Raw genomic sequence first — 144,179 nt, 5'->3', positions numbered from 1 at the left:
TCGAGTATCATATATGTTGCCTTTTTTTTTTCCATAGTTTACTGCTAGTTCAGAGTGAAAAACTTAGTGCTGAAACGCGCGCTCGCAGATCAAAGAGAATGAAAAGCTACTGAAACGCTGTCGGCCATGCATAGAATCAATGCTCAAGTTTTGAGCCGAAGCACGTAGTAGTACGTGTAAATCCGTGAGAGTTGCCAATCGACCAAGGAAAGCTCTACGTGCATGGAACAAAGAGATCCAACATGTATGCACGGAAACTCGGAAACATAAGAAAGTGGATACTACCAATGGTTCGGTGCCTTGACTCTTCCATGACTGAGAACGTGGAATGTTCAACCAAAAACGATTGCATCACGGCATGCAGTAGACACTCTAGTACTGTCCAGGATATAAAAAAGATCATTTCATGAGCGAGCGAATTACCTTTTTACGACGACTTTGTGACCCATTTTGCTCAGATGCAATATACTTACCTGCTCATCATTACCTTCCAAGTAGGCACTCATTATTGGCCAATAATTTCCTCACCCCCTAAAAAAACAAGTTGACCAACAAAGTCCTACCTACTAGTGAGGATATGATATCTAAACGTGCATGCACGATTATCAAATATCACACGCGTTTGCTTGCTTGAATAGTATAATCCCATCAAACTTCACCTCAGAAATTCATCTGGAAATTCCCGCAAAAAAATCATATGCGAATTGGTTTGTTTTAGTAAGTGCTAGCAAAAGTGTATCTTGCAAAAGGTAAATCAATGCATACATTTGAGTTTTTTTATGAGAAAAACTTTGTGCACATAGAGGATGAGTAGAAATGCATAGATGCAAACTCGGGAAAAGATAAATTTATGTGCTTATAACTGCTTAAGGACTAATTCATTATTGCCGTCAAATGATATTTTATTTTTGGTCGTGTTGGACGTGCGGCTATGTGCATCGTGCTATGTAGATGTCGGACATTCCTTCAATGGGTTTGTACCATCTCGACATTTTCAATTGAATGGCATGTCCTTTATCAGGAAAAAAGTGTTTATTACTTTAACTTGAGGAATTTGTATTTTAAGTTACACAACTTGTGTTGTAGCTAACTGTACAACAATTTAATTTCTGATTTATCTCCAGCTCATAAACTGTCAATATTTCCCCCCAAATCTGATGATGTGTATCTACCTATCCTTTACATGCATAACTTTTTTCATAGTTTTTTGAAAACTTAAACTGTGTTTTTTTTGTGAAATTTTCATTATTGGTTTCATATGAACCTAGGTTCAAAAATACCCCCCCGGCATCGCCCATTCATGATGTGTGCACTGCCAAAATAAGTTTTGTAGGTGTTTAGTGTGCTTTTAGTCTTAGAATCTTTGCCTAACATTCTATCTGGCGAATTATGTGATGCACTCTCCTCGTTGTTTGAGGGATAACAAACAATTTGTTTGGTGAAGGCGTGGTTATAATTTTGTCTTGTCGCCATATCAGGCTCATCTCTGGCATGTGGATGGCTTTGGTAGTGGTTGTATGGTAGCCTGTCGTTGGTTGGCCGAGGGCTTGGGCGCTGCTTGGGAATATGTTTTCGATTGCCCTTGGTTGTGGTTGGCTGTTGGAAATATGCCCTAGAGGCAATAATAAATTGGTTATTATTATATTTCCTTGTTCATGATAATCGTTTATTATCCATGCTAAAATTGTATTGATAGGAAACTCAAATACATGTGTGGATACATAGACAACACCATGTCCCTAGTAAGCCTCTAGTTGACTAGCTCGTTGATCAATAGATGGTTATGGTTTCCTGACCATGGACATTGGATGTCGTTGATAACGGGATCACATCATTAGGAGAATGATGTGATGGACAAGACCCAATCCTAAGCCTAGCACAAGATCGTGTAGTTCGTTTGCTCAGAGCTTTTCTAATGTCAAGTATCATTTCCTTAGACCATGAGATTGTGTAACTCCCGGATACCGTAGGAATGCTTTGGGTGTACCAAACGTCACAACGTAACTGGGTGACTATAAAGGTGCACTACAGGTATCTCCGAAAGTGTCTGTTGGGTTGGCACGAATCGAGACTGGGATTTGTCACTCCGCGTAAACGGAGAGGTGTCTCTGGGCCCACTCGGTAGGACATCATCATAATGTGCACAATGTGACCAAGGAGTTGATCACGGGATGATGTGAGTTACGGAACGAGTAAAGAGACTTGCCGGTAACGAGATTGAACAAGGTATCGGGATACCGACGATCGAATCTCGGGCAAGTAACATACCAATAGACAAAGGGAATTGTATACGGGATTGATTGAATCCCCGACATCGTGGTTCATCCGATGAGATCATCGTGGAACATGTAGGAGCCAACATGGGTATCCAGATCCCGCTGTTGGTTATTGACCGGAGAACGTCTCGGTCATGTCTGCATGGTTCCCGAACCCGTAGGGTCTACACGCTTAAGGTTCGATGACGCTAGGGTTATAGGGAATAGATGTACGTGGTTACCGAATGTTGTTCGGAGTCCTGGATGAGATCCCGGACGTCACGAGGAGTTCCGAAATGGTCCGGAGGTAAAGATTTATATATAGGAAGTATGGTTTTGACCACCGGAAGTGTTCCGGGCATCACCGGTAGTGTAACGGGACCACCGGAGGGGTCCGGGGGTCCACCGGGAGGGGCCACGTGCCCGGGAGGCATACATGGGCCAAGTGTGAGAAGGGACCAGCCCCTAGGTGGGCTGGGGCGCCTCCCCACCAAGGCCCATGCGCCTAGAGAGAAGAGGGGGCAAACCCTAGGGCAGATGGGCCCTAAAGGCCCATGCCTGGTGCGCCTCCCTCTCCCCCCACTTGGCCGCCACCCCAGATGGGGATTGGGGCTGCCGCCACCCCTAGGGAGGGAACCCTAGGTGGGGGCGCAGCCCTCCCTCTTCCCCTATATATAGTAGAGGCAAAGGGGCAGCCCAACGCACGAAGTTCTTCTTCTCTTGGCGCAGCCCTTCCCCTCTTCCATGTCCTCCTCCTCTCCCGCAGTGCTTGGCGAAGCCCTGCGGGATTGTCACGCTCCTCCATCACCACCACGCCGTCGTGCTGCTGCTGGACGGAGTCTTCCCCAACCTCTCCCTCTCTCCTTGCTGGATCAAGGCGTGGGAGACGTCACCGGGCTGCACGTGTGTTGAACGCGGAGGCACCGTTCTTCGGTGCTTAGATCGGAATCAACCGCGATCTGAATCGCTACGAGTACGACTCCTTCATCCGCGTTCTTGCAACGCTTCCGCATCGCGATCTACAATGGTATGTAGATGCACTCCCCTTCCCCTCGGTGCTAGATTACTCCATAGATTGATCTTGGTGATGCGTAGAAAATTTTGAATTTCTGCTACGTTCCCCAACAGTGGCATCATGAGCTAGGTCTATGCGTAGTTTCTATGCACGAGTAGAACACAAAGTAGTTGTGGGCGTAGATGGTGCCAATTCTTCTTGCCGCTACTAGTCTTATCTTGTTTCAGCGGCATTGTGGGATGAAGCGGCCCGGACCGACCTTACACGTACGCTTACGTGAGACAGGTTCCACCGACTGACATGCACTAGTTGCATAAGGTGGCTAGCGGGTGTCTGTCTCTCCCACTTTAGTCGGAACGGATTCGATGAAAAGGGTCCTTATGAAGGGTAAATAGAAATTGGCATATCACGTTGTGGTTTTACGTAGGTAAGAAACGTTCTTGCTAGAAACCTATACAAGCCACGTAAAAACTTGCAACAACAATTAGAGGACGTCTAACTTGTTTTTGCAGCATGTGCTATGTGATGTGATATGGCCAGAAGATATGATGTATGAGATTGATCATATTCTTGTAATAGGGATCACGACTTGCATGTCGATGAGTATGACAACCGGCAGGAGCCATATGAGTTGTCTTTATTTTTGTATGACCTGCGTGTCATTGAATAACGCCATGTAAATTACTTTACTTTATTGCTAAGCGCGTTAGCCATAGAAGTAGAAGTAATCGTTGGCGTGACAACTTCATAAAGACACAATGATGGAGATCATCATGATGGAGATCATGGTGTCATGCCGGTGACGAAGATGATCATGGTGCCCCGAAGATGGAGATCAAAGGAGCAAAATGATATTGGCCATATCATGTCACTATTTGATTGCATGTGATGTTTATCATGTTTTGCATCTTATTTGCTTAGAACGACGGTAGTAAGTAAGATGATCCCTCACTAAAATTTCAAGAGACGTGTTCCCCCTAACTGTGCACCGTTGCGAAGGTTCGTTGTTTCGAAGCACCACGTGATGATCGGGTGTGATAGATTCTAACGTTCGAATACAACGGGTGTTGACGAGCCTAGCATGTACAGACATGGCCTCGGAACACATGCGAAACACTTAGGTTGACTTGACGAGCCTAGCATGTACAGACATGGCCTCGGAACACAAGAGACCGAAAGGTCGAACATGAGTCGTATAGTAGATGCGATCAACATGGAGATGTTCACCGATGATGACTAGTCCGTCTCACGTGATGATCGGACACGGCCTAGTTTGACTCAGATCATGTATCACTTAGATGACTAGAGGGATGTCTATCTGAGTGGGAGTTCAATAATCAGATGAACTTCATTATCATGAACATAGTCAAAAGGTCTTTGCAAATTATGTCATAGCTTGCGCTTAAGTTCTACTGTTTAAGATATGTTCCTAGAGAAAATTTAGTTGAAAGTTGATAGTAGCAATTATGCGGACTGGGTCCGTAAACTGAGGATTGTCCTCATTGCTGCACAGAAGGCTTATGTCCTTAATGCACCGCTCGGTGTGCTGAACCTCAGCGTCGTCTGTAGATGTTGTGAAACATCTGACATACACGTTTTGATGACTACGTGATAGTTCAGTGCGTAATGCTAATGGTTTAGAATTGTGGCACCAAAGACGTTTTTTTTAAAACGTCGCAGAACATATGAGATGTTCCGAAGACTGAAATTGGGATTTCAGACTAGTGCCCACGTCAAGAGGTATGAGACCTCTCACAAGTTTCTTAAGCCTGCAAACTAAGGAAGAAAAGCTCAATCGTTGAGCATGTGCTCGGATTGTCTGAGTACCACAATCGCTTGAATCGAGTGGGAGTTAATCTTCCAGATGAGATAGTGATGGTTCTCCATAGTCACTGCCACCAAGCTATTGGAGCTTCGTGATGAACTATAACATATCAGGGATAGACATGATGATCCTTGAGCAACTCGCGATGTTTGACACCGCGAAAGTAGAAATCAAGAAGGAGCATCAATTGTTGATGGTTAGTAAAACCACTAGTTTCTAGAAGGGCAAGGGCAAAAGGGATACTTCATGAAACAGCAAATCATTTGCTGCTCTAGTGAAGAATCCCAAGGTTGAACCCAAACCCGAGACTAAGTGCTTCTGTAATGAGGGGAATGGTCACTGGAGCAGAACTACCCTAGATACTTGGTAGATGAGAAGGCAGGCAAGGTCGACAGAAGTATATTGGATATACATTATATGAATGTGTACTTTACTAGCACTCCGAGCAGCACCAGGGTATTAGATACCGGTTCGGTTGCTAAGTGTTAGTAACTCAAAATAAAAGCTGCGGAATAAACGGAGACTAGCTAAAGGTGAGATGACGATATGTGTTGGAAGTATTTCCAAGGTTGATGTGATCAAGCATCGCATGCTCCCTCTACCATCGAGATTGGTGTTTGCGTTGAGCATAAACATGATTGGATTATGTTTATCGCAATACGGTTATTCATTTAAGGAGAATAATGGTTACTCTGTTTATTTGAATAATACCTTCAATGGTCTTGCACCTAAAATGAATCTCGATCGTAGTGATACACATGTTCATGCCAAAAGTAATGATAGTGCCACATACTTGTGGCACTGCTATTTGAGTCATATTGGGATAAAACGCATGAAGAAGCTCCATGTAGATGGATCTTTGGACTCACTCGTTTTTGAAAAGATTGAGACATGCGAACCATGTCTATTGGTATATATGCATGAAGAAACTCCATGCAAATGGATCGTTTGGACTCACTTGATTTTGAATCACTTGAGACATGCAAATCATACCACATGGGCAAGATGACTGAAAGGCCTCGTTTTCAGTAAGATGGAACAAGAGAGCAACTTATTGGAGGTAATACATTTTGATGTATGCAGTCCAATGAGTGCTGAGGCATGCAGTGGATATCGTTGTGTTCTTACTTCACAGATGATTTGAGTAGATGCTGAGTGTATTTACTTGATGAAACACAAGTCTGAATTATTGAAAGGTTCAAGTAATTTCAGAGTGAAGTTGAAGATCGCCGTGACAAGAGGATAAAATGTCTGTGATATGATCATAGAGATGAGTATCTGAGTTACGAGTTTGGCACACAATTAAGACATTGTGGAAAGTGTTTCACAATTAATACCGCCTGGAACACCGTAGTGTGATGGTGTGTCCGAACATCATAACTGCACCCTATTGGATATGGTGCATACCATGATGTCTCTTATCGAATTACCACTATCGTTTATGGGTTAGGCATTAGAGACAACCGCATTCACTTTAAAAGGGGCACCACGCAATTCCGTTGAGACGACACGGTTTAGAGAAACCTAAGTTGTCGTTTCTTAAAAGTTTGGGGCTGCGATGCTTATGTGAAAAAGTTTCAGGCTGATAAGCTCGAACCCAAAGCGGATAAACACATCTTCATAGAATACCCAAAACAGTTGGGTATACCTCCTATTTCAGATCTGGAAGCAAAAGTAGTTGCTTCTAGAAACAGGTCCTTTCTCGAGGAAAAGTTTCTCTCGAAAGAATTGAGTGGGAGGATGGTGGAGACTTGATAAGGTTATTGAACCGTCACTTCAACTAGTGTGTAGCAGGGCACAGGAAGTTGTTCCTGTGGCACCTACACCAATTGAAGTGGAAGCTCATGATAGTGATCATGAAACTTCGGATCAAGTCACTACCAAACCTCGTAGGACGACGAGGATGCGTACTACATTAGAGTGGTACGTGATCCTGTCTTGGAAGTCATGTTGCTAGACAACAATGAACCTACGAGCTATGGAGAAGCGATGGTGGGCCCGGATTCCGACGAATGGCTCGAGGCCATAAAATCCGAGAGAGGATCCATGTACTTGATGGCCGTAAGGCTGTTGGGTGCAGATGGATTTTAAAAGGAAGACAGACAATAATGGTAAGTGTCACCATTAAGAAAGCTCGGCTTGTCGTTAAAATGTTTTCCGACAAGTTCAAGGAGTTGACTACGATGAGACTTTCTCACTCGTAGCCATGCTAAGAGTCTGTTGGAATTGTATTAGCAGTCTTGCAGATAGGATGTCAAAACATTGTTTCCTCGAAGATTTTCTTGAGGAAAGGTTGTATGTGATACAACTAGAAGGTTTTTGTCAATCCTGAAAGATGCTAACAAGTGTGCAAAGCTCCAGCAATCCTTCTAAGGACTGGAGTAAGCATCTCGGAGTTGGAATGTACGCATTGATGAGATGATCAAAGATTTTGGGTTTATACAAAGTTTATGAGAAACTTGTGTTTCCAATAAAGTGAGTGGGAGCGCTACAACATTTCTGATAAGTATATGTGAATGACATATTGTTGATCCGAAATGATGTAGAATTTCTAGAAAGCATAAAGGGTTGTTTGAAAGGAGTTTTTCAAAGGAAGACCTGGATAAAGCTGCTTACATATTGGGCATCAAGATCTATAGAGATAGATCAAGACGCCCGATGATACTTTCAAAGAACGCACACCTTGACATGATTTTGAAAGAGTTCAAAATAGATCAGCAAAGAAGGAGTCCTTGGCTGTATTACAAGGTGTGAGTATTGAGTAAGACTCAAGACCTGATCACAGCAGAAGCGAGAGAAAGGACGAAGGTCATCCCCTATGCTTCAGACGTAGGCTCTACAGTATGCTATGCTGTGTACCGCACATGAAGTGTGCCTTGCCATGAGTTGGTCAAGGGGTACAATGGTGATCAGGTGATGGATCACATGACAGCGGTCGAACTTATCCTTAGTATCTAGTGGACTAAGGAATTTTCTCGATTATGGAGGTGAAAAGGAGTTCGTCGTAAAGGGTTACGTCGATGCGAACTTTGACACTAATCCGGATGACTCTGAGTAGTAAACCGGATTCGTATAGTAGAGCAGTTATTTGAAATGGCTCCAAATAGCGCGTGGTAGCATCCACAAGATGACATAGATATTCGTAAAGCACACACGGATCTGAAAGGTTCAGACTCATTGACTAATAACCTCTCTCACAAGCATAACATGATCAAACCAGAACTCATTGAGTGTTAATCACATAGTGATGTGAACCAGATTGTTGACTCTAGTAAACTCTTGGGTGTTGGTCACATGGTGATGTGACCTGTGAGTGTTAATCACATGGTGATGTGAACTAGATTATTGACTCTAGTGCAAGTGGGAGACTGTTGGAAATATGCCCTAGAGGCAATAATAAATTGGTTATTATTATATTTCCTTGTTCATGATAATCGTTTATTATCCATGCTAAAATTGTATTGATAGGAAACTCAAATACATGTGTGGATACATAGACAACACCATGTCCCTAGTAAGCCTCTAGTTGACTAGCTCGTTGATCAATAGATGGTTACGGTTTCCTGACCATGGACATTGGATGTCGTTGATAACGGGATCACATCATTAGGAGAATGATGTGATGGACAAGACCCAATCCTAAGCCTAGCACAAGATCGTGTAGTTCGTTTGCTCAGAGCTTTTCTAATGTCAAGTATCATTTCCTTAGACCATGAGATTGTGTAACTCCCGGATACCGTAGGAATGCTTTGGGTGTACCAAACGTCACAACGTAACTGGGTGACTATAAAGGTGCACTACAGGTATCTCCGAAAGTGTCTGTTGGGTTGGCACGAATCGAGACTGGGATTTGTCACTCCGTGTAAACGGAGAGGTATCTCTGGGCCCACTCGGTAGGACATCATCATAATGTGCACAATGTGACCAAGGAGTTGATCACGGGATGATGTGAGTTACAGAACGAGTAAAGAGACTTGCCGGTAACGAGATTGAACAAGGTATCGGGATACCGACGATCGAATCTCGGGCAAGTAACATACCGATAGACAAAGGGAATTGTATACGGGATTGATTGAATCCCCGACATCGTGGTTCATCCGATGAGATCATCGTGGAACATGTAGGAGCCAACATGGGTATCCAGATCCCGCTGTTGATTATTGACCGGAGAACGTCTCGGTCATGTCTGCATGGTTCCCGAACCCGTAGGGTCTACACACTTAAGGTTCGATGACGCTAGGGTTATAGGGAATAGATGTACGTGGTTACCGAATGTTGTTCGGAGTCCTGGATGAGATCCCGAACGTCACGAGGAGTTCCGGAATGGTCCGGAGGTAAAGATTTATATATAGGAAGTATGGTTTTGGCCACCGGAAGTGTTCCGGGCATCACCGGTAGTGTACCGGGACCACCGGGAGGGGCCACGGGCCCGGGAGGCATACATGGGCCAAGTGTGAGAAGGGACCAGCCCCTAGGTGGGCTGGGGCGCCTCCCCACCAAGGCCCATGCGCCTAGAGAGAAGAGGGGGCAAACCCTAGGGCAGATGGGCCCTAAAGGCCCATGCCTGGTGCGCCTCCCTCTCCCCCCACTTGGCCGCCACCCCAGATGGGGATTGGGGCTGCCGCCACCCCTAGGGAGGGAACCCTAGGTGGGGGCGCAGCCCTCCCTCTTCCCCTATATATAGTAGAGGCAAAGGGGCAGCTCAACGCACGAAGTTCTTCTTCTCTTGGCGCAGCCCTTCCCCTCTTCCATGTCCTCCTCCTCTCCCGCAGTGCTTGGCGAAGCCCTGCGGGATTGCCACGCTCCTCCATCACCACCACGCCGTCGTGCTGCTGCTGGACGGAGTCTTCCCCAACCTCTCCCTCTCTCCTTGCTGGATCAAGGCGTGGGAGACGTCACCGGGCTGCACGTGTGTTGAACGCGGAGGCACCGTTCTTCGGTGCTTAGATCGGAATCAACCGCGATCTGAATCGCTACGAGTACGACTCCTTCATCCGCGTTCTTGCAACGCTTCCGCATCGCGATCTACAATGGTATGTAGATGCACTCCCCTTCCCCTCGGTGCTAGATTACTCCATAGATTGATCTTGGTGATGCGTAGAAAATTTTGAATTTCTGCTACGTTCCCCAACATTGGCTTCATCCACGATGCTCGCATGCACCATTCTGCTTCCCCTGGTTTATACCTCTCCAGCCCTATGGCCCCTCTTCTTTGGCATGGGTGGAGGTAGACCTTATGGCGTTGGGAAGGTGGCCTCGGTGATGTTGCATTCGTGTGCAATTGGTTTGGCTCAAGGTTTGTGGTGGATCCATCCTTGTGTTGCAGTCATTGTCTTCATTGTTGTAGTTGAGTTTTGGTCATGTTGCTTTGCGGTTGCATTTCAGTCTTTGCAATGGATGGTTCCCGCTTTCATGTCTTGTGATGCACCTTTTTCTCTAATCTAGGTTGGGTTCAGTTGTCATCCTTTGGATCACCATGGTCCTTTGTTGTTTAGTTTTTCGGTCGTATCGCGCCACCATGGTGTGCCATTGTTTTTTTAGTAAAGGAGGATGATCCCCAGCCTTTGCATCATTAATATCCTAAGAACGAGAGGAAACGATGACATGATGTTCCAGACAATGTGTGCCTAACCGACTGCCTGGTTGACATAGCTAGTGAAATACCAAGAACTCGTGTTAAATTGTGATCCAAATTCTACCGTATTGGACTAGACGTAGTACATACGGTGTGGGCCTTTGCGTTGATACCGACGCGTACGAGTACAACTCATTTACTTGTCCTCCAAGGACTCTCATGTATTGCCCTCTTATATACCCCATGTAGTCGCACCTAAAGACGGACTGTCGTCTCGTGCTTGTAATACTCCTCCTCATAATGATTGCGCCTTCGTGCGTCCGTGGTTTTCTCCCGCAAGGGTTTCCACGTAAAAATCTGTGTCTCTCGTGTCTCGTTTTATTCTCGTTATTATCTAACAAGTGGTATACAGAGCCAAGTTTCAGATACGAGAAATTGAGACGAGAGGTTAGGGTTCCGTCTGTGCACCGCCGCCGACGCGACCAGGCGATCCATCCGGGTCGATTTTTGCTTCGCCGCCATACGAAGCCGAGACGGACAGGGTTCAAGAGTTTTTCTAGCGGGGGTGTTGTGCGCCGCTTCAGGCGATCTGTCCAGTCAAAGGTTGGTCTCGTTGCACGCTGCAGCCGAGGCTCCAATTCCCAACGCGACCTGGCGAGTTGCGGCAAATTTGACAAATTTGACCTATAGACGAAATCAAATCACAGAATGAACTGTCTGTGAAACTATTTCACGCGGCTGACCCGTGGCGCCTAGCTGTCAGGCGCTGCACTAGTGCAACGCCTGGGAGCTAGGCGCTGCACACTGACTTAGTAATTTTTTGATCACACAGGTGCGACGCTGGCCGTGTAACGCCTATCTGTAAGGCGTTGCACAGTGTAGTGTGGCGCCTTTATGTCGGGCGTCACACAAAAACGTCAGCCGCGTGAAATAGTTTCACGGATAGTTCATTCTGTGATTTGATTTTGTCTATAGGTCAAATTTGTCAAATTTGCCGCGAGTTGCCGCTGCTGTGCGTACATGCTTCAAGTCGCCGAGATCGTGAATTTCCGCTGCAGCCTGTTCGCTGATTGGACACACTCAAGTCCCGAGGACATCCACACGGGTGCTACTGCTTGCTACTTTTCAAGTCAAGACAAAGTTGAACCAGCGATCCATCACCACGTGAATTGGCTAGTACTACTAGATTACTAGTTTGGTTATCCATCATCGTCAATTGCTACAGCCACCGAAGACTGTTCCAGATGCCATCTTTTTAGTTGTTTGATCCGCATATTAAATTCTGTCAAGAATTTTTCTACGAGTTTGTACTACTTTGTGTACACAGATTTATCTACTCATAGTTTTTATGAAGTACGATCTTCCGCCGCTGGACCGTGACACAAGGTTTACCCTATGGCAAGTCAAGATGCGGGCGTTGTTGGCACAGACCGACTATGATGAAGCACTGGATAGTTTTGGAAAGAACTGAATTGAGGACTAGACTGATGAGGAGAAAAGAATTGATCGTAAGGGTTTGTCAAAAATTCAACTCCATTTGCATAATAATATTTTGCAGGAAGTTTTGAGCGAGAAAACTGCCGCCGCTCTATGGTTAAAGCTGGAAGGGATTTGCATGAATAAAGATCTCATCAGCAAGATGCATCTGAAGCAAAAATTATTCCTGCACAGGTTACCCGAGGGAGGTAATGTTTTGAATCATATTTCTGAATTTAAAGAGATCATATCCGATCTAGCTGCAATGGAGGTTAAGTATGAAGAGGAAGATACTGCTTTAATGTTACTTTGTTCACTGTCAAGTTCTTATACCAATTTTAGAGACACCATATTATACAGTCGTGATACTCTCACACTTAATGAAGTTTATGAAGCTTTGAACTCTAAGGAGAAGATGAAATTAATGGTGCCTCATGATGTTTCGAGTTCATCCCAAGCCGAGGGATTATCTGTTCGTGGCGGGACAAAGGAGAAGAACTCCAATAATGGAAACAGAGACAAAGGTAAGAACGGCCACAGGGGCCGGTCGCAATCCAGAGACAAGAAATATTGCAGATATTGCAAGAGAGACGGGCATGACATCTCAGAGTGTTTCAAATTGCAGAATAAAGAAAAGAGGAAAGGTAACAAACAAGGTAAAAATTCTGCTAACGTTGCTCGTGATGATAGTTCCGATGATGCTCTTGTCGTTATTGCTTTTTTTAGAGGAAAGGCATACGCCCGACTTTATAAATAAAGCCATAAGGCAGGTAGCAAAAGCATCACCGAAAAGTATCAAACACACCCAAGCCCCAACGCTGGGCAAGACGACGAAGGCTAAAGTCAGGTACATGACTCCCACGCCAGTACACGGCACGCAGGCCGGAAGAGAAAGAACCAACTAAAGCTAAAGCATCTGGCCCAAAAGAAGCAATCAAGCATCCTGCTCTTGTCTGCATAACTGAGACGCCGTCGTCCGGATTTTGTAGATCAGCATACAGAGCGCCTCTTTGTCGTCGACCTTAGTCAATGATTTCCACTGCTGCAGGAAAGCACACGTTTTAAATAAGCAGTCAGCCGGTTTAGCCGGAAACACGTGCTCGATAGTAAATTTGTTCCTAGTAGTCCATAGAGACCAGCATAAAGCCCCCAAGCCCACCCAAAAGATGCGCCTAGATACACCGGAGAGGTTGGAAGCCAAGCTGCGCAACTCGGCAAAGGAGGCAGGGGCCCAAGAAACATGAAGCCAGTCCCGCACGCAACTCCAAATAAGCTTAGCCAGGCGATAGTGAAAAAAGATATGACCCGAGTCTTCCACATCACCGCAAAGAGCACAGAACTGGGAGCCCGGCCCATTTCTCTTACGAATCTGATCAGCCGAGGGCAACCGGCCTCGAAAGGCTTGCCACAAGAAAATTTTAATCTTAGGGGGAATACGGGCCTTCCAAACTTGGGAAAAACGATTGGTAGGCGTGCCACCAACGAGCTTAGAATAAAGAGACTTAACAGAAAAACGCCCAGAGGCAGAAAGCGGCCAAAGCACCGAATCCCTGACCGTCGAGAGCGTAGGGAAGAGGGCAGTAAGACGTTGCTAATCTTCAAACTCTACAGGCGACAGAGAACGGCGAAAGGCCAGGTTCCACCCCTGGGATGCAAGCTTCGCAATAGAAATATTAGGGTGAGAGAAGTGAGAGAAAAGGGTAGGGAAGGTCACCGAGAGAGGTGAATCTCCACACCACCAATCAAGCCAAAACCGAATCGAGGAACCGTCCCCAACAACAAACTTAACGAAAGATTGAAAAACAGGTCTAACTTTGACCAGAGACTTCCAAAACTGAGAGCCACCACGCGGCAGAGCAAACATCGGGCTCGAGGACGGGAAATATTTAGCCTTAAGGATCGACAGCCAAAGGGGTTGATCCTCAGCGCTCATAATCTTCCACCACCATTTAATCATCAAGCATTGATTCATGATGGAAGTATTAAGAATTCCTAACCCCCCAAAGTTTTTGGGCCTGCACATCAATTTCCATTTGACGAAGCGATATTTGCGATGATTGTCCACAGCATTCCAGTAAAACGCCCCGCGGTGTTTGTCAAAACCAGCATGAATCCCAGCCGACAAGAGAAAGAAGCCCATAAGGAACATGGGGAGGAAGGAGAGGCAAGCATTAATTAGAGCCATGAAGGAAATATGCCCTAGAGGCAATAATAAAGTATTATTTATTTCCTTGTATCATGATAAATGTTTATTATTCATGCTAGAATTGTATTAACCGGAAACATAATACATGTGTGAATATATAGACAAACAGAGTGTCACTAGTATGCCTCTACTTGACTAGCTCGTTAATCAAAGATGGTTATGTTTCCTAGCCATAGACATAAGTTGTCATTTGATTAACGAGATCACCTCATTAGGAGAATGACGTGATTGACTTGACCCATTCCGTTAGCTTAGCACTCGATCGTTTAGTATGTTGCTATTGCTTTCTTCATGACTTATACATGTTCCTATGACTATGAGATTATGCAACTCCCGTTTACCGGAGGAACACTTTGTGTGCTACCAAACGTCACAACGTAAATAGGTGATTATAAAGGTGCTCTACAGGTGTCTCCAAAGGTACTTGTTGGGTTGGCGTATTTCGAGATTAGGATTTGTCACTCCAATTGTCGGAGAGGTATCTCTGGGCCCACTCGGTAATGCACATCACTATAAGCCTTGCAAGCATTGTGACTAATGAGTTAGTTGCGGGATGATGTGTTACGGAACGAGTAAAGAGACTTGCCGGTAACGAGATTGAACTAGGTATCGAGATACCGACGATCAAATCTCGGGCAAGTAACATACCGGTGACAAAGGGTACAACGTATGTTGTTATGCGGTCTGACCGATAAAGATCTTCGTAGAATATGTGGGAGCCAATATGGGCATCCAGGTCCCGCTATTGGTTATTGACCGGAGACGTGTCTCGGTCATGTCTACATAGTTCTCGAACCCGTAGGGTCCGCACGCTTAACGTTACGATGACAGTTTTATTGAGTTTTGATGTACCGAAGGAGTTCGGAGTCCCGGATGAGATCGGGGATATGACGAGGAGTCTCGAAATGGTCGAGACATAAAAATCGATATATTGGACGACTATATTCGGACTTCGGAAAAGTTCCGAGTGATTCGGGTATTTTTCGGAGTACCGGAGAGTTACGGGAATTCGTATTGGGCCTTAATGGGCATACGGGAAAGGAGAGAAAGGCCTCAAAAGGTGGCCGCACCCCTCCCCATGGTCTGGTCCGAATTGGACTAGGGAAGGGGGGCGCACCCTTCCTTCTTTCTCCTTCCCCCTTCCCTTCTCCTACTCCCACAAGGAAAGGAGGAGTCCTACTCCCGGTGGGAGTAGGACTCCCCCCTATGGCGCGCCTCTCCCCTTGGCCGGCTGCCTCCCCCTTGCTCCTTTATATACGGGGGCAGGGGGGCACCCCATAGACACAACAATTGATCCTTGAGATCTCTTAGCCGTGTGCGGTGCCCCCCCTCCACCATATTACACCTCGATAATACCGTTGCGGAGCTTAGGCGAAGCCCTGCGTCGGTGGAACATCATCATCGTCACCACGCCTTCGTGCTGACGAAACTCTCCCTCAACACTCGGCTGGATCGGAGTTCGAGGGACGTCATCGAGCTGAACGTGTGTAGAACTCGGAGGTGCCGTACGTTCGGTACTTGATCGATCGGATCGTGAAGACGTACGGCTACATCAACCGTGTTGTGATAACGCTTCCGCTGTCGGTCTACGAGGGTACGTGGACAACACTCTCCCCTCTCGTTGCTATGCATCACCATGATCTTGCGTGTGCGTAGGAATTTTTTTGAAATTACTACGTTCCCCAACAAGCCACTTTACCAGCATTCGTATTATATCTACCCCGCCAGGGAAGGACCCTGTTTCCCACCTTTGTGACTACCGGGGCAAAATCTTTGGCATGGAGCACATCCGGGGAAATAGGCAAACCCAAGTACTTGAACGGATAGGAGCCCAGCTTACAGTTAAGAAGGTGGGCCACTCGCGCGGCTTCCGATTTGTCCACACCAGTCACAACTACTTCGCTCTTGGCAAAGTTAATCTTAAGCCCCGACATAGCCTCGAAGCATAGTAAAATAAATTTGAGGTGGGCAAGGCAGGCCTCATTCAACTCGACCAGAATAATAGTGTCGTCCGCATATTGGAGATGGGTGAGACCATGGGGAATGAGATCAGAACACACCGGAGTAATGTGCCCACTAGTGGCTGCCCTAGAGAGTAGGCGAGATAAAGCATCTGCAACAAAATTGAATAAAATGGGAGAGGCAGGATCGCCTTGCCTCAGGCCCCTACCGTTGGCAAAGAATTTGCTAACCTGACCATTAACATTGATGGCAGTGTGGCCTCCCGAGACCAACTGCAGAATCCTATGGACGAGGGGCCCCTCGAACCCTTTGGCCAATAAAACTCTACGAAGAAAATGCCAACTCACCGAGTCATAGGCCTTCTCAAAGTCTAATTTTAGAATCACCGCTTTTGACTTGTGAATCTTAAGGTCATGAACGATTTCATGCAAACAGAGAACCCCGTCCAGAATGAAACGACCCTTAATGAAAGCCGACTGAAAAGGGCTAATGGTATGGTGGGCAATGGGGGAGAGACGAGTGGTTAACCCTTTAGCCGGAAACTTGTCGAAGTTATTAATAAGGGCAATCGGCCTAAATTGCGAGATCAAATCCGCGCCCTTGACTTTAGGAATAAGGGTAATGACAGTGTAATTAAGGCGAGAGATGTCCACCGTACCCAACCAGAACCCTTGGATGATCGTACAAATGAGAGGCCGCAACTGTGGCCAGAATTTTTTGAAGAAGGGGATCGAAAAACCATCAGGGTCGGAAGCAGCATTCGGGTTAGCCGAGCTAATCACCTGCCAGATCTCTTCGTCAGATAAGGGGACCATCAGGCCCAAATTTTCGCCCGGAGAGATCTTAGACCCCTCATCCCAGAAGTCAGGGCAAAGGCCAAGCCCAGGGTCCGGCTTAGAGCCGAGTAGATTGGAATAGAAGCTAACAATGTGATTCATAATGAGGGACTGGTCAAAAATTCTAACGCCGTCAATCAACAGAGTGTCAATGAAACATCTGCGGCGTCTGCCATTCGCGATCGCAAAGAAATAAGCCGTCATAGCATCCCCTTTCAAGGTCCAGTTAAGGGAACCTCATTGGCGCCAGTAAATTTCTGACTGTTGGTGAAGCAACATCAAAGCGTCTTCCAGGGAGTAGCGAGTAGCCCACTGAGAGGCGGAGAGCCCAGATGTGTCAGCAGATTGATCCAAATCCCGGATTTGATATTCGAGGGATTCCTTGTCTCTACGCAACTCGGCCGCCCTATTCCGAGACCACCCCCTTAAGAATTTACGCAACTCATAAGACACCTTGTGCCAATCATCCATGGGACCAAAGGAGCGATGAGGAGAAGAAAGAAGATTAGTAATCTTAGAAACCATCATGTCACAAAAGCCCTCAACAACAAGCCAAGAAGCATCAAACTGGAAACGGGAGGGAGAAACAAGAGAAAGGATACCGGCATCTAGGATCAGGGGAACATGATCAGAGCCCACCGCAGGCCTAGCCTTAAGCATCGCGCGGGGAAACAGCGACTCCCACTGAACAGAAACAAAAACCCTGTCCAGCACCGACCGGACAGGCAAGAATTGATGGTTAGACCAGGTGAAACGCGCCCCCACCCTAGGGAGCTCACGCAGCGCGCAATTACTAATGAAATCATTAAAAGCATTGGCAAGAGGCCAAGAGAAATTAGGATTATTCTTGTCGGCCGGAGAACGTAACAAAGTGAAATCACCCCCAATTAGAAGAGGAATACTATATGCTTCAATCTTAATCGATAGTTCGTCCAAAAAGAGAGGAGCAAGCGTGTGATCCGCAGGGCCATATACCACCATAAATTCCCACAAAGTGTTCAGCTGACGATGATGAACCACACAGCTAGCCCAAAAGATGCCATGATCAAAAGCAATGAAATCAAAAAAATCCCGCTTGGACCCAATCAAGATTCCCCCGGAATGACCTGAGGCAGGGAGAAAGTGCCAATCAAACCTATCCATCCCAGCTATCGCAGAGAGTTCAGAAGGGTAAAAGGATTCCTTAAACGTTTCGACCAGCCCTAAAATGTCAATATGTTCACCACAAACCAAGTCATGAATCTGGTCACGACGCCCCTAGCACCGAAACCACGAATATTCCAGAATAAAGCTCTCATTTGAAGGAAAGGTTTTTAATACGGAGACTCGATCTGCACGGAGCCACACAAGGCTTAGATCGCTTGGGACGCCCAACCTTAGCAAGGGCCGGGGGGCAGACGACTGGCCACAACCATTTGTCGCCTCCAACCCCCCGGCTTGGCCCTGAGCACCAGCAGGACCAGCACCTTTCGCGGCCTCAACGGCCTTAGCAATGGCAGCCTGGGCTGCCTCATTGGCCCTAATGACAGAAAGAAGGTGAGAGGGGGAGCCCATCCCCGGTATAGCAGCCACCCCAATATCAGACATGATATGCAACAAATGATCATCTGACAGAGCTGGTAAAACAAGGCGAACATGAGAGGCAGGAAGAGATGGTTGGGCAGACGAACCTGAAGGAGGGAGATCCCTGGGCCGCGGCACGCCGTTCCGCCCGCACCGCCACCGAAACGCCAGAATCGCGCACACGCCGGCCCTTCCGTGACGTGGACGCCGGAGAATGCAGCACAGGGGAGCACCGGATCGGCGACGCCGGCCCAGGGCCAGACCCCGAGGCGGAGCCCAGATCCTTGTCCAGACGACGAGCCAGACCCACCGCTGAAAGCTTGGAAGTGGAGGAGGCCCGACTCTTAGCCGAGAATTTCCGGACCGAAGACTTCTTCTTCTTAGTTGAGGGCTCGGTGGAGCGCAAGGGAGAAGCGGGAAGATCCTCGATCCCGGAGAAGGAAGGAGACTGCGGGCAAGTAGGCACTTTGGAGCAAACACCAGAGAAGGGGGTCCCCTTACCAACACCAGCGTCACGAGAAGCCAAGTCCTCCTTCTGAGGATTAGGAGCAGGGGCATTATCCTTGAGCAGCTCGCGTTCATCCGGATCCAACTTATCCCATTCAGATTGTGTAAAACGCGGATCAGTACCTCCACTTGGGTTATGCCCCCCAGCCGAACCATCCCCCTGCGTGTCATCTTGGTCCGAAGGCTTGGAAGGAGGAGGCGGAGGTGGAGGTGGAGCACGGGGTTCAGCACCCTCCACCCGAACCCGAAGTCGCACATGTTGGGAATCGTAGCATAATTCCTACGCTCACCAAGATGCATCTATGGAGTCTACTAGCAACGAGGGGAAAGGAGTGCATCTACATACCCTTGTAGATCGCGAGCGGAAGCGTTCCAATGAACGTGGATGACGGAGTCGTACTCGCCGTGATCCAAATCACCGATGACCGAGTGCCGAACGGACGGCACCTCCGCGTTCAACACACGTACGGTGCATCGACGTCTCCTCCTTCTTGATCCAGCAAGGGGAAAGGAGAGGTTGATGGAGATCCAGTAGCACGACGGCGTGGTGGTGGATGTAGCGGGTCTCGGCAGGGCTTCGCCGAGCTTCTGCGAGACGGAGAGGTGTAACAGGGGAGGAGGGAGGCGCCCAAGGCTGTGTCTTGCTGCCCTCCCTCCCCCCCTTTATATAGGCCCCTGGGGGGCGCCGGCCCTGGGAGATGGGATCTCCAAGGGGGGGCGGCGGCCAAAGGGGGGAAGGGGTTGCCTTGCCCCCCAAGGCAAGGGGGAAGCTCCCCCCTAGGGTTCCCAACCCTAGGCGCATGGGGGGAGGCCCAAGGGGGGCGCCCCAGCCCACTAAGGGCTGGTTCCCTTCCACTTTCAGCCCACGGGCCCCTCCGGGATAGGTGGCCCCACCCGGTGGACCCCCGGGACCCTTCCGGTGGTCCCGGTACAATACCGGTAACCCCCGAAACTTTCCCGGTGACCGAAACTGGATTTCCTATATATAATTCTTCACCTCCGGACTATTCCGGAACCTCTCGTGACGTCCGGGATCTCATCCGGGACTCCGAACAACTTTCGGGTTTCCGCATACACATATCTCTACAACCCTAGCGTCACCGAACCTTAAGTGTGTAGACCCTACGGGTTCGGGAGACATGCAGACATGACCGAGACGCCTCTCCGGTCAATAACCAACAGCGGGATCTGGATACCCATGTTGGCTCCCACATGTTCCACGATGATCTCATCGGATGAACCACGGTGTCGAGGATTCAATCAATCCCGTATGCAATTCCCTTTGTCAATCGGTATGTTACTTGCCCGAGATTCGATCGTCGGTATCCCAATACCTTGTTCAATCTCGTTACCGGCAAGTCTCTTTACTCGTACCGCAATGCATGATCCCGTGACTAACGCCTTAGTCACATTGAGCTCATTATGATGATGCATTACCGAGTGGGCCCAGAGATACCTCTCCGTCACACGGAGTGACAAATCCCAGTCTCGATCCGTGCCAACCCAACAGACACTTTCGGAGATACCCGTAGTGCACCTTTATAGTCACCCAGTTACGTTGTGACGTTTGGCACACCCAAAGCACTCCTACGGTATCCGGGAGTTGCACGATCTCATGGTCTAAGGAAAAGATACTTGACATTGGAAAAGCTCTAGCAAACGAAACTACACGATCTTTTATGCTATGCTTAGGATTGGGTCTTGTCCATCACATCATTCTCCTAATGATGTGATCCCGTTATCAATGACATCCAATGTCCATAGTCAGGAAACCATGACTATCTGTTGATCAACGAGCTAGTCAACTAGAGGCTTACTAGGGACACGTTGTGGTCTATGCATTCACACATGTATTACGATTTCCAGACAATACAATTATAGCATGAATAATAGACGATTACCATGAACAAAGAAATATAATAATAACCATTTATTATTGCCTCTAGGGCATATTTCCAACAGTCTCCCACTTGCACTAGAGTCAATAATCTAGTTACATTGTGATGAATCGAACACCCATTGCGTTCTGGTGTTGATCATGTTTTGCCCTAGGGAGAGGTTTAGTCAACGGATCTGCTATATTCAGGTCCATATGTACTTTACAAATATCTATGTCTCCATTTTGAACACTTTCACGAATGGAGTTGAAGCGACGCTTGATATGCCTGGTCTTCCTGTGAAACCTGGGCTCCTTCGCAAGGGCAATAGCTCCAGTGTTGTCACAGAAGAGAGTCATCGGGCCCGACGCATTGGGAATCACCCCTAGGTCGGTAATGAACTCCTTCATCCAGACTGCTTCCTGTGCTGCCTCCGAGGCTGCCATGTACTCCGCTTCACATGTAGATCCCGCCACGACGCTTTGCTTGCAACTGCACCAGCTTACTGCTCCTCCATTCAAAATATACACGTATCCGGTTTGTGACTTCGAGTCATCCAGATCTGTGTCGAAGCTAGCGTCGACGTAACCCTTTACGACGAGCTCTTCGTCACCTCCATAAACGAGAAACATATCCTTAGTCCTCTTCAGGTACTTCAGGATATTCTTGACCGCTGTCCAGTGTTCCATGCCGGGATTACTTTGGTACCTTCCTACCAAACTTACGGCAAGGTTTACATCAGGTCTGGTACACAGCATGGCATACATAATAGACCCTATGGCCGAGGCATAGGGGATGACACTCATCTTTTCTATATCTTCTGCCGTGGTCGGGCAGTGAGCCGTGCTCAATTGCACACCTTGCAATACAGGCAAGAACCCCTTCTTGGACTGATCCATACTGAACTTCTTCAATATCTTGTCAAGGTATGTACTTTGTGAAAGACCAATGAGGCGTCTTGATCTATCTCTATAGATCTTGATGCCTAATATATAAGCAGCTTCTCCAAGGTCCTTCATTGAAAAACACTTATTCAAATAGGCCTTTATACTTTCCAAGAATTCTATATCATTTCCCATCAATAATATGTCATCCACATATAATATGAGAAATGCTACAGAGCTCCCACTCACTTTCTTGTAAACACAGGCTTCTCCATAAGTCTGTGTAAACCCAAACGCTTTGATCATCTCATCAAAGCGAATGTTCCAACTCCGAGATGCTTGCACCAGCCCATAGATTGAGCGCTGGAGCTTGCATACTTTGTTAGCATTCTTCGGATCGACAAAACCTTCCGGCTGCATCATATACAACTCTTCCTTAAGGAAGCCGTTAAGGAATGCCGTTTTGACATCCATCTGCCATATCTCATAATCATAGTATGCGGCAATTGCTAACATGATTCGGACGGACTTCAGCTTCGCTACGGGTGAGAAAGTCTCATCGTAGTCAACCCCTTGAACTTGTCGATAAACCTTAGCGACAAGTCGAGCTTTGTAGATGGTCACATTACCATCTGCGTCCGTCTTCTTCTTAAAGATCCATTTGTTTTCTATGGCTCACCGCTCATCGGGCAAGTCAGTCAAAGTCCATACTTTGTTTTCATACATGGATTCTATCTCGGATTTCATGGCTTCTAGCCATTTGTCGGAATCCGGGCCCGCCATCGCTTCTTCATAGTTCGAAGGTTCACCGTTGTCTAACAACATGATTTCCAGGACAGGGTTGCCGTACCACTCTGGTGCGGAACGTGTCCTTGTGGACCTACGAAGTTCAGTAACTTGATCCGAAGCTTCATGATCATCATCATTAACTTCCTCCCCAGTCGGTGTAGGCATCACAGGAACATTTTCCCGCGCTGCGCTACTTTCCGGTTCGGAAGGAGTGACTATCACCTCATCAAGTTCCACTTTCCTCCCACTCAATTCTTTCGAGAGAAACTCCTTCTCCAGAAAGGACCCGTTCTTGGAAACGAAGATCTTGCCTTCGGATCTGAGGTAGAAGGTATACCCAATAGTTTCCTTAGGGTATCCTATGAAGACGCATTTTTCCGACTTGGGTTCGAGCTTTTCAGGTTGAAGTTTCTTGACATAAGCATCGCATCCCCAAACTTTTAGAAACGACAGCTTAGGTTTCTTCCCAAACCATAATTCATACGGTGTCATCTCAACGGATTTTGACGGAGCCCTATTTAAAGTGAATGCGGCAGTCTCTAAAGCATAACCCCACAATGAGAGCGGTAAATCGGTAAGAGACATCATAGATCGCACCATATCCAATAGAGTGCGATTACGATGTTCGGACACACCGTTTCGCTGAGGTGTTCCAGGCGGCGTGAGTTGTGAAACGATTCCACATTTCCTTAAGTGTGTACCAAATTCGTGACTTAAATATTCTCCACCACGATCTGATCATAAGAATTTTATTTTTCTGTCACGTTGATTCTCAACCTCACTCTGAAATTCCTTGAACTTTTCAAATGTTTCAGACTTGTGTTTCATTAGGTAGACATACCCATATCTACTTAAGTCATCAGTGAGAGTGAGAACATAACGATATCCTCTGCGAGCCTCAACACTCATTGGACCGCACACATCGGTATGTATGATTTCCAATAAGTTGGTTGCTCGCTCCATTGTTCCGGAGAACGGAGTCTTGGTCATATTACCCATGAGGCATGGTTCGCACGTGTCAAATGATTCGTAATCAAGAGACTCCAAAAGTCCATCTGCATGGAGCTTCTTCATGCGCTTGACACCAATGTGACCAAGGCGGCAGTGCCACAAGTATGTGGGACTATCGTTATCAACTTTACATCTTTTGGTATTCACACTATGAACATGTGTAACATCACGTTCGAGATTCATCAAAATTAAACCATTGACCAGCGGGGCATGACCATAAAACATATCTCTCAAATAAATAGAACAACCATTATTCTCGGATTTAAATGAGTAGCCATCTCGAATTAAACGAGATCCAGATACAATGTTCATGCTCAAAGCTGGCACTAAATAACAATTATTGAGATTTAAAACTAATCCCGTGGGTAGATGCAGAGGTAGCGTGCCGACGGCGATCACATCGACCTTGGAACCATTCCCGACGCGCATCGTCACCTCGTCCTTCGCCAGTCTCCGTTTATTCCGTAGTTCCTGTTTTGAGTTACAAATATGAGCAACCGCACCGGTATCAAATACCCAGGAGCTACTACGAGTACTGGTAAGGTACACATCAATTACATGTATATCACATATACCTTTGGTGTTGCCGGCCTTCTTCTTGTCCGCTAAGTATTTGGGGCAGTTCCGCTTCCAGTGACCACTTCCCTTGCAATAAAAGCACTCAGTCTCGGGCTTGGGTCCATTCTTTGACTTCTTCCCAGTAACTGGTTTACCGGGCGCGGCAACTCCCTTGCCGTCCTTCTTGAAGTTCTTCTTACCCTTGCCCTTCTTGAACTTAGTGGTTTTATTCACCATCAACACTTGATGTTCTTTTCTGATCTCCCCTTCCGCTGATTTCAGCATTGAATATACCTCGGGAATGGTCTTTTCCATCCCCTGCATATTGTAGTTCATCACAAAGCTCTTGTAGCTTGGTGGAAGCGACTGGAGGATTCTGTCAATGACCGCGTCATCCGGGAGATTAACTCCCAGCTGAGACAAGCGGTTATGCAACCCAAACATTCTGAGTATATGCTCACTTACAGAACTATTCTCCTCCATTTTACAGCTGAAGAACTTGTCGGAGACATCATATCTCTCGACCCGGGCCTGAGCTTGAAAAACCAGTTTCAGCTCCTCGAACATCTCATATGCTCCATGTTTCTCAAAACGCTTTTGGAGACCCGGTTCTAAGCTGTAAAGCATGCCGCACTGAACGAGGGAGTAATCATCAGCACGCTGCTGCCAAGCGTTCATAACGTCTTGGTTCTCTGGGATTGGTGCATCACCTAGCGGTGCTTCTAAGACATAATCTTTATTGGCTACTATGAGGATGATCCTCAGGTTCCGGACCCAGTCCGTATAGTTGCTGCCATCATCTTTCAGCTTGGTTTTCTCTAGGAACGCGTTGAAATTGAGGACTACGTTGGCCATTTGATCTACAAGACATAGTGTAAAGATTTTAGACTAAGTTCATGATAATTAAGTTCATATAATCAAATTATTTAATGAACTCCCACTCAGATAGACATCCCTCTAGTCATCTAAGTGAAACATGATCCGAGTTTAACTAGGCCGTGTCCGATCATCACGTGAGACGGACTAGTCAAGATCGGTGAACATCTCCATGTTGATCGTATCTTCTATACGACTCATGCTCGACCTTTCGATCCTCCGTGTTCCGAGGCCATGTCTGTACATGCTAGGCTCGTCAAGTCAACCTAAGTGTATTGCGTGTGTTCCGAGGCCATGTCTGTACATGCTAGGCTCGTCAACACCCGTTGTATTCGAACGTTAGAACCTATCACACCCGATCATCACGTGGTGCTTCGAAACAACGAACCTTCGCAACGGTGCACAGTTAGGGTGAACACTTTCTTGAAATTATCATAAGGGATCATCTTACTTACTACCGTCGTTCTAAGCAAATAAGATGCAAAAACATGATAAACATCACATGCAATCAAATAGTGACATGATATGGCCAATATCATCATGCTCCTTTGATCTCCATCTTCGGGGCACCATGATCATCTTCGTCACCGGCATGACACCATGATCTCCATCATCATGATCTCCATCATTGTGTCTTCATGAAGTCGTCACGCCAACGATTACTTCTACTTCTATGGCTAACGCGTTTAGCAACAAAGTAAAGTAATTTACATGGCGTTATTCAATGACACGCAGGTCATGCAAAATAATAAAGACAACTCCTATGGCTCCTGCCGGTTGTCATACTCATCGACATGCAAGTCGTGATTCCTATTACAAGAATATGATCAATCTCATACATCACATATATCATTCATCACATCTTCTGGCCATATCACATCACATAGCACTTGCTGCAAAAACAAGTTAGACGTCCTCTAATTGTTGTTGCAAGTTTTTACGTGGTTTGTAGGTTTCTAGCAAGAACGTTTCTTACCTACGTATGACCACAACGTGATTTGCCAATTTCTATTTACCCTTCATAAGGACCCTTTTCATCGAATCCGTTCCGACTAAAGTAGGAGAGACAGACACCCGCTAGCCACCTTATGCAACTAGTGCATGTCAGTCGGTGGAACCTGTCTCACGTAAGCGTACGTGTAAGGTCGGTCCGGGCCGCTTCATCCTACAATGCCGCCGAAACAAGAAAAGACTAGTAGCGGCAAGAAGAATTGGCAAACTCAACGCCCACAACTTCTTTGTGTTCTACTCGTGCATAGTAACTACGCATAGGCCTGGCTCTGATACCACTATTGGGAATCGTAGCATAATTTTAAAATTTTCCTACGCTCACCAAGATGCATCTATGGAGTCTACTAGCAACGAGGGGAAAGGAGTGCATCTACATACCCTTGTAGATCGCGAGCGGAAGCGTTCCAATGAACGTGGATGACGGAGTCGTACTCGCCGTGATCCAAATCACCGATGACCGAGTGCCGAACGGACGGCACCTCCGCGTTCAACACACGTACGGTGTAGCGACGTCTCCTCCTTCTTGATCCAGCAAGGGGAAAGGAGAGGTTGATGGAGATCCAGCAGCACGACGGCGTGGTGGTGGATGTAGCGGGTCTCGGCAGGGCTTCGCCGAGCTTCTGCGAGACGGAGAGGTGTAACAGGGGAGGAGGGAGGCGCCCAAGGCTGTGTCTTTCTGCCCTCCCTCCCCCCTTTATATAGGCCCCTGGGGGGGGGCGCCGGCCCTGGGAGATGGGATCTCCAAGGGGGGCGGCGGCCAAAGGGGGGAAGGGGTTGCCTTGCCCCCCAAGGCAAGGGGGAAGCTCCCCCCTAGGGTTCCCAACCCTAGGCGCATGGGGGGAGGCCCAAGGGGGGCGCCCCAGCCCACTAAGGGCTGGTTCCCTTCCACTTGCAGCCCACGGGGCCCTCTGGGATAGGTGGCCCCACCCGGTGGACCCCCGGGACCCTTCCGGTGGTCCCGGTACAATACCGGTAACCCCCGAAACTTTCCCGGTGGCCGAAACTGGACTTCCTATATATAATTCTTCACCTCCGGACTATTCCGGAACCTCTCGTGACGTCCGGGATCTCATCCGGGACTCCAAACAACTTTCGGGTTTCCGCATACACATATCTCTACAACCCTAGCGTCACCGAACCTTAAGTGTGTAGACCCTACGGGTTCGGGAGACATGCAGACATGACCGAGACGCCTCTCCGGTCAATAACCAACAGCGGGATCTGGATACCCATGTTGGCTCCCACATGTTCCACGATGATCTCATCGGATGAACCACGGTGTCAAGGATTCAATCAATCCCGTATGCAATTCCCTTTGTCAATCGGTATGTTACTTGCCCGAGATTCGATCGTCGGTATCCCAATACCTTGTTCAATCTCGTTACCGGCAAGTCTCTTTACTCGTACCGCAATGCATGATCCCGTGACTAACGCCTTAGTCACATTGAGCTCATTATGATGATGCATTACCGAGTGGGCCCAGAGATACCTCTCCGTCACACGGAGTGACAAATCCCAGTCTCGATCCGTGCCAACCCAACAGACACTTTCGGAGATACCCGTAGTGCACCTTTATAGTCACCCAGTTACGTTGTGACGTTTGGCACACCCAAAGCACTCCTACGGTATCCGGGAGTTGCACGATCTCATGGTCTAAGGAAAAGATACTTGACATTGGAAAAGCTCTAGCAAACGAAACTACACGATCTTTTATGCTATGCTTAGGATTGGGTCTTGTCCATCACATCATTCTCCTAATGATGTGATCCCGTTATCAATGACATCCAATGTCCATAGTCAGGAAACCATGACTATCTGTTGATCAACGAGCTAGTCAACTAGAGGCTTACTAGGGACACGTTGTGGTCTATGCATTCACACATGTATTACGATTTCCAGACAATACAATTATAGCATGAATAATAGACGATTATCATTAACAAAGAAATATAATAATAACCATTTATTATTGCCTCTAGGGCATATTTCCAACAGCACACCCTCAGGAGAAGGGAAGACATCCACGGAACCATGAACGCAGACGGGGTCGATGCACCAAACATTGAGACGAACCGGGCCAACCTTGCCCAGGGATTCCGAATCCACTTCCACGGGCTTGCCAATGAGCTTACCAAACGCCATCATGAACTCCACAGATCAAAGCCCAACTGGCACGTCGTCAACTAGCACCCAGATCTTGCTAAGCAGGCCCACCACCTTGGCACCACAAGTAGCCGCTTTGACAGATACCACAAGCTGGTTGAGGGGGAGGGTAAAACTGGTGCACGAGGAGATCATCCGTAGACAGTCCTTGGAAGGGGAAACCACTGCGAATTCATACTCTGAAAGCTGGCGCACCTGCCAATCCCAGCCACCATCATACCATATTTTCAAACCATCCAGGAGGGTCAGCGGAGAGATCAGCTGACCGCACACCGTGATGATGGCCGCGTTAGAGAGGGACGGCGCAACCATCACCATAGGAACATCAGCATCCAGAGCGAAGAAAGAACATCCGGGAATACCCAAGCCAAACTGAATGAAAGAGGGGTTCTTGGTACGGTTACGGCAGTCGACAGTAAGATGGCCATCAGAGCGACAGATGAGGCGGAAGGGTGGGTTAGTGCATCTAGATTGGAAGTGGTTCGGGCGGTGGCAAGCAAAGCAAGTCAGGGTCAGTGAAGGGCTCGAGGAAGCAGGGTGCTGGCGAGGAGGGGGAGGCGGCGGCGGCGGCAGGATGCCATCACCACGGACCGCAGAAGGGGCACCCGAAGCAGAGGGAGGGGGCGCTGATCCCGGCCTGTGAGGAGGAAGAGCCAGGCCCAAGCGCGGCCCCGAGCGAGAGGCAGCGCCCGCCGCAAACGAGCGAGGAGGAGGCCGGGGCGGAGGGACCGGGCCCCTGGCCGGAGCGGGGCGTGGCGCTGACGAGGAGGAACCACCGCCAGCCGAAGCAGCAGCAGCCTCCCACGGATCCAGCCCAGAACCAGGGATTGCCGTCCCAGATCTGGCCACGGAGCGCTCCGACCCCGCCTCCCAATCCTCCCGCTCACACGGCAGCACGCGCACCGCCCGCTCAGATTCGAGCTTGGAACGCAGCTCCGCCTCATAGGCCAGATCGACACCATCGCCCGGCGAAGCTTCACGGGCCCGCTTGCTACCCGAAAGGGCCTCGGAGGAGGAACCCCGAGACTTGTCCATGGCGGTCACCTCAGCGAAGGAGAGGAGTAGAGGGGGTGGGGAGGGAGCGGATCTGGAAAACTGGCGGATAGGGCGACGCACCCTGCGGATATCAGCGGCGGAAGCAGGAAACCCTAGGAAGGGGGGGGGGAAGCGCCACGACGCACCCATAAATAGCCACAACAGGCCAGGCCAGAGAGGTCCGAATGGGCCGGAACGGGACCGCAGGCCCGGGAAGGGGACGGACGCGGAGCAGTGGCCACAACCAGCTGCCCCGGGCCCACAGACGAGAGGGGAGGGGGAAAGACTCGAGGGACGACAGAGCCGGGGGCCCGGGCGGCCCAACCCGAATCGAACCAGGCGCCGCCAGGCCCACGAGCTCACCAAGGCCCATCTCGACCATAGAGCAGACCGGATCTAGGGTTTGGCCACCACCCGCCCCCGCACAAACCGGCGCGACCGCCGCTGCCGCCACCGGCCCAGGCCGGAGAGGAGGAGGACGAACAGGACTAGCGACTGGAGATGCCACATCACTCAAATCCACCAACACAGCGGACGGGGAAGGACCGAGGAGACCACACTCAGGGGAAGGAGCCGGGCCCCGACCCGCACGCCGCCATCGCCGGCCAACGCACCACCACCCCGACGACCCAGAGGGAAACGACACCGGCCGGCCCCGGCCACCCGGAGCAAATTTCCGGGCGCGGCCCGGCGCCGGCACGGGCGGCACCACCGAAACCACCGCCGACGAAGCACACTCCTCCGACTCCACCGAGTCGCCCAGCGCCCAGAAACGCGAACCGGGGAAGGACGCCACCGAAGAGGAGTAGGGAGAGCCATCCCGACCCGCAGAGAACGGGGGGGGGGAGGGGCGGCGGGAGGGAAGGGAAGGCGGGGGGGAGCCACGGGCCACGGCGAGGACAGGGGAGGAGGAGGGGAGCGGGGCGCGGGGGGGGGGGGGGGGCGAAGGGGGAGAAGGGAGAGGAGCCATCCAGCCACAGTTCATGTGCTGAGACCAATGATGAGTGGGTACTTGACACCGCATGCACTTTTCATATGTGTCCACATAGAGATTGGTTTAATACTTTTGATTCCACTACTGCTGCTGGTTTCGTTTTGGGTTTTGATAATTCACCATGCAAGATTGAAGGCATAGGTTCTATTCGAATCAAGATGTTTGATGGCATAATCAGAACTTTGACAGATGTTCGGTATATTCCGAAGATGAAGAGAAATCTTATCTCTGTTAGTGCCCTTGATGCAAAGGGGTACAAGTATTCAGGTGGAGATAGTGTTTTGAAGGTCACCAAAGGCTCCCTTATTGTGATGAAAGGTGATTTGAGTTCGACCAATGGTCTTTATTACCTTCGAGGTTCTACCGTTTCAGGTAACGCTACTCCAGTTATTTCAAAGAATTCTGATTGTGATGCTGCTAACCTTTGGCATATGCGTCTTGGACATATGAGTGAACTTGGTTTGGCAGAGTTAAATAAAAGAGGTCTTCTTGATGGATATGAACCTGGAAAATTGAAATTTTGTGAGCATTATATCTTCGACAAACACAAGAGGGTGAAGTTCAACACTTCGACTCATACAACTGAAGGTATTCTTGATTATGTTCATTCTGATTTATGGGGACCATCTCGCAGAAAGTCACTAGGTGGTGCTAGTTACATGCTGACTATAATTGATGATTATTCGAGAAAAGTTTGGCCTTATTTCTTGAAGCATAAATATGAAGCATTATCAACTTTTAAGGAGTGGAAGATTATGATTGAGAGACAAACTGAAAAGAAGGTAAAGATACTTCACACTGATAATGGTATGGAATTCTGTTCTAAGCAATTTAAGAATTATTGCAAGTCTGAAGGCATTGTCAGACACTACACCGTTCCTTATACTCCTCAACAAAACGGTGTTGCTGAGCGTATGAAGATGACCATTATTTCCAGAGCCCGTTGCATGTTGTCCAATGCAGGTTTGCATAGGCGTTTTTGGGCTGAGGCCGCTTCCACTGCTTGTTATCTCATTAACCGTTCACCATCTATTGCTCTTAATAAGAAAACTCCAATTGAGGTATGGTCTGGTTCACCTGCTGATTATTCACAGTTGAGAGTTTTTGGTTGCACTGCTTATGCTCATGTTGATAATGGAAAGTTGGAGCCTAGGGCTGTTAAATGCATCTTTCTTGGCTATAAGTCTGGTGTTAAAGGTTTTAAATTGTGGAATCCTGAAACCCAGAAGATTGTTATTAGCAGAAATGTTATCTTTAATGAATCTGCTATGTTACATGATGTTTCATCTACTAATGTTCCCGCTGAGAGTGAACAACAGCCTATTGTTCAGGAGCCTACTGTTCAGGTGGAGCATGTTATTGATTCAGGTGATACATCTGGTAATGAAATTGTTGATGCACATGATGAACCCGTTGTTAATGATGACATGTCACTCCCACTCCAAATCAGCATATTGTTCCACCCAGTTGGAATCTCGCACATGACAGAGTTAGACGGGGTATTAATAAACCTGACAGGCTAATTGAAGAGTGCAATATTGTTTCTTTTGCTTTATCTGTTGCAGAAGAAATTGAAGGTAATGCTGAGCCTTCTTCATATTCCGAGGCTATAATTTCTAGTGATAGTAATAAGTGGATGACTGCTATGCATGATGAGATGGAATCACTTGAAAAGAATGGCACTTGGGATTTAGTAAGATTACCTAGAGAGAAGAAACCTATTCGTTGCAAGTGGGTTTTCAAGAGGAAAGAAGGTGTTTCTTCTAATGATGAGACAAGATATAAAGCAAGGTTAGTTGCTAAAGGTTATAGACAGATTCCAGGTATTGACTATAACGAAGTCTTTTCTCCTGTTGTGAAGCATAGCTCTATTCGCACTTTACTCAGTATTGTTGCCATGCATGATTTTGAGCTTGAACAATTGGATGTTAAAACTGCATTCTTACATGGAGAATTAGAAGAGGATATTTATATGGAACAACCTGAAGGTTTTGTTATTCCTGGAAAAGAAAAGCTTGTATCTAAGTTAAAGAAATCTCTTTATGGATTGAAGCAATCCCCTAGATAGTGGTACAAGAGATTTGACACCTTTATGCTCTCTCAAGGTTTCAAAAGGTCTAATTATGATAGTTGTGTTTATTTGAAAACTGTCAATGGTTCAACTATTTATTTGCTCCTTTATGTTGATGATATGCTAATTGCTGCAAAGAGTATGTCAGAGATTAATGAACTAAAGAAGCAATTGAGTAATGAATTTGAGATGAAGGATTTGGGTGCAGCAAAGAAAATACTTGGCATGGAAATATCCAGAATAGACCGTCTGGAAAAGTATATCTAAGTCAGAAGGGATATATTGATAAAGTTCTTTGTCGTTTTAATATGCATAATGCCAAGCCAGTAATTACTCCGTTAGCTGCACACTTCAAATTATCATCAGCTTTATGTCCTAAGTCAGATGCAGATATTGAGTACATGTCTAGAGTTCCCTATTCGAGTGCGGTTGGTCCACTTATGTATGCCATGGTTTGTTCTCGTCCGGATTTATCTTATGCATTGAGTGTTGTCAGTAGATACATGGCTAATCCTGGAAAAGAGCATTGGAAAGCAGTTCAGTGGATTTTCAGATACCTGCGAGGTACTTCTAATGCTTATTTACAGTTTGGGAAAACTAGAGATGGACTTGTTGGTTTTGTTGATTCTGATTTTGCTGGTGATTTGGATAAGAGAAGATCACTCACAGGTTATGTTTTCACCATTGGTGGTTGTGCTATGAGTTGGAGAGCAACTTTGCAGTCTATTGTGGCTTGTTCCACTACTGATGCCGAGTATATGGCTATTTCTGAGGCATGCAAAGAAGCTATCTGGTTGAGAGGTTTGTATGCTGAGCTTTGTGGAGATTCATCTTGCCCTACCATATTTTCTGACAGTCAAAGTGCCATATATCTTACAAAGAATCCAATGTATCATGAGAGGACAAAGCACATTGATGTCAGATTTCATTATATTCGAGATGTTGTTGCTGAAGGCAATTTGAAGGTATGCAAGATAAGTACTCATGATAATCCTGCTGATATGATGACAAAGCCAGTTCCGACCAATAAGTTTGAGCTTTGCTCAGGCTTAGTTGGTATTTCTCACTAGTCCTATGGACTTTGACGCACAAGGTGTTTATGCTGATTTGGATGGAGTTATTCACTTTCTTCGACTGCTGGAGGGAATTTGGCTCAAGGTGGAGATTGTTAAATTGTGATCCAAATTCTACCGTATTGGACTAGACATAGTATATACGGTGTGGGCCTTTGCGTTGGTACCGACGCGTACGAGTACAACTCATTTACTTGTCCTCCAAGGACTCTCATGTATTGCCCTCTTATATACCCCATGTAGTCGTACCTAAAGACGGACTGTCGTCTCGTGCTTGTAATACTCCTCCTCATAGTGATTGCGCCTTCGTGCGTCCGTGGTTTTCTCCCGCAAGGGTTTCCACGTAAAAATCTATGTCTCTCGTGTCTCGTTTTATTCTCGTTATTATCTAACAACTCGCATGCTGGTCTCATGCTAATTAACAAACAACAATGCATTAGAGCAGGTGTACTGTTTACACGCAAAGTAGGCAACACACTGCATAGACGTGTATAATTCGCAGTGTGAATGCATTATAAGTTGACAAGAGCGATGACTTGTTAATGTCTTGGTCGTATATGAGTGAGCTCACAAAGATTAGGTTTGGGTTTATTGACTAAATCCCTTGAATGTATCAGCAGGATGATCGACTACTGCTAGGACAAATTAGGAAAGATGACTTTGTGGCCAAAAACAATTTAGGCAAGAAGACAGAGGATGAGTAGGGCAGAATTCAACTTTATATACATACTTATAATCTCAAGGCAAGCTGAACCAGTGCACATGAATGTTAGGTCACTGCATCATGTTGACTGCACTGGATGGACTTGCCAACAACCATTAGCTAGCTGCTACCTGTAAAGTCCTATTAGATATACCACTTAATAAAAGTTGATTATGTGGAGGAACAAATAGTTCTAACTTGACTCTTCTGGTTCTCAGGAGGCCTCCCTTGCTTATTCATTCACTTAAAAGAACGCATTTTGTGTTCAGGAGGCCTTCCTGCATGAGATATTGTTCTTTTTGAGGTTTGGTTAGGACTTAATAATAGATACAAGATTAGCAATTCTTGCCACATTGAAACTTAACTTGGAGCATTCCCTTGGAGAAAAGAAAATATGGGGCTGGGAGATAGATCACTACTTCAGCCATCCAAAGCTTGTACTTCTACCTTCTTCAGAATGGTAAAGTAAATTTATTTTTACAGAATAGGGACAAAACACAGGTCCAAATTACTCCTTACAAGGACCTTTCAACAAATCTCGTTTAGTACGGCTTCACAGCTGATTGCCAAGACTTGGTCGGAACTCAGGACTTCACGGGTGGTCAACATAGAAAATCTCACTGCACATGCAAAGCAGCTAATCACACAATGAAGCTGCCCACGAGGAATCACAGTGAAAATTCCCAGTCGGAATAGTCCAGGTACTTGCTTGCTGGAAACTAGCACATGGGTATGTGTGTCCCTTTTGCCCATGGAGGGACCATATAGTACATGCACTGTCCACCACTAAAAATCCATCGCATTCCATCTCAAACCAAAAAAATAAATCCATCACGTTTTTCTCTTTTGTGTAGCTCAAATGTTAACTTATTTTATCACCAAACACTGCACGTGTGTAGTATACATCCACATTAACATGCCAAATTTGTTTTAGCACATTTTGAAACTTTAAAATGTGACTGTCGAACTATTCAAAATAGAGTACCCACTGGCACCCGTGTTTCGAAGTTTTGCTTCTAGATGTAATATACTTATAATCAAGGAACACTTTCAATCAATGGTGCTCCTGGTGATAGCTAGGTTAGCCGTGGTGAATTTGTAAAATTTCAACCTCTTTCGCTCCTCTTCGATAGACAACGTGCATGCGCATGCATGCATAGCGTTGCATTCGGTTTTAAAAATGGGAAATAAAATCATATGTAGCTCTTCAAGGGTTTGGTGTCAGCACACCCATTTGGTTCCTCCACATCGGGCATGGGTTGACTGAGCGAGGTATTGCCAGAGGTGCAAAGACGTTGGATGGTGGGTATGTCGGGTGATGGATTTGGATGGTGCCGATCTACCCTTCATTGGTGAGATTTGGCGTACAAACTATTGAGACATTTCTATGGAGATTAAAACCCTTGATTCGAACTTTATCTTTACCACTTTGATCCACAGGCTACTAAATGTGTCATTTCTTTATTGAAGATGGTGTTTGAAGCTTGACTTGTAGGGCGAGAACCCTTCTTATGACCTTTGCTGGTTGAAAAAAGACCGCCATTTGATTTCTTTAAGGCATTGTCTTGGAGTACTAATTTGATGACGTGTCGAGTGACCAATGTTCCATAGCAGCGAGGTGTGGTAGATGACAACAATAATTTTGCGATCATAGGATCATGTGATCATGATATAGTGAAAAGTCATACATGTGAGTTTTGAGTAATTATGGTGAAGATCAGGCAAGTAATCATATATGTAGACAAATACACATGTAAACTTTGGTAAAAATTATGATGATCTCCCAGCTGAGGAAATTAACAGACGGTTGAGCTTTAGTAATTAAGTTACACTAACTTAATGTAAAAATGTCTTGAAGTTACAGTAAGTATAGGCCGCGGATGATCACATTATTTTACCAAAATTCACATGTGTGTGACCCAATCTGTACTCCACATGTATGTTTTTTTCACAATTTTTATAAACTGACTTTTTGCTAAGCTAGCACATGCCATGATCATATGATCTTAGAATTCGTTTGCTATTTCTGTGAAAGTTGATAGATAAGCTAATTGTCAAGGCCAGGGTTTCAAACAACAGTTGTCGCGAGAGCTGGTTTTCGCGTTCTGTAACTTCAACATATGTTTGTGTACATTATTATTCGGTGCAAGAGCCCCCCATTTCGAGGTATTTTATATATACAAGATGCAAATTACTCTTCACCTGGCTGGCTAGCTAGCTAGCCATGCTCTGAAAGAAACTCTCACCTCCAGGATAAGGAGATTTCAACATCTGAAACATCACCAAATTCAGACGCATGGTTTGGTGAGACGATGGACCACAGCCCTTGCCAGGAAAATCATGCATCTAGCCGTTCGTCCACTAGTAGTACACTTGGCGCGCGTTCGGGCAGCGCAGGTGTGGACACCCGAAACCAAGATTTGCCCATGGGGGGGACAAACCGTGCCTAGCGGAAGACTGCCTAAACTGCAGCTAGCGACGTATTCGTATCCTCTTGAAATGAAAATCAGCTCTTGGCTTGCTTCCGACCATGGACGGCATTTTTCAAAGTGGACCAGCCGGTGGCAAGGGCTACTTTTCAACGCCGGTTAGCTAGCTAGTAGCTAGGCTCTTCTATAAATCCAGCATATATTGCTCGCCTTCTTCTCTTGCCAGTTGCCACCTTTGGTTAGTCGTGTCTGCTCCTCCCAGCCCTATAAATACACCCAGGACCTCCATTGTTTCTTGCCTCCTAGAGCTACCGCACCTCCTGCTGCTAGCTATAGCAACCTCGCTCGCATCAAGGAATTCTCTGAATCAAGAGGCTCTCAGCTGACTAGTCCAAGGCTCCGGCATCGATCATGCCGACCAACATGATCTCCAAGTATATACTTACTGCATATAGTCGCGCTTTTCGTTGTGTAAATATGTAGATCATGGATCGATGATCCTTGCGTGCTAATTTCACGAAGGGATCGATCTTAATTTGATCACGTGTGTAACTGCTGTTTCTGTTGTTTTGTTTGATCATCCAAGCAGGGTGCTTGAGAAGGCTGTCCTTCCACTGGATGTTGCACCTCCTGTGAAGAAGGGACCAGGTATGGTTTCTTTCTTTGATCCTTGTAGCATTAGTAGTACTCTTGCCATCTCCTAATGTTTGGCCATCTCTGAATTTGTGCATCCTAACAATTCAGCGTCCCGGACGAGCGTGCGTCGCAATCCAAACATGGAGAAGCTTCAGAACGGCTACTTATTCCCGGAGGTACGTACAGAAGATTGAGGGATTTCACTGCCATTTGAGCATGCACGAATGTTCTTCACTCACTAACTAATATATCATCCTTTTGGTACGTGGTTCAGATTAGCATGAGACGTGAAGCACACGAGAAGAAGTACCCAGACGCCAAGGTCATCAGCTTGGGCATCGGGGACACGACCCAGCCCATACCAAGCATCGTCACTTCGGCCATGGCCGAGGTATATATACTCCTCATACATCCTTCCATATATTACTTCTAACACCACGAACATGTAAGTAGAAGCTAAATTCCTTTTACCCTTGAACATGCGTGCCTATATGAATGGAAAACAACATGATCGTTTTATAGCAGAAATGGCACTACATCAAATCTAAACGAGATACCCTCTCACGTCATATTTCGTTGGATTAAATTCTTATCGTGATCTTATCATAAATAAAGGCATCCACGTACGTACCTTGCAGTGCTAGCGAAATACAACACGGGAGCTGATTAATTAGTCGAGTCTATTTCATGCGCAAATGCCCAATAATTGCATGGATGTTTCTGATGATTTTCGTACAAGGCATACACATATACAAAGGGAATGGTTGGCATAACCATAATATATACAAGGCAAGAACCTGGCTAGCTAGGTTAATTCCTGGTACTGCAACGGCCAAGATAATTCACCAACTACACTAATTAACTAGTACTACAAGTCATTGATCACCAAGAACATATATACTGTCGATCCTTGCTCTGCATCCCATCAGTAGTCCTCTGCCGAATGCACCAAACAATTTCTATAGAGATTAGGTAATAATTAGCGTGACGTATCTGATCCTCACTGGTTAACTACACGCATACACGTGCACAGAAGACCTTTCTCCCAAGCAGAGAAGGAGACCACGTGTCGTACGTCGTCGTGATAGACAGCAAGTGCAACAGTGCAAGCCTAGCTAGATTCTGAAGCTCCATCATACAACCGCATCAGATTGGACTTGTCAAACCCTTATCTCCCACGGCAGTCTCTTTCTCTACATGCTACTACATTCTCTGCTTCCATGACTGCCTACCATGCAATGCAAACTTTCTTTCCTTGTCAAGCCCTGGCTGCATCTTTTCCTCATCTGTGCTGCCACAACCCCCTAAAATTGGAAGTGGATAAGGGAAGATTATTTAGGTGTACTTGCATCATTCACCTCTGATCGGGGCCTGGAGATACTATATCACACGCACGGTAGGATAAGGTGTCTGACACTGCATGTGCATGGCTGCTTCATTTGCCTACCACGGCTGATACTCTCGCGCACTAGTCTATGCTAGAACCAGATTTGTGCTCGATCTTTAATTTGTGAAGATCGATCAGAATCACATGTTTGTTGCACTACATCTGCACCTGGCCAACCCTAATCTTGGAATAAGTACACTGAAAATGCTTTCAGATCCCGTATTACTACTGATCAGCTAATGCATGGCTGTGTCCAGCAGATAGACACTGTATTTTATGTGGCCGGCCATGCTTGTTCTGTTGACATCACATCACACGACGAAAAGGCGACGACTGAGACCCGACAGCAGATTTACGCTTGCGCTGCTTGACTTTGATACTTACTTCTACGTAGCTAGCTGGAATTGACCAACAAATTTGTTTCCAGAACAGTTTTGGCTGAAGGATTAACTGTGGTAAAAGAAAATAAAATAAAATTTCATGGCTTACAAAATTTCCTCCTATTCTTGCAGTACTCGCTTGCGTTATCAACTCCCGAAGGGTACCAAGGCTACGGGCCAGAGCAAGGCCAGAAGGTAATTAAGATCTCTGACAGAAACAAGAGATGATTAAGCGTCTCACGATCACGAAATTAACTAACACGCGCATATGCATGCAGAGTCTGAGGAAGGCCATCGCTGACGTAGTGTACCCAAACATGGGGATACGAGACACCGAGGTGTTCATCTCCGACGGAGCGCAGTGCGACATCGCGCGCCTGCAGGTTCAGCAAAGCCACTGGTTTCCATGAGCGATCGAGGTTCGGTGTTCAAACCCGCTTCGGTGAATGTAAATCTCACCTTGTGTTTCTCCTTGTGACGCAGATGATGTTCGGGCGAGACGTGACCATCGCCGTGCAGGACCCCACCTTCCCGGGGTACGTGGACAACGGCGTGATCATGGGGCAGACGGGGCCTGCGGCGGTCGACGAGGAGTCCGGCGGCAGCAGGTACGCCGGGATCGAGTACATGCGGTGCGCGCCGGAGAACGCCTTCTTCCCGGACCTGTCGCGCGTCCGCCGCACCGACGTCATCTTCTTCTGCTCGCCCAACAACCCCACGGGCCACGCCGCGTCCCGCGACCAGCTGCGGCAGCTCGTCGACTTCGCGCGCCGCAACGGCTCCATCGTCGTCTTCGACTCCGCCTACGCCTCCTACGTCTCCGGCGACGACAAGCCCCGGTCCATCTACGAGGTGCCCGGGGCGCGGGAGGTGGCCATCGAGATCTCCTCCTTCTCCAAGTTCGCCGGGTTCACGGGGGTGCGGCTGGGCTGGGCCGTCGTCCCCGACGAGCTGCTCTACGCCGACGGCACCCGCGTGGCCCGGGACTTCGACCGCGTGGTCACCACCTGCTTCAACGGCGCGTCCAGCGTGGCGCAGGCGGGCGGGCTGGCGTGCCTGGCGACGGAGGAGGGCCGCGCCGCCGTGGCGCGCGTGGTGGCCGGGTACAAGGAGAACGCGCGGGTGCTGGTGGACACCTTCCAGGCGCTGGGCAAGGAGGTGTACGGCGGCGACGACTCGCCCTACGTCTGGGTGCGCCTCTTCCCGGGCCGCCGGTCGTGGGACGTGTTCGCCGAGATCCTCGAGAAGACGCACGTCATCACCGTGCCGGGGAGCGGGTTCGGCCCCGGCGGCGAGGGCTTCGTCAGGGTCAGCGCCTTCAACAGCCGGGACAGGGTCGTCGAGGCCTGCGCCAGGCTCACCAGCTTCCTCGCCTAAACCCTCCGTCGGCCGTCGTACGTCTCGTATCGTGCAGTGGCGCAGCAGTATTTGCTTACTCATTCATGTATACGCATGCACGTTCGTACAATAACGCTGCGAGACACGGCTCGTGCTGATCAACTACGTTTATGTACTGGACAATCATATATGTATGCTCTAATGAATGCCCATTGGTTAATATAGGGAACATACGTCAGCGAAAACGTCCCACGAGCCTGTATTAGTCTAAATAAAAGCACTCGTGTTCTCAAAGACTGACCCTGTTTACAGTCTACACTTACATATACTGATCTGATACACGAATCCCTCAAAAGAAAAATACATATGACTGGTACACGACGCAAGCAAGCAATACAAGTGTACAGAGATAGATTGTTTTCAGATCCACGATAAAAACCTCAAGAGACCTGGATCTTATTTCGATCAGACAAACAACCATCATTTTGCGTCGGTAATCCCTTCGTTTTCAGTTTCACTTTCCTCTTCGCTTTCTTCGCCCTCGCTGAGGTCCAAGTGGTTCATGTTCTCTTCCAGAGGGGGCAAGCCATCGTCAGATTCAGAATCTGATCCTTCCTCTGTGCTTCGGTGTGGTTTATCTGCCACTGCGATGCACAAATAATAACAAAGTAAAATCAATGTCTGCAGAACCAATCTTAGTACAATTTGAGTATGGATAGATTTTGCCAAAATTCTAATGCTTTGAGATGCAGTGTGGTTGTTACCGTTTACAGGTGACTTTGAAACACTCGATGCACTTGACAGCCAAGAGTTCTGCACGTTGATTATCTCGGTGCCATTTTCGCACTTGGAGTATGCTTTCAGCAGATCCCTGCACATTATTACAAGGAAAATGGTGTGAAAAACTGACCTAATACATTACGTAAATGAAACATGTTCTGTGTGAAGAATCCAGGCTAGTTAATGTGAAGGGCAGATGGTGCACAATTTGGGTATTGCATTCAAACTAAGATGATTGAATGCTGGATAAAGTAAATATGCAGCAAAGTGCCCTATCGTGGCACCATTGCTGATTGTTAGGGATTAGGTCAGCAGTTAGCGTGTATGACCAGAAATTAATTTGCTTCATCTATGTAATAACAGTCATTGGGTTTTGCGTCTTGCAGGACAATGGTACATTCAACTATCTCATTGCTTACACTACCCATAAATAAGTGTAGAATGGTGTACACAGTCTAAAATTCACTACAAACCTATATGCAATACGAAAAAAATATTTAGTGGACTGACCTGTTAAGTGATAAGAATGAGTGACCCCACTTGAATTTCGCAAGCAGCAGTTCTCCTGTCTCTTCCTCCCCACTGCGAATATAGTTATAACATAAGCTAAAACCATGGCAGAAAATAACTAGCACTATCCTGAACTATGAAATCACACGCTGGATATGTCACACCATAGATTCAGACCTACTCCCTCCGTTCCTAAATATAAGTCTTTTTAGAGATTCCAATGCGGAGCACATACGGAGCAAAAGAAGTGAATCTACACTCTAAAATATGTCTATATACATCCGTATGTAGTTCTTATTGAAATTTCTAAAAAGACTTATATTTAGGAACGGAGGAAGTACAATTTAACTGAACATTTGGGAGAAAGTTTAGGCACTAAACTAGTTCGTCAACAACAAAATGCCCAAAACTGCCACATCTCAAAAGCCTAGAAGTAATATCATAGCTCAAAGCACCAACTTATGATTTTTTTTTATCTACATCAATAGCTTAACAAACAATTCCAGATAAGTGAGGCTAGAGAATTTACCATATTATGAGGGCTGCTGACAAAGCTTCCACACAGGAAAGCTGACATGGCCGGCCATAATTCACAGGGTTTGCTGCTACCAACCATGGCACTGCAAACAGTAGAATAAAACATACAATTTAATGAATCCACACAGATCTACAAGAGGCAAAGCCTTGCGACAGGAACTAATTATGAACCTAATTTTGGTAAAGGGAAACAAAGACTTTCTATGAAAGCATGCCAAAGTTATGTTCTAAAATATAAACTGAAAGAGCAGGGAGAGTCTGGAACTTTGACTCGAAGGGATGCATGACCCAATGATAAATTTACAAATAATAACTAGTTAACCATCTTACTCGTCTGCTATGTGTAGTTCATGCAAAACAGGTATGAGAAAATAATCCCACATTTCTAAATCAAAATACAATGATACACCTCCTTAGTAGATTTACTTAAATACGATGATCTTACAGAGACGAGGAGCACCACAACGGAGTTTCACAAAAGGGACATCATCTAAACGTGCCCAAGAACAATCAACCACAGCCAATCCTTTTCGTTGCACGATAGGATGATCTTCCTTGGACACACAATGTGTCCCAACAGGGCTGAAAGCAAAAGAAGGAAAACAATCAGCTGGAGTAAATATGTATCTCAAAGGCCAAGTTTACATGAGCATGTTTAGCTTATTTTACAAAATTTACAGGATTACCAAACTGAGAGAAATCACAAAACTTAGCTTCACACAGCTTCACAGTAACCAACGTTTTACAAACTTATACAGGATAACCTAACTGAGAGAAATCACAAAACTAAGTTTCAAAGAGTTTCAGATGATTCCTTTTATCGCATATCTTATACATTACCTGAGAACAACGCCACCAAAACCATTAGTAACTCGCAACTCCTGCAAGACAAACAACAAACTTGTTAGAGAAAGCATGTCGTAAGAAGAGTATAATTTACCAAAAGCATAGAAGAATCAGCTTGATGATATTAACTGACCTTGACTCTATACATGTGCATGCAGTATGTGTAGTTTACTTTTTCTTATTTTCTAGTTTAGCAGGTACCTCGGTTTTGAGAGGAGGGAAAGAATTTTGAATTTTAGATGTTGTGAACCAAGTGGTGCTTTACCTTTAACAGCCCAAATCTTGAAAGCTTACGACCAGTGCATCTTTTAGCATCGCACTGCCCAAAGTCCTATAAATAAAAACAAAGAGCTTACACAAACTGTCAAATGAGCAGCATAAGAACAATTGAAAACATCATACCTACCCACATTGCAAGCTGAATTTTTGGGCTATTAGATTCCTCTTCGGCGTTGTCTGGAAAATCAAAATAGCATTATCAATACTAAGGTTTCAGGAATGTTGTAAACTGTAAAGCAATTTCATGAAGCTCACGAGTCCCAATATGGATTTGACCGCAGCCTACACTAGTGTAAAAAACGCTCTTATATTATGGGATGGAGGGAGTATTAAGCTCCTGTAAATTGTAACCTATGAAATAACTCCGGTCAATAAATGAATGGAATTCAGGTGGCGAGTACAAGCAAATACTAACTCACTGTATGTTTCATGACACTTTACGAGCGGTATATTTTCGTCTAAACGCACCTCAATTTGACATAGCAATCTATCAATCATAAGCCCACTGGCGGAGCTTCTGCAAGGCCGAGTGGGCCGTGGCCCGCCCAGGTCTGGAGGTAATTTTTTTATATATGTATTCTTTATACCAAGCCGGCCAGCCCAGCCCATCACCAGTACGCAGGTGCAGCCCACAATCGATACAACACACACATGATACATCGTCAACGGTCAGCCTCTGCCTCGCACAACCACATTCGTTCCTCCAAAAAAAAGCACACAACGAAGCTGCCGCTCACCGCCGTCTCATAGCGCAGCCGCCGGCTGCCGGCCGCCGCCCACGGGCGCGGCGCACATCAGTCCCTCCCTTCCCTTGTTCCCTTCATCCAACATTCAGACGCCCCACCGGCCACAACCACTGCTTAGCCGACCCACGCGCGGACGCGCATATGCAGCCGCGAGCGGCGAGCCGGTAAGCCGGCAACGGCGGCGAGGGCGCGAGGCTGTAAATTGCCAACTGGGCAAATCCTTCTATGAATCATTATAAGTTGGGCAGGTAAATCGATTCAAATCATTCCCAATTTTATTCCCCTGAATTGAACCTAGGTCATTGTTCATTTATATTGAGTCATCCTCAAAATCCCCAATTGGCTGAATATTTCACTGAAGATCATTGTAGTTTACTGTCTAGTTTCCAAGACCACAGACCATAGTAGATGGTTTCTAATTTAGTAGGCAAGTTTTGTTTACGCAATTGGGCAATTGGCCTTGCTGTAGCATAAACAATTCACTCCATTATGTTTACAGGTTACAAATTGAGGTGTAGGCAGCCATGGAATGCGTGAAGGAACGGAATGTTGATTTGTAGTATGTACCTGCACACAACCTTGCCTGATGGTCAATGGTATGGCTTATTTTGGTTTTGAGTAGTATATATGGTCAAATGTTATGGCTTATTTTGGTCTTGGTAGTATATATATATCTGCTCATCTTGTATTCAATGTTATATCTGCTCATCTTGTATTCAATGTGAACAGAAGGTGTACTGACTATATATACTTAAATAGTATATATGCTTTAGAATTTGAAAATTATTGTGCTCTCTGGCCCGCCCAACTTTTCTTTTCAAGCTCCGCCACTGCATAAGCCTGTTTAAAGCAAGAGCTGTCCATAAACAACCAGGAAGTTCCAGCGAATTTGTACCTTCCTGCCTTGGAAGTGATGTCCCAGGAGCATCATCGCTGAAATTGAAGATAAAAGAATGTTATTTTACTCCCGTTTGTAAAATATAAAAGATGCTGGTATCACTATCCAAATTCGCAACTTCAACTGAAGTATACATTTCATCCTCTCCGCATCACTGAGATCAGCTAAACACGAGTGAAACCTAGTCTAACTGCAAAAGCCCCGGCCCAAAAATTCGAGCAAAATCCTACAGGCCCTTAAGCAGAGACCTAGAGAAAGGCAGAACTCTTTGGACTGGAAACAAACTAGCGCCCGGAGGAAGTGGAGTTACCACGAGGCTTCTTGCTTGGTGCGGCGCGAAGAGGAGGAGGAGGACGACGACGAGGATCCACGCCCGCGCCTATGGCGGTGGTACCCCATCCTGGAAGACTTGCCTGCGGCGAACCCCTAGTCCGGCGGCGGCGGCGTTGTTTGGCTTTGGAGAGGAAGCCCTGAGAGGGTCCCCTAACAAAGCTGGGCTGGGCGGGGTCGGGCCGACCAGAAGTTGGGCTGTGGGCCCAATTTAGCAGGCCGTAGTTCTCCAGCCCATTCCACCGTAGAGGGCAGAGACCGCTCTCGCCGGAAGAAATGGGGGAATCTGGACCGTCGAAGGCACCCGCATCCGGCCGTCCACGCTCCCGGTTCCCCTCCTCCTCTCGGTCCCGTCATATCAGGTGGACGCCGGCAGCCGGAAAACCCTAGCTAAACCCCGGCCCCCCAAATCCCCATTCGCGAGAGAGAACCGGCGAGCGGCGGCGGCGGCGGCGAGGATGAGGAAGAAGGTGGACGAGCGCATCCGCACGCTGATCGAGAATGGCGTGCGGCAGCGGCAGCGGTCCATGTTCATCATCGTCGGCGACAAGTCGCGCGACCAGATCGTCAACCTCAACTACATGCTGGCCAAGTCCCGCGTCAAGTCGCGCCCCTCCGTGCTCTGGTGCTACCGCAACAAGCTCGAGATCAGCAGCCACCGGAAGAAGCGCGCCAAGCAGATCAAGAAGCTCATGCAGCGCGGCCTCATGGACCCCGAGAAGGCCGACCCCTTCTCCCTCTTCCTCGAGACCTCCGACATCACCTACTGCATGTACAAGGACTCGGAGAGGGTCCTCGGCAACACATTTGGCATGTGCATACTGCAGGTATGGTATGGTAGCTTCAGAGGCTGCGGCTTCACTGTTTTGCGGTGATGTTGCTGCCTGCCTGTGGTGCTCTGCCTGAAACTAACTGTGTGTTTGTTTTCTGCAGGACTTCGAGGCGCTGACGCCGAACCTTCTGGCCAGGACCATTGAGACCGTTGAGGGCGGCGGTTTGGTCATCCTGCTGCTCTCTTCCCTCTCCTCGCTAACCAGCCTCTACACGATGGTCATGGTGAGCTCAGTTTTCTGTTGCACGTTCCTACACTATTGCTTCCGGCAGGCGTAATCAAGTTTTGTTGGCAAACAAGATAAATTTTGATTCAATGCTGTTGATTAGCTTCTATGCCCCCTCCCTGTCCTGCTAAGCTAAATTAAACTCACATGGTCCTTGTGCTAACAGGATGTTCACGAAAGGTTCCGAACAGAGTCTCATACTAAGGCAGCCACAAGGTTTAACGAGAGGTTCTTACTGTCCATAGCTTCATGCAAAGCATGTATTGTGATGGATGACGAACTCAACATTTTGCCTATATCATCCCACATGAAATTTATACAACCAGTTACAAAGAATGAGGTATGAAGCTCAGCTGATGAAATTATGCATTTCTTGGAGATTCTGGTTGTCCCAATTTGGTCATCTAAGACATGCATATTTTATTATCATGTGTTTAGGATTCTGAGGGGTTGTCTGAAAGGGAACGAGAGTTGAAAGACCTAAAAGATCAATTCCGTGAAGACTTCCCGGTTGGCCCTTTAATCGGAAAGTGTTGCACAATGGATCAGGTACAATTTGCCCTGTCCAAATTTTCCTTAAGTCATGTTTTTTTATTGGTCATAAACTCAAAACTGAAAAACAATATACGCAGGGTAAAGCTGTTATCAATTTCCTAGACTCTATTTTGGACAAGTCCCTTAGGAGCACGGTTGCCTTGCTCGCTGCTCGTGGACGTGGGAAATCAGCTGCCCTTGGTCTTGCTATTGCTGGAGCCATTGCAGCTGGGTAAAGCTTAGCTCAGTTGTGTTATTTATGTTTTTCATTTCATGTGTTCCTCTCGTTGAGGCTAATGATTTGTCTTTGTAGATATTCAAATATATTTGTCACCGCACCAAGTCCTGAGAACTTAAATACACTGTTTGATTTTGTCTGCAAAGGACTAAATGCAATGGAGTACAAGGTATATGTCTAATATTTTGTCTTGTTTTTCCGCAAATTTTTTTTTTTTGTCTTGTTGTCAAAGTTTAATCACATGCTATGTGAACGCATCTGTGCTTCATTTCCCCCTTTCAGGAGCATTTGCATTATGATGTAGTGAAGAGTTCAGATCCAAATCTCAGGAAAGCAATAATACAAATAAACGTCCATAAGCAACATCGTCAAACAATCCAGGTAATAAATCATTAAAACTACTCTTTGTTGCTACCAGTCTACCACTTCCTGGTCCTTCTAGGATGTTTAGGTTTTAGAATCTAACTTCATAGTGAATTGGTGAAGAAGGACTTCGTCTTCCATGTTCAAAGGGATCCTTTAGCTTCCCTGGAAAGCCTTGCAAGTTAAATTTCTTCAGCACAACTAAAAAGCCTTTGGCTGCTTTAAGACAAAGCTCACATAGTTATGCCCTCGACAATGGTGGCAACTAGTTTGATTATTTACTTATCAAGGTTCTGCTATTCCTTAGAACCATAGTTCATCTTTGCTTACCTGATGTACAGATGAAAATATGGTATTGATGTGTTATATGCTTTAGTAGATTGATATTCAATAATCTAACAGCTGAAGAGCTGCTGAGGATTGGAACCTTGTAGCCTTGCTAGGCGCCATTATGACTATTGCTTAATTCTTATGAAGTGTCTACTCATATCTATTAATCTATAGCTGTACTACTAATAAAAGTACAAGATGTGGGTTTGATGCAAACCATCTCTCCATCCAAAAAGATCAGATCTGTAGATGAGAAATTAAGCTTACATTTCTGCCCTACGGTTATTACTAATTACCCTTAGTTTCATCTGATTTCAAATCGTCTAAAAAATTAATTAAACTGGGGCTCATTCAATGCAGAAATGGTTTGAAAAGGGAGGGATGTAGACATATTTTGTATTGTTGAACATCACTTTGCTTAGCATCTGTGAACTGGTTCTAAAGTTTCTAATGTTTGCAGTATTTGAAACCACATGATCATGGAAAGCTTTCTCAAGTTGAACTTCTTGTCATTGATGAAGCTGCCGCTATTCCATTGCCAATTGTTAAAGCCTTGCTTGGCCCGTATCTTGTTTTCCTATCTTCCACTGTCAACGGGTATGATTGCTTTCAGTTACTAATGCTTTAGAACCATAAATCATGGCGGTGATCATTCGGGATATTTCTGTTGAAGGTATGAAGGGACAGGCCGATCCTTGTCTTTGAAACTCCTCCAGCAGTTAGAATCCCAAAGCCAGCCATCAGCTTCAAGTGATGGACCCAGTTCCAGTAAGAGTTGTCTTACTCTCATCTTAAAATGAGTTGTCTACATTTCAAAGAACCTTCTGAATATTTGGATGCTTTACACGTGCCTTCTGCTTTATTTTGGCTTGTAGGCAGGCTGTTTAAAAAAATTGAATTGAATGAATCCATTAGGTATGCCTCTGGTGATCCTATTGAAACCTGGCTTAATGAGTTACTTTGTTTGGATCTTGCAAACTCCATTCCAAATATCAGTAGGTAAGTCATGTTGTTTCTTGTGGTGTTGTACATCTATTTTCTTGTACCGTCGTGTGTTTAGCAAACCTGGTTTTCTTTAGGCTACCTCATCCAGAACACTGTCAGCTGTATTATGTCAACCGGGACACACTTTTCTCATATCACAAGGAGAGTGAGGTATTTTTACAGGTATGAACTAAAAATGTTCTGTGTTCCTTGTAATTCTGTGCATTAGTTTTACATAGAAATCTAAGTATACCTGCATTACATGTCTCTAAATCGATATTTATTCTGCATACTTAATATTTCAGCGGATGATGGCACTTTATGTTGCTTCTCACTACAAAAATTCACCCAATGACTTGCAATTAATGGCTGATGCACCCGCACATCACCTTTTTGTACTGCTTGGTATGGACCAAATTGTTCTGCGACCTCACCTCTTTATTATGGTAACACCATTACTCTATACTAACGCGTGCTCTGTATCTGTTAGGCCCAGTTAATGAATCCGAAAACCAGCTCCCGGATATTTTGTGCGTGATTCAGGTTTGGATACGTTGTCCTGATTATCTTTGGAGGATCTTATATTGAATTTTTCTTTGGATGATTGCCATTGGTTGGTTTTGATTCTAATGGGGATCATGTGTGTTAAATCACTGCCTGCGCATACTAGATATAAGCAGTACCTATTTCTTATCTGAAATCACATACCCTTTATAAGTTATTCTGTTTTGTTACTTCGTTGGAGCGTTCACAAGCTACAGGGTGCGATGAGCATAACAATGATTTCTGCCTATTACCGTTGTATGCCGCAGATGCACGACACACTGTAAATAGAAATTTATACATATCTGGATCAGATTTTTGGACTGTTTGGTTTGACCTAACTTAAATATATTCTTTTTTACTTTCAATTTTCTTTTTCTTCTAATATTATGCCGTACTGCTTCACAGCTCTATCTCATTTCTGTGAAAAATTATAGCTATTGTCTTACTTGAACTAATTGGTTTTGTGCTGCTTATTAAACTCACCATTGAAGGTCTGTTCGTATTCCTATACCTTCCACCTTCAAGGCATGGACAATCCACTTATTTCATTTAGCAATTGAGAGTATATCATACTAGATGGTGTATACACGCAATCTCTGCATTTTAAGTTGTTAGAGCTTGTTTGGAATATTCAGGTCTGCCTGGAAGGACAAATATCTCGAAAATCAGCTATCAGAAGCCTAAATGAGGGCCATGCGCCTTCCGGTGATCAAATTCCATGGAAGTTTTGTGAACAATTTCAAGACAATGTATTTCCCAGTCTATCAGGAGCTCGAATAGTACGAATTGCTGTTCATCCTAGTGCCCTGAGGGTAGGCTTTTTGCCTCTATTGGATGTGATTCAATACCTATGTTAATGTCACTCCATGTTAATGTCTGAAAAACACCACTCCTTATTCTAATGCTCTTTTTTTTAATGCAGCTTGGGTATGGTTCTGCTGCTGTCAAACTTTTATCAAGGTTATACACTACTCCTTTTCTTACTACATCTATGCGTTTATCAGTTGATGCTCTTACAGTTTCTTTTAAGTCTAGTTTGATGATTAATTAGGCTGTTATTCCAAAGAAAGGAAATGGGGCATCTATTCTGTAGTTGCTTCTTTGCTCAGTACCTTCCCAAACAATATAAGTTTGTTAAAATATTATTACATGTCCTTTTTGCCATTGTTGGCGTTAGGCTTGCTGCCATGTGGGCTTGACTTGTGTGCACCTAATAGTAGGCTAGTAACATTATTTTGTGATGGAGAGAGTAGTGGCAGGCCCATATCGTCCGGCACTTGGAGATGGCTTTCTCTCTTGCATCGTGCAGAAACAGTGCAGATCGAAGGGAGCAGACTTGGCTGGCCCTGGATCATGAGGCAAAGATGCTGCTCGCGAGAGCAGATGACAGCGTACAATGGCTGTAGTGTGATTGCTCCCTTGGAAATGAGTGTAGATAAAACAGCAGGCGTAGCTCACTCCTCACTGTCATTCACCGAACCTTGATCTCTAGCATTCTTGTGCCATGCGATCTCGACCATCAATGTGGCACCTAGCTTGTTGTAATGTGGGAACTCATCACCCTCTCTGTGGTGCAGTGGCAGTGACCCATGTTGGGAAAGCGGTGCCAGCCCCGAAAGTGCAGCAGCGCACAGCTCAGGAGGTGTTGGTATGTGTCGGCCGGGTCCCGGCTCCTAGTGATGGGTGTGGTGTACGTTGTACCAGTAGTTCAGAAAATCGCAATGTCACAGGAGTATACTGTTTTTTAGCGCAAAACTGCAGAGGAGGCCCTGACAGTAGTCAGGTGTGCACTGCGCCGATACCATCCTGCTTGTATTGGAGAAACTCTTATTTTCTCAGGTCAATACTTCTGGGATACTCCCCAATACCTCTATGGCGTGTCTAATCCTAATCCTCTTCTTCAGTCCCGGGAACAATCCTTTCTCACCATACCCATCGCACTCAGTGAAAGCCCACACAGTGCAGAGCCCTCCTGTGTTGTGTGCGATCTGAGCACCACCACTGCTCCCTCCCAAATCCCAGATCTTAGCGGAGCTCACACAGTGCTCTAGCTCAAAATGCAGCACTAGAGGAGCCTCCATATGACAAAGAAAACCAGGAAACACAAGGGTTTTCATCTACTTCTGAATTTATTCTGTATCCACGTTTTGGGAAATGCTGTATGGTGGTATCAGGTTGTGTAGCAACCTTGTCGCCTGACATAGGTTAGATTGGAGAACCAGGGCAGTTATGGAGAACCTTGGATGGAAAATGTATGGTAATAGCATTCCCATAAATGTTGTTGTTTGGAGTGGTATTGGCAAGAGGCACCTTTCAGGTAGTATTTGCATAGCATAATTTTCCCTAGTAGCTAGTTCAGGTCAAACTAGAGGAGCCTTCATAGCACAAGGAGTATTTGCATAGCATAAATACTAAGTTCAACTTGTCAGATTATTTAAGCTTAATCTATTCCCAGTTTATTGACAAATAAATATTATTTGATTGGTTTTGAAGTTATTATCAAGGAGAAATGACAGTATTTAAAGATGCGGAGGAAGTTGAAGAGCCTGATGTTACAATTTCTGAAGCTGCAGAGAAGGTAACTTTGTGTGGCAGCTTGATGTTCAATTATTATAATATACCTGGTTCTGATTCTGTATTTTATACTTAAAACAAACTTAACCTGACATGAATTTGTGCAAGTTTTATATGTGTTTGGTTATGTAAGAATTTTAAGGATTTTTACAACCTTGTTTGCTTATTACAGATGCCATTATTGTATGGCTTCTGCTCCTCAAGTCTGTATACTAAAGTTTTGTATATGTTCTTGCAGGCTTCTCTGCTAGAAGAGAGCATAAAGCCTAGGGCAAATCTTCCACCACTCCTTGTTAATCTTGAGGATCGTCGTCCTGAAAAGCTCCATTACCTTGGTGTATCTTTCGGGTTGACACAAGAGCTTTTCCGGTTTTGGCGGAAGCACAGCTTCTATCCATTCTATGTGGGCCAGATTCCAGTAATGATCTAATCTGATTACTCCATGAGCTTCTTTGTTACCCTCTCTGTTCTTTTATCATGTGCATTAATTTGCTATTTCTGTTTCCTAGAGTGCTGTTACTGGCGAGCATACCTGTATGGCCTTGAGTCCCTTAAATAGTGATGACATCAAAGCTGGTGATTCAATTCAACTTGGATTTTTGGAGCCATTTTACAAAGGTATTGCCTGACAGTTCTTGTTACAGTTTGCAGTACGTGGCATTTTGAATTGCAGCTGCTTGAGTGGAAACTGTATACATCAAATCGAATAGAAAGGGCATTCTTTTTTTTTCTTTTTTCTTTTGCCTTGGCTGATAGATGCACAAGGTAGTATTGCTTGCTTCTGTTACACAGCATGCTTTTGCTTTAGAAGCATGCTTTTGGTGCACTAGCTAAGTTTGAAAGCAATATTTTCAGATTTCAGACAGAGGTTCAGGCGGCTTTTGGGAACATCTTTCCGGCATCTCAACTTTAAGCTTGCAATGAGGTATGTTTTCTTATCAAAAAACATGTGCTTTACCTTCATATTGTTCTCTTAGCAAAAGACATGTGTTTGTCTAATAATATTTTTTTGTTATGTTTTTAGTGTTTTGGCTTCAAAAATAGATTTTTCACACCACGAGCCTTCAGAACATGATACCAGTATTACATTGAAGTTATTGAGAGATGTATTATCCCCACATGACATGAAGCGGCTTGAAGCATATTCAAACAACTTGGTTGATTACCATCTGGTAAGAACTTGATGAAATAAATGAATATCTCTATTTTGAATGCAGTTCTCACAATATGTTTCCCTTGAAAGACTGTAAAATCTCTACTGCCTGTTGTTATTGGCCTCACTGACCCTCAGAACCTAAACAACATCTGGCAGTTTTCCCTTTATACCTGCGCTGTAAATCATGGCTCCCTAATGCGCTTGGTTGTAATTATTATCTATATAACTGTTGCCTTTTAGCTATACGTTTTGAGCTTTGGTGGTTTTATCTGAGGTTATCTTCTTATCTTCTTGCTTAGTCTATTCTATATCCTGAAATGCGTGTCTAAATGAAACTGGAAAACTTCTCCTGTATGCGGAGTGAATCTCCTCTATAAACATATATCTAGCTATATGTGGAGGACCTTTCCAATTTGAATATTTTGTTTTGTAGATTTTGGATCTTGTACCTATCTTAGCACATGAGTACTTCTCAGAGAAGCTTCCTGTAACCCTACATGGTGCCCAAGCTTCAGTTTTGTTCTGTATGGGTCTACAGGACAAAGACATAGGTGCTACAAAGGTTAGCTCAAGTTGATTCCATTCAAACACAATCTTTTTGAACTTGTCATCAAACAGGTCGGCAATTCTTATGTTTTTTGTGTTGACAGGAAGAGCTTGGCATAGAAAGGGAACAAGTTCTATCTAACTTCATCAAGACAATGAAGAAGTTATATGGTTATCTTAATAACACTGCAGGAAAAGAAATTGAAGCAACCTTACCGAGACTTAAGGAAGTAAGCAACCTTACTCTTTGGGTTTTGGTTTTTGCATCATGTTATAATGTTGAGCATGCAGAGCAAAGTTCATGGTTGATTCACATAAAAAAATTGAGCATGGCCTTTACTTTGGAATAGTTTGTACCAACTTCATTGTTTGACCTGTTTGTGCTATGTTTTTGTTTTATTCAGATTGAAGCCCCACTTAGCAGATCAATGGACGAAGACCTTGACGAAGCAGCTCAGGAAGTGAAGGTGAGATTTCAGAGATACATTACCATGTTGTTAAATTATGATGCAGGATGACTGATAAATGTTACTGTGGGCCTAATATAGGAAAAAAGAAGAGTCGCTGACGAAGCAACTGTAGACCCAAAGCTACTGCAGAAGTATGCGATTAAAAGCGATGACCATGAGATTGAGAAGGCTCTGCAGAATGAGAAATTGTCTGCAAGCGGCGTTATCAGTGTAAAATCCAGCAAAACAAGTGCCGACAAGAAAGAGAAGCACAGGGAAAACGAAAAATCAAAAAGGAAAGGACAAGATAGTGGTAGATCGGAGAAAAAGAAGAAGAGGACTTGAAGTTGCCACTTGGAACTGAGACCGTCTGATCCTGGTATTTTGAAATCGCCAGGGAAACCCTGCTTAAACGTCTAGAAGGGGTAAGAGGGAAGCAGAGGTTGCGAACAGGCTATATAATTTGTAGAATCTCCCTGAGAAACCTCTCCACAACCCTGTGGCACCACCATGCCTCAATTTTGATGTACCATTTGCTTCATTAGGATACTCGTCAATCGGAATCGCAAAAATGATTTTTGATGTACCATCTGCTTTGTTGGAATATAATTTTGCATTCTCTGGACTGTACAACATTCTATTTTGTTGGGGAACTTGTTTATTAAAGGAATGGACATTCATGCCTGAAAACATCCACTACATCTGAAAATCCTAAAAGAAAACACAGATGTTTGGGGTCACTGATTCCTACTGGCTGTTCACATCATGATCTGTGCCATATGCGTTTGCAACTACATGCAGACATTTACCTTATAAAGGACGCTGGGGTGCTAGGCGCACCGACGGCCTCCACGTCCGCAATGAACAGTGCCGCGAGCGTTGCGTCTCGCGCGAGCAAAGAAGCAAGCGAGCTAGAGAAAAAAAAAGAAGCGGGCGAGCGAGCGAGAGAAAAAAAGAAGCAGGCGAGCAGCTGTAGCGAGCGATACGTAACCCGCGTCTCCCCCACGACCCCCGCCTCCTCTCCTGCCGCCGCCCCGCCCTCCCCACCCGCACGCGTCCCACCCTCCTCCTTGACCTCCCTCGCTGCCTCTCCTTCTCTTCCTTCTCTCTCTCCTGTACCGCCGTCCTGCCCCATCCACCCATGCTCCACTCCGACGGCGACGATGACCTGTAGGCGAAGGGCGACGACGCAGAGGAGAGGGAGGTGCGGCAGCATACGGGAGAGGGTCACCAGCTAGCGTCGGCCTGTGCTGGTGAGGTCGGGCTCCACCGTTCCTGTCCCTCGTCCTCACGCGGCCTCTCTTGGTCACTGGCGCTGCAGTTGCGCGGGGCGTGAGGATAGAGATGTTGGCCCTCGTCCAGGAACGCGGCGTCCATGGCCGCTCCTCTCCTCCCGATTTGCCTCCTCTTCTTTGTGCGCGCCGGCCGCTGCAGCTCCTCGCGCCGCCTCCGTCCATCCCACCTCTCTTGTTTTCCTCCTCTCTCAGATCGGGCGCCTTCGCTCGCCGTGGTTCCAGATCGGGCGGATTGGAGGAGCAGTGGAGGGCGAGGCCTGGAGCTCCATCGGCAGCGCGCGCTAGACTGGTGCCAGGCTGCATCTTCTCCTACCTCCGTTCTGGTGCCTCCTCCTACCCGCGTAAACAGCGAGCGGAGGGCGTAATCACGTAAGTGCCAGGTGAGCTCTTCCTCCACCCTGCAACTGTGAATTCTTTCGGTTTCTATGAAGATCATTCACATCTATTTTTTCATTCCTCCCATCTGGATTTCTGATTTGATTCCAGAGTTTGGAGGTGGATGTTACTTCAGGAAGGAAGTTGGTTACAATTTTTCATTTGTTTGATGCAGCAGGGACAAACTAATTTGCAGGTAAGCTTTCTTTCATCGATTGGTGGGTTACAGGTCAACCTGTCACACCTCACTAAATTTGGAACTCATGATTTGTTTTCTTGCTTGATATTAATTCTTGATATTTTTGGCACATCCTTATAGGGATATCATGTGCATATGTACGAGTTTCCTTTGCTTCGGTTGGAGATATGTGTGTGCCTGAAGATATAATCTTAAATGCATTTTATGTATGATATGAGCACTCTTTCGTTCTTTGGGTGTACGTAGGTTGCAAGAATGAGAAGGCTTAGGGGATTATTGTAGAGTTTTGATTCACATGGATGCTCTATTCATGACTACTCTTTCTTTATTTGCAGAATTTCTTGGTGTTGCGATCTCTCCCCATCTTAGCATTGTCTTTCGTTGGAAGGGGAGGAAATTTGTGTATATCACACCTATCAGCTGCATCCCACAAAGAGGAATTTTGTGTCAGACATTGCCATTGGAGAAGCTTTGACAGGTATGGCCCTTCTTTAGTAATAAGGTTTACACATGTACTGATGCAAAAGATTTGATTTAGAGGTTAGTTCTAATGGAGCGACACGTATTGTGTTTGTGGTCTTCCAGTTTGCCTTTCTTCCATGTATATGAATGACTCATACTTCCTTTCCTTATTGCGATTTCATCCAGCCATTCCTTTCCTTGCAGCTTTAAATTTGTGAAATCTAAAGTATTTGGTTAAGAGAACATTTGCCACATAATTGTACTAACATTCTATGAATAATTACACTTTTGTGGCTGTGCTAATAGATGACCCTTAGAGACCCTGCGCATTCTCTAATTTTCCATACATGAAGATTTATTAAATGAATGTGGTGCTTTATTCTGGCTTGCAAGAGGAGCAACAAGAAATTCCTATTTCACATAAGTGAAGAATATTTATATCCCTGATTGTTATAGTTGGTGGTCCGGATTCCAGTTTATTTCTCTAATTTGATGTAGGAAATGGATTGTAATTTGCAAGTGAGGTGGGGCTTTTGATTGGGCCTTGTGGTGGTTGGATCCGCTAACAGATAGGGAGAAGCATGATAGGTTGCTACTGCTGCACCTATTATTTAGTTTCTCGCAATGTTTTCGCAATCAGTTTATCTAAAGCATGATTTTAATATGCAATTTTATCAGTCGGAGATTATTTGAATGATTCGAAATTAGAATGTGGGGATCTCAAAGAATGTTTCACAAAAAAAACCAATATTGATCATTTCCAAACTTGCTCGGTGATCGAGGTACTATAGAGGATATCAATAGAATGAAAGCAAGAGCAACATGACAACATCATTTTCCCTAGAATATTGATAGTCAACTTCAGTTATCAACAGCTTCACACGTGTATGTATTTTTTTGTTCATTTTCATCTTTGTGGTATTTTCTTACTTCCCCTTGTTGTTTCAGATCGGGCAGAGATCGCAGGTCGCGGCCATGGGAGAGCAGGGGAGGCGTGGTTTACGTGATGGATATGTAGTAGGGGAGGGTGAGGAGGACGGGCATGTGGGAAGGCACAGCAATGCCGGAGCTAAAGCGGGCGCTTGTGTCACGGTGGTGCTTGCTGGTCATCGTCCATAATCTCCAAGTTAGGCTGCACATCTTTGGCCCCGCCATCTCCTTCCTCCAAATTTTGCCTTTTAATAATCTCATTTTGATTTCTCGATTTATGTTTTTTCTGAACAAAATAGGTGCAGATTGGACGATGAAGAGACGAGGAAGGATGTTAGGAAGAGTGAAGAACAAGGCGGACCTTCTCTGGTGGAAGAACAAGATGAACCCTCTTTTGTGGGTCCTGTTTTTGGCAAAATATGTGGGGACTCGAATGACAATGAGCAGGTATATGCTCTTCTTGTTCATTCATGTTCCTACCATGTGATCCTCAACCTGTTTGATAGTGGTACTCCTAAAACAATGTTCTCAACTTGACTTCTATGGTTAATTTGTTATGGATCTCGAGTGCAGATTTGTTGCTACTGGAATGGACAAAGGTTAGTATGAGATGCCCATTTTTTGTCTTCGATTCAAAGATTTGAAATTCTTAAAACTAGAGTTGACGTAATTTTAGTGGCATCCTTGGGGATCTGATTATCCTGCTGTTAGCTACATAAGTAATCGATTCTTTGTGTTTTGAGATCAAATGCATGAAATTCCATCAAGCAATATATTATTTTGACCTTGATGGATCCTTAGTACATGAATGGACTTGATGGGTCCTTCGTTTGTTCGCAGTATTTGAATTGGACTGACAAGGCAATATATGTATAAAATTATATCGATTGGAACTTCAATTAGTCTTGCTTGCAGCGATATTATTATGATTTCCTTTTTGTATTTTCTTCAATTTATCTTCCAGCTCATCTGAATGATTTGCACACATATTTTTCTGGCAAAGTATACCTGCGATTGGTTCATAGAACATTCAGTTTTGTTCAGTTCTGGTAAGCAGCTTACTTGGCTGCTACACATGTGGACCACAACTTACTTCCCTTTTATTATGTCACTAAACAGGTGCCATTAATTCCTACAATGGCCTTTTTCTTCTTCTCAGAAGCCAGATAATGTTCAGTTGGAAGAGATGGATATGAGGTGCGTGCAAGTACAAGTGTGCAATGACAGGTACCCTATCTTGCACCTGTTTTGCTCATAAAAAAGCGCACATGTTGTTCTTGATTTGGTTTTCTTTTCCATGTGTAGTTTTAATTTTTTGTTCGCTCAAAGTGACATTAAAAATGAAGATCCTATAACTGAAGTTGGATCTTCACTCCTAAACAACACATACTTTTTAGCTGAATAAATGAGAGTTAATTGCAAGGCACTACCACACTTCGGCACGTTGTGACGAATCAGTACCAGTAGTCATTTTTTTGCCATGCAGTGCCAACTCTAAGCCTAAGTGTTGCAAAACGGTCTGACAGCCATATAAGCTCGTATTGACCACGTATCTGACCGACCCGGCCCACTTGTCAGGTGCCACGGTGGCATACCCGCGCGCACCCGCACCCGCGCGGTCACTCGTCCCAGCCTGCTCGGTTGCACCAAGTAGCTTGGTCCGGTCCGGTCGAACCCGTACGCGACGAACCCTGGTTTCCTCTCCCCCCCCCCCCCCCGCCCTCGTCTTCCTCTCCCCTCAGGCGATGGCGGCGGTGACTCCCGGCGGCGTCGACGGCGCGGGCGGGTACGGGGACCTTCCTGGCCTCGGCCCTGATGACCACTTAGGTCTGGACGACCTCGACGGCTCCAGTTCATACTACTCCAGCGCAGACGAGGAGGATTTGGAGGAGGAGGCCACGCTGTCAATGGAGGACAGGGTGAAGCTGGCAGAGATATGGGTGGCCCACCCTACCAGTAGCCATCAGTGGACCAGTGGAGCTGCTGGCGGCGTGCTGTAAGTCGTTCTCTTCTCTGCTTCTGCTTCTTTCTGTATATTCCAAAACAGGGTGCTAGGGTTAGTGTTGCTCATGACAGTATAAATTTGTGCTGTCAATTGTAGTTTGGATGATGCCGTTTGGGATGTTCGGATTCATTTTGATGCACAACACAATCTGGATAGGAAGATATGCAGTTTAGATGTTACATTTCTGAACTTATATGCACTGATGCACACACAAGGTTATTCTTTCTCTGATGAACTGTATCACATGAAGAATTTAGGCAGAGGAGAGGAAAGAGAGCATGGGTTAGAGTTAATTGACACAAACATCAAACTGCAGCAACTTAAGAAGGAATATGAGCATAGTTTAGTTCTGAATTTGCTAGTGAGGGCAATAGCACCTTTTGTATGTCAGATAGAAGCAGATTTAGTGAGATCAAACTACAACAATGTCTGTTAGAGGAGAGAAGAAAATTTAGCAACTATATTGTATAGACCACCTGTTGTGTATGATCTTAGTGAGCCTGCAGTTCTTGCTGTTGATCAACAAGGTGTTGTTTTTCATAGTCAGTGCACACAAGAGAGCATAAATTTCAGTAAGGAGAAGCTCAAAGCTGTAATGGAAGAAGAGGCAGTGCTAGAGGAGGGACATAATAACAGTGATGACTCTAAGGCTGCTGCATATGACAGTGATAACAATCCTTTCTGCATGGAGAAGTACAGGATAATTGAAGACACAGAGATAATTGAGGGGAATAGACTAGCAGAGCAAGAAGTTGAAGATGAAGATTCAGATGAAGATGATGAGGATTCAGAAGAGGAACAATTACATTATGAGGGTGACACTGAGGTTGAGGACTTGTTTGAGATGGAGGAGGAGGAGGAGCAGGAGAAGGAGAAAGAGGATGAGGTCAATGTTGTTGCAACAGAAGAAACACCAATGCAAAAACCTCCAAAAAAGAGGAAGAAGCTGGCAGTTAGGAGAGGCCCTACTACTAGGACACATTCAAGTGTGTTGGAGGAGGTGCAACCTGATTTCATTCCTTCATCAGATGAAGAAGATGATGGATTGCTGTTTGAGGATGATGATGATGGACATGAGCCAATGTCCTTTGTTCTACCTAAAGGGAGGAAGAGTAGGGCCAAGAAAATAAAACCAAGGATCTGGTACAATGACAAACTTGAGCAACCACATCAGCAGTTATGTCTGTACATGTGCTTCAAGAATCAGCATCAATTCAGAGATGCTTTGTTGAGCTTGCACATCACACAGGCCAGAGACTTCAGGTATCACAGGAATTCAGACCAAAGGATCATTGCCTGTTGTAAGCAAGAGCACTGCCAGTTTTGCATAGTTGCTGCAGTTATCAAAGGGGAGAAGACTTTTGCTATTAAGAAAATGAGGCTGGAGCACACTCGCCCTAGCAGCACTGAGTCATCAAGGATCAGTGCCAAGTGGCTTGCAAAGACCTATGAGTCATTGTTCAGGTCTGATCCAACCACCAGCATACACACTCTAATTGACAACTGCAATGAGAAGTATGGTGTTGATGTGCCAAGGCACATGGCCTATAGGTACACCAACTGCAAGCAACAGTTGAGACCAGAGTTGGCTTTGAGGAAAAACAAGCATGTGGTAAACTCCTGTGAATTTGTACTTGCTATTTGGTCTTCTTTCCTTCTATGTTTTTTGTGCTAAACCTAAACCCTAAACTATCATGTTTCCTTGTATGTTTGCAAGGCACCTGCAAGATCAAGGAATGAAGATACTCCATCAGGATCACAGCAGCCACCAGCAAGGTCTGCTTCTGCAAGAACTACTTCTGCAAGATCTGCTAGTGCAAGATCTGCTACTGCAAGATCTGCTAGTGCAAGATCTGCTACTGCAAGATCTGCTAGTGCAAGATCTGCTACTGCAAGATCTGCTACTGCAAGATCTGCTTCAACAACTGCTAGAGGGTCAGCTAGTGCAAGTGCAAGATTTGCAAGGCCTTTCACTGCCCCAAGATTTGCTGAAGGAGCTTCATCTTCTGGTCCTTCTACTTCTGGTGCTCCTTCAAGTGCCACAGGGAATTATACTCGTTTGATGTCGTACTTTACTGCCAGTGGTAACTTATGAGTGATAGAATGTTGCTACTTTAGTCTAAGTGGTGCTACAAAATTGATGTATGTTCTAATGGATTGCTAAGTTGAGTCTGATGTGAACTGCAATATTTGGTCATTTGGCACTTGTGAACAACTCAATGCTTTTTGTGTTGTTCATTTGGCATTTCTGAAACAACTCAATGCTCATTTGGCTTTTGTGAACAACTCAATGCACATGTGTCAAGAAACCATGCATGTACTGGATGATACTGCCACAATGGCCACATACTTCATTACTAAGATGAACATACCAAATATTGTTTACAAAGACACTAACTAGTAACACCTAACACTAACTTGCAACACCTGACACTAACTTGCAAAGATCAACCTAACCACAACTGACACTAACTTGCATCTCTCCTTAACAAGGATCAACCTGACACTAACTTACAAGGATCAACCTGACCACTACTAGCATCTTCAGTGCCAAAACAAGCTTGAGTCTAAACCACTGACACTAACTGCAGCAGCATCTTACTGCACCAGCATCTAGCTCTGCAGCAGCATCTTGGCTGTCACCAAACCTACCACAAAGATAAGAAAAAGAAAGACAACATTCTGATATTTGGCCTTCAGTGCATCTAGCTCTGCATTTTTCTCCCTGAGCTGATCTTCCAAAGCCACCACCTCTCTTCCTCTTTGAGCTTCAGGCAGAGCCACAACTGCACTGTCATCTTCAAACACACCAACACTTGATTCACCTCTCAGCCTACGCACTTCATCTCGCAAATCTCCAATCAAATCACTCAAAAACTTAGGCAGAGGATCATCATGCCATTCAAGGAAGCCACAACCACCATGCTGTACCAACAGAAATCAGGGTTTGAGAGGGGAGAAGATCTAATGAACAGAAAAGTATAACTAAAATGAAACTTACCATGGCATCCACGCAGGCGTAGTACCGCCTGCCTGGGTTCTGGCGGTTCCATGAGATCCATCTCGGCGCCTTCCTACGCGGCCTGCACCAGCAGAGCTTCTCCGGCTCATACGCCATCGGGCTCTCACGGTAGGGCACCGGCGACCTCGATTCGTCCCCTCTCCTTCCAGAGGCTCGACGGAAGCTGGGAGCCTAAGAACGACCCGAAGACCACGACATCGACATTGACTTGGACGCAGCCGCCGCCTGCGAGATCGCCTCTGCCACGGGCCCGCTCAGGAATAGCCTCCGCTGTCGCGTAACCCTAGTTTTTCCCCCAAATGCACAAACTGTTTCACTCAATTGTTTCCTGTTCGCCCCGCGCATTGCTTTAATAACCAGGGCCACCACTCAGTGCAATCCCTGTTGACAGTGGCCACGTCAGCGTTTGTGTTGCTCTAATGTGCGCTTTTTTTGAGCATTTGGCCATCTAACTTGAGCATTTGGCCAGAGGTTCAAAAGGAGATATAATTTGAGCATTATCTAAATAACATAGCATACATACTGGAGTTCAACATAACCATAGATTCTTACAGCCATAATTACTAGATTCTTACAACATTAGCTAAAGACCATAGCATAGTGGAGTTCAACATTGTTCACAACTACTACATCCATACATTACACTTAACTAAACCACCCTTCACAAAAGATTAGCAAAGCCTTCTATCAAAGCAACTTATATCATGATAGGTATGCTCTGCTTCATCTACCCAGATCATCTTCATCTACCTCATTCCTTCAAGATGTCATGGATCAACTTCAACTTCTCTTTGCTCTTCTCCAGTGACTTCAACTGAACAGCAAGCTGGAGCTTTACCTCATCCCTGCGTTTTATCAGATTATCATGTCCCCTCTTGAGATCAGACATGTGAAGGTTCAACTGCACATTCTCTTCTGTGACTTTTTCCAAAGACTTGGTGAGCTCATCAACCTGGATCTTTAAATTGTTGTTGCCTTCAGCTAGCTTTTCCTTCTCTTTCAAATGATTCATCTTCATGTTCCTAATGACAGTGCCTTGAGCTTCTACCAGGTTCATCAGCACTTTGTACTTCTCTTTCATCTTGAAGTTATCTGCCTCTTTCTTCTCCATCTCATTCTTCATGGTAGCCACAACTGATGCACTGGCTCTCTCATCTCTCTTCTCCTTAGCTTGCAGAGAGCTGAAATCCAACACCCTGTCCTCCTGGGCACTGAGAAGTTGATGAACATCTTCAACTAGTTTGTCATAGTTGGCATCCAGATTCCTTTTCTCTTCTTTAAGGTGGTGGATAGTAAGTGAACTTTCCAGGTTATCCTTCCTCCTAGCAGTCCTGCTGTCTTCAAACATTTCCCAAAGCTTCAACAATGCATTTTGCATTGTGGGAGGCCACTCTGGGTCAACCCAAGCAAGGAAACCACAATTGACAGCTTCCTGCAATATAGCAAACACTTATATTGTTACTCTCTGAAGAATTACCATTATGAAAGGGCACTTTTAAAAAATGAACTAACAACTGCAGAACTACAACCTATACATGTGGCCAACTAAACAATGCTACTTCAACTGCAACCTATACTGCCTCAATTAAAATTTAGCAACTACACTGCCTCAATCAACTAACAATTTGCTTCATCATCAGTACTAGTGAACACAGCCAACTAAGCTGCTGCCCATATACATATTACAGTGAACATAAGCATCAAAACCATAATCATCAGAACTACTAATAAATAACTAAACCATAAATATATTACAGTGAACAAAGCCAACTAAGCTATTGCAGTGAGCATCAGTACTAGAAGCATCAAAACTACTAAGTGGTAAACTATGTGCTTCATCATCAGTACTAGTAACTATATTACAACTATATTACAGTGAACATAAATAGAGCATGAATCTTACAGGCTGAGCACAAACTAGAAACCTCCTGCCCGTCTCAAATGATTCAAAAGCTACACGGCGCTCAGTTGGCAGCCGATGCTCCACGCAGAGCCCCTCTGGTGCATTCTCCAAGCCATTGTAGTCTTGGTCTTCAATGCTAGCAGGAATCTACAGAGAGCAAATCCTCAAATCAGAAAACCAGATCATCAAATCCGCAAATCCCCAAATCACCTAACCCTAACCCTAGCTCTACCACTGACCTGATAATGCATCCCGTCGTCGGAGGAGGAGATCTGCAGGCCGGACAAGTCGTCGCTGCTCTCATCCTCGAAGACCATGGCGCGGCGGCGGTGGCGGACGCGGCGGTCTGCGTGGCGAGCGGCGGCTGGAGAGACGAGGGCGATGAGGCGAGGAGAGTGACAGAGTGCGGCTAGCTCCGGTTGGGTTCGACCGGACCCGGCTACATGGAGCGACCGAGACGGATGCGAGAGTTACCGAGCGGGTGCGCGCGGGTAGGCCACCGTGGCACCTGACAAGTGGGCCCGGTCGGTCAGATACGTGGTCAATACGAGCTTATACGGCTGTCAGACCGTTTTGCAACACTTAGGCTTAGAGTTGGCACTGCATGGCAAAAAATGACTACTGGTACTGATTCGTCACAACGTGCCGAAGTGTGGTAGTGCCTTGCAATTAACTCAATAAATGGCTACAACTTCACCAATATGACCGTAATTAAATCTCATGTTTCATGCTCTGACTTATGTACTACCAATTTTTATGTTAAACATGATTAAATTCTTTCTGATTGTATTTAATATATCGATGTATACTATCTTCAGCTATCATACAACTGCATGTAGGTAAAATATTCATGTTCATTGGTTGAATATCAATTAATGTTTTTTCTCTAGAATAGGTGGCGGAATGGCAAGGCGTCTGGTCAGATGACCTGTGTCTGTGGTCAGTTGGTGGATCTCGAATCCATAGTAGATTGGTAAATTGCTCACACAACATGTTTAGAATTGGAAAATATTAATTTTGTTCTTCTGTTTTATTTTTTCTGACTAAAAGTAGCAGTTTTGCTTCTGTATTAAGATTTTAACAAGAATTTATAAAGGCCTCTAAGGAAGCAGAGGAAAGAAAGAAAACGCCTGATAGTGCAAAGTGCACTTTGGCAGTAAGGTCAACATGAGACTACTAATGAAACACCTCCATCAGGAGGCAACAATATACAGATACGAACTCCCAAATATTGCATGCTCATGAAAGCTGATAACATGCTCATGAAAGCTGATAGCATGCTCATAAAAAGACTTGGGTGTGCAGCGCCACTCGAAGCTTTAGAAGGTCCACACCCTAGCATGATTAAACTGGACTGTACTTACTATTCTCATTTGGTTCTGGTTATAAGTTTTTTAATGGTTTTTTCCTTCCCTTGCAGTTGTTCCAATGGGATGTAGATAGTAGGACCGAGACTACAATGTCACATGGTGGAAGCAAGTCAGTTGCCAAGAACAGTTTCTATTATGCTGACTTAATGTATATCCAGTTTAGAAGAATTTATCTGACATTTATCTTATGATTGTGCCTGCAAGTTGAAATTTTAATTAATTTAACAAATGACAGGACAAAGTGATGCGTGCTAGCCGTGAACTTAATGGGTCGCTTGTTCCTTGCAGATGAATCCATTCTGATGAGCTTTGTAAATATTAGGTAAATGTCGTGAAACTTAAGATAATCTCTCAAGCATATAATCTAGGCATTTCACTCCTAAGTGTAATGATATATGACACTGAACCATTCGATTGAATATCTTCTCAGTGTTTCCAAAATAGCCTAATTATTATAACATGATGGGAGAGTGGTAATAAGCTATTAAATGACACACAACTGGAATAAACTGAGCATTTACTTAATTTGGTCGTAAATATGAGCTTGGGTTTTTCAGGTTGCATCTTGTACAAATCAAATTATATTTGGTGCTAAATTTACTGGATTTGAATTGTAGTGATGGTGATCTATTATTTAGATGGGTGTACTTTAGTGCTCCTATTTCTCACATGTCTTACAAGTTATTGCTGCAATATGTGGAATATAGAGCGGTACTGGTAATCTGTGATGTGACTGATGCAAACTAAGAAACTCACTGCAATACAAGTATTCTTTTTTAATTGCCTGATGGGAAAATAGGTAAATAGCTTGTGAGCAGACATGGATACACCGAGCCAAATTATTTATGCTAGATAGGTTTGTGTATTTTTTTTATAATAGTTTAATTCAAGCTTTGCCTGTTGTACTTTGTTTTACCTGTTATACTTTGGTTAGCAGATAAAATTTGATGTTGTCCCCTTGAGATTAAACGGATGCGTCACACTATCAGACGAAATGCGTGTTACATCAAACAAAATCTATGATCGAGCTACCTTGGACCCTACTGCTTCAAGCACTATCTGTAATCTCAAATAGACTCTTATGGAAATACATGATGTTGTGGTTGCGCTTCAGAGCATGACTAGCGTGGCATGTCTCTCATTGCAGAAGAAAGGCATATGATTCAGACTCAGATTCAAGCTGCATTGAGGGTTATGCTTGAGACATGGATGATGGCTACAACCACTATGTGCGACCGTAGGCTGTGGCGGAGACAGGCCCCAGGCAGCCCGAGCGGATGCCTGAGGCATGAGGCTGATTCCCTTCGTATACTGTAGAGAACACTGTAGCTACAGTGTTGCAGTGCTTCCTAGGCCGGCCGGGGGCGTGGCTGAATCCTGGCGCCGCCACTGACCATAGGCATGCCTGCTTAGACGATGAAATTATGTTCAATACTGCTGGGACATGTAACGATGACTCAACTTAATACCACCACCTTCTCGCGTCTTGGTCCTTGCTGCGAGCAAGACAATGCATCTCTGGCCTTTGCTAATATAGCTTACTTTTATAAAGCCAATGTATGCCATTATCAAGTGATATGAATATCTTCTTTTAAGCTACCAAGTGCCATGTAATGGAACATAAACATCTATTAAGTTAGTTCTAAATCAATCTCATATGCATTGTTTGAATACTCGGTTCGCTCTCACTTTTTGCGCCATGGGTATTCCTTAATTTTTCATATGAAAGGTTTAGAATTATTACCCTCAGTGCTTTCTAAAACTCGAAGTTACTAACAAATGTAAAGATTTATGTTATAAAAGGTTTAGAATCATTACCCTTGATGCTTAAATTTGGACCATGCACCTTACTTAGGTAAACATAGAGCCAAATGGCACATTGTCCAAATACACGTTCAAAACACTTCTGGTTTGACATGGTCTCTATCCTTGATCAAACATAAAGTTACTAAAAAAGGCAAATATTTTCAACGCGGACATGGTTTCAAATGGGTCTCTGCGCTATTTGGCGCACCGGGTCATCTAGTTGTATAAACGAATAAAGCACTGATGCGCTGTAATCAGACAAGGGATAGGGAAAATATTCCAATTAGGGAATGAAGAAAAAATAAACTCGTTCACAAGATTGCAAAGGTTCTACCTGAACAGACCAAATACATTTTTTTAAACGAGAGGCAAAGTATTTGCCTTTTTCATTAATTAAGAAGAAGAGAATTGCTCGGTTAATTGACGAAAAATCGGGCTAAAACCGATACAACCCAACCCACATGACATGGGCACCACCGGCCATCCTGGCCACCGACATGGGACACAACCCCGATGACACATGCCACCAGATGGCCACACACGCAAGCAACCGACAGCTCCGACTTTGACGGCGAGCCTCACAAGGAAGATATGCAGGACTTGCGCCGATCGTGCCCTCCGCAAACGACCACCGAGCGCCTGTCATCGTTACCACCTGGATCTGCTCCACCGCAGCTCCGACTTCAAAGCAACCAAGCAACCCACAGAAGAGCACCTTGGACACGCTGGGAAGAACCGACTATCGAAGTCCAAGCCGCGACCCGAGCTCCTCTCGACGCCATCATCGTTGCCAACCAGAAACCAGCGCCCCGCCTCAGCAAACCACGCGGCGAAGATGCCACCATCCACGGCGAAGATGCCGCAGTCCACCAGTCTCTCGATCGTAGCCGGCTCCGAGACGATGCCCCCAAGGAGGAGAAAGACTCGAAGACGCCTCCATCGCCCGATCCAGCGGATATGAGGTTTCCCTCCGGAGCCAAAGCCGTGGGGAGGAGCACCTCCACGGCGACGCTTCCAAGAAAGATCACGACACCTGCGGGCGCCTCCGTCGCCGGCTCCGATGAAGACCGGAGCAAGGATTTCTCCCGGAGACCACCACCCCCACCGACCGCCGCCCACCAATCACCACCCCTGCTGAGGCCGACCTCACCCTAGCCGCGGGATCCCACGATCCACCGCGCCCAGGCACGCACCACCCCCTGGCCGTAGCCGCCGTCCACCACCGCAACACCATAGTGACCACCACCACCGCAGCAACCATCGCATCGCAAGGAGCAGCACAAGATCAGAACCACCAAGGCCAGATCCAGATCGGAGCAGCTCCAGCGAAGCAGCAGGGCAGACGAGTAGGCCCTGCACCGCGGCACACCTCGAGCTCCGGAGATGCCACGCCCGCCGCGCCCCACCAGCCACCGCGCCCGCCGCGCGCAGTCACCGCCGCGCCCCGCCAAGGATCTGCGCCCCGCGCTCACATCCAGAGCCGAGAGCCGGCCCAATCACGCGTGCCGTCCACTCCCAGGTCACGGCCGGAGCCCGGACCGAGGCCGCCGCCCCGGCGCCCCAACCTCTGGCCGCATCCGACGCCAAGCCAAACGCTGGCCGCCCGTTCGCGCCAGCCGCCGCCCGCGAGGTCCCAGATCGGGACCGCCCAAGCGCGAATGACCGCGACCGCGCGCCCACCGCCGCGACCAAACGCCTCGCCGTGCGCCGAAGACCACCTCCGCCGCGCGCCAGGACGCCGCCCCGAATCCGAGCGCCGGACAGCCGCGTATCGCCCGCGAGATCCCCTTTTCCCGAGCGACAGCAGCCAGAGAGCGCGCCCCGCCGCCGCCGGCTCCGCACAGGCTTTGCCTGCCGGAGGCCACCGGCGACGGCGGGGAAGAGAGAGCCGGGGAGAGGGGGAGGCTGCGGGGGACGGGGGGCCGCCGCCCGTGTCGCCCCGGGGAAGGAGCGGCGCGGGGGACGGGTTGAGAGATAGCTCAAAATCTTTAAATCCTCATAAACTGTCCAAATACAAATTAGAACACACCAGTAAGGAATGTCACGGTGAAAATGCCAGTGAGGTCATTCCACGGGCTTGGTGGCTCCGGACCGTGCAGCAGTCCATTGGTCACAGATGAACCACTTGCCATGGGATCCATGTGGTGGCTCTCAAGTGTCAAGCTTCCATCATATCAGACTGGTGCCTCCAAGGTTTCAGGGGAGCAGCACTGAGTGGGCTTGAATTTTGGGTGCTTCAGGTGAATTTGACCGTTGTATGCTGGCCATACAGGGTGTTATGTTGGTTGTGCACAAATTTCTTTTCGGCTTAAGAGTTCGCCCCACCTTAAAAAAGTTTCGTCCTCCGCCACTGGTGGCAGTACTGTTGAAGAAAGAAGCCAGCGCATTCGAAAGAGCCACCATTATTCTTAAGCCACATTCAGCGCGCAGAGGTGGCTCACCGCATTCTGATAATTGAACTGATAATGATGAGTTTCTATTGGATCTGCACTTGTGCTTCAAGTACGCTGCAGAATGTTCACTACCACTTAAACGTTCTGATGGAAATGCAAGGCGCAAGTCATAACTCTGCATCCATGCACTCCAAAAATAAACGAAAATACATGCTAGAGGTACATTATATAGCAGTGCTTTTGCCATTACTAAACATGAAGAAGACCAACCTTCCAATTTTAAATGTACGCTGATGGTTCAGTATTCTAGGCCAAGATCAAAAGCAATGCAAGCACTGGGCTTCATCTTGAATTTTCTTCCGCCACTGGGCGTAATACTCGACTCTAAAGGATTTCAAACGTCTTCTGTGGTTAGCTTAGACATCTGATTCCTTCATTCTCCAACTGAGGCTAACATTGGACTTTCACAGCCTTGATGAAAGTAACGTGCAAGGATTCATGAACATATTCTGGTGGCATTATTGTTTATAATGGAGCGTGCTAGAGCTGCTAGTGGAAGAACACTGCCAGCATCGCAGAGGTCAGAACTCGAACTATTGATGATTTGATGACATGAGTGAGAAATGTGATGCCAGCATTCTGGAAAGGAGAAGCAGCCACGAAAAGTGCTTGCAGCTACCGAGCTGCACTGCTCTTGGTATTTGGAAATTTTGAAAAACACACTTTTGGTACTCAAAAAAATCTTTAAAAAAATACGTGGATACATACACATATTCCTAAGGCCTGGTAAAAATCTGAAAAAGAAATACTTTGTATTTTGGGAAATACAAAAAAGAGAAATTTCTGACAGAAATGGCACCCTTTTTATCCTATATACTGTCAGAAATTTATTTATTTTCGTATAGCCCAAAACAAAACGAGATTTCTACCGAAACTTGACGCGCGTAATCGGAATGTGTATATGTATCCCCGGGAAAAAATCACATTTTTTTAAACTTCAAAAACCCGAATTTCAAAATGTTCAAATATAGAGAGCAGTGGAGCTCGGTTGCCGCAACGCCTCTCTCGAAGCAGCCATCGCTTGCTTTCTCTATAGCCAGATCTATATATTGGCTCAAACCATCTCTGTCAAGAGTAATGAACTAGGTGCTGATATACAGTACTAGTCCCTCCGTAAAGAAATATAAGAGCGTTTAGATCACTACGTACAAAACCCCTGAAGAATCAATAAGTTTGGCTCGAGTGGACAGGTGTGTACATCCAGCAGGCAGGCAGCACTAGCAGATCAGGTAGAAATAAGATTCAGGTGGGATTAATGCCCCCCGTAGACCTATCCAAAAGTAGAAATAGGATAGCTAAACTAGCATTTACAACCTGAAATTACCAGCTAAGGAGATGTTCTGTGCTGCCAACTATGAAGTATGAAAATAATAATATAATTGCATACAAGGACAAATGGTCCAATCTTATCAAGAAATATGAATATAAAATGAGTGAATTCTTGAGCTTCAGAGCAGAACCATATGAAAATATGATTGCATACGAGGACAAATGGTCCAATTTTATGAAGAAATATTAAGATGAAATGAGTGAATTCTTGAGCTTCAAAGAAGAACAATACGATTGCTCAGCTGATTCTCATTTACCTTCAGTTTAACCACCCTTTGCTCCCAGGATAATAAGTTAGGTAGGATTCACCTAACCATATAGGATGATAACACGTATAGTTATAGGATGATGACATCACTTGTGCCTCTAATTAACCTTGATGATGTTGTACATGCCAGATAGACAATACGTGCTGAATGAATCTGCAAATGCCAGACGTTATGTACCACCGATAATTCTCAGCCGACGAAGTAATGAAGGAGCATTTACTAATAGAGAAGAAATAGGGACCTAAATAATGGACACTTGGCACATTGAGTGGTTCTTTGTTTCGATATAATAAGTTGGACTTATCGATCAAACGAAACAAAGGGCAACCCGTGCGACCAACTGACAGCATCTTTTTCCAGTGTCATTCCTTTTTCCAGAGGGTCCGGAAGGGGCATTATGCAATCCCAAAGGCCCGAACCCAACCCAGATCTGAATGCACGGCAAAGATACTGCATAGGTGGAGTGGATCATATATATGACACGCAAAAATAGTTGAGTGGGCACGTTGGAGAATACTACATTGTGCAAATGCAACTTGAAGCCAAGGTGGTCTGTCCACTCGCTGTGGAATCAGGATTGCCAAGCTTGACGCGTTCCTTTCACCGCTTAATTGGATCCAAGGGTCAACCCCAAAAGTTCAGGCGAGAAGCATGCGCGAGAAATGTGTTCGGTCTTCAGTGACCTTCAGAATGTCGTTTCTTCTGTAATAAAGTTGCTTAAAATCAAATGAGTAGGCAGGCTTCCCCAGCCGTCCACCGGTTCACGGTCCACTGTTCATTTCAACAACCGCACCAGTTGCAGTGCTGCACTGCCGTTCCCATGGAGCTGCAAGTGCTGCACTCCCTCCCGTTCCCGAGGGGTGAACCAACGAATGGTTCGCACGCTCGGCCCAAACACTCATGTGAAATATACATGTAGCACATTTTCTTTTAAATATTTTAAATTACAATTTTGAGTAGAAAACTGTGAGAATAGCTACACCTGCATCTCCAAATATAAATGTAGTTTATGAAGGTGTTTTGTCATGCCATTAGCCAAAAGAACTTTTGTTAAGTAAACATGAATTAATGGCAATGTTTCTAGAAGAAGAATATTAAGCACGAGAAAACTAAAGCATGGAATAGTCTAGCACATAAGAGCAGTGCCCATGTTTCGTGATTTACGCACACTGTGCATTGTAACCCATAAAATAAATATGAGCGGTGGTTATTGTAGAAGAAAATCAATTCGGAGAATTAAAGTATGGAAGATTCTGGAACAAATGAGAATTGCTTGTGTTTTGATGTTTAAGGCCAACCATGAAATCTTATGAATACTACGTGTGTATAAGATTCTTGTGTGGTGAAGAAGATATCCAAGAGCCCACGGTGCTCGGATTTACCACCTCTCCGCTGACGGATAGGCTTCATCGAACAACAAACTATCCAGAGTTATTCTTACACTACATAATGGAATAGAAATAAATATAGATATATAGATTTTAAGTGAGTATAGTCACAAAAAGACGACTGTATACCACTTCAGTTAAGTGCGCTTGATTTCTACGGAAACATACATGTACTGTCATTGTTGCGTTTGTTACTGTTTGTAAGCATTTGCGGAGCTGTGTAAACCATGTTCACTTGATACAAATCCACAGCAAATGGTGTTATTTCTACTAGCATACACTCAACACTCCATAGCACTGCCCTTGTGTGCAGTTAGACACCCTTCCACTGCTTCACCTACTGTCAGGAAAATCCAGTCTTCTCCTATCCTGTCAACAACGTGTGCCAGCTTCATCTTCTGAATTGCCTGCCATCCTGGACTGGCAATTGCCATCTGCAGATAATTTTTTAACACAAGAGTGAGATATTTTCACTAGTAATAACTTGGAGATCTTTCTTCCTTTAAAAAAGCTACAATATGATGTTCATCAGTAAATCACTTCACCTGTATGCCCAGAGACGCCAGCTCCTTGTGAATTTCCTCCAATCCCACAAGTCCTGAAGTGTCAATGTTCACCACATCTGCAGACCAGAAGCATGAATGCATCAGATATATGTCTTTGGAATGTTCAGTATCAGTCTAGCACTTGTAAAACTTCTCTGTAGAAGCTTACTTGACATGTCAAGGACAACTGAGTGCACCCTCTCCCTGACCTTCTCATTGGATGTGTCCACTTCTGCCCTTACCCATTCCATGATCCTGAATCAACAGCACCTATATATTTGAGCACTCACATCGAACTTCACATAATACGAGGTTTACTTTCTTTGATCACATTGGTTGGTACCTCTCTTTGATGAAAGTTGCATTGATGAAGCAGAGGAAGGACGTATCGATGCGTATGACCTGCACGGCCGGTGTCCGGCACGCCACGGGGTACTGCCTGACGCTGCAGAAGGTGTTTGTTCCTTGTAGCCTGCCCAGAACCTCCACCTGAGGCCGGAGTGACTGGATGATGATCTTCGCAAACGATATGGCAAGCTGCATTCGTGTCAGCCCTAAGAATGTCAGAGAACTGCTGGAAGATACTCCTATGCACGTACGATTCAGTCATATTCGATCATTACCGCGACTCCGAGGCCGATCTCGACGGACCCGAAGAGCACGCCGAGGAACGCGCCGAGGCATATGAGGAAGTCCATCTTGTCGACCCTCCAGATGTTGCACGCCTCTCGGATGTCGATCAGCCCGGGGAGCGCCGAGAGGATGATGGAGGCCAGCACCGCCATGGGCGTGTAGTAGAGGAGCTTCATGAAGAACTCCAGGGCGATGAACACCGTGGCGGCCATGACGATGTTGGAGACCGTCGACCTGGCGCCGGCGCTGAAGTTGACGGCGGTCCTGGAGAAGGAGCCTGCAAGCAAACATGTCTGTCCGTCAGACACAACACATTTTGTTTCTTTCCGGAGGATTCGCAGGCATCGATCGATCACCTGTTGCGACGTAGCAGGAGGATAGAGATCCGGCGACGTTGGAGAAGCCCATGGCGATCATCTCCTTGTTCCCGTCGAGCTTGTACCCTCTGATCGTGGCGAAAGATCGCCCCACGGCAATGGCTTCCTGAAAACTTGCCCGGTCAGCTCAGCCTGCATTTCTCCAAACACCTGCTGAATTTTGCGTGTGATGATGATGATGAGTACCGTGAGCGCGATGACGGCGCAGATGACGGCGATCTTGGCGCACTCGGTGGTGTAGGGGCCGTTGAGCTGGATGAGCTTGACGGAGCTCGGGTTGAGGCCGGCGTGCACCTCGCGGATGATCTTGACGCCGTGCTTGTCGGCCTTGGTGGCGTAGACGGCGGCCGTAGACAGGATGACCGACAGCAGCGGCGAGATCGCCGACAGCCAGAAGAGCTTCTTGTACTTCCTCCCCTGTTGATTACATATACTGTAAGCATTTGCGATCCAGTAAATAAAGTGATTGAAGATATCGGAGAGTTAATTTGTTTCTTCTTCTTACGATGAATCGCGTGGCGAGGATGAATATGAGGAAGGAGCAGCCGATGAAGAAGTTGCCGGGGTGCCACTGCCATTGATTGGACAGAACAAGTCACATTAGATACAGTCAGACAGTAGCAGAGTCGGGTGAATTCACACGAAGGGATTCCCTACATTTGTCCGAACAGTGGGTTCCAAAACAGTAAAAACAGTATGCGTGCATGTGGTGATGTTCTTGGTCCGTCCATTAAAGCCTGGTACCGTACTACTGTCAAGTTGCATAATCATTCCAAGGGTTCCGACAGGCTAAATTGTCTTAAGCTCTAGGCTTCTTCTACCCGTGCTCTGCTCACGGGACATGTTTAGTCAATCTCGTACGACACCACGTAGTACAACTGTTGAGAGGATAGGGGATCTCTGTTCCATCGGAGCTGAGATCTACTGCTCTCTCACTGTTCGACTAACATTTTAGTCGATCCGATAAAGCTCTGTCAGAAAATAGCCGATCCATGCCGGGGGCGATCCTCCTTTTCTAAAAAATACCCCTTCCGTAAAAAAATATAAAAGCGTTTAGATTAGTCCTTTTCTAAAAAAACACTTTTATATTTGTTTACAGAGGGAGTACGCCCTAATTAAGACGTTTTTTTTTGTTCTTGTTGGCGGCAACTCCAGAAGGACCCAGCTGAGGAAAGGGTTTGCTAGTTGCTTGTGCTATGTTGATGATGCTTGTATTCTTGTGCGTGTCACGGGGTGCCTGGGAAATTAAGACAGCATTTGTCCCTTGCTACCAATATCATGTGGCATATTGCGGAGAAGACGATAGGGACTAGCATTTCTATCTGGCATAATAAGTTTTGGTGGCACCTCGACCACCCCTTTTTTGAAACCTCCCAGCCGTCTAATAAGTCCAAGTGAGCATAGCATATAATGAGTAAAGCAGACAAGAAAGTGACACTTATATCGACTTAAATGACTTTATTTTGTTCCATTATCCGTTAATCGATCTTGTTACCGCGTCAGTCACTCAACGTACGTGTGGTGTCGGTGAAATTCAGAGGGTAAGTTTATGATGATGGCAGGAGATGGGCGAGACTGACGGGGTCGTGGAGCGCGGAGAAGACGGCCTTGGCGACGGCTACGACGTCGGTGCTGTTGGTGAAGCGGGAGAGGCCGAGGAGGCCCTTGAGCTGCTGCAGCCCGATGACGATGGCGGCGCCGCCCATGAACCCCACGATGGCCGCGTGCGACAGGAAGTCCACCAGGAACCCCAGCCTGCATGCACCACAGTTTTCTTATCTTATTAACCGACGCGACGCGACGCGACGAGACGAAACGAAACGACCGGCCCGGGCACACACTCTCGGTCAGTCAAGACTCGAGAGTCGGCTGCCGGTCCATGGTCGAAAACAGAGCAGAGCTGCACTTGAACTTTTCAAAAATATAAAGAGAGTAAACAATTCTACGACGTACCTGAAGAGTCCGAAGGAGACCTGGAAGACGCCGGCGAGGAAGGTGACGGTGAAGACGAGCGTGCGGTAGGTGACGGGGTCCACGGCCGGGTCCACCACCTTCTGCACCATGGACGACAGCAGCAGCGACACCACCGCCACCGGCCCGATGGCGATCTCCCTCGACGTCCCCATCACGGCGTAGATCAGCGGCGGCACCACGCTCGTGTCTGCCCATGCCGCCACACATGTCACGTCAGTCGTCGTGCCAACAAGAGATCGATTAGTCCGGAGCAGTGGGATCGAAACAAAACATGGCGATGCAAATTATTTCAGGAGATATTACAGAAGCGAGGCAAAACAAAAGCTGGTGAGTTGTGATGCTTACAAAGGCCATACTGGGGGTCCAGCTTCGCCAGATTGGCGTATCCAATGCTCTGCACACAGTGGATTAATTAGCATTTTCAGATCGATACGGAGGAGCAGATCATCACTGTGAACGTCAAGATATATGTCTAGGCAAAAACTGCGTAGATGATTAATGCTCCTTTTTGATGTCAGTCGCTGACCAAGTTATGCAAGACAAAAACTGTTTGTTACTAGTAGGAGAGAGAACTGAAGCGCGCACGTATGGCGTCACCAGTGATCGCACGATGGCGTTCGGCGGTGGCGCGCACGTACCTGCGGGATGCCGAGGCTGGCGAGCGTGAGGCCGGCCATGACGTCGCTCCGGAAGGACTTGAGCGTGTAGGTCCTGCCCCACTGCAGCACCGGGAAGACGGCCTGCAGCGCGGCCAGGACCCACGCCCACCGCGGCGGCCGGCGGTCACCACCGTGGCCGCTCCCGTGCGGGCGGAACGCCTTGCCGACCACGCCGACGAGCTCCTCGCGCAGGCTCGGCGGCCGGGGGCTGTTGAGGACGAGGCCGGCCGTGTCGGGCCGCCTGGACACGTCGAATGTCGACGGCGGCGGCACCGTGACGGCCGTCTCGACGGCTGCCGTGGACGACGACGACTCCATGAATGACGGACGGTAACTGAAGTGTTTGGGGGAACTCCCGCTTGGTCTTAAAAGGGGGCTCTTGTTGTTGGATAGATGGAGGAGAGAATCTCTCGAGGGTGAGGTGACACGATCGACTGCGAGGCGGGCGGCTGGTTGCTCTAGATTTCCTCTGGTGTAGACATCACCGGCGACGAGTCACGGTCGTCGTGGATTGCGATATGATTCCTGGGGAGAGGTAGACGACACCCATGCACATATGAGCCCCCGGCCTCGAGAGAAAATTCGCTCGCTCTCGGAGGCGGGATGCGTGTGTGCGGCCGTGCGGATGCAGATTGAGATGTTGGGTGCTATATATGGGTGTGCGCTAGTGCTGCCATGGACAATGCTCACAAAGCTGGCCACATGCATCTCGGTGGCCACCACTTTCACTGATTCCTCGATGATTGGCTCTGCTGCTGCTGCTACTGCATCTTAGAGCATCTCCGGCCGTTCGGCCTCCCAGGGCGCCGAAAAACTGCGCCCCCAGCCACGGCCCCAGCCCCCCCCCTCCAGCCTTGGCAAATTCAAACATAGTTCATTCCCGCGCCCAAAAATAAACGCCACAATCCGGCGATCAAGCGGTGATCGGCGATCGATGAAAAGTTCGGCGTACAAAAATCAGAACAGAAACGCGCATCAGACGGCGAGGTCGGCCTCCGGCGTCGGCGGAGTCGGCGTGCGCGGGCTTGACGTGGTCTCTGTGCTTGGCGGCGTGGCTTCTGCGCTGCGGGCAGTCTTGGCGGCATCATCGGTCGGGCTTGTTGGCGGCGTCGGCATGCGCGTGGGCGTGGGCGGCGTCGTCGTGGGCGTGGGCGTGGGCGGCGCCGTCGAGGGAAGCTGGTCCAGGATGAGGCCGACATGCGCCCTGTACCACGCCTTGACCGCCTCGTCGGTGCTCTAGAGCATGTCCGCCCCGCCCAGCAGGAAAGCCAGGTCGGTGTTCCTCTTTTTCGCGGCGACGTTGGTCCGGAGTAGGTCGAGCTTGACGGCGCTTGTCGACATCAACGCTGACCACCGCGCCTCGGTCTTCTCTTCACGAAGGACGGCCCGGGCCTGTGCGTCGGCGAGGCAGTGCTGGATGGATTCTTGCACGCGAGCGGTGGCCGCGTCGGCGTGTTTCCCCTTCTTGGCACCTTTGTTGCTGTTCGGCCGCCCTTCTGACGCGCCCGGAGCCGGCGCGTCCGGCTTGTATGTCTCCTTGGCCTTCTCGAGGGTGCGCCGGACTTCCGCCCACTTGTCGCACTTGTCAATGCGCTTGTAAACGTGGAGGTACTTGAACTCGGCGTCGTTGTTGCTCTGCCTATACAGGCCGAACATGCGCAGCAACTGCGCGGGGACGGACAAACAGTTGGCGGGCGCACACGGCGAAGAGAGACGAGAGACCGGCGTGGCATACCTGATCCTCAATGCTGGCGCCGCTCTCCGGGCGAGCGGCCACCTCCTCGACGACACCATGCCATTTGTTGCACGCCCCCTGGATGCGCCCCCAATGGTTCGCCATCGCCTTCGACCCGCGCTGCATGTAGACGCCTTTGAAGTAGGGGTCGACGAGCTTGCGCTCGTCGAACTCGGCCTTGATGCGCGCCCAGTATGTGTCGATGCTCTGGTTCGCGCCGGTGGTCCGGTCGAGGCAGACGACTTTCCATGCCTCGGCGAGGCATTCCTCCTCCTTGGACGCCCACTTGATGCGCGGCTCGGCTGACCTGGCCGTCCGCTTCTTCTTCTTGCGCCTCCTCACCGGCTCCTCCTCGTCCTCGTCCTCCTCCTCGTCCTCTTCCTCCTGCTCCTCCTGCTCCTCGTCGCCGTAGACGTAGCCGAGCTCGCCGTCCATGCCGCCGCTGAGATCCACCGCCTCATCCACGGTGAACCCGGGAGACGCGGCGGCCGCGGACGATCCTTCCGCGATGATGTCGTCCATGTCGGTCTCTGTCTCGTCGGCGTCGCCGAGGTGCGAGAAGGGCAGTGCGCAACGGCAGAGAGGGGGCGTCGGGGAGGACGCGTACGCGGGCGGCGAGTAGTTGTATGGAGGGTACTGCACGCCGGTGAAGGCGGGCGAGGGCGTGCGCTGGGCCGGGTGTCCATGGGGGAACGTGACATTTGGGTTGAACCTACCGTGCACGTCCCCGTCGGCGTAGCCCGGCGATCCCCATGGCTGCGGCGTCGGAGACCCGACACCTTGCTGGCCCCAGGGCGCGTACGGCGCGTGGTTGCCGGGGGGATTCATCATCCCCGCGCGTGCCGCCTCGGCCTCGGCCTGGTCCGCGGCAGCGGCACCCGCAGTCGCGCGTGCCGCGTTGTCACGGGCCTTCTTGGCGAGGGCCCTGTTCCGCCGGTCGGCGGTGACGGCCTCCCGTCACTGTACTTCTACCCTCCAATCGGCGTTTGTCATGCCCGGCGGCTTGGACGGCGGCGCCCTCGGCTTCCTCTGCTTCGGCTGGGCGACGGAGGCGGTCGCGGTTGCCGCGGCGCGGGGGACGACGTACTTCTTCGGTGCCATGGCGGCCGGCTGGGAGGCGAGCGGGAGAGAGAATGGCGGGAGGAAAGGAGAAAATGGGAGGGAACTGGGGGAAAAGCGGGGAGAGACGGCAGGAAGAGGCGCTTGACTCGGCGACAGGGCGGACCCACGCGCCTTTTCGCTTGTGCCGGCTCCCCAGGCGCCCCCAGGGCGCCGGGTTCTGCCTGGGTCCGCCAGCACCAGATTCAGCCCGTGCCGGCGAAAAACGGGCTTCTGGGGGGGGGGGGCTGGGCCGTTTTTTCGGCGCCGGCGCGGCAAAAACGCATGGGGAGGGCCTGTTGGGGGCGCGGCTGGAGATGCTCTTACTCGTACTACTACCTCCTCCCATTGCAGCTAAATCAACCAGTGTGGGAGGACAAATGTGTACTTAGAGCAACTCCAACGCGCCTACCCATTTTGTCCGCGCGTGTCCGTTTGAGTCGTGGCGGACAGAAAAGTCGGCTCAACGCGCCGACCTAAATGCACGTGCGTCCGCTTTTCGTCCGCCTGCCGACCCATTTCAGGCCCAATTTTGAGCCTGATTTGCGTTGGCACGGAAAAGATACGGACGCGTGCGCCGCACGACAAGTACTCCCCCTGGCCCGCCAGTCGGTGGCACATCGGTCATCCTCGCCCACCCCTTGATAGCAAACCCTCGCCCGCACCCAGCTCCCGTCCCGTCGTCGCGGCAGTCGCCTCCCATTTCCGGTGCCTCTGCCAACACCACCGCCACCACCTTCCACGTCGTCGGCACCACCGCCTCGCCGGCGGGGCACCGAAGCTTTCCCACCCCACCCCCCGATGCCGCCGCGAGTAGGTAGCCACTTCCCCGCCCCGGCCAGCTCCTTCGTCCGACAACGCCCGCTGTCCTGATGTCGGCACGCTCGTTGGACGCCGCCAGGTCCAGGGGAGGCGCCCGTCCCTTCGCCGACCAGCTTCTTCGTCGACGCCCACAAGCTGTTCGACAGTTTGCCAAGGTACAAAATGGACTCCGCTGATGAGTTCTTCCATAATTTTCTATGAGACTCTGGCGATTCCTCGTCCGATGATGAGGAGGAGATCTTGGCTGCCGTGTTGGTGCATGACCACCTTAATAGGCAGCGGCCGTTGTTCCGTGGCTCGGTCCCGGGGCACCTTCCGGCGTTGAATCGCAACCGAGAGAGCGGTCATTTCCTTCTTTGGAAGGACTACTTTGACACAACCAACCCGTTGTTCAAACATCAGAAATTGCAGCGGCGTTTTCGTATGGGTAGGCATCTTTTCAACCGTATTAGAGAGGGGGTGGTCGGATACGATAACTATTTTGAGTACAAAGAGGATGCCCTTGGAAAGATTGGCTTCTCATTTTATCAGAAATGCACTGCAGCCATACGGATGCTTGCATACGGAGTACCCAGTGATCTCATTGATGAGTACGTTCGTATAAGCGAGTCTACATGTCTAGGCTCCATGTACAAGTTCTGCAAGGCTGTGATTGTTGTGTTTGGTCCTGAGTACTTGAGAGAGCCGACTGCTCAAGATACAACCTGCCTGTTGGCGATGAATGCCAGCAGGGGCTTCGGGCTTCCCAGGGATGCTTGGTAGCATAGACTGCATACACTAGGAGTGAAAGAACTGCCCATCTGCTTTGCAAGGGTAGTACAAGGGCCATGGCAGGGCTTGCACTGCCATACTTAAGGCCATGGCATCACAAGATATCTGGATCTGACACTCTTTCACTACTAGGGAAAACCTTATACACAGAACCTTAGCAGTAGCGCTTGATAAAACGAGGCGCTACTGCTACTTAGCAGTAGCGCATGTCCACAGCCGGCGCTACTGCTATAGACATAGCAGTAGGCGGCAAGGACAAAGAGCGCTACTACTAAAATTGCCCCATCGTTGCCGCCAGGCTAAGTGTAGTAGTAGCACTTTCCCCTGAAACACGCTATTGCTTGGTAGTTTAGCAGTAGCTCTTTCCCGTAACACGCGCTACTGCTAAACCCATCCTATCTTCTCCATCGACCGCCCCTCACTCCCCCCTCTCCACTCCCACCCTCACTCTCCCACTCACCCCGTCGTCCGCTGCCGCCAACGTTCGGCCCTTCCTGACCACCGTCGTCGCCCACCGCCGCCGCCACTCCTGCTCCTCCTCCATCGAGGTAATTCCTCCATCCCTCCTCCTTCCACCTTCCTCCCCTCCTTGTCCCTCTCCCGATCCCTCCCTCCCTCTCCCTCTCCCTCCTCACTCCCGCCTCCTCCCTCCCACCTCCCTCTCTGCCTCGTCCGTCCTCTCCTCCCTGCCTCATCCGTCCTCCCCCTCCCTGCCTCATCCGTCCGCCTCCTCCCTTCCACCCTCACTCACCTCTCCCTTCGTTCCTACTCCCTCCACCTCCCTCTGTTTTTGAAATTTTAAGAATAGAAATTTTTAGGTATTAAATTTAGTAATAGAAGTTTGTAGTAAGAAAATTTAGGGTAGAACTAGGGTAATAGAGATTTTAGTAAGTGTTCAATAGAGTAGAACACTTACATTGCATTGTTTTTAGTAAGTGTTTAATAGAAATAGTTTATTTAGTAAGTGGTTAATAGAACTAGCTTATTTAGTAAGTGGTTAATAGAACTAGCTTATTTAGTAAGTGATTAATAGAACTAGTTTATTTAGTAAGTGGTTAATAGAACTAGTTTAGTGAGAGAGACCTATATTGGCAAATTTAGTTATGTTAGGATTATATATAAAATATATTGAAATGTTTTTGTTCATATTTTCAACCATTGAAATGCAATGACCATCAAGTTTGAATGCTCATATGATGTAGATATAAACATGTATATCTAGTGTTGCTCAAATAGGATATGTGCTTGCCCAAGTGGCCATGTTTGCAGGGAACACCTCCGAGTGGCCTATGTTTTGCTGGACTGTTGATTAATTTCCGTTCTGACAAATTTCAGGCGCTCGATATGTCCTTTTTTAGCAAAGATCATGCCGGATTTTTCCGTGAATTTTGGCAGGGCTTGTGCTATAATATAGGAAATATCGAGTGCGTTGGAAATGCCAGAAAGAGCATTAAACGACATTTTGGGTTGACTTTAAGTCTGTTAGGGCTCCATATATGACAGTCAAAAAACAGTGAGGGAGTGTCCACCATATATGAGAGAAGAAGAATGCCTACTGTTGTCGTGGGGGTCGTTCTTCCTCTTCTTTCTTGTGATAGACCTTTTGGTAATGCATGGGAAGGAAGAGAAGAACGACCATCAGCGACGGTCGCAAAATGTCAGAGAAGAATCAGTGAGGGAGAGTCTCCACCATATATGAGAGGACGAAGAATCCCGATTGTTGTCGTGGGGGTAGCTTCTTCTTCATTCCAAGGTGCTTGACATTTTGGTGTAATGCACTTTGGAATGACATGAGTAGCTACCATCACCGACGATCGCAAATGTCAGAGAAGAAGAATCCCGACTGTTGTCGTGGGGGTAGCTTCTCCTTCGTTCCTGTGTGCTAGACAATTTGGTGTAATGCACTCGGGAACATAGGAAGGAGCTACCATCACCGACGGTCGAATATATACACCACGTGAGCTGAGAGTTTTCAAGAAAATACTCGACAGACTGATAGTCAACCCGTGATGAATAATAATGATCTAATTTAGTTTTTGTAGTACGTATATTTAATTTTAGAAGTTTAATCTTTGAATTATGAACATAGGAAATGTCTGACGACGACGATAGGCTCTCGGAGTGCGACTGATGCGGCGACGACCGGGGTCTGTGCGACAGGCCTCACCTGGCAGACGGTCGGCGCTTCAGTATTAAGCTCGACGAGATCTTTGCTGTCGAAACGGTACGCAACAACAAGTCTTTTTTTCGTAATTAAGCATGACTTCTGCTTCTTCAACGTGTAATTTCTGTCTTTTACAATTTGACTAGCTTATCCCATGCCATGCAAGATGTTATGTCTTGGAGCATATGAATTTCAAAGATCATGAAAATATGGAGAGAAAGGAAGTTCATCTCAGGACCCATCGTGGCTATGCTTTTGCTGTCAAGCTATACAATTCGAAGAGCGTATCCCATTTTGGTTGTTCGAATTGGGAAGCATTGTGCAAGGCGTATGATTTTCAGAAGGGTATGCATGTCACCTTCGATGTTGGTGATCCTGAAGATGACATGGATGAAGATAATGTCGACGAAGATAATGTCGATGAAGATAATATTGATGAAGCTAATATCGACATTTGGGTCCTTGTTGATACGCTTCCACTTCTGCCTTTATGTGAGTTTCTCAAACATATTTATTAAGTAATTTATATTGTTTATTTCAAAATAGTTGAGAGCTTATTTCTATTTACAGCTTATTTTCATTCCTCAAAAAATGTACGAAAGATGGTAGACAGAACCTACTACACTGATGGCGCTGAATTAACTTATGAGGAGAAAGATCATCTTATCTCATTTATTATTGATGTTGAGAATTACAATATCAATTATGAAGCTCCTGCACATTATGGACAATACATGCCACCATGTGTTGAACTATGGTAACATCCATGGAGATGGCATGGTAAGATTTTTTACTATTACTACATCCGTGCATCTTTTGCATAAATTCTTCTAAAGCTAAACTACATTGCTAACTATGAAGTTATTATTATGTTTTTCAACAGAAAATCCCGAAGGATTGTGTTCCAGATCTGATGTTTCCGAAAGGTCGCATTGATGTTATTGTTGGGGAACGCAGTATTTAAAAAAAATCCCTACGATCACGCAAGATCTATCTAGGAGATGCATAGCAACGAGATGGGAGAGTGTGTCCATGTACCCTCGTAGACCGAAACTGGATGCGTTTAGTAACGCAGTTGATGTAGTCGAACGTCTTTGTGATTCAACCGATCCAAGTACCGAACGTACGGCACCTCCGTGTTCAGCACACGTTCAGCATGATGACGTCCCTCGAGCTCTTGATCCAGTTGAGGACGAGGGAGAGTTCCGTCAGCACGACGGTGTGGCGACGGTGATGATGAAGTTACCAGCGCAGGGCTTCGCCTAAGCACTACGACGATATGACCGAGGTGTGTAACTGTGGAGGGGGGCACCGCACACGGCTAAGACAATTGATCTTGTGTGTTCTAGGGTGCCCCTGCCTCCGTATATAAAGGAGGAGAGGGGGAGGCCGACCAGCCCCTGTAGGGCGCGCCAAGAGAGAGGAGTCCTACTAGGACTCCAAGTCCTAGTAGGATTCCACTTGGTGGAAGGGGGAAGAAGGAAGGGAGAGGGAGAGGGGAAGGAAAGGCGGCGCCGCCCCCTTCCCCTAGCCCAATTCGGACTGCCAAGGGGGGGGCAGCCCCTTGCGGCCCTCCTCTCCTTCCACTAAGGCCCATGAAGGCCCATTAGTTCCCCGGGGGGTTCCGGTAACCATTCCAGCACTCCGATAATTACCCGGTACCTCCCGGAACTCATCCGATGTCCGAATAACATCGTCCAATATATCATTCTTTATGTCTCGACCATTTCGAGACTCCTCGTCATGTCCGTGATCTCATCCGGGACTCTGAACAAACTTAGGCCATCAAATCACATAACTCATAATACAAATCGTCATTGAACGTTAAGCGTGCGGACCCTGCGGGTTTGAGAACTATGTAGACATGACCGAGACATATTTCCGGTCAATAACCAACAGCAGAACCTGGATGCTCATATTGGCTCCTATATATTCTACGAAGTTCTTTATCGGTGAAACCGCATAACAACATATGTCATTCCCTTTGTCATCGGTATGTTACTTGCCCGAGATTCGATCGTCGGTATCATCATACCTAGTTCAATCTTGTTACCGGCAAGTCTCTTTACTCGTCCCGTAATGCATCATCCCGCAACTAACTCATTAGTTACATTGCTTGCAAGGCTTATAGTAATGTGCATTATCGAGAGGGCCCAGAGATACCTCTCCGATACACGGAGTGACAAATCCTATTCTTGATCTATGCGAACCCAACAAACACCTTCGGAGATACCTGTAGAGCATCTTTATAATCACCCAGTTACGTTGTGACGTTTGATAGCACACAAGGTGTTCCTCCGGTATTCGGGAGTTGCATAATCTCATAGTCAGAGGAACATGTATAAGTCATGAAGAAAGCAATAGCAATAAAACTAAACGATCATTATGCTAAGCTAACGGATGGGTCTTGTCCATCACATCATTCTCTAATGATGTGATCTCGTTCATCAAATGACAACACATGTCCATGGCTAGGAAACTTAACCATCTTTGATTAACGAGCTAGTCAAGTAGAGGCATACTAGGGACACTCTGTTTGTCTATGTATTCACACATGTACTAAGTTTCTGGTGAATACAATTCTAGCATGAATAATAAACATTTATCATGATATAAGGAAATATAAATAACAACTTTATTATTGCCTCTAGGGCATATTTCCTTCAGTTATTAGCTTACGGCCAGGTCATCCTAGGCTTCACCGCTGATCATACTGGATTTCTAAAACCGATGAAGATATGACAGTCAAAGAATGGAAAAAATATATGGACAATAATAGGGAACTACTTGGAAGCAAAATGGTGTGAAGCGCAAGAATTGGAGACAGGATAATCTCCATTCTCCATAATGAAGCGTCAGGGCCTATCTTGTTTTATGCTATTTTACCTTAGAGAGGGTAGTAGGTCCTAGCTAATACGCGTGATCATGTGCTAAGAAGAATTAAGTAGGGTTGGTTAGATGACTATGATGATGATGAGTATGACTTGTTATTATGATAACGATGATGAGTTATTAGATGACTATGATGATGATGAGTATGACTTTTTATTTTGATAAGGAGTAGAAATTGTTAGATGACTATGATGATGATGTGTATGACTTGTTATTATGATAACGATGATGAGTTATTATTAATGACGATGATGCTTAGTTGTTATATCATTATGAGCATGATCAGTTATTATATATATCAGTGGGTGAAATAAACATGGATTAGATTCAAGTGGAGGCAACACATGGTGCAGATCGAAAGTACTACTAATCCAGACTTGATCATAGTGATCAAGTTTGGATTAGTATTACTTTGGATATGCACCATGTTTACTCCACTTGAATCTAATCCATGTCTCTTTCACCCACTGAAATAATAACTCATCATGATCATAAAATCATATGATGAGACCACTATAAACCAGTACAAATACAACGGTAATATGCAGTAGAAAAAAGGGAAACTTTACCAGTAGTGCTGGTAGCCCACAAGGCGCTACTGCTAGGGAGGTGTAGTAGTAGCGCTTGGTGGGGAAACACGCTGCTACTAGGAAGGAGTAGTAGTAGCGCCTGGATGGATAACACGCTACTGCTATGCAGTATAGTAGTAGCGCACCCAAACTCGCGCTACTGCTGAACATTAGCTGTAGCGCCGTATCAGTAGCGTCCCCCCCCTCGGCACTACTACGCCTACAACACGCGCTACTGCTAGGCTTTTCCCTAGTAGTGTTTCTTCGCATGGCTGGATCACACAATGGTATCAATGTGCTTCAACGCTCGTTGGTGTTTGCAAGGCGTGCCGAAGGCAACAACCCGCCGGTGAATGTTACCATCAACGGCCACAACTACGACAAAGGATACTACCTAGGTGACGGTATCTATCCTCAGTGGACCACTATTGTGAAGACAATCACCAACCCTGTCGAAAAGAAGAGGAAAAGATTTTTCCAAGAGCAAGAGAGTGCTAGGAAGGATGTCGAGTGTGCCTTTGGTGTTTTGCAATCTCGATGGGGCATCGTTCGGTATCCTGCTAGGACATGGAGCACAAAAAAGCTGTGGGAGGTGATGACTGCTTGTGTGATCATGCACAATATGACCGTAGAAGATGAGCGCCCAGAATGTATCTACGATTAAGGGTTTCAGTTTCAGGGTGAGAATGTTGTGCCTGAGCGTGGAGGAGCAGCAAAGTTTGAACAGTTCACCCAATTTCATCATGAAATGCGTGATTGGGAATCAGCTGTAAAATGATTTGGTTGAGCATATGTGGGCTCATGTTGGCAACCAATGGATGTATATTTCTTCACATGTATTTCAGACAATTTATCTTTTATTCGGCTTGTAAAACTATGCTTAATTTATTTGGTTGAAACTATGCTTTATTTGGTTGTGAAACTATGCTATTTTTTATATGTTTGATTGTGAAATAATGCAAAGTGTGTGCATATTTGTTAAAAACGGCAGTCAGCTGGCCACACCGGTAAATATGGATCGGCGCGTTGGGCACCCTGCCGACCCAAATGACAAACAAAGCGGACGCCGAGCTGGCGGCCTACTCAAACGAACAAAAAACGACAAAAACGTCGTCCGTTTGGGTCGACGCGTTAGAGTTGCTCTTACTAGTCCTAAAATAGAGTTAATTTGTGAATCACGTCCATTGGAGAAGCTACATATTCTTATGTTAGTTCAGAAAATGATCAATGGCACGCATATTTCCCTCTTGCTCTGAGCTCCCCAAAACTTTGATTCCGAATAATGCCACTAGATAAAGTCATTCCGGAGAAAGAAATGCTCGTTGAAATATCTCAGAGCTTTCGTCGATACCGTTATGACAATTTGTACACCAAAATGCCCCTACGTTATTCCTAATTATTCTCCCCCTATTCACATGGCAAAAACAAAATGTATTCCTGAGATCCCAACTACACTACTTGCGCTCGTCCCTCCTCCAACCGTGGAGTATTTAATTAGAGAATCTTGAAAAGTTACATATATTCTCATATTAGTTCACAACAAGGTGATTAATTATATCATTCTTTTTGCCTGAACATGCTTCGACCATATTTTGGGAATATCAAAGCATCTAGACATGTGGTTGCGGTGGGTTTATACAACACTTTAGGGCTTATAGACCTTTGTAACTCCCGGGTTGATTAGGTTACAAACACACTTAATTGCTTCTTCTTTCTTTTTATTCAGTGTTTTGTTTTATAAATATTTCATGGTCGCCAATATTGTTGTCTTATGTTTTTTCTGAACAAGATACAACCGCAGATGCTCACGTACATGCACATACACTCGTCTTTATGAATGCATGCACACACACCATCTTGAGATTGACGCAGTCACCACAGGCACCTCGTAGTCGACGGGAACATCTCCTCCCACAGAACGAACATTTCTTGAAAGCCTGAAAAAATGCGAGCATCGATGTCAAGTATAGGACTTGAAGTCTCGAACCTTGGTGGGTTGGTTCCACCACAAGATATCTAACCATATGTGATACGCCCAGTTCGCGTTGTTGGATGTTTACATGAGGGAAAGGTTTAAAATTTTGGAAACAAAAAAAATTCGGACCTCACGGAAATATCTATTTTTTTGGAAATTCTTTCAGATCTCAGTATATTAAATTCACTAAATTTTGATGAATGTTTCCCTAATTTAAATTTGGTACGAAACTATTTTTTATTTGGCCTAAAAATTTGAGGTTACAAATATTTGAATTTACTGAAATTTTGTTAAAACTTTAGATCTTGGATGATGACAGATTATATTGATGAAATTATACTGTATGATTTAGTTCAAATTCTAACCTAGAGAAATACTACCCTATTCAACAAAATCGTTGTAGGGAATGTCTCATTTATACCGGCCGGGAAGTGAAACATGTCACCAGCAGAAAATTAGTTTGAAGAGTTGAACAATGCAATAATTTAACAGAAAAATGCACATGACATAAACCTGTACCAGATAAGGATGGTCCATTGTATTCTCCCTGTTTAATATAAGTACAACGCATTAAAGACGCTAGGTATCATCGCCTCAAGAAGACACCCAATAATACAATGAAGGTCACATGACACATACCTGTAGCAACATGGGATATCATCAAAGCCGATGCATTGATCTAATTAAACAAAATTAACAGAGTACATCAGATTGTTGTTCTCCTAAATGAATGGGACACTATCTGCAGTATCCTATGTGGCTTCAGAGTTCAGACATCTGACCCATTAGGCAAGTGATCTAACAGTCACAGAATATGGAGTCTTGCATTTGGCTCATTTTGTTGAGTTAAATGCAAATAACCACCACATCCGTGTCACGATTACAAAAAAACCACCACTTTACCTTTCATGGCAGGCAGCGCCGAACCGAAATTCTGACAGTGATAAAAAAACGGTGAGCAAAAAATTGAGCTCGTTTTGATGTGGCAAAGCGGCCGCGTGGCGAGTCGTGGACGGTGCGGCAGTAACGGCCGAACCGTCTGAGCCGGTCGGTCGGTCCCCAAAAAGGAAACAGTGCTCCTCTCCTCTCACTCACTCTCGCTCGCTCTATTTTCCAAACCAATGTGACCATTAACCATTACAATGGTACAATAGAGATAACTGAATTCCTAGAAAATGCAAACATTCAGAGCAGTTAACATGGGATTTATAAGCAAAGCAGGACAAGCATTGCAACTTACTTCCTCACCACATCCATAAAACCTCCTTCCAGTAATGCTACCTTCAAGTGCTACACATTTCTTGGCTATTTTCCGGTGGTAGCACTCAACGGGGCCCTCCTCTGTCACCACATCGCCTTCAAAGTCCAAGTCATCTATGGTTAGGAGTGACTGGATTGAGTTCAAATGGAATTGGGGGTGGTCAAATGCACGGGATCCGGTTAAAATCATACCAAATCGAAAATCCCCGATCTAAAATCCCTAACCCTAACCATAGGCTATCAGACAGAGTACAACAATTAGGCATTACCTCCCCGATGAAGTGCACCATGTTTTCATCGCTGCTCTCCTCCTCGTCTTTCCAAGAAGGCATTGTAACCCTTGCAGCGATGCTGAGCGATGGCGGCGCAAAGGGGAGCGAGAATGAGAGTGAGAGTGAGCGAGAGGAGAGGAGCATTGTTTCCTTTTTGGGGACCAACCGCCGGTCGGCCCGTTAACGGCTGTTACTGTTGCGTCATCCATGACTAGCCACGCAGCCGCTTTGCCACGTCAAAATGAGCTCAATTTTTTGCTCAGTGTTTTTTGCCACTAACAGAATTTCGGTTCAGTGCTGCTTGCCATGAAATGTACAGTGGTGTTTTTTTTTCTAATCGTGACACGAATGTGGTTGTTCTTTGGATTTAACTCTATTTTGTGATTATATTGATCTCATGTAGTGGTAGTTTTTAATTGTCCATTTACTTATGTCATCCCATCTTAAATTTTTAAGATAATTCATGTCTTAAATTTCTTTACTCGTACCCTCTAGTACGTCATCCGAAAGAGGTGCGCCATTTCCCCCTAAATCCTCTAGAGATTTGTCAGTTAAATAATTTCTCGGATGCCCCCATGTTCTCAAAACCATAAACAACTATAGTCAGCACACTCCATTTTCAGCCTCCTGATGTTTACAAATTTGTAACATAATCTTCTTGGTTTTCTAAAGGCATAGCTAAAAGGCGTAAGCAATGGCATACTATTTGAATGTCATGAGAAGCTTCACCGAAACATAACTATTTATTTTGAAGGGAAAGAATCGGACGTACTATGTTTCGTCAATAGTTATGCTTCGGTGAAACTTGTCTTTTTAGAGAGATATATTTCGAAGAAGCTGGCTCATACTAATTGAACTAACAGTTGACTCACTAAGTTTATGATTGAGCTAGCCTAAATCAGCAAACAAGCATCATAAATGGATCATATAGCACTAAAATATGCATGCACAACCCCTGCACCAGCCCCAGCTTCTCAATAATTGGAGAATTATGCTGCTGAGTGCGTACAGTTACTAAACATGTAGCTGTGGCTAGTGAGATACTCCTATCAAATACGGATAATAGGACACGTGAGCCAAGGGCATCTCCAGCACCGACCTTCAAAGCGCCCGTATCCGTTTGGACCGCGCTGTCCGGACCCCGGAAGCCATCCAACGCGGTCATGCATGTATCGGTCCGCGGCGCAGTCCGGACCATGATTTTCCCGCAAACCAGAACCAAACATGGGGGGGGGGGGGGGGGGTGGGAGTCCGGACACGAGAAACGTTGGACTAGGCGAAGCCCGCAGCAACCCGCATTGTTTCCTCGCCAAAATCCCCCACTCTCTTATTCCATCCCCCGCCGCTCTCCACCCGATTCCCGCCCTTTTTTCCCACCCGCTCCTTCCTTCCGTCGTCGACGCATGGAACCGAATGAGAACCTGTCGGAGATGGAGGTGGCGGAGGATCCGAGCATCTCGCTCGCCCGGAAGATCAGCTCGGCTACGCAGCAAACTCGTCGCGTCAAAGCGAAGGCCGCAAAGGAGGAGATGCTCAAGAAGCGGACGGCCACCAGTGGGCGTGGTGGTGGCGTCGAGCATGGTGGTCGTGGCGGAGGCCACGGTGCCAAACGGGCGCGCCCACAATAAAGACGGCACCGTGGCCGAAGCATTACAAGCCTCTGTACTTCTACGCCGCCAAGCATCTCGGAACCGCCGGGAAGGTGCCTTACAGTGTCGACGTAAATGCGGCGTCGCTCTTCTCCGCAACCGTGAATCAAAGTCCCTCAACTATCGATGGCACACCATCCAAGAGTCTGTGTCTAAATATTGCGGGCACTTGAAGCATCTCATCGCACGGTGGCCTAGCGATGCACAAATAACCGAGCAACTAAGTTGATCACTACCTGCATATGCTTAGTTTTGTTGCTCACTAGCCGGATATGCTTACTTTTGTTGCTCACTAGCCGGATATGCTTAATTTTGTTCCTCACTACCCGGATATGCTTAGTTTTGTTGATCACTACCCGGATATGCATTGTTGACAATGTTTCACTTTGTAGCTTTTTCGTGCTTGTTTGGTGTACAAGAAGTTAGAGAAGAAAAACTCCACGGCCATGTATTGTTGATTGAAGTTGAATGGGCAACCAAAGTGGAACCATTTTATAGCCAAGACTGCCGCCCAAGCCACCGAGGAAGAAACCGGTGACCCTACCGACCCAACCCAAGAACCGCTGAAAAAGGTTAGAAGATTTTTACGGGGGAAGAAGTGGGAGGAGGATAGGGTGAACAGCCAAGCTGGCGGAGAAGTTCGAGGTCATCTTGTCGAAGAAGGAGGAGGCATGCATGAAGAGCTCGTACCTCAAGGAGGAGAAAAAGGCGGAGATGTTCAAATTGTTGATGGAGGCAACGGACAAGAAGCTCCAGCTCGAAGAGATGAGGACCATGATCGAAGAGAGGAAGGCCGTGCTCAAGGAAAAGAAGTTGCAAATCGCCTCCAATGCGGATGACGCCAAGATGTTGTCCTTGCGTGTGGCCTCTTTGGATGCCGACACAAGAAGGTCGTGCAATCTGTCCGCTACCAGATGTTGCAGCGGCAGAAAGATGAGTTGATAGCGGCGGACAATGAGGACGCGGCGGAGGCTGCCTATGCAGCGACGACGACACCTTGGTCGCCGAGCAGATGGCTGGGATTGCTGGTCTGGCAGGGTAGAAAATTACACGGACTGCCGGACTAATGTTCTTTTGGATTCGGCCATGTAAAAACTAAGCATATATGCCTCTTTTGGGTTGTGATCGGAGCATGCGATTCAACACTGATGTGATCCAGTGCGTTGTGTGGATCAGACTAAATTTGAATTTCAAATTGCCCTTTACTGGTAGACATATATATAAATAGTGTTGGATGACGGCCTCCGACATTAGTGTCCGTGGACTGGTTCTTCCCTGTCTGCGGACGGACGCAGGAAGAAATTTACGGGTCGGCGTTAGAGCAACTCTAGCAGACCCCGCAAAATTCGACCCGCAAAACGCGTTTGCGGTTTCACGAAGATCGCGTTTGCGGGTCGAAAACATGCGCGGCCGAACAGAACCCGTATATAAACCAGCATAATTTGAAAAAACAATTTCGCGGGAGAAATTGCACAAACATAGTTCATCACATACTACATAGTTCATCACATGATCAACAAACTACAAGCATAGTTATACTACATACTACGTTAAACTAGTACTAGAGGGGTCGGATCTGACGGCGGCGAGGTCGCGGCAAATGGACGACACCGTGGAGGAGCCAGACGCTCAATCCTCCTCGCCGGAGCTGCACAGGTCGACGTACTTCGCGCCTACTCCGCGCGGATGCGGTGCCACTCGTCAGCCTTCTCGTTGGCGGCGACGTTGTCGGCAACCGCCTGCCGCCACTCGAGGGCTTCGAGCTCCTCGGCGTGGCGCCGACGCTCCTCCTCCTCGCGCACGCTCCGCTCGGCGATGGAGGCAGCAATGGCGTCGAAGTCCGCGACGTAGTCCTCGGGCCCGACGACTCTGCGGCGGCCGAGCGGAGCAGGCTCTTCGGGCTCCTCCTTCACCGGGACGAAGGCGAACGGCGCCGGCTCCTCCGGCTCCTCGTCGTCGTCCGACCACTCCCTCTTCACAGGGAGAAAGCCCGTGCCGGAGGACGAGGAGGATCCGGCGTAGGAAGACCTCGCGGAGGAGAAGGACGCGTGCCAGCGGTCGTACTCCTCTGTCTCGCGGCGGTTGAAGCTCGCCGGCAGCGACATCCCGTGGTTGGTCCACTTCTGGGCGCCGCGCTTCCTCGCGCCGTCCGATCGGACGCGCCGGTCGCGCTCCGGGTCCCTCTCACGGCCGGATCTGCTGCCGGAGCCGCGTCCGGAGCTCCACATTCGGCCCCACTGTTGGAAATATGCCCTAGAGGCAATAATAAAATGGTTATTATTATATTTCCTTGTTCATGATAATTGTCTATTGTTCATGCTATAATTATGTTATCCGGAAATCGTAATACATGTGTGAATACATAGACCACAACATGTCCCTAGTGAGCCTCTAGTTGACTAGCTCGTTGATCAATAGATGGTTATGGTTTCCTGACCATGGACATTGGATGTCATTGATAACAGGATCACATCATTAGGAGAATGATGTGATGGACAAGACCCAATCCTAAGCATAGCACTAGATCGTGTAGTTCGTTTGCTAAAGCTTTTCTAATGTCAAGTATCATTTCCTTAGACCATGAGATCGTGCAACTCCCGGATGCCGTAGGAATGCTTTGGGTGTACCAAACGTCACAAAGTAACTGGGTGGCTATAAAGGTGCACTACAGGTATCTCCGAAAGTGTCTGTTGGGTTGGCACGGATCGAGACTGGGATTTGTCACTCCGTATGACGGAGAGGTATCTCTGGGCCCACTCGGTAATGCATCATCATAATGAGCTCAATGTGACCAAGTAGTTGGTCACGGGATCATGCATTACGGAACGAGTAAAGTGACTTGCCGGTAACGAGATTGAACGAGGTATTGGGATACCGACGATTGAATCTCGGGCAAGTAACGTACCGATTGACAAAGGGAATTGTATACGGGATTGCTTGAATCCTCGACATCGTGGTTCATCCGATGAGATCATCGTGGAACGTGTGGGAGCCAACATGGGTATCTAGATCCCGCTGTTGGTTATTGGCTAGAGAGGTGTCTCAGTCATATCTGCATGATTCCCGAACCCGTAGGGTCTACACACTTAAGGTTCGATGACGCTAGGGTTATAAGGAAGGTTTGTATGTGATTACCGAATGTTGTTCGGAGTCCCGGATGAGATCCCGGACGTCACGAGGAGTTCCGGATTGGTCCAGAGGTGAAGATTTATATATGGGAAGTCATCATACGGTCACCGGAAATATTCGGGGGTATACCGGTATTGTACCGGGACCACCGGAGGGGTTCCGGGGGTCCACCGGGAGGGTCCACCTGCCTCGAAGGTCCTTATGGGCTGTAGGTGGAAGGGAACCAGCCCCTAAGTGGGCTGGGCGCCATCCCCCCTAGGGCCCATGTGTGACGCCCGGATAATTAAGCTACAGTAATTCCACGCTAATGATGACCTCGGTTACTGTTGTTAATCTCGCGTTAGTTTGAAACCGATCCAAATTCAAATTTGAAAATGAAGGCAAACATCAAAAGTTTTCAACCTTTAAAACTAAAATGTTCGAGAGGTGACAAATAATGCGTAGGTAATTATTGGTGGAGAAAACATCTTTTTATAAAGTAGTTAAAGGCGTTAAATTAATAAAAAGCGGCAGTAAACCTAATATTTAAATGTCTTTTAAATACTAAACAAATATAAACTAATTGTTTAGGTTGCCAAATCAATTATGGCAGTGTCATAAGTATTAGTACTAACTTAGGGGCTAGATTTATAATTTGTAAAACAAAGGTAAAAATAAACAGAAAAGAAATTGAAAAAAAAGAAAGAAAAGGAAAACGAGCAAACCAAAAAAAGGAAAAGAGAACAGGACCCCCCTGCTGGGCCATGTGGCCCAGCTGGCCTCAGCCGCCCGAACGGGCCGACCCACCCCGGTCCACCTCCCCTACTACCCCCCCCCCCGCTACCCCGTAACCCTAGCCCCACTCCCCCACTCGTCGCACCCCCACGCATCTTCCTCGCTTACCCGATCTGGATCGGGGAAACGGCGCCCCGACCCCGCCGTCTCACCCCTACGCCCCGTCGCCGGCTGGCGCCGCCCGTCTCCGCCGGCGCCTCCTCGTCGCCTCCCCACACCGCCTCCTCTACCTTCCTCCCCGACCGGCCTCCTGGCGCCTCTGCTTCCTACCAGCGCCGCCCCGCCACTGCCGCCACGACCCCAACGCCAGCGCCACCCGGATTGCCACCTCGCCGGATGCCATCGCTGGACCCGCCTCCCGTCTCCTCCCGCACGGCGCCTACCCCCTCGACCCTACTGGATCGGGGCTCGACCCCGCGGCGCCCCAAGCCCCGACGTCGCGCCGTCTCCATCGCGTCGTCCTCGACCTCCACCCCGCGCCCACTGCCCCGTGCCCTACAACCCCTCGTGAGGCCCCCCTTCTCCTCTGCCTGCTCCCCGCGCCCCGCGCGCGCTCACCGCAGCCGCCGCCCTTGCTCTCCGCGCTGAAACCGCCGTTGCTCCCTGCCGTCTTCCCCCGAGCGCATCAACGCGGGCACGTGTGCCCGTCCCTCGCCGCCGCGCCGCCCAGCGGCTTCCCTGTCGTCCTCCCTTGCACTGCACGTTCCCCTGGCCGCAACTGCGAGGCGGCCACTCGCCCTGAGGCTGCCACCGGCGGTGGTCGTGGCCTCGTCCCCTTCCGGGCGGGTGCCCGATCGGCCTCCCCACTCCGCTTCGCCCCGTTAACAACCGTGCCCATTAGGCTCCCCCCGACCCAATGACAAGTGGGGCCCAGCCCCCTGGAACGTTAAAAAAAAGAAGAATTAAAAATAATAATAAATAAAATATCAATTAATTAATTAATTAACTTAATTAATTCTGTTTAATTAACTAATTAAGATTAATTAACCTAATTAACTACTGTTAATTAGCTAAGCAGTCCCTAACAGGTGGGACCCACCTGTCAGGTTGACCAGGTCAACGGTCAACGTTGACTGCTGACGTCATAATTACCTTTTTCTAATTAAATTAATTCTGTTAATTCTAGAAAAAGATAAAATCCTTTTTAAATTAATATAAAATGACCCGTAACTCGGATGGAAAAACTTTGTACATGAAAGTTGCTCAGAACGACGAGACGAATCCAGATACGCAGCCCGTTCATCCGCCACACATCCCTAACCTATCGAACACGCAACTTTCCCCCTTCGGTTCATCAGTCCGAAAACGCGAAACACCGGGGATACTTTCCCGGATGTTTCCCCCCTTCGCCGGTATCACCTCTTACCGCGTTAGGGCACACCTAACACCGCTGTTTGCTTTGTCATGCATCATTATGCATCTATTTGCATTGTATTCATTTTTTTCTTCCCCCTCTTCTCTCCGGTAGACTACGAGACTGACGTCGCTGCTGCCCCGATCGACTACGGTGTTGACGACCCCTCCTTCTTGCCAGAGCAACCAGGCAAGCCCCCCCTTGATCACCAGATATCGCCTATTCTTCTCTATACTGCTTGCATTAGAGTAGTGTAGCATGTTACTGATTTCCGTTAATCCTATCCTGATGCATAGCCTGACATTGTTGCTACAGTTGTTACCCTTACCTGCCATCCTACTGCTTAGTATAGGATGCTAGTGTTGCATCAGTGGCCCTACACTCTTGTCCGTCTGCCATGCTATACTACTGGGCCGTGATCACTTCGGGAGGTGATCACGGGTATATACTATATACTTTATATACATGACACATGTGGTGACTAAAGTCGGGTCGGCTCGTTGAGTACCCGCAAGTGATTCTGATGAGGGGGCTGAAAGGACAGGTGGCTCCATCCCGGTAGAGGTGGGCCTGGGTTCCTGACGGCCCCGACTGTTACTTTGTGGCGGAGCGACAGGGCAGGTTGAGACCACCTAGGAGAGAGGTGGGCCTGGCCCTGGTCGGCGTTCGTGGATACTTAACACGCTTAACGAGATCTTGGTATTTGATCTGAGTCTGGCCATTTGGTCTATATGCACTAACCAACTACGCGGGAACAGTTATGGGCACTCGACGTCGTGGTATCAGCCGAAGCTCTTCTTGACGTCAGCGACGGAGCGGCGCGCGCCGGATTGGACTGGAACGCCTACTAGGCTAGGTCTGCTTCCGGCCGCGTACGCAACGTGCAGGTGTGCAATGGGCGATGGGCCCAGACCCCTGCGCGCATAGGATTTAGACCGGCGTGCTGACCTCTCTGTTGAGCCTAGGTGGGGCTGCGACGTGTTGATCTTCCGCGGCCGGGCATGACCCAGGAAAGTGTGTCTGGCCAAATGGGATCGAGCGTGTTGGGTTATGTGGTGCACCCCTGCAGGGAAGTTTATCTATTCGAATAGCCGTGTCCCTCGGTAAAAGGACGACCCGAAGTTGTACCTTGACCTTATGACAACTAGAACTGGATACTTAATAAAACACGCCCTTCCAAGTGCCAGATATAACCCGGTGATCGCTCTCTAACAAGGCGATGAGGAGGGGATCGCCGGGTAGGATTATGCTATGCGATGCTACTTGGTGAACTTACCATCTACCCTCTTCTACATGCTGCAAGATGGAGGTGGCCAGAAGCGTAGTCTTCGGCAGGATTAGCTATCCCCCTCTTATTCTGGCATTCTGCAGTTCAGTCCACCGATATGGCCCTTTACACATATACCCATGCATATGTAGTGTAGCTCCTTGCTTGCGAGTACTTTGGATGAGTACTCACGGTTGCTTTTCTCCCTCTTTTCCCCTTTCTATACCTGGTTGTCGCAACCAGATGCTGGAGTCCAGGAGCTAGAGATCCCGAGGATGATTCTACATGGAGTTCGGCTTCGAGGAGTAGTTAGGAGGTCCCAGGCAGGAGGCCTGGCCTTTTTGATCGTTGCTACTTTTTTGCTAGCCTTCTTAAGGCAAACTTGTTTAACTTATGTCTGTACTCAGATGTTGTTGCTTCCGCTGACTCGTCTATGATCGAGCACTTGTATTCGAGCCCTCGAGGCCCATGGCTTGTATTATTATGCTTGTATGACTTATTTATGTTTTAGAGTTGTGTTGTGATATCTTCCCGTGAGTCCCTGATCTTGATCGTACACGTTTGCGTGCATGATTAGTGTACGGTCAAATCGGGGGCGTCACAAGTTGGTATTAGAGCCAACTGCCTGTAGGAATCCCCCTTTCCAACTCCTTGGCCGAAGTCGAGTCTAGTCATTGAAAACTTTTACTAACATGGCTGTGTGGCTTACGGGCCCACGTCGCCATTGGGTGGTATTAGAATCTTTGACTCCTTGTCTATACTCTGGGACTCTGATCTCTCTTCTATTCGAGTTATGTGAATTTTGCTAAATCTAACATTAGGATCTCGTTGTCACTTTCACCCGGAGAGCCCCTTATTACTGATGATCGTCTGCTGCATGTGAAGACCCTGAAGATACTCTCCGCTGATAACCTGAGAACTTGTGTTCATCGCTTTTGCAATTCCCTTTCATCGATAAACTCCTATGGATAACCACGTATACTCGCCATTCATACAATGTTTCTCAATTGATCTTGTTATTACAAGATGCCCTAAATTGCTCTCCGTTGTTCCGAAAATCTTTTAAGCTTACTGCCTTGCAGTTCCTTACCACATGAATACCCCTATTGAAGATTCCTCGCACTTATTGAGTATCCGTTCATCCCCAGTTGTTCGTATGCTTCATAAGATACTCTGAAATACTATCCGACCTTCTGAGCATCCTCTTCGAACTATTGCTCTGCTAATACTTGTATGCTTACATTATGGATGCTCCCATATCACTAACAATATTCATTAGTATCTTTTGACACTATCATTTTGATCCTATTGATTCAAGATGTGTGCGAATGCACACAATCATCAATCGATCCTTCTAAATTATCCTTCCAGCTCAGACGTCATTTGGATATGAGCTGGTTCTTGACCAATCAATGCCTTGATCGGTTGTGCTTCTATGTCTATTGAACTTATCCATCCTTGATCAGAGCGTCTGTTTCTGATCCTTCGCTTTGTAAATCATAATTCCTTTGCGATTGAGCTCTAAGTTACTTAGTTGTTTCTATAATCCAAAGTCTTTGCATTGATTCTTCCTCTGGTTGTGTGCCGATACTCACATCAGATCCTTTATGGCCCATCAGAACCTTGTTGGATTTTATCCGACAACGTCCTTCATATTCAATCACTTTGGAAGTTCTTTCCCTGATACATAATGCCTTTAGTAAATTGTATCCTCTCGTTTTGTCACCCATGCTCTACTATCGAGCTTGAGTTATTTACCCCTAAAGCTTGTGGTATATGTTTCCACGATGCCCCGATGGGTTGAACCTATGCCTTTCATAATATGTGTGAACTCGAAAGTTTTCATGAGTCATACTCTTCTGGTATTTTGCCAGATAAAAAATTTCAACACTGCAACTTCATCAAACGTGAGAAGTGAATGAAAGGTTATGCATTGAAGAAGTGGGAGTCGACCTTGAACTTTGCATTCATGCCCATGGACACGATGTAGATCTTATCATTAAAGCTTTTCTTAAATTAATTATTCCTTTGGTATAAGTTCATCTTATATCTGGGATCTGGCCTTTTCCAATCGTGGTTCCGACCATGTTCTCATTTAAATAGCATTTCTCGTACAAGTTTAAGCACTTGTCTTCTGTAGAGCAATAACCCAGTCCAACCTCTACTTTGGTTTGTCGTCGAGTATTACCCCCTGGTATCTCGAGATTATCACGGAACTGCATAACTTCTTATGAGTTCTCCATCAAGTATTACATTCTCATTGATTCCAATTTTTCATGGGCTCCGAGTTATTAAACACTCAAGGACATCGATAACTGAATCGAGTCCGCATCACGATTAAACAACTCTTAGTAATCTCCTTTGCTTACGAGTTCGTACTCGATCACGTCATTCCTAGGCTGCTCGGCTATGTCTTTATCGTGCCGATTTTAACTGTGCTACCTGGACCTTCCCAGCGCACAAATTTCGACAGTGAGCTAATATTGCATCGATCTTCCTTGTCATATCACTTCTCCTTGAACAGCAAACTTGATTTCGAGTTTGTGTCCTACCCGTGGTTCCAATAACCTTTCGCTTTCATCATTCCTTTGACTTGATGTCATCGTCGATCAATTACATCTTCTTGAAAACCTCTCGACAAATTTTTCGTGATCATTGTCAACAATTTGATTTCTTCCAAGTTGTGTGTCGAAATTCAGGATGAGAAATACCATCCTTGCCCCTCGATGAATTGTGTTATCATCGACAACATTCTTGCCTCCCCCCAACACAAACTTGTTCATATTTTGTGTTGTATCTTGATTTCCCTGCTATCCAACTTATGTTATGTTCTACCGTGGAGTATTACCATCTTTGATGTCAAGAATGTCGTGAGCATTACTCCACCTCTTAAGAATTCTTGGTACAGTGATATTTCTCACCATCACCATTCTTTCTTGGTCCTCGTGTTGTTTCTAAACGAAATACCGACAAATGGTCTGTGATGTGTAAATTCTAAACTTCTAGCAACCCTATTGCTTTGAAGTTATTGGTCTATAGTTTCATTCTACATCTATGGCTTAATGAATCATCATTCGAACATTGATCGTGCTACCTAGCCCATATTTCGGGTGCACATTTCAACCAATGTTTAACTGTGTATGTTTTCCTCGAGCATACATCATTAAGTCTTTCGATCTAGCTAAAGTTATCTCCTTGTTCACATAGTTGTGGAAATCCATCTTTTGGAAATCTCAATGGATTGTCGCTGAGTCAATCAGTCACCTCCTCACCTCTCCTTGATTTAATGATGAACCCTTGTTCGGAACTCGCTTCCATAGTTCATCTCCCGAGAATCTTCGATGTCGTTTCGACAATTTGTGTTGCACCTTTCTTCTCAGGCATCCTGAGTCTGAGTTATCCTGACACCAATCAGATCTGAATCTCGGCCAGATATGATGGTTGGAACATATTCCCAAGAGTTATAACATTGGTCTATTTATGACCCGGTAAGGTGATGTCATGCCTAACACACCTGGCCGGAGGACCTATTGTTATAAGTTTTCCTTTTTAGCAAGGTTAGCTATTCTTCCATGAGGAAATTGTAAGACTTACTCTATAAGTTGTTCCTGATGGATCCTTTGTGTATCCATGGCCTGATCTTACCTAATGACCATGTCAATGCTATCTCGAAGCATGTCTGTGGTACTCCGATCTTCAATAAAAACATTTGAAGCACAATGCTAAATTTTTGTTATCAATTATTCAAACAACGTTGTATGGGTAATGTCATGAAATTTCTCTCCCCTTACCTAAAGAGTTTTCTACATTATATCCTGTCATGGATATCATGCTCTGCTTGTCCTTGGGAAGGATATACCCTTGAAATATGTGTTTAAACACATTTTCCTTTCCATTGTTCTACTTAAACCTGATAATCATATTTTCCTTTCCATTGTTTGGTTTAGCCTTTCTTGTGATCTGTATGACCTAAGCAGTAATATTCTCCTGCTATTGTAAACACCTCAGTGTACAATTCTGTCAAAAAGACCCTATTACTATTGTTGATGACATTCGGTAACCACCGATGGACGAGAACTTTGTCTATTGGTCCGCCTCGTTCAACGAGCAGGAAAATGGTTCTCTTCATCCCTCGCCCTTGGTACCGATGTTGTTGCCGACATAACTGACAGGCTATCCTCTGACATGCCTTGCTTACATGATCGTGCAAGATGTCACCACCCTTCCTACTTTTAACCCACATGGTGGGCCCATAACCCACAGTTCCACAGGAACGAAACCTGACTCCTGTACAACCCCCGGTTTCCAAAGTTATTCCTCGCACGTGGCCTCAAATGTAATTCACGGGCCACCTTCCTAGTGATCTATTCTGGTAACAGACGCAATACTTAGTCTCGTTGCCCTGGACCCCTTTCGCACCTTGTTCAGACATCGAACGATTGCCTATCCGTTTAAAACGTCTCATGGTACCTTCTTACTTTGCTCTCGATATCTTCTAAAAGTTCAATTCGAGAGATACTTATGCTTCTTCCCCTGAGTTAACCGTCCGATGCCCAATCTTGTTAGAATCCGTCCTTATAAAGTTTTCCACTCTTATTCCTTCGTAAGTACGGGGAAGATCCTGACGGAAGGTCGGCAACTTCATCATGATGACCTGAAGCAGAGAAATGAAGACATCAATGTATTGGACCGGCCTCTTCGAGAAGAGCAAGCCAGGATGAGAAGACCTGCTAGATTCGTTACCAAACCTTCCCCCCTTTCACTACCTCTTAAATCTCGGGACGAGATTTCTTGTAGTGGAGGAGAATTGTGATGCCCGGATAATTAAGCTACAGTAATTCCACGCTAATGATGCCACGTCACCTCGGTTACTGTTGTTAATCTCGCGTTAGTTCGAAACCGATCCAAATTCAAATTTGAAAATCAAGGCAAACATCAAAAGTTTTCAAACTTTAAAACTAAAATGTTCGAGAGGTGACAAATAATGCGTAGGTAATTATTGGTGGAGAAAACATCTTTTTATAAAGTAGTTAAAGGCGCTAAATTAATAAAAAAGCGGTAGTAAAACTAATATTTAAATGTCTTTTAAATACTAAACAAATATAAACTAATTGTTTAGGTTGCCAAATCAATTATGGCAGTGTCATAAGTATTAGTACTAACTTAGGGGCTAGATTTATAATTTGTAAAACAAAGGTAAAAATAAACAGAAAAGAAATTGAAAAAAAGAAAGAAAAGGAAAACGAGCAAACGAAAAAAGGAAAAGAGAACAGGACCCCCCTGCTGGGCCAAGTGGCCCAGCTGGCCTCAGCCGCCCGAACGGGCTGGCCCACCCCGGTCCACCTCCCCTACTAACCCCCCCCCCCGCTACCCCGTAACCCTAGCCCCACTCCCCAACTCTTCCCATCCCCGCGCATCTCCCTCGCTTCCCCGATCTGGATCGGGGGGAAACAGCGCCCTGACCCTGCCGCCTCACCCCTACGCCCCGTCGCCGGCTGGCGCCGCCCGTCTCCGCCGGCGCCTCCTCGTCACCTCCCCACACCGCCTCCTCTACCCTCCTCCCCGACCGGCCTCCTGGCGCCTCTGCTTCCTACCAGCGCCGCCCCGCCACTGCCGCCACGACCCCAACGCCAGCGCCACCCGGATTGCCACCTCGCCGGACGCCATTGCTGGACCCGCCTCCCGTCTCCTCCCGCACGGCGCCTACCCCCTCGACCCGTACTGGATCGGGGATCGACCCCGCGGCGCCCCAAGCCCCGACGTCGCGCCGTCGCCGCTCGCCGTCGTCTCCATCGCGTCGTCCTCGACCTCCACCCCGCGCCCACTGCCTCGTGCCCTACAACCCCTCGTGAGGCCCCCTCCTTCTCCTCTGCCTGCTCCCCGCGCCCCGCGCGCGCTCACCGCAGCCGCCGCCCTTGCTCTCCGCGCTGAAACCGCCTGCTCCCTGCCGTCTTCCCCCGAGCGCCTCAACGCGGGCACGTGTGCTCGTCCCTCGCCGCCGCGCCGCCCAGCGGCTTCCCTGCCATCCTCCCTTGCACTTCACGTTCCCCTGGCCGCAACTGCGAAGTGGCCACTCGCCCTGAGGCTGCCACCGGTGGTGGTCGTGGCCTCGTCCCCTTCCGGGCGAGTGCCCGATCGGCCTCCCCACTCCGCTTCGCCCCGTTAACAACCGTGCCCATTAGGCTCCCCCCGACCCAATGACAAGTGGGGCCCAGCCCCCTGGAACGTTAAAAAAAAGAAGAATTAAAAATAATAATAAATAAATAAAATATCAATTAATTAACTTAATTAATTCTGTTTAAATTAACTAATTAAGATTAATTAACCTAATTAACTACTGTTAATTAGCTAAGTAGTCCCTAACAGGTGGGACCCACCTGTCAGGTTGACCAGGTCAACGGTCAACGTTGACTGCTGACATCATGCTGACGTCATAATTACCTTTTTCTAATTAAATTAATTCTGTTAATTCTAGAAAAAGATAAAATCCTTTTTAAATTAATATAAAATGAACCGTAACTCGGATGGAAAAACTTTGTACATGAAAGTTGCTCAGAACGACGAGACGAATCCATATACGCAGCCCGTTCGTCCGCCACACATCCCTAACCTATCGAACACGCAACTTTCCCCCTTCGGTTCATCAGTCTGAAAATGCGAAACACCGGGGATACTTTCCCGGATGTTTCCCCCCTTCGCCGGTATCACCTCTTCCCGCGTTAGGGCACACCTAACACTGTTGTTTGCTTTGTCATGCATCATTATGCATCTATTTGCATTGTATTCATTTTTTTCTTCGCCCTCTTCTCTCCGGTAGACTACGAGACTGACGTCGCTGCTGCCCCGATCGACTACGGTGTTGACGACCCCTCCTTGCCAGAGCAACCAGGCAAGCCCCCCCTTGATCACAAGATATCGCCTATTCTTCTCTATACTGCTTGCATTAGAGTAGTGTAGCATGTTACTGATTTCCGTTAATCCTATCCTGATGCATAGCCTGACATTGTTGCTACAGTTGTTACCCTTACCTGCTATCCTACTGCTTAGTATAGGATGCTAGTGTTCCATCTGTGGCCCGACGCTCTTGTCTGTCTGCCATGCTATACTACTGGGCCGTGATCACTTCGGGAGGTGATCACGGGTATATACTATATACTTTATATACATGACACATGTCGTGACTAAAGTCGGGTCGGCTCGTTGAGTACCCGCAAGTGATTCTGATGAGGGGGCTGAAAGGACAGGTGGCTCCATCTCGTAGAGGTGGCCTGGGTTCCTGATGGCCCTCGACTTTTACTTTGTGGCGGAGCGACAGGGCAGGTTGAGACCACCTAGGAGAGAGGTAGGCCTGGCCCTGGTCGGCGTCCGCAGATACTTAACACGCTTAACGAGATCTTGGTATTTGATCTGAGTCTGGCCATTTGGTCTATACGCACTAACCAACTACGCGGGAACAGTTATGGGCACTCGACGTCGTGGTATCAGCCGAAGCTCTTCTTGACATCAGCGACGGAGCGGCGCGCGCCGGATTAGACTGGAACGCCTGCTAGGCTAGGTCTGCTTCCGGCCGCGTACGCAACGTGCAGGTGTGCAATGGGCGATGGGCCCAGACCCCTGCGCGCATAGGATTTAGACCGGCGTGCTGACCTCTCTGTTGAGCCTAGGTGGGGTTGCGACATGTTGATCTTCCGTGGCCGGGCATGACCCAGGAAAGTGTGTCCGGCCAAATGGGATCGAGCGTGTTGGGTTATGTGGTGCACCCCTACAGGGAAGTTTATCTATTCGAATAGCCGTGTCCCTCGGTAAAAGGACGACCCGGAGTTGTACCTTGACCTTATGACAACTAGAACTGGATACTTAATAAAACACACCCTTCCAAGTGCCAGATATAACCCGGTGATCGCTCTCTAACAGGGCGACGAGGAGGGGATCGCCGGGTAGGATTATGCTATCCGATGCTACTTGGTGAACTTACCATCTACCCTCTTCTACATGCTGCAAGATGGAGGTGGCCAGAAGCGTAGTCTTCGACAGGATTAGCTATCCCCCTCTTATTCTGGCATTCTGCAGTTCAGTCCACCGATATGGCCCTTTACACATATACCCATGCATATGTAGTGTAGCTCCTTGCTTGCGAGTACTTTGGATGAGTACTCACGGTTGCTTTTCTCCCTCTTTTCCCCTTTCTATACCTGGTTGTCGCAACCAGATGCTGGAGTCCAGGAGCTAGAGATCCCGAGGATGATTCTACATGGAATTCGGCTTCCAGGAGTAGTTAGGAGGTCCCAGGCAGGAGGCCTGGCCATTTTGATCGTTGCTACTTTTGTGCTAGCCTTCTTAAGGCAAACTTGTTTAACTTATGTCTGTACTCAGATGTTGTTGCTTCCGCTGACTCGTCTATGATCGAGCACTTGTATTCGAGCCCTCGAGGCCCCTGGCTTGTATTATGATGCTTGTATGACTTATTTATGTTTTAGAGTTGTGTTGTGATATCTTCCCGTGAGTCCCTGATCTTGATTGTACACGTTTGCGTGCATGATTAGTGTACGGTCAAATCGGGGGCGTCACACCATGCGCCTAGGGTTGGGGGGGACCCTAAAGGGGGCGCCCCCTTGCTTGGGGGACAAGCCCCCTCCCCCTTGGCCGCCACCCCCCTCTAGATCTCATCTAGAGGGGCCGACCCCCTTTCCCCTTCTCCCTATAAATAGAGGGGTAGAGGGAGGGCTGCAGTACCACATCCAAGGCGCAGCCCCTCCCCTCCCCAACACCTCTCCTCCTCCGCGTGAGCTTGGCGAAGCCCTGCCGGAAAACTGGCACTCCACCACCACCACGCCGTCGTGTTGCTGTTGGAGCCTTCTTCCTCAACCTCTCCCTCCTCCTTGCTGGATCAAGGCGCGGGAGATGTCACCGGGCTGCACGTGTGTTGAACGCGGAGGCTCCGTTGTTCGGTGTTTGGATCGGATTCTGCCGCGATCTGAATCGCTACGTGTACGACTCCTCCAACCGCGTTCTTGCAACGCTTCCGCATCGCGATATTCAAAGGTATGAAGAGGCACTCGCCTCTCGTTGCTAGTAAACTCCATAGATTGATCTTGGTGATGCGTAGAAATTTTTTAATTTCTGCAATGATCCCCAACAGTGGCATCATGAGCTAGGTCTATGCGTAGTTTCTATGCACGAGTAGAACACAAGTTGTTGTGGGCATCGATTTTGTCAATTTACTTGCCGTTACTAGTCTTATCTTGATTCGGCGGCATCGTGGGATGAAGCGGCCCAGACCGACCTTACACGTACGCTTACGTGAGACAGGTTCCACCGACTGACATGCACTAGTTGCATAAGGTGGCTAACGCGTGTCTGTCTCTCCCACTTTAGTCGGATCGGAGCTTCAGGCAGCGACGGAACGAAACGCGCGGGAGGAGGGCGGCTGCCGCCAAGGCGGCACAGGAGGAGGAGGCGGCGAAGGCGCACACCGACGCAGCGGCCAAGGCCCAAGCGGAGGCTGCGGCCGCGGCGATGGCGGAGGGGGCCTTGCTCGTCACCCCCCTACGCGTCGCGGCGCCTGAGGCCCCAGAGCCCCCGCCAGAGGAAGCCGGCGGCGATCAGCCGGGATTGGAGAGGGAGGACGACGTCGTCGTCCTGGAGAGGGAGGCGGCGCTGGCCCCGCCGATCGGTGCGACCCAAGGCGACCGGCCTAACTTGCCGCCTGCGCAATCGGCCGGGGGCGAGCCGGCCGCAAGGACGGATCTGGTGGTCCAGTCGCCCTTGCGCCAGCGCACGGGGAAGGCCGCGCCGGAGCCGCAGAAGGCCGCGGGCTCCAGCTCGTCGGCCCAGGACATGGAGTTGGCCAGCGCCAGCTCAGGGTGGACGCCGGGTGGAGGGACGGCTGTGGTGAACGTGGCAGCGCAGGACGTCCGGAACCGGCTTCAGGCCCAGGCTGCGGCGCTGAGGAAATATAATGACGAGTTCCTTGCGACGCGGGCGGCCATTCGGGTTAGTCTTCTTATCTTTGCTTTTTTGATCTTGGTTTCTTCCGAGGGGGCGCGTCAGCGCACCCACTGGGTGTAGTCCCCGAGTTACGAGTCGGCTGCTGAGCAGGCGGCTTGGAACTTCTTAGCGGGCCTTATTTTGCTATTCTTGTTCTCATTCGCTCCTCTGCCTGACTTGCAGGACTACCACAACCTTCGCGCGGCTGCCTTCAACTCCTAGGCTCGGGAGCTGACCCAGAAGACTGCTGACCTATCTAAGAGCCGGGGTAAGTGCTCCGTCTTTTATCTCACATGGGGGCGCGTCAGCACACCCACTGGGTGTAGTCCCCGAGATTCGGGCCGACTGCCGAGCAGTCGGGTCGGATCTTCCTTGACGACTTCTTCCTTATTGCTTCTTTCTTTTCTGCCATCCCTGCAGCGGCCAACGCCAGTCTGAGGGAACAGCTGGGCGGGGCTCGGGCCGCCCTCCGCGCTAAGGAGGCCGAGCTTGCCGCCTTGGCACAGGAGCGTGACCGCCTGGCCAAGAGGTTGGCCGACCAAGAGAAGGGCCACAAGGCGGCCCTGAAGGCGGTGCAGGACAGCGAGGCCGCCCTCCAAGCCGAGTATGAGACAGAGGCGGCCAGCTGGGCCGAAGCGAAGCAGACGCTGATCAACGGCTATGGTCAGATCGAAGACTTGGTTGACGGTAGGCCGCCTTCCTCTTCGTCCTTGCTTGCCGCTTGCCGTTTTAGCTCATTTTCTGACTTGGTGTTTTTCTCTTCTTTCTCTTTCTTTCTTGCGCAGAGTACTTCCCTGGCTACTCTACCGCTGCCAACCAGGTCGTCGAGGCCCACCACGAGGCGCGAAGGCAGGCTGGCGCCGAGATCGTGCCAAACGCTCGCCGGTCGCTGGAGGAGCAACTCTTGGCGATCCAGGCCCGCCTCCAGCCGGCTCATCGCATGCTCCGCCGGCTTCAGCGCGTTGGGGCACAGGTGTTAGCCGCCCTCTGGCCTGGTGAGGTGATTCCCCGCACCCCCCAGTCGGACCGCCGACTGGCTGGAGGTGGCGATCGGCCGCTTCGAGGCCTGGAAGGCTTCGGCGGCTCGGTCCGGCGCCAGGCGGGCGCTGGAGTTCGCCAAGGCCTGGTATCCCGAGCTTAGTCTGGACCAGCTGGCCACCTGGCGGTAGGAGGCCGACACGGAGCTGGAGCCGGCGCGGCCGGCTATCGTCCAGCGGGCTTTGGCGATCGCCGACTACACCGACACCAGCGTCTTCGCTCCTGAGGTGGACGACAACGGTGTTGCCCAGCCGGAGGAGTGGTTCGGGCTGAACCCGGCAGACGGCGAGGACTCGGCGGAGGAGATCGACTCCAGCGACGAGGGCGTGGAGGAGGAGGAGGGTGAAGACGTCGGGCCAGATGGTGGAGCGGCCGGTCAGCCTCAGCTTGACCGTGCCTCCAGCGACAAGGCGCGCGCGGGTGCACCGCCTGCAGCCGACGATGATCAAGCCGAGACCCGCCAGCCGGTCACTCCTCCAGCCGGTGGCGCCGTCTCCACCGACCAACCCGGCTCCCACACTGCGCCCTTAGTCTAGTCTGCTGCCTCTATTTTCCTGTTTCACCATTCTTGGAATAGTGTTTTGTTAAGTTTGCATAATTCCACCCACTGGGTGTATTCGAACTATATTGACTGCCGGCCGGTTTGGGGCCTTATGTGTAAATATAATTATTCATGCGTTTGGCTTTCCCTTGTTCTTTGCTTTTCATCCTTTGGCTGTTTCCTTTGCCGCCCTCCCTTGGTTGCCGCCTCCCCAGTCGGACAGTTGCTCTGCAATCTGCGGCTGGAGAAGTGCTTGGCCAGTTGGGAGGGCAAGTACTTTAGCTTTGTTGGATTTTAGCGAAGTGACTGGGAGACCGGCCAGCCGGCTATTTTGACAGCCAGTAGGCGTGGTTGGAGGCCGTCTTTGTGTTATATAAGTTTGTTAGTCCTTAGCCGTTTTTCGTGTGGGCATCCTTTCCTGCCTTTGGCTCTTGCCAGTCGAACAGTCGGTTCTTTCAACAAGAGAGGGCTCGGGTGTCGGCACACTACTTGTCTGACTTCAGGTAGAACTTTTAATACAACTTAAGGCAGCCAGTCCCCGGGCCGACTAGTCGAACCCGGTGCCAGACAGAAAATCAAATGTAATAATACATTCATGAGTATGACACTCGTCATTCATAGCTAAAGGAGGGCAGTCCCCGAGTGCTCCTCGGGGGGCCCGGTGTTTCGTACTTAATACAAAAGGATAGTATGATACATACTGCTTTCAACTGTAAAATCTTCTCAGGAGGTTCGCGTTCCATGGTCGCTCCGACTCCTTGCCGGAATCATCCCTCTTGCGTGCTCTTGGTTTTTGTGCGTCGATCAGGTAGTAGGAGTCGTTGCCTAGTGCCTTGCTGATGACGAAAGGGCCTTCCCAAGGGGCCGAGAGCTTGTGCTGGCCGGCTGTTCGCTGGATCAGCCGAAGCACAAGGTCGCCCTCTTGGAAAGATCTTGGCTTGACCTTTCGGTTGTGGTAACGGCGCAAACCCTGCTGGTAGATGGCGGACCGGCTGAGTGCTAACAGCCGGCCTTCTTCCAGCAGGTCAACGCCGTCTTATCGTGCTTCCTTGGCCTCCGCCTCCGTGTACATGGTGACCCGAGGCGAGTCGAACTCGATGTCAGTTGGGATGACAGCCTCGGCACCATATACCAGGAAGAACGGAGTGAAGCCGGTTGACTTGTTTGGGCTAGTACGCAGACTCCAGAGGATAGCCGGCAGCTCATCGAGCCAGCAGCCGGCCGATCGCTCCAGTGGTACGACCAGTCGGGGCTTGATGCCGGAGAGGATGAGTCCATTTGATTGCTCGACCTGTCCGTTTGACTGCGGGTGGGCAACAGACGCTAAGTCCAGTCGAATGCCCTGCGTTGCGCAGAAACGTGCCAGTGCTCCTTTGGCAAAGTTTGTGCCATTGTCGGTGATGATGTTGTGCGGCATGCCGTACCGAGTAGTGATGTCGGCAATGAATGTCACGACAGTCGGCCCGTTCAGCTTCTTGATCGGCTTCGCTTCGATCCACTTGGTAAATTTGTCCACGGCGACAAGCAGATGCGTCAAGCCGTCGCGGGCTGTCTTGAATGGGCCCACCATGTCCAGCCCCCAGACGGCAAAGGGCCAGGTGAGGGGGATGGTCTTGAGTGCGGAAGCTGGCAGGTGTTGCTTGGAACTGAAGACTTGGCATCCTTTGCAGCTTTTGACTATCTCTTTGGCATCTTCCAAAGCAGTCGGCCAAAAGAAACCATGGCGGAAAGCTTTGGCCACAAGTGATCTTGAGGCTGCGTGGTGGCCGCATTCGCCTTGGTGGATATCCTTGAGGATTGCCACACCTCTCTCTGGCTCGACGCAGCGCTGGAAGACTCCAGTGACGCTGCGCTTGACAAGTTCTCTGTTTATTATTGCATATGCTCCGGCTCGGCGTTGCACTAGTCTTGCCGAGGTCTCATTAGTCGGCAGCTCTCTGTTGACTAGGGAGTTGAGGATGGGCTGGGCCCATGATGGAGCTGTGACTTCTTCTACTGTCAGTACGGCCACTGTGACTCGGGTGGGCGGGTTGGGTGGTGGAGAGTTGGAGTCGGCCGCCGCTTCTTGTGTCGCAGCAGTCCCCGGGCCGACTGCTGCAGTCCCCGGGCCGACTGCTGCAGTCCCCGGGCCGGGTTCTGAAGTCCCCGAGCCAGGTGCGACTACGGCAATCCCCGGGTCACTTGTCGAAGTCCCCAAGCCGCCTGCTGGGTTCCTCCAGTCGGATCCGGCTGCATCGGGGGCAGTCGGTACGAAGATAGAGTCCGACTCTGCAGATGGCTTGATAGACGGTTTGAGGAGGCGCTGGAGAGAGACACCGGTTGGTATAGCCTGTCGGGTGGAGCCGATCCGTGCCAGGGCATCTGCTTGGTCGTTGTCGGCCCGTGGCACGTGAAGGAACTCGCACCCTTCGAAGTAGCCACTGATCTGCTGGACGAGGAATCGGTAGCTCGTCATGTTTGCATCCTTGGCGTCCCAGTCGCCAGATGACTGCTGGATCACCAAGTCTGAGTCGCCATAACACAGGATCCGGCGTATGCCGAGCTCTTTGGCTAGCCGGAGCCCGTGTATGAGCGCCTCGTACTCGGCCACGTTGTTGGAGGCGGCGAAGTGGATTTGCAGCGTGTATCTGAGCTTGTCGCCTTTGGGAGAGGTGAGGACGATGCCGGCTCCCAAGCCGGTGTGCATTTTGGACCCGTCGAAGTGCATCCGCCAATGAGTAGAGTCGGGCGCCGGCGGTAGGTACTGGGTCTTGGCCCAGTCGACGAGGAAGTTGGCCAATGCTTGGGACTTGATGGCGGCGCTGGGCTGGTAGAAGATTGTGTAAGGCGCCAGCGCAATGGCCCATTTAGCCACCCGGCCGGATGCATCCCGGCTGCCTATGAACTCGGCAAGCGGGGCGGTGCACACGACCGTGATGGGATGCTCTTGAAAGTAGGGCTTCAGTTTCTTGGCGGCGAAGTATACTCCATAGCACATCTTCTGGTAGTGCGGGTAGTTTTGCTTTGAGCTGGATAGTACTTCGCTCAGATAATAAACCGGCCTTTGGACTAGCTGGGCCCGGCCTTCTTCTGGGCGCTGGACCACGACGACTGTACTGACCACTCGGCTAGTTGCGGCGATGTATAGGAGCATGGGATCCTTCTCAGTCGGCGCCGCCAGGACAGGTGGAGTGGTCAGCATCCTCTTCAACTCATGGAAGGCTTGGTCTGCTTGGTCATTCCACTCGAAATGAGTGGATTTCTTCATGAGTCGGTACAGGGGGAGGGCCTTCTCTCCTAGCCAGCTGATAAAGCGGTTTAGGGAGGCTAGGCACCCAGTGAACTTCTGTACGTCTCGCAACTTGGTGGGAATCTCCATTCTCTCAATGGCCTTGATCTTCGCAGGGTTGCACTCAATGCCGCGTTCGGAGACCAGAAAGCCTAGAAGCTGGCTGGCTGGTACTCCGAACACGCATTTCTCGGGGTTGAGCTTGCTCTGGAATCGGCGCAAGTTGGCAAATGTTTCTTTGAGGTCTTCCAGCAGGGTGTCGCGCTTCTCTGTCTTCACCACGATATCGTCTACGTAGACGTGGGCATTTCTGCCGAGTTGCTTGAGGAGGCATTTCTGCATGCCACGCTGAAAAGTGGCACCGGCATTCCTCAAGCCGAATGTCATAGTCAGGTAACAGAAAGCTCCGAATGGTGTGATGAAGGCGGTCTTCAGGCGGTCTGCCGGGTCCAACTTAATCTGGTGGTATCCTCAGTAGGCATCCAAAAAACTCAACAGCTCGCATCCGGCTGTGGAGTCTATCTCTTGATCAATCCGTGGCAAAGCAAACGGATCTTTGGGGCAGGCCTTGTTGAGGCTAGTGTAGTCTATACACATACGCCATTTGTTGTTCTTCTTCAACACCAAGACTGGGTTGGCGAGCCACTCTGGAAAACACTTCCATAATAAAGCCGGCGGCAAGGAGCCGGGCTATCTCTTCTCCTACGATTCTTCTCTTCTCTTCTGACAGTCGGCGGAGAGGCTGCTTGACCGGCTTCGCGTCGGCTCGGACGTGTAACTTGTGCTCGGCGAAATCCTTCGGAACACCCGGCATGTCCTTTGGGGACCATGCAAAGATGTCGCGATTCTCACGGAGGAAGTCAACGAGCTCGCCTTCCTATTTACTGTCTAGGTTTGCACCAATGACTGCAAACCTCTCCGGGTTCTCCGGGTCCAGAGGTATCTTCTTCGTCTCCTTGGCCGGCTAGAAAGAGCCCTGCGCATCACACTCCTTGGGGTTGGGGGACAAGGCCGGCTGCTTGCCGGCCATGGCCACAACTCGATCCAGCATCTTCTTCTCTTCTGCCACTACGAGGGACTCGGCCAGTCGGCTGCTAGATGCAGCGCACTCGATGGACTTCTTGTAGTCGCCGGCCACTGTGATGATCCCCTTCGAGCTCAGCATCTTCATCTTCAGGTAGGCGTAGTGGGGCACAGCCATGAACTTGGCCAGAGCAGGTCGGCCAAGCAAGGCATGGTAAGGGCTTTCCAGGTCCACTACCTCGAACCAGATTGCTTCTCGGCGGAAGTGATCCTTGTCTCCGAAGAGAACATCCATCTTGATCTTGCCGATCGGGGAACAGGACAGGCCGCGTACGATGCCGTGGAAAACGGTCCGGCTCGGCATGAGCTGCTTCGCCTTGAGGTTCAACTTCTCCATGGTGTCGCGGTACAGTATGTTGATACTGCTTCTGCCATCAGCCAGAACACGGGAGAATCGGGTAGCCCGCCTCTCCGTTGCTAGGGTGACATCCAACACCAATGCGTAGGAGCCAGGGGACGGCATCACCTCTGGGTGATCGGCCCGGCTCCAGTTGATAGGCCTTTCGGACCAATGCATGAACTCGGGGTTGCTGGAGGCGACTGCGTTGACCTCTTGGTGCTGTCGGCGCTGGCTGCGCTTGTCTTCAACCTGGCTTGTGAAGACGACGTAGGCGGCGTGCTCGTCAGGGAACTCGTCTTGAATGGCTCCGACTGTTGGTCGAGCAGCCGGCTGCTGGGGGGCTGGAGGCGGCGGGCCGGGAGGCGGAGGCGGCGCCAGCCCCTCGCCCTTGGAGATCCGTGTAAGCCAGTGGCACTTTCGGGTCGTGTGGTTGGACGGCTTCGCGCCGCTGTGGAACTTGCAGGGGGCATCGAGAGTCTGCTCGTAGGAGAAGGCCGGCTGCCAAGCCGCCCTGCCGCCCTTCTTCTTGGGAGCTGGCCGCTCTTCGGGCTGCTCATCTTCGACTGTGGCCACCTGCCGACTGGTGGAAGGTGGCATTGGGGCCTTGCGCTTGTGGTCGTTTTGGTACGGGCGCCGATTGGAGTCGCCAGCCGGTGTCTTAGGAGCCGGAGCGAGCACCTTCCCAGAGGCGTCCACTCGGAGCTCGGTCTTCATCGAGGAGTCGGCTGTGGCGTACTTGTCTGCAATGACCAGCAGTTCGTCGAGGGTAGCCGGCTCGTCGCAGAGGAGTCGGTGCTTGAGGAGGGTGCCCTCTCGGCACCCGGTGGTGAAGTATTCGATGGCTTGAACCTCGTGCACCCCCTCGCAGGAGTTGCGGAGCTCGGCCCACCGCGTGAGGTAGTCGCGGGTCGACTCGCTGGGCCCTTGGACGCGTAGGGAGAGCTGGCGGGGCTTGGGAGGCCGCTTGTACGTGCTGGTGAAGTTGCGGACGAAGACTTCCGTGAAGTCCAGCCAGCTGTTGACGCTGTAGGGCTTCAGGCTGTTGAGCCAGGTGCGTGACGTGCCTTGCAGCATGAGGGGGACGTACTTCACGGCTACACGCCTGTTGCCGTTCGCTATGCTGACAGCGGTAGAGTTGTCGATGAGCCAATCTTCCAGCTTCACAGAGTCGTTGTACTTAGGCGTGTCTCTGGGGAGCGAGACCCTTTGGGGAAGGGCTCATCGTGGATGCGAGGGCCAAAGCATGGCGGGCCGACATCGTCTTCTTCTTCTAGCGCCAGGGATCATGCTAGGCGGTCGATCCGGTGGCGGGCGTCGTTCTCGCCGACTCCTTTGCGGTGGCCCAGTCGGCCACCGAGAGTCAGATGTGTGACAGGCGGCGGGGTGGGATGTCTCTCCCCCCGAGTTGGGGGAGGAGGCGGATTGCCTTGGCGCTCTACCGCTCGAGGGCGGCCTTCCGCGTCGCGCTCGATGGTGATCCGAGTCCGGCTGCGGCTAGCAGCCGGCTCCTTGTCTTTTCTTGCGCGGGCACCGCTCGCAGTCGGCGACCGGGATGTCGCGGCGTGCTCTCGGCGTGGGGGAGGATTCTCAGTGCGGGCGCCGGCTTCATGCCGTTCTGCGGCCGCGTCGATCAGCTGCTGGATGCGCCTTGTCATGTAAGGGAGCTCATCAGCCCCCGACCCATTTAGCTCTTCAGCAGCCGCCTGAGCGGCTCGCAGGTTCTCGAGCGGTGTGGCGTAGACGGGGCGGTCTGCCCCCAGAATGCTGGCGATGGTCGCGCCGCGCTTCCTGACGAGGCCGGCTCTGCTCGGCCCGTCGTGAGGCGGCGTACCGAAGGCGGCGCGGTCGACTTCGCGCTGGTGGGCCTCGGTGAGGCGTCTCATGGAGGCTATCTTCTGGCCCTCCGTGATGAGGGCAAGGCGGCGTGCCTCCAGGGTCTCGGCGTCGGCGTCGGCCGGGATGGGGACGGACAAGTCATGCATCGCCGCTTGTAGGGCGTCGTGGGCGTTCTCTCCCGAGTCGGCGACGTGGCTGATGACCAGCACCTCAGTGACAGCGCTGCTGCCGCTGTCTGCTCGAGGGAGAGGGTCGTTGAAGACTACCACGTCGGAGGGGTAGGCGTCGAGCAATGCCGTGTCGGAGTCGACAAGCACGGGTCGGTGGAGCCGACCGACTCCAAGTCTACAGCAAGCTCGCTGGAGACGTGAAGTTGGTCGAGGAGGCTGACGAGGCGACTCTCGGGGTAGTCCGTGCCTGCATCGGACGCGGGCTCGTCGGAGATGCGAGTCTCGCCAAGAAGATCGGCGAGGCAGCTCGCTGCGCAGGCGTCGTCGACGCCTTGCAGCGCGTCGGGGCAGGCGCCATCGGGTGCAGCAGGCTAGCTGCGCTCGCGGGGGAGAAAAAGAGTTCCCGTCCAGAACAGGTCTCCGGACGACGGTACACCTGGCCCCATGGTGGGCGCCAAATGTCGGGTGGTAGGTGCGACATATGCCAACGGGTGGCTTATCATTGTGGAAGCCAGTAAGACGTCGCCGGTGCCTGGAAACGGGATGAGGCGAAGACATGCATGCCGGCAAATCTTACCCAGGTTCGGGGCTCTCCGTGGAGATAACACCCCTAGTCCTGCTCTGCGGGGTCTCCGCATGATCACTAGATCAATACAAGTGGCTACAAGTGCTCCTTGAGCTGTCTGGTTAGAGGAAGAAGAAGGGCAAGGCTAGCTCTCCTTTTCTCTCTATGTGGTGTGTGAAACTCTATCAGATCAACCCTTTGCATGGGTGTCCCGGGGAGTTTATATAGGCCTACCCCCCAGGGGTACAATGGTAATCCGGCTGGGCGCGGGTCCCAGCCGTCAGTGTCTTATGATCGCCGGCTTCTCCGCCGGTCATTGGGGCCCGCCGACTGGTGGGTCCCACGGCTGCCGGCTCCTCGGCCGACAGGCCGGCCCCACCGCTTGGGGGCTTTGTCGGCGGCTGGTTACTGTTGCCTCACTTCTGACGATGAGGGCTTTGTCGGGGTAAGAGTGGCTACAGTGCCGCCGCCTTACGAACTCTCACTGTAGCCTTACCTCGTCTTGTCTCCTTAATGGGGCGCTCGCTTCAAGGGAGGGAGGTAGCCGGCTATTTGGGAGCCGGTCACACCCTTGGCCGACTAGAGGAGGCCGGGCCATCTTCAGATGTCTCTCTGGCAAAGGGGCCCGCCGCCCACGGGCCGTACTGGCACCTGTCATGGGTGACATCGAGGCCAACATGGCTACAGTGCCGCGCCGGACGAGGGATGGCTGGCCCGTACGGCGCCCTGTGGCCATGCCCGTCCCGGGATTTGGGGGTAGTGGGCTGTACTGCGGCCACGCTCCATTCTACCGCCGGTACGTGGGTGCGGTCTTAGCAGGTGCAGTTTCGGCCGGCTTCTGGGAGTCGGCTCTCTTCATGGCCGGCTTCTGGGAGTCGGCTATCTCGTATCTTTCTTGGGGGAGGTTCCTGAGGCTGGGCCGTCTTCCGGGAGTCGGCCCTGGGGATAGCCGGCCGGGGGAAGGCGGCCCTATGCTTTGTATGCTTGAAGGCCTGAACGGCCTGATAATTTTCAAAGAGCCAAGGGGAGTCGGTTAGGTTACCCGTGGTCATTTACTCCGACAGACGGAGAGGTATCTCTGGGCCCACTCGGTAATGCATCATCATAATGAGCTCAATGTGACCAAGTAGTTGGTCACGGGATCATGCATTACGGAACGAGTAAAGTGACTTGCCGATAACAAGATTGAACGAGGTATTGGGATACCGACGATCGAATCTCGGGCAAGTAACGTACCGATTGACAAAGGGAATTGTATACGGGACTGCTTGAATCCTCGACATCGTGGTTCATCCGATGAGATCATCGTGGAACGTGTGGGAGCCAACATGGGTATCCAGATCCCGCTGTTGGTTATTGGCTAGAGAGGTGTCTCGGTCATGTCTGCTTGATTCCCGAACCCGTAGGGTCTACACACTTAAGGTTCGATGACGCTAGGGTTATAAGGAAGGTTTGTATGTGATTACCGAATGTTGTTCGGAGTCCCGAATGAGATCCCGGACGTCACGAGGAGTTCCGGATTGGTCCGGAGGTGAAGATTTATATATGGGAAGTCATCATACGGTCACCGGAAATATTCGGGGGTATACCGGTATTGTACCGGGACCACCGGAGGGGTTCCGGGGGTCCACCAGGAGGGTCCACCTGCCCCTGAGGGCCTTATGGGCTGTAGGTGGAAGGGAACCAGCCCCTAAGTGGGTTGGGCGCCATCCCCCCTAGGGCCCATGCGCCTAGGGTTGGGGGAACCCTAAAGGGGGGCGCCCCCCTTGCTTGGGGGGCAAGCCCCCTCCCCCTTGGCCGCCGCCCCCCTCTAGATCTCATCTAGAGGGGCCGGCCCCCTTTCCCCTTCTCCCTATAAATAGAGGGGTAGAGGGAGGGCTGCAGTACCACATCCAAGGCGCAGCCCCTCCCCTCCCCAACACCTCTCCTTCTCCGCGTGAGCTTGACGAAGCCCTGCCGGAAAACTGCCACTCCACCACCACCACGCCGTCGTGCTGCTGTTGGAGCCTTCTTCCTCAACCTCTCCCTCCTCCTTGCTAGATCAAGGCGCGGGAGACGTCACCGGGCTGCACGTGTGTTGAACGCGGAGGCACCGTTGTTCGGTGTTTGGATCGGATTCTGCCGCAATCTGAATCGCTATGTGTACGACTCCTCCAACCGCGTTCTTGCAACGCTTTCGCATCGCGATCTTCAAAGGTATGAAGATGCACTCCCCTCTCGTTGCTAGTAAACTCCATAGATTGATCTTGGCGTGCGGTTTGCGGGCTGCGGCAAAAAAATTTGCGGGCCGGGCGAGTATGCGGACTCTATTCTGGCCGGAAAAATGGGCCGAGCCCGCATACTCGCCGGAATTTTTGCGGGCCGGGCGTTTTATGGGGTCTGCTAGAATTGCTCTTAGATACCCTAACTGGACATACAATTGCTAGGTTGTCAACGGCCGGTGCTCTTGCGCACTAGGCATGGGTAAAGCCAGTGAATCTATTGCATGGGGTGGCTCCATTCAGGGTTGAATTTGGCAGATTTGAGTTAGTATCAACGGAACCTAACTCCGCAATGCAGCTGCAGTAGCAATCTACAGCCCCCCCAGATCTGCTGTTTACGCTGCAGTGTACCTTAGATTAATTTTGGTCTGGCTCTGGCTTCTATGTTATTGTTAACATAGCTTTAGCTTTGGGATCTGCCTTGCGGTTTTGTTTGGTTCCACTTTGTCAGTTTTTGCGCCTTCTTGGAATGCTTCATGTAACAGTAGAGACATGAACTTTAGATGCGTGTTCAACTGAAAAAAAAAAGAGCTCAACAATGCTAGCACCCGAGACGTATTGAAGGCGTTTGGTAGCCTGCATTAGGCCCGGCCAACCGGGCCTGTACGGGATATTTTTGGCCTGTTTGATTACCTAGGTCACATGAAAAAGTTAACACGCACCAAACTCAAAGCACCTCTCAGCTTGTATCTGAACCACCGCTCAAATCGGCCGTTTCTACCGGGCCATGCTGAGGCGAGCCAACTTCGAGCGCACATGATGGGCCCTCTTGCACAAGACCATGCTAGCCATATACACCCTGTATGTTGTTTCTTCTTCCACCTTTAAGTAAGCTCCTTCTTTAATCTCCTTTCTTAGATCCCTTCTAATCCACACAACGGTGCATCAATTTGAGATAAACTCTACATGAAAAAGATGCGCAATGATGTTATGGTTCCATTTTTGTGATCAGTTCGTAGTTTCGTGGACCGTAAATGTTTAATTTCGTGTTCATGTTTGAAGCTATTTTGGATGAATTTTGTCAGATTCGTCGCGCACGGTCGACCGTTTGAATTCTCCTTTGATCAGTAGCTTCATCTTACAGTTTCACATGACTTTGGCACATTTTCTGTTTCGACGATCGTAAACGATTCAATCTGACTTCTTCCTCATAAAGTATATACACATATGTGTGATTTGTGTTAATTACACTCCTTAAGCTTGGTCTCCTCTCCTCTGTCCTGCTACACCGGCGTCACCACCGGCGTTGCTCCTCTCGGCCTCCTCTCCCGCATGCTGTTACACTAGCGCCACCGCCGGCATCGTTCCTCTCAACCTCCTCTCCAATGTCCTACTACACCTGCGCGGTCGTCGTTCCTCTCTGCATTCTCTCCCATGTCCTGCTACACTGAAGCCATCACCGGCGTCGTTCCTCTCGACCTCCTCGCTCGCGTCCTACTACGATAGTGTCGTCGCCATCGTCGTTCCTTCCCGCGTGTTGTTGCATTAGCGCCACCGTTAGCGTTGTTCCTCTCAACCTTCTCTCCCACGTCCTACTACACTCGCTCGTTCGTCGTTCCTCTCTGTGTTGTCTCCCATGTTCTGCTACATTGAAGCCATCACTGACGTCATTCCTCTCGACCTTCTCGCTCACGTCCTACTACAATGGCAATGTCGTCATCGTCGTTCTTCTCGGCCTCCTTCTCCGCGTCCTACTACACTGGCCCCGTCATCATCGCCATTCTTTACGGCCTCCTCCTCCTCGTCCTACTACACTGAAGTCGCCATGGCGGGCACACTGCATTTTTTCTTCATCATCCTCTGCCTGAACGCCCTTCTATTCGTTACTCCACACATACTTTCTCTGCGGCGATGGCGGTAGCAAATAGTTCACCGCGCCGCCGAGGCACTCTAGTGTAACACTGTGTGTTATGGGTAGCTATTAAGTCTTAATCATATTCCCTGCGAGCAACCAAACAACGTGCACTCATTTGACCACATACAATGCGAGCAACCAAACGCGGTGCGTAGAGGCATCGTTACGATGCAGGGAGAGGACATGAAGGCAACCAAACTAAGTGCAGATATTGGTTTTTAGCCTGCATTTGCTCAGCCAGGCCCAACTGGGACAAGTATGCAGAAGGGCCAAAAAAAACGATGCAGGTAACCAAACACGCCCTTTGTCTATCCGTTGTCGGGGCGCCACGTTATTGGCCGGGGACGCCCGAGTGAGAATGACCATTGCACGTACAAGGGGCTAGGGTTCACATCATCTGTAGCCACAAGACCGCCCGAAGAATGTCAACCTCGCTCCTGTGGACGCACAGGTGATATCTGGCTTAGATAAGCATTGACAAATCATGATAAGGCCAGCCATGGCGTGTATAGGGTATGTTGGTTCGTATTTTTCGACGTAACACATCCATCCGTATTAATTGGCACTAGAAATTGTATGGTGGTTAGTTAACTTGCCATGCATGTACTGTAATCCGTATATATCTATGCTGGATCAACATACCTGCCACTGAAATTGTGTCATTGGTGACGGCACAATCTGCAGACGTAGGCCGATGAAGAATCGCAGAAAATGCTCGCAATCATGCAGAGTAGGCGAGACCGCGATGGCAATTCAACCCTCAGTATGAGGTGGCAGCTGCCGATTGGAAAGAGATCGAATGCAACCCATTTTGCACTGGCGGTCAGACCTAGCTTTCCATGATGGTTGATGCATGGCTGATGGCTCATCCCAGGTTACATGAGGCAGCAGCAGCCAAGAAGGCGAGGTAACAAGGTGCGTCCTTCAGTTGGGCTCTTGTTCCTTTCCCTCGAGCGGTAACTGCCTGAAGTGACGGCCGCCGTGACGGCACCGCGCACAAGCCTCGCTTTTGTTTACTATAAAATGTAAGTGGAGCTTTTTCTACGCCTTCATACGTGCAACATTTGCATAAGAAACTTCTCGTCAGAAGAAAACGTTAAGCAACGCACATTCCAACTTTCGAAGTGCCGCCTCGCAGCCGTCGCGCAGTAGACGGCCGGTCCAAACTTCTGAAAAGGGCAAAGCCTGGATTTATTACTCTTTTTTCCTTCCCAAACACCATTTATATCTTTTTTTAACATAGTACAGACTCATATATACATGCACACACTCATCCTTATGAACACAAGCGCACACGCTATCCCTATTAGCACATCTAAGGGACTGAGCCGACATATCATCTTGAGGTTGACAAAATCACAAAAAACGTCTCCTAATCGATGGGAACGTCTTCTTCGCTGAATGCGCATCGCCGGAGATCCTGAAATAAATCCAGAAATAAATGTGAGAACTAGAACTTGAATCCTATTGGGCTGGGGATACCACTGTCTACCTTTTTTTCGATAAAAGACTTTTCATTGAATAGATATATCGAGATGATGCAATCGTATTGAACGGAAGCCGGCCTCTGCATAGCTAGATGTGCACAGCTAAAAAGTCCAGAGCACTCTAAAATAAAATAATTCGATACAAAGGCAAGCAATAAAACATGTCCAGCCTAAGAAGCGGTAGACCCTATCCGTAAATCACACCGCTATTCATGTGGGTAGAAAACCTCCCTGGCCGTACGCTCCAGCCGTGTAGACGCCATCATAAAAAGGTCCCTGTCCTCCGGCTTCTGCAGGATAGACCACGTACGGAGCCATCGTGTACAAACATGGATAACCTGCATAGGAGATGAGACACATTTGTTGTTAAAAACCACATCATTCCTGGTAAGCCACATTGCCCAGCATAAGGCCGCCACTCCCACAAGAATATGTGCAGAAAATTGTTTATCAATACCCCGCAACCAGTTGCCGAACATATTCCGTGCACTACGCGGTGGGTATAAATTCGAAGCTACTTGGACCATGGCCCAAACTGTCCGAGCAAACTTACACTCGAAAAATAAGTGTTTAATAGTCTCGTCATGTTGGCAAAAGACACATGTCTTGGACCCATGCCAGTTATCTCTGGTTAGGATGACTCCTTTGTTTAGAAACCGGAGGAAAATCTTCACTCTTGGAGGAATTTTTAGCTTCCACAATTTCCTATTATCAACTGGAACATCACAATGAACCATTGCATCATACATGGATTTGACCGAAAATTTGCCATTCTGATGCAAGTTCCATCGAAAAGTGTCCGGCTCATCTGACAGTTGAATGTCCTCCAGGCGAGTGAGTAAATCATTCCATGCTGCCAGACGAGTGCCCAAAAGATCCCTACGAAAAGAAATATCGGGGTTTTCTTGTCCGGGGACTTGTTTGATCGTGACGAATTTATGTCTAACGATCCGGTACAAGCTCGTATATTGCATCATTAGTGAGTTGTTCCCTAACCGGGTATCCTCCCAGAAACGAACCTGGGAACCATCCCTGACCGAGAAGGTCCCAAATTGGAAGAAGAATTCCTTGGCCTTCATAACACCACTCCAAAAATGTGAATCCCCAGGTTTCCAATGAATTTGAGAAATGGCATTGGATCCCACATACTTGTTGCGAACGATTTCCTGCCATACTCCATTCTCAGTGAGTAGTTTATAAACCCACTTGCGGAGAAGAGCGATGTTTTTAATCTCAAGGTCTTGGATACCCAGGCCCCCCTGACTTTTAGGTCTGCATAATACGCTCCACCTAGCAAGTTGATATTTTTTGGTTTTGTTATCAGACTGCCAAAAAACTCTGGATCTAAAGTAATCTAGCCGTTGTAGAACCCCTTTCGGCAGGTGGATGAATGACAACATGTATAAAACCATGTTGCTTAGGACGGAATTGATCAAGATCAGTCGGCCCCTATAAGACAAGAGTTTGGCCTTCCAACTGGCTAATCGTTTCTCCAGTCTCTCTTTCACATGCCTCCACTCAGCGATAGTCAAACGCCGATAGTGTATGGGAATACCCAGATACCGAATCGGAAACTGCCCAAGCTGGCATCCGAAAATCACGGCATATTCGGGTGCTGATTCTACAGCATCACCAAAGCAAAAAAGTTCGCTTTTATGGAAGTTAATTTTGAGACCAGAAAGTTCCTCAAAAGCACATAAGAGCAGCTTGAGATTTCTAGCCTTATCTAGATCATGATCCATGAATAGTATCGTGTCATCCGCATATTGTAGAATGGATAGTCCATCTTCTACCAAGTGTGGGATGACTCCACTTGTTTGACCATCCAGCTTAGCCCGCTCAACAAGGGTAGCTAGCATGTCAGCGACTATGTTAAACAGGATGGGAGATGGGGGTTGCCTTGACGAAGCCCCTTCCGTGTCTGAAAATAGTTGCGAACGTCATTGTTAACTTTTATGGCCACACTACCTCCAGAGGCAAAGCTCTCTACCCAGCGACACCATTTTTGTGAAAACCCCTTCACGCGCAAAGTTTGCAACAGGAAGGGGCACTGTCTACCTAACCATCCAACCACATGTTGGTTCATAAAAAAATTATATTAACCGTTAGATTCCACATGAAAAGCAGTCGGTCCAATCGCTTGGCACATGCACGTGGCTCTTCCAAGCTGCTCTCCCGTGGCTCCCGAAAGACACTTTTTAAGGGAAACGTTCCCGATTGGCTGACGACCAATTCGAAGTTTCACCGGCTGAACGCTGGCGACACACGACCCCCGGGGCTCATGTCTGAAGCCTTATCCAAACAACGAGGCGATTCTCATCCACATGTTTGAAGTCGTCTCATCCACGACCCTTAGCTCGGTCTATCCACGTAAAGGCATGACAAACCACTCGTTTTCGACCCCTTCACCCGCTTCTCCGTCGACCACCTCCGCCAGAGACCCACCCCTCCCATCCTTCTATGTACCTCTCGCATACTGCTGCTCTCGCTCCAACTGTGCACCGCGGAGCTGCAAAAGGCAGGAGCCATTGATACGGCGGCGACGAGTTTTACTGAAACCGTGCGACATCGATGCTGATCCGGCAGTCTGGGTGCTGCAACATGCACGACGGTGAGGCTACGACTAACGGCGGGGGATAAACCTGCAACGTGGGGGCGGTGGTGATGTTGCGTCGTGAACGCTGGAACCAGTAGCGACGGTGATGCGACCATGCGATGCGGATGCTGGAACCATAGGGTGGTAGAGCTTCGATTGAGAGGAGGTGGAGGTGCGACGCATCACATATGTTTGAACCATCAGTGGTTGGTCATGATCGTGTTGCAAGGATGCTGGAACCACATGACGGCGGAAGTACGGCCAGCTGAAGATGCGGCTCGGTGCTACCGCTTGGTATTAATATATTTTTTTATTAAAAAAACTGTACCGCTTTGGCTTCATCTTTTTTTTGAAAAGGAGGATAACCCCTAGCCTCTACATTGAGTGATGCACACAATCATATATTATTTATTTTCCAAAATACGACAACTGAACAACATCGATCCGAAAAGTAAAATACTCGAGGTCGCATGCCTCACAACAATAACTCCACCGGATGGTCATTAATCCTAAGCCTTTAAAAAAGAATAGTACGTGCGTCGAACTCAAGGTCATAACCGAAAACATGATCTTTGTTTTGGTGGCTTCCAACGCAACAACGCTCTGGTATGCCAAGGCTTCTTTGTCAGCTCTATCTCAGTTTTCTAGTTAATTTTGGGCAACTCATATGGGCGAGCAACACCTTAACTCGTCAACCATACAAACAAACCAAACACATCCTTGGATCTTCTCAATTCTTTTTTGTCCAAGTCAAATTGACAAACGAGTAACAATTCAGAAACTACTAGCACTACAGAAAAACACACTTCCGTGATGATACGTGTTTGTCACAGTAGGTCACGTTTTCTGCCATGCATGTATATCCATGACGATTTTATGACAGAATCAAGATAGTCATACCTTTGCTGTCGTAAAAGTGTTTCATGACATTACCAAAATTATCATCACGGAAGTGTCCACTTCCATGACGATAAATCGTGCGTCATAGAAGTGCTTTCGTCAAGGGTGACCGGCACGTGGCATCCACCGTAACGGGTCGCCGTTAAGCTATCGGGTCCGGTTTTGGATCCGATAACCCGTTAACAGCCCTGACCAATGAGGATTTTTCCACGTGTAAAATTGTCATTGGGCGGAAGAAACACGTGTCGGCTCACCGTTGGGACAGATGTCATCCATTCATTGGACAGGAGGCGCCTATGATAGGTCGACACGTGGCACGGCCCAATAGAGGCCCATTACGGTGAAAAGGCCGACCCGTTTGACTTGGTCAAAAGGTAACGGGCCGGCCCACAGAAAGCCTGTTAACGGTCTGTTCGTATGTAGCCCATTTACGGCCCGCTAACTCCCGGCCCATTACGACCTATCAGAATTAAGCCCGGTAGCTTCATCTGGGTCGTCCAATATGATTCCAGCCCGTTGTAACTTCCGGCCCATGTATGGCCCATGATGTCTTTCAGCCCATATGAGGCCCTTTGTAACTCTGGGCCCATTAAAGGCCCGAGATGAAACTGGCCCATAATGAACAGTGTATCACTTTATACCCATTAACGACCCATTATTCCGTCGGCCGTTTCCAGCCCGTGTTAACTTTCGGCCTTCTAAGGGCCTATTTATTCTTGGGGTCATTTCTAGAATTCGGTTAGTTACGGTCTACTGGCTTGTTCCGTTTGTGGGCCAAATTCAGCCTGTGGTTACATTCGGCCCATTTGTGGCCCGTTAACCCGTTGGGCTGTTTTCATAGCGTTATCAAATACGGACTATTAACGGCCCGTTATGGTCCGCGAATAGTACGACCCATGTTTGGCGAAATGATTATACACCCCGTAGAAGGCCCATAGATCCTACGACCCGTAGAAGACCAATGGATCCTATGGCCCGTAGAAGGCCCATGAATCATATGGCCCATAGAAAGTCCATGGATCCTACGGCCCGTAGAAGGCCCATGGATCCTACGTCCCGCAGGAGGCCCATGGTTATAACAGTCCGTGTGTTGCCATGATTATTGTGGCCTAGTTACGAAAAATAGGTTATTGTGGCCACTAGAAAAACGCAGAAAAAGAACTGCAGTGACTACAAGCAAACAACTAAACAAGACAATAAGGAAATAAATAAGCAAGCAACTAACGCTAGCCTATTACAGCTATTACACATATTACATCCACTGGGCATCAAAATTCACCACCAGTGCAAATATAGGGAACAAAGCAGCATATTACATATTGGCCGTCAAAATTGGCCACCACTGCAAATAAACGCGCCAGTAAAACAAGTCCATAACTGAAACAACTTCAGAAGAGCTCAAGAAACGTTATCCTGGGTATCCACCATGCTGGCAATAAGCTTAGCAAGCTTATTAGCTTTGTCCTGTTTGGCGCTAAAATCCTCCAATGTTTGCTGTTGCACCAGAAAGTATGCATCTGAATGCTCCAGGGACTTCCACAGTCCTTCCGCTTCTTGTCGCAGCACAACTGATCGATGTCTTTCAGCTTGTAGTTGAGACTCAAGAAACCGAACTGATTCAGACAGTGAGTTTGAATAGTTTGTGCAAGCGATAGTGGCCAGTAACTCGAACAGTAAACCAAGACAGGACTTTGGGGTTGTCTCACTGTCTTCAAGATAGTTTTCCTTAGCTGTTTTATCAGCTTTGTTGGAGACCAACAAGGATGTCTCACTATCCTGAACCTTATCTACATTACTTCCTGTACCATTGCTTAATAAGGCACTCTTCCCCAATATTCTGTCAGCATTCTAAAAAAAGAAACAAGAAGACACCTAACATGTTTAGCATGTACTAGTATATGAAACTCATTTCGGTGAACCAGTTCATTAGTAAGGTGGACAAGATTAAATTACCAATCCTTCTATTGCCAAGAGTACATTATAAAAGCATCAAACAAACATATATCTATGTCCCATGGTCACTGCATTGTCTTGCCAAATCAAAATAGAGACACGGTTCAAATCATATCAGTTCAAGAGAAAGCAGCACTAAAAGAATACAAAGCGTGGGAAACTACACGGCACAACAAGATTTCAGATGGGTACCACGGGTCTACATGTACAACAACACTATTGGCCCTATTGTGATGCTAGTAATGTGCATGATATGAGAAGTCAGCTGTATACACAATTGAAATTGAAATCAACAGAGCTATTTATAATGTTAAAGAAACATGCGTAAACATACATGTTGTGCCATTGGAGTTTCCATTGGATCGTTCAATTTAAAAATAAGTTTATATGAGTAAATACAGTGATACAAGAGCAAAGCAGTATGTACGACAGCAATGGAATCTTAAATGAGAACAGTTGTTCTTCAGGTTTAAGCACTTGTTCTACATGAACAGAGTACAGTAAGACGCAAGCATATAGTACTTAAAATAAAATGAGCTCATAGACTTACCACATTCTTGGTTCGGGACCAGTACAGAACAAGGCGTTCCCAGTCATCGTCCAGTAAATATGACTCAGGAGAACGCAAGAGAATTTGATGAGTTTCTTTGCCAGTGAAGTATGTTTTCTTCAGGTAATTCCGATACTGCCACCAACCATTCTTGAAGATAGCAGAGGTATTAGCACAGGTTACCTCATCCTGAGTTTCCAAATCGGTCCTTCTCTATAGAGAAAAATGGGAAAATTTTCTGTATTATAACCATCATGGAGGTAGAATGTATGGGACAAAGCAAAGTAATTGCCATGAATAACATTACTTACACGTAACTCCTGGACAAACACCTGCAACTGGCATTTTCCTTCATCTTCAGTATAATATTTCCATAATGGGAAGATACGCACATAGGATTTAGCAACATCAAATGCGATAGATGCTAAACTATGAATGGTTGGTTGTGCTTCCTCCACAGGAATAGGTGTACTAACTGGTGGAGTTAGGGTTCGCCGTGGTAGTACTGGCGCTTCGGGCACTGGAGCTGCCTTACTAACTGCTCTTGTTTGGGAGCTTTGTGGTGGAGATTATGATGTGTCAACAGGAACTTTGTTACTATCTGCTGGGGTTGGGGTTAGATTAGGTGAAGCTGGTTCTCTGTCCATCACAGTAGGGGTAAAATCTGCGAGAGTCTGGGTTATGTGTGGTAGGGCTGGTTCTCGTGCATGTACAACCGGGGTGCTATCTCCACCAAGAGGTAGCACTGTTTTATTTGAAGACTGTGTTTTTACTCCGCTAGATACTGTCATCACCCGCTCCAATTCAAATGGTTGATAAACATGAAACATAGTTGAATGTACAGACATTGTATGAGAGACAGATGCAATAGATAGTGTGGAAAAAAGAGGGCATGAAATAGTGACATGTATATTGTTCAACGAAAAAGGATAGCATGACATAATTTCACATATATGATGTCTATCTAAACCGGATAGCATAGCATAACATAATTCAAAGATACGATTACTAACTAAACAGGATTGCATGACATAATTCACATACATGTTATCTAAGTAATCAGGATTGCATGATTTAATTCACCTATGTGATTTATATGCTAAGCAGAGGGCATTCGCATATATGATGTATGAACTAAGAACATGGTGTTGAATATTTGTGTATATGATGTCTAAACTATGCAATGCAAGACATCATATGCATGATATGAGCAGTATAACCGTGCCAAGTTAGAGCATACACCTCGGTGGGGGAATAGGACTGGTCATCTGTCTCTGAATCCATCTGAGGAGCTATCGGGACCCAGCAAGAGATCTGCTTCGACAGGTAGCACTGTCTGCTCTAAAGGCCTTGTTTTCACTCCAGATTTTTCCATCACCCACTCAAATGGCTGATTCACAGGAAGAGTAGTTTAATGTACAAACATTATCGACAAATGGAAATTTAATGAGGAAAAGGATGGGCAAAATATCATTCAAATATATGATGCCTGGTTAAACAGGATGGCATTGCACATTTCACAAATATTATGGCTGGCTAAAAGACATGAGACTGCATAATTCCCATATATGATATTGAAACTAAGCAGGTGGCATTACAGAACATGTCTAAACTAAGCAGATGACATATATGATGTTAAAAGTAGGCACTACAAGGCAACATATGCATGATATGACTAACATCATCATGCCAAGTTAGAGCAAACACCTTGGGGGGTAAATAGGAGTGGTCAGCTGCGTCTGAATCCGCCTCAGAACAGATATCTTCCTCTGGATTACAATCTGGAGAGGGGGGAGGGTTTGCCATTGAACCCACCATGGAGTGATGTCTGCATGACATTGTATTGCCGCGCAAAACTCTTCTCCTTTTCTCTACATGTTCAGCATGACTGTGTACAATATCTGACATGCATACAAAAAAATATAGTGAGATTATGTAAGGAGAGCATGCAGAAATCTAGAGTAATGGTAACAACCAGTGGATGGATTCAAAAATAATGATAGCAGGCTGATGATTGCTTTAATTTAATAAAAAAAGATGATGATTGCTTTACTATTTGTTTCCCACCCAAGATGAACAACATAGGCATACCCTAGGTGAACCAGATATTAGACAGAGATACTATTCATTACTGCCTCGATATGTGCCCCACAACTAATTTAGAACTCAAGTCTGAACATCAATTTGGACCTGACTTGGAGTCTAAGAGGTGAACAGGACAATAATGTAGCAGGTAATATTAAGCAATGCATAACATAAGCAGAAACAAAAGAGTGCGACCACTCTTGTGGACCCATGTACTCCTCAGGTTCATCTGTTGAGTGATGATGGTGATGCCGTTGCGGTGGGTGCCGGAGGCAGGGAAGGAGATCTGAGGCGGCGAAAGACGGTCAGGAGTCGTGATGTCTGGTTTGGTGGATGCTTCTGTCGATGGAGCAGCTCAGGTGAGGTGGACGATGTCGCGACAGGAGCATGACAAACCACACAAAGTTTTCTTCGACACCTACCTGTAACTGAAGTAATTCTGTAAGGGCTCATTTGGCTTGCATGATTCTGAAAACACAGGGATAGGAGGAAAAACACCAGAATAGGTTAGGAATGCACATGGGAAACAGAGCATTTGTGAACACAGGATTTCTGTCAACTTGGGTGTTTGGTTCACATGAATTGGAGGAGCAGAGGAATGCAAAGAAACATGGCCAAAATAAAGTGAAACCATATGAAAGCGTGTACATTTAGAATGTTATTCTGCCACTAATGCACTTGGTCTTGTTTTCATGCATAGGATTTTGAAAAGTAGGTCCAGTTGGATGTTTTGCTCCATTCCTTTCAACAAAATGCATGAATAATTGAATAGTAGAGTGCCATAGGAAAATTTCCTATTGCTATGTTTTTCCGTTGAACCAAAGTAGCCCTAATGGATCGACATGAATGTAGAGTAATAAGTGATGCGACAAGTGTACAACCTCTTTGCCATAGCCGTGTCGACGCATCATTGGGTTGGTCGCTGAAGAAGTTGATGCAGAGGTGGCTGTCAGAGGTGTGGAGGAAGATCTGAGGATTCTCTAGATGGCGTCCAGGGCATTGCTCTGTTGTGATGGATCGTTCCGTCGTTGGAGCAGCTCCGGTGAGCCATAAGATGTCGAGGCTGAAGCAGCACAAGACAGACATTGTTAATCTCATGTGGGATTCTAATAGCATCTCCTATAGATGATGTAAAATACATTACCACCAAAAACCACTTGACTACAACAGATGAGGTAAAAACTGTTGACTCTGAACTTAACTGTCGAAACTGAAATTTACAGTGGAATCTGAATGTTACTGTCGAAACTGAACGCAATGGTAGAAGAGAGGCACTTCACATGTAGTTTAGGGAGGGCCTACAGTTCATCTTCAACCTGCACCCCCTAAGCCGCCAGCCACCACCGGCCAAACCGCCGGCCCCCGCGCCGCCTCGCCGCCCCGAAAAAACTCCCCACCGCCGGTCTGCCGCCGCCCCAAAACAACTCCCCACCGCCGGTCCGCCACCGCCCTGGCTAGCCTTCTAGCCCCCCCTCGCGTCGAGCTTTTTCTCCGGCGATCCCCACGCCACCGCCCCACCACCTCGGGCGACCACTGCCCCCACCCTGAACCCTAAGATAGATAGTGGTTACCTCTCCGGCGAGCCCCCCTCCCCGCTGCGGGTGGTTCTTCCTTAACTCCGGCGAGCTCCCCCACCCCCTGAAAATCGAGTCACCCAAAAGTCGATTCAGTCGACTGAAGTGTAGCCAAATCAGAGCAAAGCAGCAGCAGCGCGAGCTAGAGCAGCAGCAACGCAAGCGAGCGAGCAAGAGCCGGAGGAGCAGCAGATGCGCGAGCGAGCGAGCGAGCGAGAGCCGGAGCAGCAGCAGCAGATCCGGCTGGTATGGACGCCGCCACCGACGGGGCCTCACACTGGGGGAGAGCCGCCGTGGAGATGTCGCCCGCGGCGCCGGCTTCGAGGTAGCCGCTCCATGGGGGTGCGGGATGGAGCACCGTCGGCGCTGGGAGGTCGATTTGAGGAGAAGGTGTGATGCGATGAGTGTACACCTCTTTGGTGGCGCCGAGTAGGCCTTGACTTCGTCCGAGGGGTCGGTGAGGATGCTGCGGTTCCGGTGGAGCAGGTTAAGGCGGCGCTGTGGGGATGGAGCAACCGTGATAGACGAGGCGATCATCGGAGCAGCTCCCTGGGGGTGGAGGACGGGGCGGCTGAACCGGCGGGACGACGAGATGGACGACGGATCCTCATCCGGGGAGGTGGATGAGGGACGTCAAGCTGTTGTGGTGGACGACGTCGTCGGGGAAGAGGCTCCGGCTGGGCAGCGGTGAGGTGGCGGACGGAGGAGGGTGGGGTTTCGCGGCGGAGCGAAGGGGTTATGGCGGCCTGGGATTTCGAATGGCGAAAAGGAGGCGATGGGAGGGGGAACCATGACTTAGGAACGCGCTAGTCCAAAATGTAGGGTGTGTTACAAAAGTACCCCCCCCCCCCCGATTTGAACTAGCGGCCCTTTCGGCTCAGGGTTAGAAGGGGGATTTCGCGTGTCGGGATTTGGCAGTTGGAGGGAGTTTTCGCGCGCGTTGTAATTTCGGGATAGCAGGGCGCGGGTTGTGAAGGCGCCAGTTTTGGGAGCACGATATCTGAATATTCGGGATATAACAAGGCGCGGGTTGAATTTTAGGGACAAACCTAACGTGTAATATTGTACTTGTACGTACCAAATCAATTCGCACTTCCCTCAACAAAAAAAACAAAAAAAATAAAACTATTCACACCACACAAAAAGAGAGTCTTGTCCCGTTTTACTATACAAATGCTATTCAAAGCTATGAATCCATGTTATGTCTAATTAAATTTTTTCGTTGGCTGTATAATGCATGTAACCTACTCATACCAATATTTTAGTGCATCCCAAATGTCTATACTACTGCTGCAATTCAAACTGAATTTGAATTCGTTTTTTCTATTTCAATAAGCATCTACAATCAAGATTGTTGCCAACTTCAACCATCATTCATGTATTACCTTAACAACACACCACATGATTACTATAGAGACAGATATGAACTATGTGTACTATATGAACTCGAATTCAATTTTTTGAATACACTTGATGTTGATTCCAAATAATAGTACATTTGATATACTAACTATATATTCATAATCTAAACCATGTTCCATACGTACACCGTGTTTATCACACAAACACTACTAGGGAAAAGCCTAGCAGCAGCGCAGGTTCTAGGTACATTAGTGGCGCTACTAATAAGGCGCTACAGCTAACCCGTAGCAGCAGCGCGCGCACACCCGCGCTACTGCAATACAAGTGTAGCAGCAGCGTGCTTCGTGGAAGATCGCTACTGCTAATAGCTCTAGCACGCATTGCCTGGACGCGCTACTGCTAGTGTGAAGCTGTTGCTAACTTTTCTCCACTCGCTACTGCTAATTTTAGTAGTTTTTTTCTGCATATATTTTTTGTATTTGAACAGGCTTTATACAAGATTCTTTAGCAGATACAAATGTCATCATGATACACATACAAATGGCTGCGAGACCACAAATGTAATCATAGCATATACATACAAATAGTCTCATCATAATCATCATCCAACACAAAGTGGTATTTCGTATCATCTCGAAAATAGCGATACATGCAAGTCTCGATTACTTGCAACTACATCATCATCCATCTAAACAATGATATACGCGAGAAGAGCTATCACTTTGAGTGAGAGCGAAACTATGCAGTACATGAGTTCGTATCCCTCTCTCGCATTAGCGTGAACCTAAACTAACTACTGCCTGTCGCTCGAAAACCGGAAACCGGTACACCTGGGCCTGACACTCCGGCCACTCGTTGTATATATACTCCTGGCATAGCACTTCTTCGCCATCGATGATCTATGCACCTGCATCGTCACATGAGTAGATGATATGCAACATATATAGTTCAGCAACAGAAAGAGACAGACTTGGCAAAAATAGAAGCAACATATCATAAGCATAAATAACAAACTTGATCGTACCCAAAATTCCCTAACTAGAGTGATCGTCGCTAGTCGAGGAGGACGGTTTAATTACATCAAAAATAAAGTTTTGTCGTGCATAACTCAAAGTTTCGTCATACAGAAAGTATGGACTAAACAGACACATTGTCATATATCGACAATCACTCCAACATGTCATGCCATCCATCCAAGTCAGGGAGATAGTCCCCGAGCCTAGTGAAAGGCTTCAGGTCGAGACGCTGAGAGGCTACCCGTGTTCGGACGTCTTCCCGCGACATTTGTCCTTCTTTGTAGAACATCCCTGTTTTTCCGATGACCTCCTTCATGATGATTTGGGCAAGTTCGCGCTGGATGTGATAGAACTCAGCTCGAAGTCGATGATCCTCGATAGCTCCTACGTTCTTTGCCCATTGCAGAATATGGGCATCGCCGGATCTAGGTGACATGCGAAGGTTCTGGTGATCCCGTCTGTACTCCAGCATGTGGTGTAGGACATATAATCCATCATTAAGAGAATCATTCGGTTGCTGGATGTAGCAGAAGTCAGTTTTATGGCCGAAGGCGAGCCTGCCGCCCCTTCTCTTCTTGTCCTTGACCTCTCCACCCCGTGCGTCGTAGTAAAACATAGCATTGTCGAGAACATCCTTGATGTGGGTGTAATCCTTTTTGTTAATGTTCTTCGACGACTCCAAGTAAAGAGCGTGGGAGTATTGGGGGTAGAGGATGATGAGGACGGCGCGCCCACCGCTGCGCAAAATAAGTTCACCTCAAATTAATTAGCCTCCACCGTGCAAATGAATGATTGAAATTGAAGGAAGGATATCCGCGCGGATGACTTACAGGGGATGATAAGGCACGAGAATCACCTCCTTGTCCTTATTGGCGAGCATGAAATCGACGATGTAGTCCCTCGCGTATTCACGGTGCTTTGGGCAGACTCCCAAGAAGCTCTCGTGCATGAAGTACGGGTCAGCGACACAGATATGAGGTATCTACTCAACCCTGATGATATAGTTCATGTGCAAGGCATAAAAGAGGACAAACGTAAAATCCAACTTCTTCACGTGAAACATGTCGAATATGTAATCAAATCGAAGGAAGAACTTCTCTGCGGGGAATGTGTCGGCGTACGATAATTGCCCCGAAACGTTAACCACGTAGAGTGGGTATCCTGGATCTTTTGAGGCGATGAGGCCTTTCTCTATCCGCAGCACATCGTCATGAAGTCTCCTTAGATCACCGAATCTGGTCCTTAGCGCTGCTGCAGGTAGGATTGGTTGACCGGGGATATGCCATTTATCCGCACCGGGGATATCCACACGGTCTTGAACCCGAGGCTGCCGAGGCGGCTGGATCATAGAATCAGCTTTTTTTGCCTTTCCTCGATCTCTTCCTAGACTTCTTTACTACCGGAAGGTCGTCCTTAATACGTCCAGCCTCCGGAGACGGCAATTCAGGCACCGACTCATGACGCTCAAACCCTGAGTAGGCGCCAGTATAGACATACTGTTGAGTGCCATCTTCATCCTCATCCATGGCGACGTCATCTGCGACTAATGGAGCCTCTTCCTTACCCCGTCCGCTATCACCCAACCTGACACCCAACGCTAATTGGGTAGGTGGGGTGTTGATGTTCATACCTTGCTGAGGCTGTGAGCTCGTGGGTGTGCTCCCGGCCGCCTCCAGACGAAGCAGACTCTTTGACCACAACAAGACCCACCCATTGCAACAATCACCAAGCCGCCGCGGGGTCTCGTCGTCATCCCCCCTAGTACCAGAGGAGGCAAATTCTCGTGGCCCGGTTTGACACTGGCCACGGAAACCTTGAAGACGTTCGGGGGGATCGGCCGGCTGTGGAACAATGGTTCCTTCGGCTTCATTATCGTCGCGTTCCCCACGTCCACCTTCTGGTCGCTGATGGTGTACAATATGGTGCACGGGGTTTCGTCGGCCTGCAAAGAGAAGTCTGCGATGTGAGACATCCAAAAGGCAACGAAAACGGGAGATCATACATTTATTGAAGGGGGCCGGTGTGACAGATACTGTGAGGGCGTCGAGCTCAGCCAAAGACGAAGCACCGCCGAGCACGTCCGGTGCGGGAGCAGGTGCAGGAGCCGGTGCGGGAGCAGGTGCAGCTGCAGGTGCTGGTGCAACGCTAGTTGAGCTGCTCCCCAAGAAGTCAGCAAGGGGAAAGTCCGCTGCATTTTTTTTCTGGATTTTGCCTGGTCCAATTGAAAACGGCCGGAACCAAGGAAGTAGAAATATCTACAGCCACCTGTTTTGCGGCAGCTACCGCTGTTGCGACTGTCTGAGTTGATTTCTTCTCAACCGCAATCTCAACCTTCTTGTCGATGTTTTCTTCAGTTAACCTCCGTCTTTCCTTTCTCTCCTCTGTGGTCTCACGGTAGTACTTCTTCCACGTGGCGCCGTCTCTGACACCGTGCACGCGTCCATACGACGGTCGAGTCTCCACCGGGAGTCGTTTCAATATGTTCAACGCCCGGTTGAATGGAGTGTCCCACTTGGGCCTCGCCAACGCCTCAGACGGTGAGTCGCTTTCGGCCGCAATCCTGTGGTGCTCTCTCTGCAAAAGGCACAAGGATCGTTTACAAATATGACTAACGTGCAATCGAATTGATCAGAAACTAAAATTACCAGCAGTCTCATGAACTCCGCCGTGACCGCGTTCGTCTCGAAAACCTTCTTCACTCGGTCCCAACGGTGCCGGGCCCTGAGGACGTCACGCTCCTACAGGACGGTGAAATCCGCCAAGGGGTCTGGGATGCCCAGACTCGCGGCTTCCGCGTCCTCCTTGGCCCATTTGGACCTCTTCCCGCCGTAACCACGGCTTCCGAGGTGGTGGCTCCCAATGTTCCTCTCTTGAAGCCCCTTCATGTACTTAGACTTTTTTTTGGCAGCTTCGGCCTCGCAAGCCGCCTTGAATATTTGAAACTGCTCTTCCATGATTGTCGGATTATCCTTTACAATCTCGGAGTAGGGTTCCTTCTTGTTGATGATCCGATATTTCACCCTTGTTTTCCAGGCGGCCAACGCGTCGCTAAACTTGGTCATGGCGTGTTTGTTTATCTTCTTCATTGTCGGGTCCTTATCTGGATCTTTATAATCCTTTTCATTCTGGCCTGGGAACAAGAATATCTGGTGCAGCTTCTTTAGGAGGGAGGGCCTCATATTATCTATCTTCTGTAGTTTCTCATCCTTGATGGTGGCGGTTGTCCGTTGATGCAGCCTAATTGATTGCCGTAGCACGCGCGCGCTTCCTCGGGCGCTTTTGGCTCAAAATTGCCGTCGTCCACCTCCATGACCACCAGTCTAGTAGTCCTGAGCTTGTTAGGAAGCCGTTGCCTCTTTGCTTTCGGTTCTACACTGGCCCCGCTAGTCTCGGCGCCGATCTCAGTCTGGGCGCCGGTCTCGATGCCGGTCAGTCTCAGCGCCGGTCTCAGTGTCAGCACCGGTCTGCGTGTCGGTCTCAGTCCCCGATGCGACCGGTGGGCCCAGCAACAACATCCTCGGTTGATCGTCGGCAAGGCTCAAAAATTCGTCTGCCGCTAGGTAGACGTCGTCGCAATAACCAGAACCCTGTCCTTCATCGTTGCTAGCCATGTTTCCTACGATTAAATCTAGTCAATTACTTCTAGACCTAATAAAATGAATAATGACATAAAAAAGACCTATGTTTTGTAGGAACATTGACTCCTTCCTGGTGCGGCAAATCTCGGGCACTCGATATGTCCTAGAGTTTGTAGCACAAGTCATGCCGAATTCACGGAAAATTTCGGCATGACCTTTGCTAAAAAGTGGACAAGTCGAGAACCTGATATTTGCCGGAACGAAAATGAATCAACATTCCGGCAAAACATAGGCCACTCAGCTTCATTCCCTGGAAACAACAAAAGGCCACTTGGGCACAATCGAACCACTTCAATGAAAAGATATAACATGACCACTTCAATGAAAAGATATAATCAACAATAAAAGTCTAGGAAGGGATCATCTTTAAAATAAAACTTGCCTAAATTCTTTTCCTAGAAAAATAGTGGTCGAAAATAAATTTTTCCTCTAACCTAGCGAACCTAGTTAACCTAGCTTGTTAACCTAACGAACCAAATTAACCTAGCTAGTTAGTTAACCTAGCTTGTTAACCTAGTTTACCTAGATAATTAACCTAATTAAACTAGTTAACCTAGCTAGTTCTCTGTCAAAGGCCTAAATAAAAAATTTCTTAACCTAGATAATTAAACTAGTTAACCTAACTAGTTCTTTGTGAAAGCCCTAACTACATTTTTGCACTAACCTAGAAAATTAACCTAATTAAACTAGTTAACCTAGCTAGTTAGTATGTCCAATAATGTTTGTGCTATGCATCAGAGAGAGAGAGAGAGGAGGGATGCTTACAGACGATGGCTCCGGTGGTGGCGAGGGAGGCAGGGGCGTCTCCGGTGATGGCGAGGGAGGCAGGGGCGTCGACGGTGGCTCCGGTGGCGCCGAGGGCGGCTCCGGTGGGGTTGATGAGGCCGCGCGGCTCCGGTGGCGTTGGGGGCAGCTCTGGTGGCGTCGACGGCGCACGGCTCCGGTGGCTCCGGGGGCGTCGACGTCGGCAGGAGACGGCGGCGAAGTGGGGCGACGACGAATTAGGGACACGGCGGCGAAGTGGGGGAGAAGTGGTGGCCGGGTGGAGGGAAAACCGCTGGTTAAGTGAAACATAACGGTAACGCGTTAGCGGAAACGCGTTGTAGCTAAGTCAGCTATAGCGCGTTTCACAAAACGCGCTACTGCTAATCCTGTCTCTTTTTTCCCTTTCTCATCTATTTTTATTTACATTTTATTTTTTCCTTTCTCCTTTTTCTATTTCTTTCATTTTCATTTACTTTTCTATTTGTTGTTTGATTTATTTTCTTTTGGTTAGCAGTAGCGCCTTTCTACCTAAACACGCTCCTACAATAGACATAGCGCTAGTGCGGTTTAGGCAAGAACGCTACTACTATGTGTAGCTTATCGGCTTAGTTGTGAGAATTTTAGTTGTAGTGCGTTTTTTGTTAGGCGCGCTGCTGCTAAGTTTGTATCTGTAGCGCCCTTATCATGCACGCGCTGCTGCTATTTAGCACTAGCGCCCTTTTTAACAAGCGCTACTGCTAAAGTTCTGTGTATAACATTTTCCCTAGTAGTGAAAGTATAGTGCCCCGCCCCTACATTATGACAAGTATTTAGCCCTGAGCTGCAAACGCCACACATTAGACCAAATTATAATCAATATTCTATATATTATATGTAGTACTAGCAAGATGCCCATGTGTTCCACGGAACATCAAGATGATCAAGGGGAGGCCATATTTGCAAATATGGAGAGGGATGTGGGTATCTTTTTTCAAAATTGTCATAGTTTCCTTCCTATCCGTCAGATATAAATCGGACGACCTATATTGCAGGATGGCAGGCACAACATCATCAACAACTCTGTTTTTTATAGAAGTAGAGATAAAATATATTATATGTAGTATAACATGTTCATAACCACACCATGTGTATCTCCGTTATATATATATTCACGCATGCGTCGGTTTAAAACACTATGATAAATTCTTCAAATATCCGAATTCACTTTTTATAATGAATTATGATCTCTATTCGTCTTTTACACCCACACAATCCTCTTATCTTTGTAGCTAGCGCTAAGTTTCTCTCGTGCATGCACACGCCCGCATCCCTCTCACCCTCCCTCGGCATTCTCTAGCTCCATCGCGCAAATTCGTCTTTTCACTTTAGGTCATTCACCCACGGTGTGTGTAGGCCCCCCAGCTCCTTCTTTACGGCACACATCGATCGATATGCCTCTCTAGCCAGGTGTGCCTACCACAAACACAAGCTTTCCCTCTTCTCTTCTCACCGTCCATGCCTCACTCCCACCCCTCTTTTCATCGATCTCGTACTCGCACACTCCTTCCCCCTCGATATAGTATGCCTCTCGCACCACCTCCTAGATGCATCCCTCTCTCTCTCTCTATCCTTCTCCCCGGGCCTTATTTGCTTCTAACACATACATGCATGTATACCGATCGATCTCCCTACATATACCTAGGTCGACTTTAACTATTTTCCCCCCACCCATCGATCGACGTACCTCACAAGTTATGTCTCTCCTTTCTCTGACAAAGGACGATTGATCTTCCTATATAGTTACGTCCGCTTACCATAGCCATATCGTCCCCCTCATCATTCGTGCATGCCTCCTGACCCGTCTCTCACACACACGTGCATAGACAGGCAGCCATCCCCTCTCTTATTGATATGCAGGCGTGCCCTCCATTTGTCTAGCAAGCCTCTCCCACCATTTGTTAGAAGCAACTCCACCACCACCCCCTCCAACACTCTAGCTCTGTCCTCTCCTAACCTTATTCCTCTCCTACACATATGCATGGATGCCGATCGATCTCCCTCAATACATAAGGTAGGCCTCTCTCCTCCTCCACACATATACCAGCCATTGTACCTAGTTTACCTAGATAATTAACCTAATTAAACTAGTTAACCTAGCTAGTTCTCTGTCAAAGGCCTAAATAAAAAAATTCTTAACCTAGATAATTAAACTAGTTAACCTAACTAGTTCTTTGTGAAAGCCCTAACTACATTTTTGCACTAACCTAGAAAATTAACCTAATTAAACTAGTTAACCTAGCTAGTTAGTATGTCCAATAATGTTTGTGCTATGCATCAGAGAGAGAGAGCGGGAGGGATGCTTACAGACGATGGCTCCGGTGGTGGTGAGGGAGGCAGTGGTGGCGAGGGAGGCAGGGGCGTCTCCGGTGACGGCGAGGGAGGCAGTGGCGTCGAGGGCGGCTCCGGTGGCGTTGATGAGGCCGCGCGGCTTCGGTGGCGTTGGGGGCAGCTCTGGTGGCGTCGACGGCACGCGGCTCCGGTGGCTCCGGGGGCGTCGACGTCGGCAGGAGACGGCGGTGAAGTGGGGCGACAGCGAATTAGGGACACGGCGGCGAAGTGGGGGAGAGGGATTTGGGGGAGAAGTGGTGGCCGGGTGGAGGGAAAACCGCTGGTTAAGTGAAACATAACGGTAACGCGTTAGCGGAAACTCGCTATAGCTAAGTCAGCTATAGCGCGTTTCACAAAACGCGCTACTGCTAATCCTGTCTCTTTTTTCCCTTTCTCATCTATTTTTATTTACATTTTATTTTTTCCTTTCTCCTTTTTCTATTTCTTTCATTTTCATTTACTTTTCTATTTGTTGTTTGATTTATTTTCTTTTGGTTAGCAGTAGCGCCTTTCTACCTAAACGCGCTGCTACAATAGACATAGCGGTAGTGCGGTTTAGGCAAGAACACTACTACTATGTGTAGCTTATCGGCTTAGTTGTGAGAATTTTAGTTGTAGCGCGTTTTTTGTTAGGCGCGCTGCTGCTAAGTTTGTATCTGTAGCGCCCTTATCATGCACGCGCTGCTGCTATTTAGCACTAGCGCCCTTTTTAACAAGTGCTACTGCTAAAGTTCTGTGTATAACGTTTTCCCTAGTAGTGAAAGTATAGTGCCCCGCCCCTACATTATGACAAGTATTTAGCCCTGAGCTGCAAACGCCACACATTAGACCAAATTATAATCAATATTCTATATATTATATGTAGTACTAGCAAGATGCCCATGTGTTCCACGGAACATCAAGATGATCGAGGGGAGGCCATATTTGCAAATATGGAGAGGGATGTGGGTATCTTTTTTCAAAATTGTCATAGTTTCCTTCCTATCCGTCAGATATAAATCGGACGACCTATATTGCAGGATGGGAGGCACAACATCATCAACAACTCTGGTTTTTTATAAAAGTAGAGATAAAATATATTATATGTAGTATAACATGTTCATAACCACACCATGTGTATCTCCTATATATATATTCACGCATGCGTCGTTTTAAAACACTATGATAAATTCTTCAAATATCCGAATTCACTTTTTATAATGAATTATGATCTCTATTCATCTTTTACACCCACACAATCCTCTTATCTTTGTAGCTAGCGCTAAGTTTCTCTCGTGCATGCACACGCCCGCATCCCTCTCACCCTCCCTCAGCATTCTCTAGCTCCATCGCGCAAATTCGTCTTTTCACTTTAGGTCGTTCACCCACGGTGTGTGTAGGCCCCCCAGCTCCTTCTTTACGGCACACATCGATCGATATGCCTCTCTAGCCAGGTGTGCCTACCACAAACACAAGCTTTCCCTCTTCTCTTCTCACCGTCCATGCCTCACTCCCACCCCTCTTTTCATCGATCTCGTACTCGCACACTCCTTCCCCCTCGATATAGTATGCCTCTCGCACCACCTCCTAGATGCATCCCTCTCTCTCTCTATCCTTCTCCCCGGGCCTTATTTGCTTCTAACACATACATGCATGTATACCGATCGATCTCCCTACATATACCTAGGTCGACTTTAACTATTTTCCCCCCACCCATCGATCGACGTACCTCACAAGTTATGTCTCTCCTTTCTCTGGCAAAGGACGATTGATCTTCCTATATAGTTATGTCCGCTTACCATAGCCATATCGTCCCCCCTCATCATTCGTGCATGCCTCCTGACCCGTCTCTCACACGCACGTGCATAGACAGGCAGCCATCCCCTCTCTTATTGATATGCAGGCGTGCCCTACGTTTGTCTAGCAAGCCTCTCCCACCATTTGTTAGAAGCAACTCCACCACCACCCCCTCCAACACTCTAGCTCTGTCTCTCTCCCAACCTTATTCCTCTCCTACACATATGCATGGATGCCGATCGATCTCCCTCAATACATAAGGTAGGCCTCTCTCCTCCTCCACACATATACCAGCCATTGTA

The 144,179-nt window shown here is 48.0% G+C and overlaps 4 protein-coding genes and 1 long non-coding RNA gene across 6 annotated transcripts; 3 read left to right on the top strand and 2 right to left on the bottom strand.

Moving 5' to 3' along the window:
- Positions 1-36,915: 36,915 nt before the first annotated feature.
- Positions 36,916-40,680, top strand: LOC109772860 (aminotransferase ALD1 homolog). Its single transcript, XM_020331566.4, has 7 exons — positions 36,916-37,128; positions 37,284-37,342; positions 37,439-37,506; positions 37,605-37,721; positions 39,230-39,292; positions 39,376-39,480; positions 39,581-40,680. The coding sequence occupies exons 1-7, from the start codon at positions 37,106-37,108 to the stop codon at positions 40,472-40,474; spliced, it is 1,329 nt and encodes a 442-aa protein (XP_020187155.1). The 5' UTR covers positions 36,916-37,105; the 3' UTR covers positions 40,475-40,680.
- Positions 40,671-45,540, bottom strand: LOC109772861 (uncharacterized). The gene is made up of 10 exons (XM_020331567.4): positions 45,342-45,540; positions 45,029-45,066; positions 43,515-43,564; positions 43,374-43,439; positions 43,103-43,143; positions 42,708-42,844; positions 42,255-42,345; positions 41,726-41,797; positions 41,200-41,306; positions 40,671-41,079 (listed from the first exon to the last, which is right to left on the bottom strand). Exons 1-10 carry the CDS (start codon positions 45,428-45,430, stop codon positions 40,916-40,918), a joined length of 855 nt encoding a protein of 284 aa, XP_020187156.1. The 5' UTR covers positions 45,431-45,540; the 3' UTR covers positions 40,671-40,915.
- A 128-nt stretch (positions 45,541-45,668) lies between these two features.
- On the top strand, positions 45,669-54,829 carry LOC109772859 (RNA cytidine acetyltransferase 1). Its single transcript, XM_020331565.4, has 24 exons — positions 45,669-46,188; positions 46,295-46,417; positions 46,586-46,759; positions 46,858-46,968; positions 47,052-47,185; positions 47,267-47,360; positions 47,474-47,572; positions 48,345-48,481; positions 48,558-48,652; positions 48,760-48,883; positions 48,964-49,051; positions 49,174-49,273; positions 49,359-49,411; positions 50,050-50,226; positions 50,337-50,374; positions 51,908-51,992; positions 52,227-52,406; positions 52,498-52,606; positions 52,844-52,913; positions 53,013-53,160; positions 53,578-53,706; positions 53,795-53,920; positions 54,095-54,157; positions 54,239-54,829. The coding sequence occupies exons 1-24, from the start codon at positions 45,820-45,822 to the stop codon at positions 54,482-54,484; spliced, it is 3,072 nt and encodes a 1,023-aa protein (XP_020187154.1). The 5' UTR covers positions 45,669-45,819; the 3' UTR covers positions 54,485-54,829.
- A 435-nt stretch (positions 54,830-55,264) lies between these two features.
- LOC120963073 (uncharacterized) lies at positions 55,265-67,299 on the top strand. 2 transcript variants are annotated; one of them, XR_012182387.1, is made up of 11 exons: positions 55,265-55,814; positions 55,921-56,005; positions 56,344-56,486; positions 56,969-57,058; positions 57,419-57,847; positions 58,520-58,627; positions 65,226-65,303; positions 65,751-65,809; positions 65,936-66,022; positions 66,638-66,761; positions 66,848-67,299. It is a non-coding gene; the product is annotated as an uncharacterized lncRNA (long non-coding RNA). The 2 variants fall into 2 exon arrangements; XR_012182388.1 differs by lacking the exon at positions 56,969-57,058.
- Positions 67,300-73,096: 5,797 nt separating this feature from the next.
- LOC109772858 (low affinity sulfate transporter 3) lies at positions 73,097-77,760 on the bottom strand. Its single transcript, XM_020331564.4, has 12 exons — positions 77,113-77,760; positions 76,820-76,868; positions 76,454-76,661; positions 76,081-76,255; positions 75,006-75,071; positions 74,687-74,917; positions 74,480-74,606; positions 74,114-74,400; positions 73,834-74,027; positions 73,660-73,745; positions 73,491-73,567; positions 73,097-73,379 (listed from the first exon to the last, which is right to left on the bottom strand). Exons 1-12 carry the CDS (start codon positions 77,449-77,451, stop codon positions 73,227-73,229), a joined length of 1,992 nt encoding a protein of 663 aa, XP_020187153.1. The 5' UTR covers positions 77,452-77,760; the 3' UTR covers positions 73,097-73,226.
- Between the last annotated feature and the right edge of the window lie 66,419 nt (positions 77,761-144,179).

Source organism: Aegilops tauschii, chromosome 4, assembly GCF_002575655.3.
Source record: "Aegilops tauschii subsp. strangulata cultivar AL8/78 chromosome 4, Aet v6.0, whole genome shotgun sequence".
Lineage (NCBI taxonomy): Eukaryota > Viridiplantae > Streptophyta > Magnoliopsida > Poales > Poaceae > Aegilops > Aegilops tauschii.
The sequence above is the reverse complement of the archived record's forward strand: the minus strand, read 5'-3'. Positions and strand labels throughout refer to the sequence as shown.

Coding starts and splice junctions, on each gene's coding strand:
- LOC109772858 (XM_020331564.4), bottom strand. CDS start 77,451: ATGGAGTCGTCGTCGTCCACGGCAGCCGTCGAGACGGCCGTCACGGTG. Junction 76,662..76,819: donor GGACCCCCAGTATGGCCTTT/GTAAGCATCACA, acceptor CGGCATGGGCAG/ACACGAGCGTGGTGCCGCCG. Junction 74,607..74,686: donor GCGCCGTCATCGCGCTCACG/GTACTCATCATC, acceptor GCAAGTTTTCAG/GAAGCCATTGCCGTGGGGCG.
- LOC109772861 (XM_020331567.4), bottom strand. CDS start 45,430: ATGGGGTACCACCGCCATAGGCGCGGGCGTGGATCCTCGTCGTCGTCC. Junction 43,440..43,514: donor AAATTCAGCTTGCAATGTGG/GTAGGTATGATG, acceptor TTTTATTTATAG/GACTTTGGGCAGTGCGATGC. Junction 41,307..41,725: donor TCATTCTTATCACTTAACAG/GTCAGTCCACTA, acceptor AATAATGTGCAG/GGATCTGCTGAAAGCATACT.
- LOC109772859 (XM_020331565.4), top strand. CDS start 45,820: ATGAGGAAGAAGGTGGACGAGCGCATCCGCACGCTGATCGAGAATGGC. Junction 48,884..48,963: donor TCCATTCCAAATATCAGTAG/GTAAGTCATGTT, acceptor GGTTTTCTTTAG/GCTACCTCATCCAGAACACT. Junction 49,052..49,173: donor AGAGTGAGGTATTTTTACAG/GTATGAACTAAA, acceptor TTAATATTTCAG/CGGATGATGGCACTTTATGT.
- LOC109772860 (XM_020331566.4), top strand. CDS start 37,106: ATGCCGACCAACATGATCTCCAA. Junction 37,507..37,604: donor ACGGCTACTTATTCCCGGAG/GTACGTACAGAA, acceptor TACGTGGTTCAG/ATTAGCATGAGACGTGAAGC. Junction 39,481..39,580: donor GCGACATCGCGCGCCTGCAG/GTTCAGCAAAGC, acceptor CTTGTGACGCAG/ATGATGTTCGGGCGAGACGT.